General features: G+C 39.6%; 2 protein-coding genes across 3 annotated transcripts in view; one reads left to right on the plus strand and one right to left on the minus strand.

The window, feature by feature from the left end:
* The first annotated feature begins 13,919 nt into the window (after nucleotides 1-13,919).
* On the plus strand, nucleotides 13,920-94,810 carry LOC137278332 (collagen alpha-1(X) chain-like). Its single transcript, XM_067810603.1, has 13 exons — nucleotides 13,920-15,154; nucleotides 61,439-61,502; nucleotides 75,225-75,278; nucleotides 79,998-80,111; nucleotides 81,648-81,764; nucleotides 83,192-83,272; nucleotides 84,536-84,616; nucleotides 87,942-88,124; nucleotides 88,535-88,591; nucleotides 88,971-89,042; nucleotides 89,369-89,422; nucleotides 90,275-90,357; nucleotides 92,465-94,810. Exons 1-13 carry the CDS (start codon nucleotides 14,759-14,761, stop codon nucleotides 92,525-92,527), a joined length of 1,419 nt encoding a protein of 472 aa, XP_067666704.1. The 5' UTR covers nucleotides 13,920-14,758; the 3' UTR covers nucleotides 92,528-94,810.
* Nucleotides 94,811-96,187: 1,377 nt separating this feature from the next.
* Nucleotides 96,188-144,179, minus strand: part of LOC137278330 (collagen alpha-1(X) chain-like) — a 58,242-nt gene continuing 10,250 nt past the window's right edge. Inside the window, exons 2-12 of one of the 2 annotated variants that reach the window (XM_067810601.1) lie at nucleotides 128,397-128,460; nucleotides 127,166-127,219; nucleotides 126,788-126,901; nucleotides 116,136-116,252; nucleotides 112,902-112,982; nucleotides 111,014-111,196; nucleotides 106,122-106,148; nucleotides 105,812-105,868; nucleotides 105,187-105,228; nucleotides 103,683-103,733; nucleotides 96,188-100,534 (exon numbers count right to left, since the gene is read on the minus strand). In XM_067810601.1, coding sequence (XP_067666702.1) covers nucleotides 99,771-100,534; nucleotides 103,683-103,733; nucleotides 105,187-105,228; nucleotides 105,812-105,868; nucleotides 106,122-106,148; nucleotides 111,014-111,196; nucleotides 112,902-112,982; nucleotides 116,136-116,252; nucleotides 126,788-126,901; nucleotides 127,166-127,219; nucleotides 128,397-128,460 — 1,554 coding nt within the window. In that variant the 3' untranslated portion in view covers nucleotides 96,188-99,770. Of the gene's footprint in view, nucleotides 100,535-100,653; nucleotides 101,631-103,682; nucleotides 103,734-105,186; nucleotides 105,229-105,811; nucleotides 105,869-106,121; nucleotides 106,149-111,013; nucleotides 111,197-112,901; nucleotides 112,983-116,135; nucleotides 116,253-126,787; nucleotides 126,902-127,165; nucleotides 127,220-128,396; nucleotides 128,461-144,179 lie in introns of those variants that run through there. The other variant, XM_067810602.1, reaches the window with a different exon arrangement.

The following is a 144,179-nucleotide window of genomic DNA, read 5'->3' on the forward strand; positions in this document are numbered from 1 at the left end:
AGCAGTATCACTGAAAAAAGAGTTTTTTTCTTACTACCACCAATAATTAACATCCCATATAGAAAACAAAATAATCGTAACAGACGAATCTCTTGCATGAATCCAGGACGATATGTGGAAACTCCTCGCAGGAGTCTGGTTCACAGCTTTTCAAATAGTCTCAGTGTTGTCAGCGTCTGTAAGAAATATACATTTCTGATCTAACGATCCCCAAATTAACCAAGTACGGTTGTACACTTGGTTCGGTCAAGTAAAGTCATATCTGGCAGTCGTGCAATTTGAACACAACTGGTTCTTGAATATACGCTTGCCACTAAAACTTTGGTACCGGATGTAAGTTCGGATCCGTCTTGTACATCTAAAGTTGCAGCGCGCAAATGAATCAGGAAACCAGCATAGTACCGAAAGTACCGCCTCGCGAGACTTACAGGCCTTAGCTGACACACATGAAAGGACCAGATCATACCGTGGACGGAAAACTTCAAATCATCGTCGGCTTGCACATATTCGGGAACCGCAGCTCTCTAATTCTGTCTCGAAGCGCATCTAACAACGTTTACAGGCAGTCGATAACAGTGAAAAAATATAACCGCTCTTCTCAGATAAACTCAGCGTTGGACCGGAGTTTGGAATCAAAATCTTAAAGGGAACTCACTTCAGACCAGGCGAAAAAAACTCAATTTCTCATTGAAACGTACATCATGAAATGACAAATACAGTAACCAACATGGTTATCTTTTCCTGTTACCAATGCTATACAAAGTAACAAAACCCTTCCTACAGTCATAGATATCTCTGCTGAGGACAGATCGAGTCAATGGCGCCCTTCCGCCTCAGTGTCTTCATTTGTTGATGAATCTCTATCAAAATAAAGTTGACACCAGGTGTTCTTAAAACACGACACATTAGATGTGGGAAGTTGAAATGACGATAATGGCATGTTCTACGCCATATTAACGTTGTTCGAGAACATATCTAGATATGTATTCCACTGATCAACTTGAGATGAAATATATGGACATTGCATACGACTGACTACACTAACTTCGAAAACCTAGCCATGTACTATTGGGTTCTATGCTATGAGTTCACAGGTCATTTCCTGTCTGATTACCATGGTTATGTCTTTAAATTTGTAAATATTATATTCATGAACATATTATGCCGATTAATGCATATCGTCTACAATGAAGGGTCCAGACGAACTTTTGTAAAGTAGAGCTTTATTATCTGCAAATCTGACAACGCTAAATTGAATTTGGAAATAAACGGGCGGTGTAATCTGGACATGTCTGATAATTTCCATACATATATTTCAAACTTTCTGTAACTTTATAAATTGACAGCACGCCGTGAAAGGCCTTTGCGCGATACAGCTGTTTAATCTCCCTGGAATTCGTAAAATTCGAAATACATAGTCTCAATCGATTACAATCGTGTTTTCAGCCTAAATTGAATTGCAACACATGGTACATTCTTCTCCGTACTTGTTCAACACACAGTAGTTTTGAATAACTAGAACTCGGCATTTCTAACTCCTTCAACCAAACCTTTCTATAAATATATTAGCTTCCACGGACATGCTTACGGTAATGTGGTCGTCAAATTATCTCACCAGAGGGTTGATAGTGAGAGAGTGACTGAGTGACTGTCAACCAGTCATCTGATAATCAGTGAGAAAAGGATATACATCAACGTCATCTTGCAAAGTCGTTTAACCACTTATGTTGGGTAGTAGTGAAAATATTTGATTAATCATAATGAGAAGGTTGCATATTAAGGTTAGCTTTCTGAGATTATCACAAATATGTATCAATCACTGGCCATATATCCTTTACAACTGGTAATCTATTGTTTTGGTTCGTTCATTTCCATTTTTAACAGTGAGTAATTGACTCAATAGTGTACTTGTAAGTGAAATTTTATTCTTCATTCAAAACATCGTATGTGAGCACATGGTCTTTTGGGAGACATATTGCAAATCATTTGTAATTAATTTGTTATCAAATACCTTCGCCTTATATTTGTCCTCAGGAAACAATCCGTATTGAAAGTAATTAGCAGCTGTTTAGCTAACTCAAATATCATATGCATTTGTATTTTATTTCCATTGCATGACAAAATTGCTATTTCCATAAGTTGGAAATGTGGCTATTGCCAAGCGTCAGATTGACATAAACATGTTACTTGAGAAGAAAAAGATAAATGTTGTATTTATCATGTATGTTCTTCCTGGCCTTCAAGGCTGTTATTGAGGCAAACAGAAAGTAGTTCCGGATTAAAATGTTACATTTCAAGGTCGAGAATTCGATTAAATATCTTCAGACAAAACACCGAACATTTTACCTCTAAAAATACACATTAACGTCTCTAAATGTCGCCATGCTCATGTTGTTGATCACTGGATTGTCTGGTCCAGACTCGAGTATTTACAAACCACCGCCATATAGCTGGAATAGTGTGTGCTCGTAAAACTAAACTCACTCACTCACTCTAACTGTCGCCAGTGAGGTGCTTTTGTCATCGTGTGTCAAGGATGGGCAATGAGAACTGTCTCATCCAAGAACAAGGTTTATATTTCATAAAGTTGTTATTACTGACACGTTGTAATGGAATACATTATTCAATTGGGTAGCATGCACTTGTAAATATATTCCTTTAAATATCGCTCTTGGGGTACAAGAGACGAATAACATATGCAGATCTAGAAACGTCTGTAATGTCTCAAAAACTACAGGCTAAACATGGAAGAGTCATGTTTCAGCAGAATATATATGTTAGTGAATGCATAAGTGCGTATGCGTGAGCTCATGCGTAAGCGCCTGTCTGTGTGTGAGCCTGCTTACTGCTTAGGCTCATGTCATGCTTGTACACTTAGGAGATAAACATCATGCGTTGGCCAATTTCCGGGTGTTATTGAGTATTTGAAAAACGGGAAAACATTTGGATTCGACAGTGACTTTAGGTTTACAGTGACACACAAAGATCAGTGCAATACCATCCAATGGTAATAATGGGGTTCCACATACTCCGGGGGCAGTGGGGTAGCCCAGTGGTTAAATCGTTCGTTCGTCACGCCGAACACCTGGTGTGATTCCTCACATATGTGCAAAGAGCGAAACCCATTTCTGATGTGCCCCGTTATGATATTGCTGGAATGTTGTTAAAAACGTAAAAGTAAACTCACTCACTCCAGTTACTAAATGGTGCCCAAGAAATCAAGAAATCATGCGAATTATTGTGGGCGAGTTTCGGTTCTGGTACTAACCTTCTCGACCCATGTTACCAGAGTCAGCGATAGACGGAGACAACTGCCAAGAGCGTTGCTTACACCACTGGTGTGGCTGACCATGACATTTTACATTCCCCTAAGACAGAGGTGGAATATTGCACATCGAGGTGTTACTCCCACGATCGTACCGGAAAATCCACTGCCAATACATAAACCTTCTGTACATAAGGCCAAAATATAGAACTGTTTCACGGATTCGGAGTGGCAGTACAATTCATAAGTTCAAACGGAAACTGGTCCATTTTTCGTGTATGCTTTCAAGATGAATTCTAGTATCTCATTTGGCAATAGAACAAAACAATTCATTTAAAACTAATGTCTAGTGCGTTCCAATTCCACCCAAAACCATAATTATTGGATTTGCTAAACACACGATGTCATCAGACATCGAGTGTGAACCATAATGTCAAGCCATTCTCTGATTTTGTTGAAATTGAAACGGTAGGTTATTACTTTGAATTACTTGAGTACAAAATATAGATATTCAGCTTACAAACGACAGAAACACTTATGAAAATCCTATGGAGTTTCGTTTGGGTTAATATTAATCTCTCTGGTACGTTTAGTTAATCACATAGACGCACAATGGCTACACTCCGTAGAGCTTCATTACAGGTATAATATCTTGACGGAACGCATATGCTATGCATTGTTTTGCAGTGTAGACAATACAGCCTTACAACCATTAGTTAGTCCTAAAATCGTGTTTTGTTCATGGTCGTCATATTAAATGAAGAGAAGAAAAACGTCGTTTATGTATATGTACTGTACGACATCTCTTCTACTTCGAGGACAGTATGTAGGGGAACATGTTTACAAATACGTGGTACCAAATCGGATAATGTAATCCCAAACAGCGTGTCAGTAATGTGGCCTAACATTTGTGACTTGAAAAACCTGTTCCTGGGTGAGAACAGTTTCTCATTGCTCATCCATCAGACGAGAAGATGAAAGCACCTCACTGGTGTCATTTAGAGACGTTATTATGTATTTATTGGTGAATTATCGGGCGTATTTATTTGAGGATATTAAATCGATATTTCGACCGCCAAATATAACATTTTAATCCGGAACCCCTTTCCGTCTGCCTCAATAACCGGCTCGTGATGCTCAGGAAGAAAATACATGACAAATAAAACATTTGTCTCTTTCTCCTCAAGTAGCATGTTTATTTCAAAACGTCGTTTGACAACAGCCATGTTTAAATCTAATGGAAAAAAAACAGTTTTTTTTCAAGCAATGAAATACAAATGTACCTGATATTCGAGGTAATTAAACAACTGTCAGTACGTTTGATACGGTTTCTTTAGGTCAAATCTAAGACAAAGTTATTTGGTGACAAAGTAATGGTCGTTTATTGTCTGCTGTCAGCTTGTAAGTTACCGAAAAGTCTGAAATATGTATGGAATTATCAGACATGTTCAGATAACGTTGAAAGTTTGCTTCCAACTCTAACTTCAATTTTGCGCTGTCAGAATCCAAGATAATGAAGCTCTACTCTACTTTTCCTGGATCCTTCATAGTAGACGTTTTATATTGTAAGCATAATGCATAATGTAAGCATGTTTACAATAGTATTGCTTACACAATTTACGACATAAATATGATAAATAGAAAGGAAATTATATCAAATATGAACACGTTCCCCTGTCTCTGAACTCACAGCTTAGAACCTAACTGTACATGGTTCATTTTAGTCAGTTGCCTTCAATGTCGATATATTTCAACTCCCGATGAACAGTGGAACGTGAATCCAGAGATGCACTCGACGGATCGTAATTTGGCGTAAAACGTGTCGTGATTATCGTCACTTTAACTTCGAGCATCTCATGTGATGTCAACGCTTTTTATTGCAATTCATCAACACATGCTTGTGACAGAGATGGAATGGCACACTCGACTCCAACCTTAGCAGAGACTTATGGAAAGGGTTTTGTACCATTATACTGTATTGTTAACAGAAAAACAAAACAGAGTTGTTACTGTATATCATTATAGTACGTTTTAATGTCAGATGGGGTAGTAAGCCTGATTTAGAGTGAGCTCCCTTGGTGTAACCCACAATGAGTATTGTGCTGACACAGCAAAACATGAAATCGATGCGAACAAGGATTCCAAGCCACAGCCATCATTTTCGGCACTGCAGAAGGAATTTCGGCGCCTCAGACAACCTGGTACTGGATCATTCTCATAAATACCTAGTTTCCTAAACTCCAAACATTCTTATGTCAAATCAGATCACATTTTAAAATATTCACAAGCATAACACATTAATTCGTTTCCTGTATATTCAAATACATTCGACTGCAATTGGGAGCTTAAATAATCTGTCCATTGTTTGAATCCAATATAAACACATGCATTTAAATCCAAAATATAATTTATGGGTATATAGAGTGAAATTTATTATTTACAAGAAGTGTAGTCTGATGAATATTCCACAACAATGCAGAATAGAGCCAGCCCGTGTGGGATGTCATGTGACCGTTCTAGCAGCATTACTTGCTCCTCATCTGAACAACTATAAATATACACCGATCTGTCAAATAACGCACATGCAATCCTGTCCATTTAACTATACTCCTTGTCAATCTTTGACGGTTCGTTGGTAAGTGATTTATGATATAATTAATCGTACGGTCATCGGAACTCCCTGACAGATTTGTGACGATATGTCTCATTAATGGGTAAAACGATACGTCTCGAATATACTCTGTCTAATGGAAGCAGGCATTAAACTAATGCATCGGAAGAACAAAGCATTTAACAGTAAGGCTGATCATATGGACCTCGGGATATTTCATGAAAATGACAGTCGAGTGTGCAAATCGGTAACACCAGTGCATCTATGTACAGAAATGCACACGTAGTTTAAGATACGTTAAAGCAACTGAAGAGTAATGAAGGGGCATGTTTGATGTGTGTGCTGCCTTTATTCCTGTAAGATTACGTTCTGCCTCCTTTGTCAGCTTTCAGAAAAGTATACCCAAGAAACATTGAATATTTCATGCAGCCTAAGATCAGTACCCATAAGATGATCTTGCCCATTTGTTTTATTTCCGTAATGCTGGCCACGTTGTCAGAGGAAAATTTGGAATTAATGATCAACATGATAGATAAAATGTCACGACAGCAGACCAATTACAACATCAAATACGTATACCATTGCCGGACACACTGCCGTGGTAAAGGTTAACTCAATTCGAACGGTCGTAATTGTTCTACAGGCCATGTGCTTGTCCTATGAAGCGTACAGAAACATTGGTCATATGGGGTATGCCTGACGGGAACATACTTATTCGCCTACCTTCAGGTGGCATGCATTCTTTGATGTTAACATGCACTAGGACTGGCCATTGGTAATTGGAGATAAAGCAGTACAGACATGGCTGATTGGAACAACAAAGGGTTGTGTTTTACCAGTGTTGTCTCGGAATGCAGTGCATCTAGTTTTTACATGGACTACATTTCTATTTGTATATGCCTGTGTCTGTTCCCTCTGCGAGAATATTATTTATGAACCTTCTATCAACTATAAGATATTGAAGTTTATTAAGACTTACCTCATGATTGTGAGAGTCGACTAATGAGATCAGCTGGTACTGCGTACTGGCTTGGGTCATGCTAGTAATCATATGTTAGGTCGATTGATGTTCATGATGTCAATCACTGAAATGTCTGATCCAGGGTCGACTACTGAGAAACCGCCGTCATATGGCTGGAAAGTTGTTTTTAGTTCAGAAATAAAGTAAAATACAAGAAATACTTGATGTGGCGGTAAATCGCACATTGGACAATACCTATATTAGAAATTCCTGATATGCAGAGGGACATTTTGCTTGGTTTTCTTTGAAACATGTATGTGTTTTTCAATCATGCTGCACTAAAACAATGGACATCACACATTATGCATTTACAGTTATGTGTTATTGGCACTGTACTGCTGATCAGTTCGTTTTACCATTTGACTGACTTGTAATATAAACAATTACCCCTACCATTTAATACAGGGCGACAATCTCGTGATTTGCTTTCCCTTCGTCAAATAATGTACAAATTATCTGGTATAAAATAAATTGTGTTATGACAAGTTGTTGTCTTTTCATTCTCTATAGATGATTTTAAGAGTTGTGTGTAATTTATGTGAATATGATTCTATTTCTGATTTTTTCTTAGCCAAGTATCAAGAGCTCCATAAAAACACTAAGACAACGCATTATTTCGATAACTCTGTGTTGACAGTTATCATATTCAAGAACTCTAACTGATTCAGGTGCAGTATTTCTGTGAGTCAAAATGTTGTGTTGACAGGTGATTAAAGATGTGAGCGTAACTGAAGGAAAACTTGTAATATAAAAGACACGTTGTCTTGGGGAGTGGGAAGAAGGGAACGAGTGGATGTACATACCGGCCTCATATGAACGTCTCAAGACACATGCCTTGGTGTCAGCTCATCAATCTACATCAAACCCGTCATTTAGTTAAAACAATTACTGAAGCAGTAAATGAACAATTTAGCTTTGACAACGTGTGCATTTCTGTACATAGATGCACTGGTGTTACCGATTTACACACTCGGCTGTCATTTTCATAAAATATCCCGAGGTCCATATGACCAGCCTTACTGTTAAATGCTTTGTTCTTCCGATGCATTAGTTTAATGCCTGCTTCCATTAGGCAGAGTATATTTGAGACGTATCGTTTTACCCATTAATGAGACATATCGTCACAAATCTGTCAGGGAGTTCCGATGACCGTACGATTAATTATATCATAAATCACTTACCAACGAACCGTCAAAGATTGACTTGGAGTGTGTAGTTAAATGGACAGTATTGCATGTGCGTTATTTGATAGATCGGTGTATATTTATAGTTGTTCAGATGAGGAGCAAGTTGTGCTGCTAGATAGAACGGTCACATGACATCCCACACGGGCTGGCTCTATTCTGCATTGTTGTGGAATATTCATCAGACTACACTTCTTGTAAATAATAAATTTCACTCTTATAAACCCGGAATATTATTTCTGGATTCAAAAAGTAGATTATGGATTTAGATTTAGATAGTGGGACATATGTTTTAGGCTGCCAGTTGCAGTAGAACATAAGGGAAACGAACTGACGTGTTATGCTTGTACGTGTTAGATAATATGATGTGAATTCACATAAGAAAGCTTGTTTTGGGGGGAAACCTTATATTCATGAGTAGGAACCACTTGTCTAATGCGCCGGAATTCGGGGTGCTGAGTTCCGCCCATTAGGCAGGGAGGCTTAGACTCCTAGTTCGCATCGATTTTATTTCTAGCACAATACCAGTACTTCGCTACCAGGATTCGCTAAAGTCCTTCCACATTATGGTGACACTTTGTGGTGAAACAACACTACTGTTCTAAGGGGCGTTAAACACAGTTCACTCACCCGCTCACCGATATCTGTTAATACATTTCAAGTCATAATATGTTATGACATTAACACTACATGCATATGAATTTTTAGTATAAATTGATATCTCACATTTATCTTTTATGATGGCAAATATTTACTTCCAGTTTAACCGAATTTGTGGACTATTTGTTTCCAAATGCAGAATTTTCCTATCATATAACACGTGATCAACAAAATGACCTTCCTTAGTATGAATTATTTGTGACAAATGTCTTGTATTACCTGTCAATCAATAAACGTCCTCCCTGCTAAACATTACCATAGCAACCATGTGATGACTTGCTGATAAGGCACTGGAATTTAGTATGGTTCAAATGCTATATGTCAATTCACAGAAGTGTTCCCCTTCATATTCATGCAAATAATCCCTAAAACAAAACATAAATAAAATTCATCAATATAAGGAAAACCTCAATATCCTGACCTGCTCTCTTTCGGCGTTCTGTCACTTTGAATAAGCATACTCCAAACAAAAGAAAAAAGACACATTAATAACTTTGTTCACTCACGATACCGGTAAAGTGACACCGGTGATCAATTCTCATCGTCTTCATTCACGATGAGCGCGCAATCCATCATAAAGACGTTATAATGCAATGAAGTCAACAGCTGAAATGGAAAGCGTATGCTTTGGAATTAAAATCCTTGCCCCGAAGAATGTAACAATTGTAAGTGAATGCTTATTGACGCCGCAGTCAACAATTTGCCAGTTGAGTCAAGGCCGCTTATAAATAATTGAGTCAGGATTTGTTAAATGGCTGACAGAAAGCATGAACGCCCATCTACGCCACTGGTCACAGCAGCATGGAATCAGACAAGTTAAAGGGCCGGACAATCCGATCCGATTTAGTCGGCGATTACAATCAGCATGGGAGTCCTTAGGACTTCCTGGAACCAGGGTCCCCACAAGAGCTGGTGCGGTGTAACGGCACGTCAACATGTCACAGTACCTATGAATTATTTGTGGACCTAGGCGTAAACACTTTTAAGAAACATCCACTGTTATGTCCTTTACACGTTGCCTGTATGGCGGGATTCATGTTTATATTTACAAGTACATTCACACTGTGATGTGTTGATGTGTGAACTTCGCTTGTCTCGAGGTAAAGGCTTGGTCTCGGCATACTCTCGTTACCCTAGATAACTCGAAGTATCCGTCAAAGTCGGCTAATACTGCTTTGCTGCGTCCTGCTTTTGAAATATCATCTCTTTCTTCTTCTGGGACAGATTACTTTGTAACTACTCCTTCATGGCGGAAGCAAGTACTGTAGGTCCCCATAATCCCGAGCATGGTGATCTACCTTCAGTTGTTAGCAACACATAGCCTGTCTGTATATTGTATTGTCATCTCTAGTTAAAGTACTGTAGTGTTAATTACTAGTTTTACATGATTGAAATTTGTGATGTACTAGTTGTTTTACTGCCTTTAGCTGACAGGATTTTATTTATTGTACAATTATAACTTGTTTCTAGATACGATATGACTGAAACATTGTCGATGTGACTCACGCACTCACTTATAACTACTCCGGTGGGAGTCAGGAGGTAGAATTGGTTCATAGCAATAGTTGCTGGCGTTGAAAAAGATGGCATGTAACCACGCCATCGCAACCGAAGGCGTGGATCTTTGTGCATAATATTGAACCTAGATTATCTGGTCAAATATTACAAATGTTTACCAACCGCTGTCCTACAGCTTGCATTCTTCTTCCAGCTGCCTGAAACTACGACGAAACAAGGTGTATTATTCAAAACTATCCTAACTTTATCAATAATGATACACAAATATCAGAAGTCGTTACTTAAAGATCCGTCCTTTATTGATAACAGCAGTTTTAATTATTTTGCGCGAGTGTTCTTGCTCAGAAGGCAATTCAAAGGTTGCATCAATTCCTAACATTTACTAATTCATTTTATTTGCAATTATTACTAGGTACGTGACAAATCTAAGTAAAGTAGTTTTACTCACACGTCATTTCGATACGCAAGATCCTAATTTGTATTTAATGTAATAAATCACAGTTTAGAATGCCTTGGAAATGTCACAGTAACAAGCCGCAGGTGCTTGTCATAAGAGGCGACTAACGGGATCGGGTGATCAGACTTGTTGACGTGTTTGACGCATGTCATCGTATCCTTATTTCCGAGGACAAAATTCTTGATATTAGCCTCTGAATTGTCTGGTCCCAATTAGAATGGTCCCGATTAGAATATTTACAGGCACTGTCATTTAATGTGGGTAATTATGGTCTGGGGTATACGTAACTACAATAATTTCAACGAAGAATTGAATAGTGATATACTTCAGGCGCCATTAATGTAATCGTATTTGGTCACGTCTTGGTTGGCGCCCTCGGTCATTGTATGTAAGGTGTTAAAGGCCAAACGGTGCGGAAGAGCATAAATACATGACCATCAGATCGAGACCCATGAAGATCCGTTTTAAAATCAGTAATCCATGTTTGTCGTAAGAGGCTACTTACGGGACGGGCAGGTCAGGCTCGCTGAGTGAGAAAACAAACATGCACACACTGCAGTATCTTAACTGTCCAGATAAGAGTTTGTGCCCAGTAAGGACTTAGCTTCTCGTGTTTTTAATATTAGTATTATAACATTTATACATGAATGTACCATCGTCCATGTTTTTTCCATGGACATCATACAACCACAAATTGTTACAGTTATCAAGGCCAAAGCTAAGCTTTCGAGAAGGGTTACTACAGTCACGATGAGAGTCAATATGTGACTTGTACAATGTACACAGAACTTACTTTAAAATCCAATACAACAAATAGTTAAAGGTTTAGGAAAACTAAAGTAATATCCACTCACAGAACCTAATTCAAAATTCAATACCAACAACAAATAGTTAAAGGTTTAGGAAAACTGAAGTAATATCCACTCTCCCTAAACATTTTGTCATATTCAACGTATGAGTAACCAATCAATAATGCAGAAAGAAATAAGCACAAAACAACAAAGGGGCAGAAAGATGCTGACATACTCAATTGTTTTTTCTCATTCTCTCCATCATTATTAGATGACGCACAGACTAAACACTTGGCAACAACATGCGACCAATACCATGCAGATAAAAACCATTCCTCAATGGAACCTATGACATTACGTTAATACAAAAACAAAAAATCTACAATGGGTTTGCGAGCGGTTGATTGTCACTGGTAGTGACAGAACTTATTTCTTCCAGCGCGATCAATACCGACTGGGTTCACGCTGAAAAGAAAATAGCACGAGGTGCCTAAGATATGATGAATTGAAAGTCTTCCTCTTTGCGCCTTCGAGGGAAAATAAGATTTATGGAAGAAACAAACTGTTTTGCGTTGAGTCTTGAGCTCTTGAATTCATCTGAATAGTTTACGTTAACCATGATTAATTGCAGATATATTTGCGTATCTATTTGCAAAACATGTTTTATCTTCATAGAGAGATTACACATGTGATTGTCATGCAAAGGGTGTAATATTTCACAGCAAACGCGACTTCCGATTCATTATCTATACAGTGTATATACGTAGCGACCATAGTCTGAACGAGACCTGATTTCGAATACCAATCGATAAACATTCTGTTAAAATAGACAGACACAGAGTTGCTAAGAGGCAGATTACCCAGGAATAGTTAAACAATTATCAATGTTTCACAAGTACAGCTAACGAGAGAGGCGAGTAGTCACTAGCATTTGAACAAATCCAGGATATCACTTCATTCTGTTTTCTGAATTAGTGAACAAATTACATTAGGAAGGATCGATATTTGAATTTTTTTCAGGAACACATAACATGGCGATAGAAATACGCTGTGCGATGACATTTGTCGCTTTTTCTTCTCGCAATAATGTAAATCTAATATGTAATAAACACAATTACAGCAATAGGATTATTCACGTTACATTAACAAATAGATTTTTGCCAAAATGTTTTTAACAGACAACCCTCAGTAGAGAGCTTGGCTATGATATGTTACCAATTACTGTAGCGTGTTTTATGGGCTCGAAAACGGAAAGCGAGAATGAGAAATAAATCAGCTCGCAATCCCTGCTACACTGGTTTCATGTTCCTGGAGGACAAGAAAATAGAGACCCGCTTGGTATGAAACACAGGAGCCCTATTCACAGCTACAAAGCTTTCAATCAAACATTGCGTTATTCCGTGTCGCTGAACATTGACACCCACTGTGCATGATTTTATAAGATAATCCTGGAAGCGGGCGTCAGCGGGAGAGAGTTGACAAGGTGGACTCCGCTTCGTGTGTGAGAATTAAGATCATACCCACGTTCTTCTTCGTATTGTCGTTAGCTCCATGGTTCGCGGTATTTGCCGACTCGTCTAATTTGAGGCAGTGACGAAGAAGACGAAATATTGATACGTTGCGGAAATACGTTGTGGTCTTTATCTCCTTATCAAATTGCTAAGCAGTACGTTCGCGAGGAGCTCTCTAGGATTCCGATACACTAGCTTAAAGGAATTTGATTGCACTTCAATATTGTGTCGAGTGTTGCGGTGTCTAAGATACTTATGAACCGGGTTCTTGGTGCCTCCTCTATCAGCTGTGTGGCATAGCCTCTGCGATAAAGATGTCACAGCGGTGTCAGTGGAATTATATCATCTGAAATACAGGCCTGTCGCAACAAGCGGGAAAACACAGTAACCCTGTTTCAAAAAGCAAATGGGCATATTCTGATTTGAAGAAGCTCATTTATTTTCCCAGATGACATTTGGGGATATTAAATATTAACTCTCAAGCTATAGGTTCTATTTCTAACCTTTGACGTGTCTAAAGACGGTGTCAAGGACGGGAATTGCTGTACGGTGAGGTACCTCTAATGATACAGCCGTGCCTACAGGGTCTCCACATCATTGAAGTTGGACGGTTGGAAGCGATTCTGTGGTTAAACTGATTTATTGATTCTCTTTATCAACAAATTGTAGAGGATTAAATTATTGATGGGGGTCGAAGAGGCACCTTCATCTTTGACACAGACAGACGGTATCTTTCACTGCTGAACCCATATGTTCAAGATTATTTGGATCATGCACACGATTTGAGCTTTCCTTAGTCTAGCGGTTCTAGGGACACACGGCAAGACTGGTGGCTTAAGTGCCCCCGCGTAATGAAATTGCGTCTCTGAAGATCAATGCAGTAGATCCAAACCCGTCATAACAGCGAGCCCACTAGCACCCTCCTGCAGATAAAAGCTCTGTCTTGACTACCGCGCCTGGGACTGATTGTCAATTTATCCGTTCCGTCATCCATGAGTGCCTGTTGACAGATAGTCAGTGTCAGTGTTGTGTTGTCGAATCGTTAGTAAACCCGCTGATCAGGATTTGAGGAACATCGCTCTACCGACCAGTGATGTGGCAGACCTCCGCTGTATAACATTGTGACAGAAGCCCTATGTGGAACTGTTGTTACGATCTACGTGACACGAATTCCTTCATGGATGCTCATTTCCTACAACCTGAATCTGTATCCTCTTTCAGTCCTTAAGGGAGACATCTACGTTTTTACCTAATACTCACCCACAGATAATTATCTTGGGTGAATGTGTGTTAAGCGCGGGGGTGGACCGGAGGTGTCTACAACGCGGAGGTGAAGTGTTTCATAGACAGCTTACTCTGAATGGATCGGAGTAGGTTTGTGGAAATCATTTTACAAGACCTCATTCCACTCGGACAGGTATTATACAGTCAGGTAAATTTGCAAGTAGCTCTATTTCCTTTCCGTCCTTAGTCCTTCCGACAGCTAAACGATAAGGTTGATCTCAGCCACTGCTCGCTCAGCACTTGAAATTTGAACACAGTGAAGATGGCTTGGTATTTAATTGAAATTTGAAAGCCTTCTTGACAGCATCAGCATCGGATCGGTGAGTTTAAATTGAAGATCTTGGATTGTACAGATGTTTGACACCTTATTAGGTTTCAGCAGGAGGTACTAATCACAGGACACGCCTGATATCAAGTTTCCATTAAAACGGGGGCATTATCCATCAATCGTCCAACATGTCACACACAAAGACGGAGACAGTTATCAAGGAGAAGATTCTGAAGGAACCACTGAACATTATTGTTCATATTCGTTTGTTATATATTCTTACACTCATATTAACCACTCTTTTTGGAATTTCAATCTGGTTTGGTTACACAGAACTTAAACGGCTCGAGGAGGAGTTGAGAAGTAAAGCATACCAGCGGAATTTTGACACATGGAGGAAGCTCAACAGTATTTTGCATCGGGACGATGTATTAAACTTGTTAGGACCATTAGCAGAATCAAGCCGTGATGTGTCCCCTAAATCAAGTATTAGCTCGAAGGATAGACGAGAAAAGCGTTCATCTTCAGACGGGAGCTACCAGTATGACACATTTGAGTGGTGGAAGAGAAAGCCCCACAATTCGGTGAGTGCTTTTAGTTTTATACAGCCGCAATTTTATTGCACATCCCGGCTTTGGTGATCTTGTCAGAGTGAAAGGTTTAGTATTATACGTCCTAGTATTGATGATGTCGATGTTTCGCTGGCTAATTTACCGTTGTTTTTTGTGACCGTTAAGTCATTCATTCTAATTGGTCTGTAAGGTTTGAAATAGCATATCCTCCTTACATGAAGACGTTAATTAGCAAGTTTTATGTGTCGTTAACTCCGAAATTAGTTTATACACCTTTTAGAAGAGCTAAATCTATAAATTCTTGGCTGCCAATTCTAAGAGTTTTTCTCTTGTATTATGAAACCATCTAATTTGTCAAAGTCCTGCATCTCATTATTAAGACCTACTTTACAGAGTTAATCACATTTTAGTGCTGTTCATATATTGAAATCCAATAGCATCGTTATAAGCCAATATTAACTCTGACATTTTAAAATGTCAGTGGCCAGTTAAAATTACGCCTGTGCTGATATAATGCATCAATTTGCCATCGCAAACAATAGCCAGGACAATACCATCAGTGTAAAAGGTGAAGCTTTGTGTAGTTAAAAAGGCAATCATGGGCATTATTGACATAATATTTTGCCACATCAAAGAGCACAATTGTTTCACTGTACCACACATTCTTCATACAATGTGTGTTTAGACTGTAAACACTATAATGTAGGCACACCACAGGATAATTATTCCATGGTTGTCTCATATAACCTTATTGATTTGTATTCCCAATGCACCTGTATAATAGAAACAGACCCGATGCCTCAACTTTGAGGGATTGTGGAAAGTAGGCAACTTATTTAGTAAATTCCGCAGCGGTTTTGTGAGTGCCAAAGTCATTGTCCCGAATGAGTTCCTGGTGATGTCATTCAACATGCGTGAATGCCTGCACTGATCAATACACGTTTTATGCAATATGTGAACATCGTTTGTCCTGTGAAACTGATCACTATTTTCTGCTGGCAACTCTCAAGCGTATGAGTATATAGGCCAAGCGCTTTGTAACGACAGTTTAAACAACGCAAGCCATGACAGACTTTATACAAAGGCTGCAGAATTACAATGCCAGCACCTTTTCATTATAAATCCCTTTTAAACAACCCTGTACATACGACTTAAATGAAGCGAGGTTGGATGAAGATGTGATATATACATTCCCTCCCATATGAAACACGGAGGGTATTACCAAAATGATCTGATGTCTGCCAGAGATAGTTCCATGGCAAACACGTCATGTTAAGATACCTATGGGGGATGGTATAGGCAATGACCGGTGATATAAATCTTTACCATTGAATATCAAATGCATATGATCAGGAGCGCTGCTTAAAGCTGTCCTAAATACCATGCGGAAATGATGCGATTCGTCTATCTAGTCTTATCAACCTCCACAGCGAGTGAAGTACAGCGAATAGTGAACTGTTCAAAGGGTTTTGTTAGATAAACGTCTTGTCGTTCTTGTAGCCAGGGGATAGACGAGTATCAGTGACGCCTTAACCATTATGGTACCATCTGGGTACCATCTCCAAATTCTTTTGGAATCATCAAAAGTATCAAAACGAGAAGAAAAATCGATATCAGTCTTTTAATTACATACACCCTATGCACTCTAATGAAAGATTCATACACAGGTAATGCATGTATGTGACAATGGAACTGCATACGTTAAATGATGCATGGTGCAATACGTTTGTTTTTAGCTAAAGAGAACTTAAAAGATGTAATCAATTAGGGTCATAAAATGGCATTTAAAGTGTGATAAGGAAAGGGCCATATAATAAGGGTCCATTTGTGACGTTTCCGAAAATTAATAACATTAACAGCTACAGCTTTCTACAGAGCTCCTCGTTTTTTTACCTTCTTAATGGCATTTCAATTGGATTTTCTTCAGATCATTAAACTGGCTTCCACCGATTTAAAAGAAAGATAAAATGGTAGGTGGTGTCCTTGTGACAACATCGTGGTATGCTGGCACATGAAATGGCAATATTACTATGGTAACGTGATATCAGCTACTAACTGGATAATGTGTTTCAGTGTGAACATGCTACATTAGTGAATAAACATTTTAATAGGGAAGCTTTGAGACAGGAAGAACCTGAGTAGATGGTGATATGGTAGTACAGAATATATGTGTGTTATAGCAGCTGCTGATCTTCAGCAAGAAGATGTCCCTTTTGTTGTTGCACTGAAATAATGGTGGGGAAATCGTGCAATGAGGTATCGTGAATCCCCGTTGCCAGTAAATTGTTCTAACGTGTTGCAGGTGGTCAGTGTGCTTGTTTTATGTGATGAGACACGATGTCTGGAATAATGGTGGAATGGAATGATAGTGATTGTGTTATGTTGTATTATATGTGGTTAAAAACGTGTAATTCTTTCACTGTCCTCTGGTGACGGGTATTATGAAATGTTTGTTCTATAGCTGTGAAATATTTTCAGTGTGATGTCAGATTTTGTATCAGCTGCTCAGTGAACCGGTCACATCTTCAGTCGCCTATTCGATCACACTCAATCACACTCAGTCATTGGGAGTGAGTGAGTGAATTTTGTTTTACGCAGCACCCAGCATTATCAAAGCTATATGGCGGCGGTCTGTAAATAACTGAGTCGGGACCAGACATTCCAGTAATCAACAGCATGAGCATCGATCTGCGAAATTGGGAACCGATGACTTGTGTCATTCAAGTCAGCGAGCCTGACCACACGATCCCTTTAGTCGCCTTTTATGGCAAGCATGGCTTGCTGAAGGTCTATTCTACCCCGGACCTTCTCGGGTCATTCGGTCAGTCATTCAGGCAGCCAATGGCGCGATGAGGTAGCCGACTGGTTAAAGCTTTCTTTCGTTACGCCGAACCGCCGTGACGGATTCATCACATGTATAAAGACCACTTCTGGTGTCCCTTGAGCCACACATGTACTCACACATCAGACCCACTCACATATCAGACCCACTCACACATCAGACCCACTCACTCATCAGACCCACTCACTCGTTAGCCGTAAGTCCTCACACTGACTCATACTTTCTTCCAGTCATTACTGGCCTCTATCGAATGGTAATGTGTGCTCATGTTCGAGTCAGTCAACACTCATCATGTTGAAGACAGATGTCTAGAATGGCCGGCTCACTGTGCCCCAGACTATGTTAAATGCTCATTGACCGACTTCCAAGACGGGTACCTGGAATTCGCTGACCCTGTTTAAACTTTGTCCATGCACAAATAATGTGATTGGATGAATCTGCTAATATCAGTTGAGCACGGACATATATACCACACACAGGACCAGGTGATATGTAGAGACTATTTTCACAAAGGTCGATCGTGCCGTTATTTGTGCCATTATGAAAATGGTAAATGTGTGCTGATGCCACGAACAGTGCTGATACCATTCCTTCTGGAAAAGGTTAGCGTATCCTGGCCCACCTGACACGAACACAGGCACAGACAAGTCAGTTGTTCATCTCAGAAAATACCACGACTGAGTGAGTGATGACACGCGACATATTACTGGCGATTTAACCTCATGTATGTGTTGAATATTTATTCTTCTTGCGTTGTTAATCAGGTAGCCTGCATGTTTTTTCAAAGATGTATTTTTTCTTAAAAATGCAATACATAGAAAATCGTGATTAAAAGTTTACGTATGATATAGATACATGCAGGTTAATATTTAACTACGCCCGTGTAACTCTCTCATTCTCACTCTCGCTCTCGCTCTCTCTCTCTCTCTCTTTCTCTCTCTCTCTCTCTCTCATCGTGTATGGCACTAAGCATTAAGTTCGTCGTTTGAGGATCACAATACTTTCACATGAGGACATTTCATCAAGCAAACAGGTTTTACTCAGCACTATTCCAGCTATGCAGCGTCGGTCTCTAAATAATCGAGTCCGGACTTGACAATCCAGTGATCAAACGCTGAGCTTCGATCTACGCAATTTCGATACGATGACAAGCTTGATCACCCAATCCCGTTAGTCGCTTCTTACGATAAGCATGGGTCTTACAGAACATTGGACTTGTGGGATATGAATATTGTTATCTGTGCCATAAAAATAGTCCCAGTTCAGTGCCTTATTAATACGCAAAAGTTTATTCCATTTATTCTAAAAGGAGGGTGTAGTTGATTGTCTGAGACGACTATTTGACAACCCGTCAATTTCGTTGTAAACCTCTTCATGCTTCCTTGCTCCGAATTGGACTCGGTCAAAAGCACTAATCAATTTCATCTCCAACAGCGCCCATCGGTGTTAAGCCGTTAACTAATACATCAGCATAGAGGGACCTTGTTCATGGTTTCACTAGAACGGAAAAGAAAATCCACATTTCGATTTATAAAATTGGATCATTATTTACAATGAGTTTGCTAAGAGAGCGACCAAATTGAATGTATCTCCGTGTTCCAACCAACTTTCTGAATTCAGACCGTAGCGTGTCTGTCGACATTGTCGATTGCTTTATTCAGAATTAGCAATGTGTTTTCATCGCTTGAATTGAATATTTGCTGATAATGATGTTCTGGTTTATTTGTTAACCGAAAACAGAAATGATTTTGTATGCGAAGGGAGCAGTCCTGGGCCTCTTGTTCGTTGCTGTATATAGATCGTGCGCGATGTTCAATGCAGCATAGTGGCTATGTCTGTGCATATGTTTACCAATGTGTTCCGAATGTCCTCGTGGTCTTACGCTAAAATTCGATGAGCGGAGTTACGTACCTTAGTCGCACAAGGAATCGTTTCTCGTTGATCGTTGGTTGCAATGATCCACAGACAAAAACTTCATTCTATACTGCGATTGATACCAATATCTGTATATGCCATTTTCTGTATTTGATAAATTATGACGATTGGTTGGGTCGGATGTTCTTAAACGCCGCACTCAGACATTATTTCAGCTATATGGCGGCGACCTGTAACTAATCGAGACTGGACCAGACAATCTAGTCATCAACAGCATGAGCATCGATCTGCGCAGCTGGATACGATGACATGTGTCAAAGAAATCAGGGAGCCTGACCATCCGATGCCGTTAGTCACCTCTCACGACAAGCATGGGGGCCTGATCATATCCAGGTATTCACGGGTCCAACATAAAATGATTTCAGCTCAAAAATATGAACGCTTTATCCCTTGAAAGCCTACTCCATTCCTTGTGCCTAAAGGTCTCATTATGCTCAACACAACTAAGCACGTATAAGGGGGTTTGGAGCATAACCCGGCTTTAGTAGCAATAAACGCTGGACATATCCAGTATTGATAATAATGGTATTCAACAGTTATGGCATTACGACAACTGTACCGGTAAAGCCGATAGACTGTCATTATTAATGCATTGAGTGTTATTCTATATTTTGGAACAGAACAGAATTTTATTCTAAAAAAACCAGCACGTAAGTGATAGATAGAACATAAGTAGGGCCGTCAAAGAGCCGGCTTTAAACAACGACCTTTGACGACCCTATTTAGTCCAGCCAATGGCAGTAAGCAACCATCCCTAATATATACATATATATACCAGACATTTGTATAGCGCCGATGTCCAGTTCGCCAGTTCAACTGCTCAAGGGACCTTTGTTTCCCCCCGATCATTGGATGTCCTTCAGAACACACACACATCGTATTTTCAATCTCAGCTTCCTGGGGATTATACACCACTCCTAAAACACAGTATTAACGGTCAAGCACATTTCCTATATCAGACTATAATTCTACGTATAAGTAAATCATGAGGAGTTAAGAAGCATTATGTCTGATAGAGAAGCACCGTCACATGCTGCTGTTACATGACACAGCTCTACGGTACACCATAAAGAATGTCGAGTGTGAGACCCCTTAATCAATGCTTCTGTTTGACAGAACGAGCTCGTAGAGATGCAGGACGAGAATAACTAGAACTGAACTCATGATACAATTCACTTGGAATTCCTGCTTCATGCTTTCCAACATCTCAGGTCAATGAATTACCGTCCCTCATCGCGTCTGAAGTCACTAAATGGCCTCTTATTTGTGCAGCAGTGTGTGAAAAAGAGATCTCCCACTCTTTTCAGCACCATATAAAGGCTATTTCCCCAATGTGTGAAGAGCTTTGAGCTCTCTGACATTGATTAGCCAATAAGAAATCAGAATTCTGTTGATAAACTCATAAAATACAATACGACTTCCTCCAAAGCCAGAGTGATGTTTACTTACCGCGATTGGCTGGTGTTAGGGATGTCATTATCTGCACACTGTCACGTAGCTGTGATGATTAGTGCGCTCATTAGGTGAAATCAAAGCTTTTTGAGTGATTGATGCCAGGAACTAGTAGTCGATGAACTGTTTCTAAGTGAAATATGCACCTGGTGTGTGTTAGTATTAAGGTATTGTCATGATTGAAAAGAAGAGGTAGAGAGAGAAGAGAGAGAGAGAGAGAGAGAGAGGGGGGGGGGTAGATAGAGAGAAATATGAGTGAGGAAATGAGAATGACTTTATCCCGCTTTTAGCCATATTCCAGTAATATCACGACGGGGAACACCAAAAATGTGCTTCACAAATTGTATGCATGTAGGGAATCGAACCCGGATTGCTCAGCGCGACGAGTCAGCGCTTTAACCGCAAGGCTATCCCGCTGTCTTGCGAGATATATGAGAAAGGCAGAGATTGAATAAAACATCCTCATCGTTATGACCCCAAATCGAAACATCAGAATAATTATTCCATGCCAGCAGGTATTCGCAGAACGAGCTAATTTCATTGGTAGCAAGTCCAAGAAATAACGGGATGAAATAACCCAATGTAGTCATGAGTGACAAAAGGGTGATTCTCAATACCAAAACATGTAGGACATTTCACTAGCATAATTTGTCCAGATATCGGTATGTATGGTAGCAGTTGGGGGAAGCGAAGATGCTACCTCAAAGCCTCATCGAACAAAATCAGAAAGCCTGAGAAAAAATAATCTCTGTCGGATGCCAAAACAGATTCCGTTGATGTGAAAGACGAATATGATTTGAACGGATAGCTGCAAATCAGTTTTGACACCAGGTGCTCTAAAAAGATGACAGTGGCTAAAATGATGAGCGATTTGAACAATGTACATGCATGAAGACAATCACATCATGGGTTCGATATAGGGTCAATTTCATTAAGATTATACTTGGTTCTTCGATTCCAGGCCTCTGGCATCAAGATCTGAAAAACTTTCTATTGATGTTCACATCGGTAGAACTGTTTAATCAGGTCGAAGCTTCTTAATTCTACATACGGGCAATTCTTGAGGATGTGTCTTGAGAATGAACATCTCATAGCGTTATGTCATATTGTATACACCGAACCTTCCGTACAGAGGACAAACAATGAAGACCGTTTTAAGAGCTGTCATGTAAATAGCTTATTAAGCCACTGATCTTTTAGTTTGATTGCGCAGTCAAAGTTCGCTGAAGGATAACTTAAGGTGACCTTCAGTGGAGGGGTTGTCAGATCTTTACTATCGAATGGTATCGAATGGAAATAAAAGCTATCATTTAATGAGATAGGGAATAGGGTCCACCATCACACTTGTCAAAGGCTTGCCATATCTGAAGAATGTCTCAGCGTATTTACAATAAAAGTTCTATAATGTTATATCCAGGATTAAATACCCTTCAAACACCACGGCGTGGCATTTGTCCAAGGTAACATGAAAGGATCCTCCTGTCAAGTATCTCAATCAAGATAAGAAGTAAACACCAGATACTATATTGTATAACATGAAGAACCGATTGCCGACTGAAAAATTGAAGTCATCTTGACATGTATTGCAGACGGACCCTCTTTCTTGCATTTCTATGCATAGGTCGAGGTATGAAAGGAATCAGCTAGACTAAATTGTTCCTTTGATTTCCAATTCTGGTGGCAAAAATCATGGAGATTTATTCCGGGTCTTGACTGTTATTAAATGATTTTGGACTGTACATGATGCGGAATGGTTGATGCTAAAGTATAAGTGTTTTTGGAAGGTGACTGGAACACATTAGCTGTATACTGTCGAGATACCATTTACCGGGACCAGTAAAACTACTTTTATACTATCTGGAATGAAACGTCACATTCGCTGATTACAGCTGCATGTTGTCTTCGACCTTAATTAGCTACACGTATTGACAATATTATCGTGGCTGTGGCCTATTCGTGCGAACTGATGGATGATTGTTATGGTATGAATATAAAATTATGATAGGCAGAGACGATGACTTGTAATATATAAAATCACGTACTATATCAATTACGAAGGCATTGTGGGTTTCATTTCATGTGGTCTGGCAAATTGTGTTCTGCTTTCACTCGATGAAATATACCCAATGTAGAATCATTTATAAATTTGTGAGAATTGGCTCCTGTATAGCCGACTGTCATGAGAGCGCTGCACATGAAGCCGTGGTGTTAAAGCGTTGAGTAGTCAGGTCGAACTCTCCAACTGACTGCAATGTGCTAATGAAACTCTCAATGTTTCATATCGTGATACGACTGGGGACACAAAACTCCGTGACATATATTCTCCCCAAATGAGAGATTCTGCACAAGTTGCATCACATGGTGATCTCCAATTCTCTCCAATTCTCTGAGCAGAGTTCGTTTTGTCTTGACCCAACGATCCCGGACTCGATTCTCGTTTGACCCAGATTATATTCTAGCTTTGAGGTTCAAACGGTACCATGGGCACTAAACAGCGCACGCCAAGACCAAGACAGTGATTTGAAAGGTATTCTGTTTTATCATGACGTATCAGTTTCATGTGGAAGATCTTCTATAAATGGTTTATTACTTGAAACCAACGCATACAGTAATACTCCTGACAAACCTAGAGGATTGGATGTACTAGCGATCATAGACTCCAGGCGACTAAAGGATGCATCTGTAGTCGGCCAAATGCGGGGACAGCGAAGACTGGACCACCATAGTCCAAAGTCTCTCATGACTGACCTTGAATGTCAGTACATAGGGTGACATGGTTTTATGGCACACGACTTGAGATAAACGTATTGGCAAGACAACATCCCAGTCCTCTTTATAGTGATTGTGTCAACGTGGATATGCTTATTCTTCTGTACGTTGTCGCCCATCTCTGTCTTTGACTGTTCACACATTTAGAGAGAGGGAGGCTGACGAGAGACAGTTGCAGAGAACTTCACGCACACCTTCAACCCCTCTGATAATACATTAACAATCATGACATCCTCTTTGTCATAATACACGGTCTCAAGATACATATCACCAAACATTGTGTGGAATCTATATTACAATGGGGCGTTTGGGGTAGTATGATGGTTAGATAAACTGGTATGCACGCGGAAGGCCTGGGGTCGATACCAGGTGCACCTGAGGTGCTAATTATTGACAGGTACTAAGAGTGGCGTAGAATCCACTTATAGTTTTGCATGTACCTGTACTTACAGTACAGAGGTTGATTTCACTCTATGTGCTTAGAAGAACTATTTGCTACCTAAGGTGGAAAGTTTTTTTATGGATGTCAAGTTCTTTATCATGAGGGAAACAACGCTTCGGGGTATGTCGTTACCCCTTCTTCAGGTGAAAATGACACTCATTCTCAATGAAAAGTATGCCGTTCAAAACTCTTCCATATGCACTTTTAAATGCATTCAAAGACCTATTTGCTCTCATCTTACAAAAGTATATCTGCAAGAATGTTGGTGTTAATATTTTACAACCCCCTTGTATTCTAGCAATGAATGTTATTCAAATGTACTGACATGATGTGTCGTTTTATGTACTTTTGAATTTATGTATCCTGTAACAGACGCACTTCTGTGTGTATGTTGTTGTATTTATGGGCCTTATGATAATAAAACGAAACTTCATCATCTTTCGTGCGCAATAAAGTTCTCTCGTGCCATAACACCCACACTCTATGCTGCTGGAAGCTCTCTATGTCACTCAGTGTTTTGCATCTATTGCCTCATCACAAGCGTAATCTGAAATCGATGTGACGTAGTTAGAATAGAACCATAAACCCTCGAATCTTCAAATTTTCAAGTCACGAAAATCAATTACAGAAAAAAGGGGCAAGATGTGTGTTTTCTTGTGTCGTCAGCTATCATTTTTCACGAGTGACTAGATAAACAATTATATTGGAAATGGGCGTGTTGAGCGTTTGGCTTGTGTTATCCTGAAAATGAAGTCGTAATTGGATTCTGTATTTGAAATAGCAAGTGAAATCAGAAAACGTCCAATTGAGTCGATTAAAACGTGATATAGGATTACGGGGAACGTTCTAAGTTATGGTGACCCAAAGAAGAATGTCGTTTAGTAATATGATCATCGTTTTAATCCAAGCGGTAAACAAATGTGTCAATTCGGACTTTGTTCAGGCAAGCAAATACTTGAATCGATTATGACGGCATAAAACACAACTCCCTCACATTATATTATATAACTAAAAATATCTTAAGATATGTATAAAATACATAGAAACCTGTTGCCAAGAGACGTAGATAATGTCAAAGATATCTTGAAGCATTAGGCTATGAACGGGTAAACACAAGTAACAGTAAGTGTAACGTTTAATGTTGTTTACTTCGTGAAATATTTACGTGACGTACATTGAACAAGAGTTCTTGTCAACGATAGCTTACTCTCTTTGACATACAACAATACGCACACTGTATTTAATTGAAATTGGAGGGGCAACATTTGTGACATTTCGATAAAGGGAAGACGAGACTGTTTATACAGTGTAAATAATGAGAGGATGTTTCAAAATGTTTATAAAGAGTAGTAATGACCGTTAGTACTGTACATATTCATAAACTCGATATGGCATATAATTCAAAGCCCAACGCTGAAAACTTAACCATATATATATATATATATATATATATATATATATATATATATATATATATATATATATATATATATATATATATATATATATATATATGACAACAAATTAGGAAACACGAAAAGTTATTTCCAGATTTTCATAACAGTATAAGACAGAGCATGAGAAGAATAATCTGAAATATAACACTTCTGTTCCCGTTTTGTTTCCACCATCCGGATATATTAAAATACACACTTAAGTAAATTAAAGAACTGTACAAAAATGATTGGTGAAGATTGCAATTTTCCAGCTATAGTTAAGACAGATGAGTCCTTATCAAACCGGAGAGCAGGTTGCGGCACTCATTTATTTGTTCATTCAGACTAACAGGTTATCCTGATCTTGAATACGATTATGGTTTTCACTGTAAGGTAAGTGAGTGAGTGAGAATGGTTTTACGCCGCTTTTAACAACATTCTAGCAATATCATGGCGGGGACACACGAAATGCGCGTCACGCATTATACCCATGTAGGCTGGCGCTTTAACTGTTAGGTTACCCCCTCCCCCACACCCATTTTGTAAGGATTTATTTATTACTGTGGTACACGTGTCAAATGCTTTCCTGACACATATTTGTGCCGCCTTCACCACTGTAACGTTACCAAGGACGACGTCAGTCCACATCAACGCTCAACGTGTTAAACAAGCGTTCTTTGCGTGCCTCGTAGACACATAGCTGATGCTGCGTATATGATATCCCGTTATGAATTGGGCTGTTTACATTGAATCCATAGCGAGTTCTCGCTTCTTTTCTCCAGCTTGTCAGACTGTGGGAATCTGGTGGATTCGTTGTTAAGAGAATTAGGGAATGGCTTTGCCTCTCCTTGTAGCGGGCTTGAGTACTTTGCGGTAGGAGACATGTAGAGCAATATTCACACTTGTGTGCTCTCCTAGTGACATGAAAGACTATAAAACTGATGATGGTAAAACGTGTTGATGTGTAAATGCCCTGAATCAACACTTTTCTCTTAGAATATCGATTCCTGACGTACAAGAGTATTTTAGCTTACAAAAATAACACTTCCAAATTTCAACTTTAACGATTTAATGTTACATTTTTCACAAGATGAAAGACGATATCAAACAAGTCTTAAAAGCTGAACATTTTTAACATGCAATACCCTTCAACTGGTATTATTTCCTGAATGTCTCAGCTATACGTTTGGTTGGGATATTGACTTTGCTCAGTGTTGTCCATTCATACAGAAAGCTGTAATACCTAAAGTCAGTGATATAATGTACATGGACAATCGGTAATGCATTGCCCGTGGGTTCTTGTAGAAAACTCTCGTTACATATTATTATATTTCGTCCATTTCATATCTGAAAAAATCACAGCATTAATATCTTTGGATATTCGGATATGTGGAGAATGTGAATGTCCATTAAAACGCGAATATCGAAATACCGTTAGTACAACATAAAAACTCTGTCAGAAGGAGGATACTAAATGAATCCACTGGATTCACGAACCTGTTTTATTTGCCAACGCCACTTTAAAGGACGACTACCCTCTGCGAAATTAGCACTAAAAACAATTGATTCAAGTTGATGAAACCACTTTCCTTGTCAACTAAGTCAGCAGGATCTGATCTATATGTTTTCCAGAGACAATGCGCCCTTTCCACGAAAGGTAATTATGTCATTTCTACCAAAAACAGACAACACGATGGAATGAAGTACTGCCGAACTGTATATATAAATGTTTCCAGCGGTACTGGTCCGAACAACAAAGATTCCGGGTGGATGAAGATTGGACAAATGAAATAGCGTTGTTTAAGGGAAAATTAAGGGGAGAAATAATAAAAAGGTCACGCCATTTTCCTTCTTTCAGTTTCTGCCCAGAGATATACATCGGGGAATAGGCAGGGAGGATCATTAGATAAAAGTTGCCATGGTGAACAGTTTCACAGTATACACCTACAGCCTGCTGATGTTCAATTTGGTGACGTGTTAGATGACACAAAATAGATCTAACGCTATGCCAGATAAAGACAATTACGTTCCAAGCACCTTCGACAATACGACTGCTAAAGTGCTGAAAATACAATCGGCTTTTTGGACAGGAATTTGTGGTAGGGTGTCACACATGACCGTAGTTAACACTTTGAGAGAATGCTTATGGTTGGCGGCTGTTTCCATACGATTCTGCCATCAGTATATATCAGACTGGTGACTTGTGCCTGCAGTGAAATGAATGTCGGACACTCACAAGAATATCTTCTCCTTAAAACTATTGATTTAGTCATGTCGAAGTGGAAATTATCGCTACCATCTCAACTTTCCTCCCTGGAGTAAGAGGTTCTCCCAAGCAGCCGGGCGTCGAAAGGTCGCGTAGCTCTACAAATAATTGCAGGCTAGCTCTGAAAGCTATTTGTTGTTTTTATCAACTTATTGTGTTCTCTCCTCACCCTGCCTGAAATAGGGGCCTCGGCGCGAGAAGTGTCTGCCTCATACCGCACGACCAGTTTAATGTTACCAATAGTGTTTTAGCATTTTTTCAAACGAGAATTGATCATTAAATTGGCTTTTTGAAATTGCTTTGAGAAAATTTCAGAACGTTTACTGGCCATGTTTAAATGATTATTGCATCTCATTGGGGGATTTCTTTTAAACAGAACTTGTTGAAATAATGTGGATTCCTGCAATGTCAATGTTGTTGGTTGAAGTTTTGGTTGAAGGATAATGAAGTGTTTCATCCTGTGATGCATTACTGGTATTAAGTGGTGGTGAATGCGGGATCACAAACCCTGTCAATGCAAAATACCTAATAAACACATCTAGGTGTTAGCCATTTATCGTTAAAAGTATCTTAGCACCTACTGAATATTCATTGATAATACTTCGTAGCATATTTGGCGCCTGGTGTTATTCAACGTGCAATTATTAGCATTAGGAACAATGAATTATATCATTTGTTTTAAAGAGTATTATCACTTTTAAAACTATAAAAACAGTGATTGCTATATGCCGGCGCAGTTTTTGTCACACATGATTAGGTTGAGCAAGAGACCGTTTCAAACATTTTAGCGTGTCAGCAAAAGCCACGTAGTGAATCAGTTAAACCGGCGGACACAGAGTGCTGACAGACCACAGGCCACTCTGTGAAAGTCAAAATAGTCCGTGGTTCCTTACAGCTCTAAGGGACGCAATTCAGAATGAAATGTAAACGTTGAGACTGTCTGACCATCATGTCAACACACTGGTACTCCAACCTAAGACTAAAGGAACATTGTTTAGGAAACACATAAAAAAGATTTAAGTATGGCTTCCAGATAAGATATTACTGAAAGGATTAATGGCACCATCAACAAAATTGGGGAAAATAAACTTCCTGTAAGAACGCCTTGTAAGTAAGATTATCACTTAAAAAACATCAGTTTCCACCACAGTCGATATTCCACAATACATAAACCATCAAGCTACGACAGTGGTTGAAATGAAATTATGTTAAAGTTGAATATTTCATGAGTATTGATTTTTGTCAATCGATTATTCGAATGTAGGGGTTGGAGACATGGTGAAACTGTTTTGGTATGCAAAAATGTTCTGAGATTTGAAAAGTGAATCTTCGGAATCAAATAAATTCTTGATGATCTGTCGTAAACGCCCAGACTGTTTTCAGTTCTATTTCCACAAAGCATATCATCTTAAAAACAGGTGGATGTCCACCACTAGAGTTGACAAGCACACATGGAGCATTGCATTGTCCAGGCGTCCTATGCTCATTATTTGTGTGGGCCAGCGGGCTTCGGTAAATATTTGATCCATCACACAAGATTTTGTTTAAACTGCTAACAAGCATGGTATTGACGAGAGAACAATAAATAGTGTGAGTGGAAGATTATAGTTGTTATTACAAAAAAGTAGCGCAGCTATTTTGCATGAAATAAACTTTATGTTTACCAATATTAGTACATAAATATTACATATAATCAAATTCAGATACATGATATTTTTTTCTAGAGATGTACTGTCGACATGTATAGAAATGTGTTTAACGTAAACAGAATATGGAATTCTGTAAAACTATGTATACGGAAAGATTGTCTTATATGAATTGTAATCTTGACCATGTGGCCATTCTGAGATATATAAATAATTACAAAATATATTACAAAAAGAAAGACTGAAAGAGATAATCCACTGCGCCTTATTTTCACCCAGGCAGCAAACAAAATCGATATCCCTGATAGTTATTCTTCTTCATTAATGTGTATACCGCATTCTATATATATAGCTGCTGAAAAGCTTTCTAAACCATCAGTCCGGGGCGTAGTTACCACTATTAAACAAAGCTCGCGCCTCCACGTGATTGTTGCTAAAAAGGTTGGGCAAGCCCTCAATGCTGTCTACATGTGAAGCTTTGCAAGCTGTGGGACCTACACGAAAACGTTGGCTTATCTATACACCTGTGGGTGTTAATGTAATTGCTGCAACATGTTTCGGGCATTTTTTTTTTTTTTTTTTTTTTTTTTGGCTGTTTAACCCCACTCTCAGCAATATTCCATGTATACGGCGGCGTTTTGTACCTAATGTATTCTGGACGATACGATCCAATGATCAATGTCAGGAGCATTGGAATACAGTGACTTTAATCAACGACGCCAGCGAGCCTGACAGCCTGATGCCGTTTAAGATCAACAACGGTTGCTGAAAACCAATTCTAACCCGGGTCTGCTCTGACCAGTGATAATTAGAGGGTGTTGAGTAGCCTGGTAGATAACGCCGCAGCTCTGACGGAACTAAAATATGGGCTCTATTCCACACATAATGGATACAACACATTACGTGAAGGTTGTTTGTGTTCCCCGACTTGGTATGGCTGGATTCAGTAAAAGCGGCGTAAAGACCAATTATCTCTGTCATCCCCAGTATAAATGCCTGGATAACAAATCATGAGTAGCCGACAATGCCCCTTTAATTACATGAGATAGACAACAGTTATCCGGCGGATTGCTGCGCATCCAGCCATTATCCGGTGTAACGAGATCACACACTGCACAGAGCCCTTCCTTGGCTATATCACGAATACTTCGGTGGAGCTCGGGGATATATGGATCCATTAATAATACCTATGTTCGACTGATTTCAGCTGAATACATAACTAAGTCACTGCTTTAAGGCACCTGACTAAAATTAAGATTCGCCATGTCTCGTCCCCTGTTTTCATTTAACTATCGTTGGACCGTCACCTGATAGTAATGTCAGCTGTGAGGGAAAACACAGCAGGTGGAACTGTTCCGTTGTGGAAACATGCCATACACTGACGATAATACTCGATCGGTGCCTAAAACTGAATCTTACTGTTCTCTTGAATAATGTAGTTTCGATAAATCCACTCTTCTGGTGTCCCTTCCTCGCTCCCTCCCTCGCTCCCTCCCTCATTCATTGACTCACTCACTCACACGTCCCAGGAAAGTCATGTAATTAACCAGTTGCAGTAGAATGATGTTTAGTACAATAATCCCACATATTAATGCAGGCAATTGAATGTAATGGATTCTTGCTGATATATGTTGATTAACCGAGATGCCTGGATGAAGCAGCACATTTTCCGTCATACAAGGACTTTCCGTACTATATGACGTATCGCAACTCTAAACTACGCCATTACCTTACGGATGACGTAATAGTACCAATGATGTGATGTTACGAATGCAAAGTGGATACGGTCCATGGTGCGGGTTTTCTTTTTCCACTGATATGACGCAGAATGCGAAGCACTATTATCTGATTTACTGAACAATGAATTAGTAAAACACAAAACCAGAAGACAAAGCCACTTGTCATGCCGCAAACCATATTCTAGGAAACCACTTGGAAACCACTTATTGCATTTGGAAATGGTATAAAAACTAAACTCAAGGAGACTTAAAAAATATACTCCTCTGTTTTATTGAAGAAAAGAACAAAAAAGATAATAACTTGATCAATGATGTTGAATGTAAGAAGAGCTGTGGACAGCCTCGATGGCGACCAAACGTTTTCCCATATTATGCGGTCTCTGAATCCTTGTTATGTTTTGACAACGTTCGTAATTGGAAAGGTTAAATTTTCTGTATTCTCTTTTGATCTTTTTTTTTCCTTTTATACAAAATCACAAAAATACACAAATTAGACATCTGTGTTGCTTTGAAGCTAAACTGCAGACTAGCACAAGTTGTAAGGCGATGAATGTGAGTGAGTGAGTGCGTGCATGTTGCTCCCTGTCGCAGATAGAACTAGCCCAACTTCTGTTTTGACCTTGGCCGTCAAGATTCCTGGCCTTTGTATTATGGTCAAGTTCCAACAACACTGTCAGTGTTCTTTCCTGTAAGTATTTGCATAAATGTTCCTGTCAAACCTTGTGAATATATGGTGAATGAGCTCTATTCCAGACACCGGAAGAGGGGATTTATCCGGATGTTTGAAAGTGTACATCACCAAACAACCGTAGTAATAATATTGGCCAATTATACCGCCCCCTTTTCCACACACCCGTGCAAGCTCAAAACGTAAACACATTATTACCCCCGATACACCAAGCTGCCTAAGAGGTGCTAGAAAGTTATTACTCACATACCTTGTCCCATCGGGTACCCACTTTCTACATTTTTGACAAACTCAAATGCTTGAGGTGTGACCGCATGTGCTTCGTTGTAGCGCAGGATCGAAGTCCTAGAAACGCTCAAACGCCAAGATGCCAAACATGGTCCCCCATCCAAGGTCTGTCCGCGGTCAACGTTGCTTAACTTCAACTGATTTGTGACCTAAGCTCTATGCACAGAACCTCAGGCCGCCACCATCCACATATATATCTCATAATTCTATTTGCTTTCAAAGTTCTGTTATTTATATGCATGGAGTGTTACACGGAACAATCAGTACTCATTCTCTTACTCGCCTTATAACTGCTGTATTAAGTTTGTTATGAAATGCGAGTTGGATCCGTCAAAGGATGCACACCATCCATACAACGGGTTATGGAACCCACGATTACTCACTGTCGGAAACATAATTGCTTAAATTAAATCCTCTGGTTAGAAGCGACGGACGTATACCAAATGATTGATGAATTTCCAGTGAGTAGTATTATTAACCGAACAGGATGTCGGGACTGATTAAATACTACGAGATTAATACTGCTGAACAGGACCAGATTCATAACGTATCTTGCCAAGGAGAGATAACAGAAGTTGGTATAAATGCATAATGAAAAACACTGCTTATAATTACGGCGTGTACTTATGTTTACTATATTTAATCAAGACAAACACCAGACATTGAGGTATAACCAAGAGAAGAGACGTATCTTATATTCAAAGGCTTATGGATAGCCTTATAAACAGAAACTTGGTGAAGTCTTCGAATGACGTCGACTGGCTGTGAAGAATGAATGATGTGGCTTTCTATTTGTCGCTCATTAGTCAATTCCAGACTGTTATGAGTTATTTTGCATCCAAATATAACTATTAATTCTAGATTGTCCCAGTGGATTGTCAGTGGATTCTCATAGTCAGCCTTTGGTAAGAACATACTATGTAAAGCGAGATGGTTCGAACACCATAGGTGTGGTTACGACTCGGAGGTCTGTTCATTGCAGGACCACGAGACTGAAGGATTTCATGGAACAGGCATGCTTACATGTTCAGATATTCAGTACCAACAATCCCGATTTCAGCCGTTTTGCTAAGCCCAATGGAATTATTTGTGTTATTCAGTTCACCGTCCGTTCTGACACTAATGCAATTGACAAGATTGGGGAAAAACGTGACAAATATGCAGACCCCGCTTACCAAATGTCACGCTTGCATCACAAGTACGATGTCATCCGACTTCACATTATGTTTGGAATCTGCTGTCTGACATTGGGAGAGTTGTGACAGAGCTATCTGTTGACGAGGCATGTTCTGTTTGGTTCTGTTTGAGTCCTCACATACCCTAAAGTTCTTGGTGTCCTCAACTAGGGTTGGTTGGTTAATTTATTTCGCACTCAGCAATATTTCAGCTTTATGGCGGTCTTCGACTAGTCCAAAACGCTGTCTGGACTGTAGATTGGAGCCCACCTGTCACTGGGAAGACTTGAAAAGGAGATCCAGGGAGACCACAGACTGAACCTAAGGGAATCTAGACTTGCTTCATTTAAGGCTTTAGCAGAGACGGCTTGAAATTAGGCAAAACGTTGTAGTTCAGGGACCATGAGACAGACCAGTCACCGGGTAAGTAAACCTTGGAATCAACTTTGAGGGCAGACTCTTTCCGTGTTGTCACAACCACTAGTGTACAGCACACAGCCATGTGCACTTAAAAGAACTGTCCGTTGGTAGGTGACCAGATGGTGGCAACATGATGCCGTGCAAACACCTAGTTGCGGGTCCAGCAACGTGCAGTAAACTTGGACAAAGTACTTTGACTATGTGTTCCAGTCCACCCAGTCGTGAATGGGTACACATCAGCTCGTTGTACAGTCCCCGGGGAGTTGAGATTGATAATACGAAGTGCCGTTGAGATAGACATCCTATGATCGAAGGGAGAAACAAAGCGCCTGTGTGCAATCTAGGTGGAACTCACGCCATATACAGATTATAATAATAATGTGAATGATTATAGTCGTTCTTTACAAGTTGTAAATTTAAGCTACTGAGTTTCACAAGAGGCGACTAAATTATATCTAGGGGCATACTCGATGATACTGTTCACATGCTTGTCATCGTACGCAACAGCCAACGGCGCTAGGCACTGTTCGTAGTATCAACCTTAGGTCTGGAATCTTTATGACAGTGACGTATAAGTGTGCCACTAATGGAATATATGACTGTTTTGAGAGAACCCCGGAGGTACCTGGGATGGAATATGTTCCATTCACAACACTTTTCGACAACGTTAGTGAGTCTATGTAAGAAATACAATGTGGTTGTGTCGAAGTTGAAGGTACCCGCGTAGGTACTTCGACTTATCCGATGCTCGACAAAAACGTAAAACGATGACTAGAGCAGAAAGGTTACAGTCTTTAACTTCGAGACAACTGTAAGCTCGACTCTAGTCCAGTACAGTATTCACGAAAGCCGCCGTGGTATCTGTAGGATACGGTGATGGGGAGGGGTGAGGGATTGCTGTTGGATGAGGGGGTGAGGGTGGTAGGAGGGAGGGGGCGGTACATACTTCATTTTCACCCGAGTTTCAATGGTCATTTAACAAATTCCGCCTATGCGTTCACACTGTTTATGCAGATTATCGATACCCATGTTGAAATAGCTTTTTTAAATAATCATCGTCAACACCTATTCTTAATGCATTCATGGGTGTAGCCATTCGAGAAATATATTCATCGCATGTACAGAGAGTCGTGAGATAGGAAATGAAATCCACCCATCACGTCTGTGTATATCAGTGAGGTGCGTGACAACGTTGTTCTGTTACTTCTGGATATTCCAACACAATTGCTACAAATTACAACCATCGTCTGTTCACCATGGCAACCGTCCAAACACGCTTGTCTTCAAGTTCCACTATGAATGAAATATGTATCGTACTGCACTAAAACTGATGTAGCAATCTGTGGCAGCGACTGTGTTCAGTTTCGCTGACGAACTACACTGACACTTTAAGGCAAACCAGTAAATATCACACAATCAATTTACCCAGTGACGTGACGCGTTTGGATACGTTGTTCAGGCATCGTATGCCACAAACACAAACTGCACCTACAGGGCATTGGTGTTTGATCTCACAATTATCAAAACAGGAATGTCGACAGATAGAAATTACATACTTACTTAGGTTGTGGTGAGATTGAGCCGATGCGGTCTAATGAAAATGAACGGAGATGAAAATGGCCACCTGAGGTTGGCTTTAACCCTGGTAATTATACTCAAGGTTTGGCTCTCTCAAGACAGCGTCCACCCCTGATGGAACCCAGACCCAGAGAAGGCGGATTTAAGCATTTGCAATTGATTACTAAACGTGAATATAGTGAAAATGGAAAATACACTCGCATTATCCCCTGTGGTAATTGAAGTATGCGAGAACTCAATAAGTTGTCTAATCACATTTAGCTCGGGTGTTCCCTGTGTTTAAATTAACGTTCCCGAAGCAAATTGCGTTTGTTGAGGTCAAGTCATCTCAGCACATCGCGTCCATGAACACCTGGGTCATTGTTTTTTCTCCACCCCATGCAATGTTGTTTTCAACAAACATCACCCTTAAGTTAATTCGCTTTGAAAGATGGTCTTGAACAGATTGTTGCGTTTGAGGATGGTAGATTAAATCACATATTGCTTATGTAATGTGTGCTTGTATCGGCATGGCTCAGCGTATTGCAGTTACTGTATGCCTTGCTCGAGGGAAAATATATAACAATGATTCAATTAATCAATGGTTGATTCAATTCATTACATTCTGTTCTGTTTCGGTTTAAAGTAAGTGAATTCATCACAGGGATTTCGGGTCAGAATGGGTTCCTGATTCCGAAACCTCGATCGTTGGCGCAAACTCTCTCGTTGTCTAGATATCGTGTAAGATGATGTCCTGCTTTCTATATTGTAAATTAATGATATTGAAAATATGAATCATTGATATCAGCATTAACTGTGCCAGGAGCTACCTAGCGTTCCATGGCTCGATAGTAATTTGTTAAATTTGCAAAATCCTTCTGTAATAATGATGACGGCTGTTTGTCTGTTTGAGCGGTGATAGTACTAAACAGGTGAAGGGGTACATGCAAGCTGACATGCTTTCATCATCAGAGAGTCTCAGACTAAAGCAGACTTGATTGAGCCTTTTTGTATTGTTAACACTTGTGTAGAACCTGTTCTAAACATTCAAAACAAGAATTTTAGTTCACGATTACAAGATATTAACAATCGAATTATTTCATTAGGCATTACCCTGTTTTCGCGTTCCAGAGTGTAACTTTTCACGCCAGAATTAACATTGTCATTTATTGGTATGCACTTATTTCTAATGGCCTCAGTTGTTGGACATGTCATTCCGCCAGTCTCATCACTTGAGTAATCACGTCAATACAGCTTTCCCTAGATATATTAAAAATCATTAAACTCGTCCTTGTGTTGTATCCAAATCTCGGTGTATGCACTGGCGTTTACATAGAAGTGCCTGTAAACACTGATGCCAACCCCTCGATGTCATTTGTAGTTACGCGACAGTTTCCTTCTGATATTCCAGCAGTAGACACGTGTAGTGTTGTCATCACCCATACAATAACACGACACAAGCATTATCATTACTTCAACATCCTGACACACAGTATTCATGGTTTCCGTCTACCGAGGGGACCAAAGACAGCTCCGCACAGGCCATTTGGTTTTTCGTCCGGGAAAATAAAACCGGCAGAGGAAACAAATAAAATGCTCAATTCAATGTTATATCCTAAATGAGGGAGAGTGCTCAATAAACATACGAAGCGGCTGCTGAAAAAGACAGTCTGCAAAGAAAATCGATACCGGGAGCGAGAGAGCTTCCGGAAGATCTCTGGATGCCCAGACCCTCCAAGTACAATTAATACCAACACAGCCGATCTACTGCGGTTGGGCTGTAGATTGATGTCTTGTCTGAGTCTCGGTATTTGGGGTGTCTCACACAGTAGCATCATGCAGTGGATTTCTAGGTAAAGTACCTTGTTCCTACGACAGTTTACAAATGGTTTAAGCATGACAGGAGCAAATAGGAATTAGAAGTTTTAATCCCCGAAAGACTGTGGAAACAGGATTTGGACTTAGGGCCCATTTTCAAATAAAGTGGGAATTAATGCATTGGGTTATAGTGCAGTTCAATCTCTTTTACGTCTCTTTTCAATGTACTTAGGAGGAGGTATTTCAATTACAGTCAGACAACATACGGGGACACAGAAATGTTTCTTAAAACTGCTTATCAAATAGGCCGAAGAGGATATTTTTTATATTTGCGATCTCCTTACATACTACACGTACATATGTTTTGGACACATCTGCGGAACTTGCAATTGGTTGATAGATACTTATTGGTACAGGTATGTGTTTTAGTGTAAGAACTATATACGTTGTTGAACATGTCTGACAATGGTACCTGTATTTAAACGAGAATTTAAGGAATACAGAAGCTCAAATCCATATGTCAATTCCTGTTTCTTTGATTGTAGTAAATTATTGATGCATCTGCCAGTATGGGTACAGAATGGTGACATTTACATGAATTCAGAAAGTCAGAGTTATTGGTCATCTCCTTCATTATCACTTGGTATACAAACATATCCAATACCTTGTATCGAGTTGAACAAAAGCCAAAACAAAATTTGATATTCAGCCTTTTAAACCCTTCCTATATCATCTGTTCTTAGGAAGTTGCAGTTTTCGTGTGCTTAGGTTGAATGATCCCAGGGCAGTTGAGTTGGTTAAAAGAATGCCAGAAAAATTAAATCCGTTGATGAAGGGGCACATTCAAGCACCTTGAGCGTGTACTAGTTACGTGGATATATAGGGTCAAACCTATTGCAAACCCATTGCAAACATTGGAGTAACTACCTCCGGGAAAGATATTTTGAGCACATTTGCAATTATATACGGTTGAACTGAAAATACGATTTGTTATTTTCATAAAACTTCTGCAATGACAAAGGTGACGATACCTCGTTAACAGCAAGGTAACCCAAGACATCGTTTTGCAACGATATGAAGGAAACATATTAACACAAAGAGGACAAACGCTGTATGAACAAGCTAATCATCCCGAGAAGCATTGATTTCCAACAATAGGTGTTAAGCCTTGTTCTGACATGATAGAGCTCCACGCTGAGGAATCCTCGACTGCGAATTAATTTTCTCAGAGGGTAAAGCTAATGAAGCGCGTACAGAAAAACCACGGTTTGTTTCTAATCAAGACCAAGAGTACGCTGTAGGCGCTTTGCGAACATTTGATGTTGAAGACAATTTGATGCTTGGCCTACCCAGCATAAGAATTAGAGTAATGAAGGTCCCGGTAGAAAAAGGTATTGTAAAGCAGTAAAGGATATATGGGTCACTGATTAGACTTTTTCGAGGAGAAGAAAACAATTTGTTGATTAGATGAACATAATTTAAGAAGGCATGCCCTGGAGGAGATGGTATTTAAAGATACCTTTGATACTCCATAGAGCATTTTGTTCAGTTGTGTCTTTAATAAAAGATCAATCTGGTACAACAGTATTAATTATAATTTAAGGACGTGTGCACTCGTATTTGATGGCTGAAAATGAAAGAAGAGTGAGTGAGTGAGTGAGTGAGTGGGTGATTGGGTTTTTCTGCGCCGTCTTTAGCAATATTCCAGCAATATCACGGTGGGGGAAACCAGAAAAGGGCGTCATACATTGTACCCATGTAGGGAATCGAACACGGGCCTTAGGCTTGATGAGTAAACGCTTTAACCACTAGGCTACCCCAACGCCCCTGAAAATAGTTATGCTTAGGTGATCAGCTATATCAAGGAATCAGTGTTGTTGATCACTTTGGAGAGGATCAATTTCCTTTATTGCAATATATGCGACGTTGAGGTGTAGATGCGTCATTATCAAGTAAGCATGTGATACACAGCATTATGAACAAGGCGTATACATGAAGGATATTTGAGTGAATACAAATGCAGATGTTGATGTTTAGTGTGATGGCATTACTGATACTGATTATATGACTATGAAGCCAGATGGACCAAGGGTATGCATCGGTTATACTACCTCTTGTCCATCAGTACGTTCTTTGTACAGTGAATGACCTGTGAAGATCAGGATTAAAATTCAGTAACCCATGCTTGTCGTAACGAGGGGACTAACGGGATCGGGTGGTGAGGCTCGCTGACGTGACCGATATATGTCATGGTAGATAGCTGTTCATGCTGTTGATCACTTGGTTGTCTGATCCAAATCCGTTCCTTTAGAGACCGCCTCAACAGAACACGGATATTGCTTAATGCGGCGTAGAACTAAACTCTCCATTCACTAATAATACATTTAAGCTAAAATACATCAATGTCGATTAAATGACACTGTACTTAGTTTAAATTGTATATGCTGCTGTTTTCCTGATTTAACGTTATTTTCTATAATTTCAAGCAAAACATTATTTTTCTGTAATTTCATGCAAAAATGTATTTTCAGTTTCATAAAATATCCACTATAATGTTCCTAACGTTCAAACTTTATGATCCTCTAAGGCGGTATTAGTGTAATATAACCGCCGGTTCTGCTGTTGCCCTGATGTTGCCCTGGCCTTTCTTTACAGTGAACTACTAAAGTCGAAGGTTTCAAGGTGGGAAAACTACGGCAAAATACCAATCCCAGCAAGATTGATTCTAATCCATGAACGCGCTCCCTGTAAGACGACTGAAATTATGTAGATCAATCACGCAGTTTAAGATTACCCTGGTTAGAAAGAGACGGCATCTCAGTTTCACACTTTGAACTAATTGCATCTCCAAGACCTGGACTGGAAACGGACATCAATGGAGCATCTTGTCTCCCTGCAAACGGGTGAAGGTCACTGATCATATAGACAAGCGTGATCCCTTAAAGTTAGAAATATTTCATCCACGTTGTAAACGGCAAATGGGATATAACAAGCTGAGGGTTCATTGTGGATAGAAACTAAATATGTGAGCAATGAAATCATACAAATGTGAAAAAACAGAAACCCAAGGGGATTTGAGATGGTAAATTATACAATACCGCTTTCACATAAAGATCTTCAGATGGTTACTCCAGTTCCCTGATACATATATATTTCAACACTGTTGATATACATACCTTTCGAGCATTGCTTACTATATATAATATATCCAAAAAGAAGTTACGCATAGGCGAGAAATCTGTTGCGAAAATGTTGTGTTTTCAAACAGGTATAGCAGGACATTTTACATCAGAAGGCGATATCTATACACCCAAGTGGACATTTTTAGATACCGGAGACGTTGAGAGCGATGGTGACAACGAAGCATGACCCCGACGTCGGGTTTCCTGGCTCTCAAGCCAATCTCTTTCAGATTGACTGGTTTGACCGGATATCCTCTAGAGTCCTGGCAGCTGTGCTCTCACCCGTAGCAGTACGACCACGCTACTGCAGTACCCGGACGTACCGATCTTGGGCTGCAGTGGTAACTTGAGATCTGCCTGAACGGGAACGGTCATTTGTTATACCTGTTTGGTGTGCAAAGAGCTGCAAGCCATTATATCTTGCTCAGATTGCCATTCGGACGCCTGGCAACAGAAGATCTCCAGAATGCATTCTTTTAATGACGATGTTCCGTGGTTACGTGTTTTCAGGACATAAATTAGAAAATAACACAACAGTGACTGGCCTTAACACAGGTGGATGTGTTGTGTACACCGGGTACCTTTTGAACTTAGAAACGATCAGTACTTGTTCATGTGTGTTAATGGTATTGATCTCACTGGATGCACAAACACATGGGCCTGGAACAGGAAACAACGTTATGAAGGTTATAAAAGCCTGCCAGTCTTGTTCATGTTTACACTATATACAAATAATTCAAGTTGCTCATAACCACGTCCATACTATGACTACCATCTTAACCTAATGTTCTATACAGAGGTAGTGAAACATAATTAGTTCATCTGGGCTTGGTGTGAATAGCTGGGTGGGTTTTAGACACTGGACATTCAGGAGGTATCTCTAAAAGCACATCACTCGGTCAAAGCCTGGGGACACACAATGAAGAACGGAAGAATCGGATCAAGTGGGCACAATCTTCAGTTACACTGATTGTTATATTTGGGACATAGGAAAGATGTTACACCACATGTGCTGGAAACGTTGCATTATGCCATCAGTGCTGCTGGTCCATCAATATAACGTTTGACGTGTGATGACGTAACGATCAGATTGATGATTCCTCTCTCTTTATCTGTGGAAGATTTCTTCAAACACATTTGGAAGAGGATTGATAATGGCATTCTGATTATACAAATCACGTGATCCATAATGAGCTAATGTCTGCTTGGTGGGTGATTTGCTATGAAGAACTTTCAATTTCGTTACATCCAATTAGAACTTGACACTATTTTTTCAAAATCTCCTTCATCTGTCTGATTTCCGAAATCTAAGACATGAATCAAATCTAACGTTAACAATTACTCTGTTTTTAATGAAACAGGACGCTGATTGTATCAGGTTGGTCTGAACAAGAAAGGTGATCCAGACAGTACCGCATTGCTTGTCTTTAATGTATAGTCCAAGGTATCTTTGTTTCCTGTGATTGACATATCACGTTGTGTCACTTCCGCCAGTGCTTGACGCGTGCAACCGGCGGGGATCGGCCCACGAATCTGTCCATGGCGGTTAAATATCAACAAAGCTGAAATCGAATTCTTAATAGTCGAAAGCTTATAGTATTCCCTCAGTGTCCATCGTCTGTTAGAAATCGAGAAAGCTGTTCGTTTGCATGTCGCAAGCCATTACCGCTGATCCCAATGTTCTAGCCTGCATCTGCTGCCTCATGCCCTATCAGCTGAAATCCGTACTTTGGTACTAATACTTCAGCCGGGCGCGATGTCCCTTAACACCACATTCATATCCACGTCTGATGGTATGCGCCCATCGGTCTATACCATCATGGTCAATCACTACAAATACTTAAGCTACCTCTGGGGACAAAAGGCTACAAATGTATGGAAAATATTAGCGACATATTTCAAAGTTTATGCTGTTTTGGGGCAACTTGTTTCAACCTTGCAGTCCACATATGAGCAGTAAAATCTCTTGATGTGTAGACAGCAGACAGAATTCGAAATTAACATTAACGAGATCAGTAAATGCATTATCGTGAAAGTGGATTGCCTGGTCCATCACTTGAGTGTCTGGTCAATACACGGTCGTTTACAGTTTGCCGTCGTTAGGCAGGAATACCGCTGTAAGACGTCATGGAACGAACGAACTTATGTAAAATGTGAGAATAGTACCAGCAGTACCATTTTCCTGATTTCCTGAACACCCTGCATTTTTCGTTGATCATAACCGTTGATCATAAGTGGAATTTGTTTCAACAGACAAAAGAGGTTTTTACAGTTGACGTTGTACAAGAGACGTTTTTACACTTGACGTTGTTTACAGTTCAAGATAGACATGCAGGCTGCATGTTTCGTCATGTTGTCATTTCTAACGTATGTGGAAAAGAAATTATATGTATCAGATTTATATTCTGAATATAAGGAACAGACACAAAAAGTTGTATCTCTCGGCTGAAAAATCTTTTAGTCGGAAATACGTCACTTTTCCTCACCGACACAATGTTTTACAACGTCAGAGTATGATGTTCAGAAAGGAAGTATTGATAAATAGGGTATTTGTCGTTTTTGTCCAACAATATACATGTCTCATCTCGCTACCTAGAATCTTGACATGATACCTCGTGACTGTTGCGCATGAAAAGAGCACTTTTGTGAGATCTCGACCTTACAAATGTATTTTTGGACAGGAAAAGAAAAGTATCCCCCGCAACTTCACGTTTGGAGTAGGTGTGTTTGGATCTGATGGATTCATTTAACATCCGGCTAAGTGCCTGAATGCGTCAGTGGTGCTTGGCTTGGGGAGTGAATATTTCAGACATACTCGTGTACGATAGTTTGCACAAAGATTTACTCCTTCGATATGGTATGCAAGGTGTTTGCCAGTATATCAAGTCTACTTTTTCATAATTGGAAACTACCGTGACAATCCGAATTAGTATTGATTTTCAGAAACACGTGTTGTTCGTGACAGGCGCCATAACAGAATCGGGTGGTGTCCCCCAATGCATTCACGCATGACGTCGCACATGAACGATGCTCATGATGTCAACCAGTGCCCATGGAATGTCTGTTCCCGACTTGATTATTTACAGACTGCATCACACATCTGGAAAACAGCCACAAGTACGAGCACAAACGGAAATCAAGTGATTCAAGTTCTACCTCAGAATTCACCCAACATGTGACATCTTCCAGTTCCGGAATAAGTGGGGTGATCTTTGAGGAGAACTAGGACATGGGTGCTCCAGTAGTCCATCGTGCCTGGAACTGATGACCACGAATCTGACAATGGGTGATAATCCAAGATTGTCCCACAATACAGATTTTCTTCCATACCACTGATTTCTAGCCTCACCCAGAAGGTTAAATTCCAATTAAGGCTACTCTCTCATACACCTATAATCATAATCTAGATTTAACCACTGACACGAGAAGGGCAACGTTTCGTTTGATGTAACCAAAGCATACACGTACCTTTCCTGCAGATGCCGGGGCCTTTAACTTAGAGCTTATTAAGCACCCTTCAAGAGTCAGCAGTTGAACTAATTCAGGACACCTTAAGAATTAACGGTGGAACGTTTTTAACCGTAGATCTTATCACGCAGCCTTCAAAAGTTAAAAGTAAAACTTGACAGAGTACATCTTATCAAGCAGCCTTCAAAAGTTAACTGTGGAACTATTCACAGTAGACCTTAAAACAGTAGATCTTCTTCTTAGGCAACCTTCAAGGGTTAAATGTAGAACTATTCACAATAGACCTTAAAACAGTAGATCTTCTTCTTAGGCAACCTTCAAGGGTTAACTGTAGAACGTATAACGGTAGAGCATAAAACAGTAGATCTTAGAAAGCAACCTTAAAGAGTTAAGCGTAGAGCTTATTGAGCACCCTTAAAGAGTGAACCATAGAGCTTATTGAGCACCCTTAAAGAGTGAACCATAGAGCTTATTGAGCACCCTTCAAGAGTTAAGCGTAGAGCTTATTGAGCACCCTTCAAGAGTTAAGCGTAGAGCTTATTGAGCACCCTTCAAGAGTTAACCGTAGAGCTTATTGAGCACCCTTCAAGAGTTAACCGTAGAGCTTATTGAGCACCCTTCAAGAGTTAAGCGTAGAGCTTATTGAGCACCCTTCAAGAGTTAACCGTAGAGCTTATTGAGCACCCTTCAAGAGTTAAGCGTAGAGCTTATTGAGCACCCTTCAAGAGTTAACCGTAGAGCTTATTGAGCACCCTTCAACAGGTAACTGTAGAACGTTTGCGGGTATAGTTTAAAACAATCTTATTATCTTATTAAACAATCTTCAACATAACTTCCATATCTTATTAAACAATCTTTGACATAACTTCTAGAGCTTATTAAGCAGCCTTCGAGAGTACATTTATCAATGTGCTAAAGAAGACAATGAAGCTAAATTCGCATACAACTATTTCTACAGTACTATTAATAAGCTGAGTCAGGTTCCCTCTTTCGTTTTGTCATAGGTGGGGTTTACCATATATTCTGGAGGGTTTCGCAGATTGAATCCAGACACATGTCTTTATCTGATTTAAAGACGCTAGTGATGCCTCTGAAAAATGCTAAGACAAATGCATGGTCTTTAATCCCATCATCTCTGCATTTTTCTGCATCCACTATTCAGAGAGGCTCCAGGGGTTATTGGATTCCTGCCAAACAGGATTTTTTTTACCTCTTATGGCGAGGTTGAACGCTGGGGACACCTAACCAGGTCACGTAAGGTTGTTTACGGATTATTCTGTCGTCAAGCAAGTAGTTAGAGTCAGCTGTTGTTCTGTTGTAGAGCGCTGGGTCGCGTTTAAAAAGTTCAAAGACACCGCTGTGCATTTCAAGTTTTATATAACCTTTCGTGAAAGACTTAACTGGACACAACGGATCCCTTGGGGCAATTAAACAGCTGCATGGAAAAATAGGAATTGACATTCACATGAAAGTCTTAACTTCAAAACACCATGGCTGAAGCGTAGATTCGTGTTGTCGATGACCTTGCGTCGATTCATTTGTGCATTTATGGCTTTATTGATAATACCAAGGCGTATCTGGAACCTCATGCTTGTCACTCATATACGTTTCTCAGATTAAAAGAGAGCACCGACTGCCTACAGGCTCTTGACCTTTATACTGAGCAAACGTTACATATTTGCAATGATGGCAATATTTGTTTTGCACCATATATTACTACATTTACAATGATAGTAATGATGGTAACATCTGCTGTTTCTGCTCATGATATAATCAGAACTGTGCAGTCGATTGTGCCTTTGGCAGAGATTTCTCATGAATGTGGAAAGTTTTTCTGTCGCTTGTGTACACACGCACTCACACACACACACACAAACACACAGACACACACACACACATGCACGCACGCACAATGATGACAGTGACAGGCTTTGCACCATGATTATATTTGCAAAGATCGTGATATTTACCAAAATGACAATGCCGCGGAGTCACACCAGTGTGAACCTTGCACTGGAACCCACGGTCACTGCTTTCAGGGAAGCCAATGTACACCTCAATTCTTTGTGAAGGTCTAGTCAGCCTGACCTTCCGTGCCAGAAATACCGTTCCAGCACAGCAGGTACCAATGAAGTTCAGGTAATGCGGAGGAGACTTGTTGGTAACTGTAACGTTAATTACATTTGCTGAGGGATCACAGACAGAATTGCTTTGTCTTAGTTGACGTTTCCTTTCACTCAACTTGTTATGTCCAAAGTTGATTGGTCTTCGACACCGGTGTAGCGACCTTTAATGAAAAATTCCATGTGGTGCGCACACTGAAACACTGTGTGTGAATAATTCTGAAGCACATGCTGGTTTTATTAATCCTGTCAAAGGTTAATAGCATCACCAATCCGTAGAGGTATTGGCAAACTGTTATTTCACGTTCCAGTGTCTGGTTTAACATTAACAAAAAGCACCAATCCTTAGTCATCTGCAGTTAGTGAGTATGGATTTACGTCGCATATCCCATCAATATCACGTCAAAGGGACACCAGAAATAGGCTTTACATATTGCATCAGGGAAGGGAATCGAACCTTGATCTTCAACGTGACTTTGACCACTAGGCTACCCCACCGCCTCCTCATCAGATGGAGCTTATAAGGAAAACTGATGTGTCTTCCAAGGCATGGGGTTGAGTAAATGTTTTGGGTATTTCCGAATCTTCATAAGGATGATGGCCATTGTAAAACATTTCGACAATTCTTATGAGACTGAACCTTTTGGGGTTTTACAGCACATTATTCATGCCACAGCAGTGTTAATGCTAACAAAATCTTTTTTTCATTGTTCAATCCTGCAATAAGATGCCATCGAAAATAACTGTTATTGCTTAAAGTGGCATGCTCTTCCAGACAAATGCATTGGATTATCGTAACTTAGACACCATCGTCAACAGCCAACAGTCATTGTGAAAATTGTTAGTTAATTCTACAGAGTACACTAAAAAGTTCCTTGTGAAGAATAATGATTTTTCTCCTGCTAGGGACCCAATTTACGATCCTCGACGCCAGATCTCTGTTTCGCACGATGTTGCGTGAACTGCGAAATTGCACTGTGGAATTAACCGACCACAGTCGCACCATCTGATCTACGACAATGCCTTTAAAAGTCAATATAAATTTCAACCGATATGTTTACCTTTCCACCCTGCCGGCACTGGAGTTATCAAAAAGTGGTAAATTCAATTCACAGGCACATTGCCTTCACTCTAAATTAAGACTTTACACGACTGAAAGTTTACCGTGGTTGACGTAACGTTCCGAGGTCCCCGTTGTACTTCTGGGTCCAATGTCTGAGAACGTCGGCGGGGTCGATAGCCAGCCCGGGTCATGTGTCCGTCCATTGCTTTAGTACGTTCGTACATGCTCAATGTATATGTCATTAGGCTTACATGAATGTACAGCATCGTGGCCCCGATATTTGCTATAGCTCTAAAAATACCAACCTTCACCTATATACGTTACCATGAGGTTCTTGATTTGCTGGCTTGTCCATGATGCCTCTTAGTCCGGTGTTGTCCTCATTTTGTTCGCTGTCAATAAGGACGTTGGTTGTCGTAGGGGATTACTATGTCATTTATCTTTCATCATGGATCACGGGGCATGGTCGTTACTGTAATACTCATGCTACTATTTAATGGTAAGCTTGTGTTAGACAGTGCCGCTAATAGGTCAAAGCCATTATCATTTATAACCAAATACTTCTGATGGAGAAGCACGGATTAAGGAGAATAAGGTTATATCCGCTGGTATATAACATAAATAACAAAGGCCATTATTTATTATATTAATTTAACTTGTATGGTAGTTCCGAATTATGTTGTATGCGTGTAACCCAACAACATGTAAGTAATGCATCAATGTGTAATGAATCAGTCTGTATGCAGGCCGTGTATCAGCCTGTGTCCATGTAATGCAATATATCCATGTGTATAAAAATGTATCCATCTGTTTACAAGTCAGATATTAATATATAAATAATGTATCAATGTGTATGCAAACAATGTATCAGTATCAATAGAAATAATTACTTAATATGTGGACTGTACATCAACACTTACACAATGTAACAATCTGTACAGTGTTTCAACGTGTATACAAATATCCATGGAGTGCATCAATATGCACACAATGTATCAATACGTATACAAACAAGGAATCAAAACGTATACAAATACTTTCTTAATATGTATATCGTGCATGAATATTTACACAATGTATTAATCTGAACCAAACAATGTTCCAATACATGTACAAATAATGTATCAATATACTTACTTAATATATTCTAGGCATCAATTTGGCACAATCTGTTTGTATGCAAGCAATCACTCTACAGTGCCTCAATGTTCTCTATACGCTGTCATGCCTCCAGTACGTGCAGAACAGGTAAGTTGCTGTAAATGTACCAAATACTGAGTTTATCTGCATGTTTAGGGCCAGGGTGACCAGAAGTAATATTTCTCATATTAGACTGTTCAGTAACCATATACAAGGAAACGTTATGTAAATGATCTATAAGATATATATATATATAAATTCATTCCTAACGACAAATGCATGTTTACTATTATACGCTCCGAAAATGGGTGCTCAGATGCCATGTATTATTCAGGTGTTCATGTTGGCAGCATGAGGGTTAATGCAGCTTTATTTGAAATTCACATTATACACGATCGCAGTCCAAACATGCGTATGATATAATTATAATGGTAATTTTATTGTAAATGCATCTTGCTGCTAAATATGTTAATTATGGCATCTAGTAATCAGTTATTATGCCTCAACGGCTGTCATCAACTATCGACACATTACATTACGTTCAAATGCACGAGTACGTATTCGCAAGAGGATCTGGCAAACTGGTAACAGTAACACTTTGAATGTGTTGGGAAAACACATTGACATGCTTGTTGCTGTCACTTAAAGCAAGTCTGATTCATCTATTGGATTACTACTGTTTGAGAAATCGTATTTTCGTGAAAACGTCAAATGCATGCACTTGGTTCGACGTCGTGAATTCTCGAATTCATCACGACGTTTAAGTTAATCAGCAATTGTGACATGGATGGACCTATGTAACAGCTCTATTGGTCGAATCTTATATGTTGCGCACTCGTGAACATCAGGGTTAGAATTAATTTAAACCGGTTCCCGTTCTTGTCGTAAGAGGCGGCTAACGGGACTCACTGACACAAGTCAGTGTATCCGAATTTCGTAGACCTATTCTCATGTTGTTGATCACCAGATTATCTGATCCAAGCCAATTATTTACAGACCACTGCCATATAGATGGAATTTTGCTCAGAGCGGCGAAAAACTGCACTCACTCAGTGTATGCTGAGGCTGACAACAATATTCACCAACGCAACAAAGAAGTCAAAAGGCTTATCTGTCGTGAACTAATTCATCATATGCTAGTGATTGCGAAAGTTTCTTTTCAAGTGTAAATGTTTGAAATGGTCGTAATTCACAAAGCAAACACACCGATAAAACAATTTCAATATGTTCAAAAGTCTTACATGTAGCTGCAAAATGAGTTCTATCAAAGGGCACGCTTTCCGGTGTAGCGATAAAGGTCCTCTTCAAATGCTGATCTGAGACTTTAGTCCTCGCCCCTATGTTTATGGTCGTGTGTTTATCACTAGAAGCATCTCTTCACCTTCATCCCACAGGGGTTCAAGAGTAGAATTAGTCCCAATACCACTTGAGTGCTGTAAAAGCTGATTTGACTCAGGCTCAGGTGATCAATAAGCTTCGGTATAGCAGAGGGTAGTTCGTGGACATTCAACCTCTGACGTGTCTGTTTTAATGTGTGATCGTACATATACTGTCACACATTGTACCTAACATCGACAACCAGGGTCTGGCCTGGCTCATAGCAAATACTACACCTCATCAGCTTCGTTGGCTCTATGCCAGATGATGATAAAGGCGATGAAAATTTCTTGATGCTATGTCCTCCTTATCAGGGAACCTGATTATCTAGCTTAGCAGAGACATGGCTACCTCATTGATAGCGTCCGTGTGAAACTTGACGACAAAACATTTTTGCAATATTTAAGTCACTATAGGTACCACTGATTCTGTCTTAGTGATCTCTTGCTTACGAATTGGAATGTCAGCATGTATGGACAAAATATAAACATGAGACTTTGCCAAACTGATGATCTGGTAGCAGATATTACATTACCATTAGGATAGCCAATTCACTTTCACTGATTCAGCAGGATGAACTACATAAATAAGGAAAACAAGTGAGCCGTATCTGTTTCATACTTAAATCTATACGAAGAGATTCGTAGTGGTCCAAAACCTCTTAAATGTCTGTATGACAAGACGGTACGTAACGTTGCCACCAATAAACATTCGCCGAGTCATGACATACGGCAGCTCAAGCCAGTGGTGTTTGCATGTCACCAAGTTTGAGGTGCAAACGGTCACTGTGCTCTTGCTCAAAGGATGATTTGGGTTTCAACATTCAAGGCCTCCGTAAAATCTTCATAACGTTTCGTGGTAGACGTGAGAACATTATAAATCTGTTGCACGAGTGACAGTGTTTCAGTGTACAGTCTTGAACCATATGTCTTTTGAAGATTGGTTTGCCTTTGTGTGGTTTTAGACGGATACTAAAACGCACACCTTGTCAAGAACACACAGGACACCTTTCACATAGCAGCTCTAAGTTAACCTTACTCCTATTCCTTAACATTGCACGAAGGTTAGCTTACTACGAGCACCGTAGTGTTGCTGTGAAACGAGGTCCACGTACATGTTCCAGGCCTAATCAGCTTAAGTACACGTTCAGAGAGACGGAATTGTATGACGTTTGTCTTCATTGTTTACTGATGTGCTTAAGAAAAGCATACGTTAACTAGTGCGTGCATTTCCTGCCACTAAGTAATAACGATCTGACAAAGATCACAAGCATGTGAGGGGCGGTGGGGTAGCGTAGTGGTTAAGGCGTTCGCTCGTCACGACCCGGGTTCGATTCCCCACATGGGTACAATGTGTAAAGCCCATTTTCTGGTGTCCCCCGCCGTGATATTGCTGGAATATTGCTAAAAGCGGCGTAAAACTTAACTCACTCACTCCCAAGAATGTTAGTTTTTAGACCTGACAAGTGGTGCAGGGATTCGATTTTTTTAGAAGCATGTTAGAGGTTGTATATTCAATTATGCAAACGATTTAACAGGCAAAATGTAGACTAAACGCCATCGACACTGCACATACTTGTGGTATATTAATGACAATTAGTGTTCAGGGAAGGTTAATTATGTTCGGGTAGCAATCCGAATCCGTCATCTAATGATGACACAACTACCAATTACATACATACTGCAGTTTGTTTGTTGTCATCCCTTGTCTGACACCTCTGAATCCGAACTCTCATGAGTCTATACATTAAAGTAATGGATTACCTCCTTTTTCAGGTATTCTTGCCTCCTTGGCATAATATTAAATCAATCAGTGTTGCGACATACATATGTGAATCTGTGCAAAAGACATATGAGTATATGTATGAAGTATATTAAAACTAAGTGGTGATGCTGACATATTTTCCATTACATACATCCCATTACATACGGTATTTCATACAAACGTACACATTTAGCTACATGGAAGTCAATGATGACTATTTAAAGCACTTCGCTATTTAAATGGTATGCCTATTAACCTTGTTGCAGCCCGTGTACCATAACCAGACCCGTTTTCTTTATGAAACCTAAAGTGTGCCAACTGATGATTTTAGGCGATCCCCCCATTGCGTCTTTTACGAGCTTAGAGAGACACCGCAGATACTGTCTTGGTCGTAAGTACCAGGAGATACCATACAAGAGAACATCATAGCGCTCGATCTATAATTACATGTGTGGCGGCAAAGAACCAAATATTGGCCTAGCTGACAATTGACTTTGTCCATTTTCACAATAGGTGCTAGAGACACAGTCACAATATTGGCAGTTGATCTGTCTTCTATGGGTAAAACTGCAAGGACATGGTAATGGAAATTTCATTTAGAAGATATTGATGGAACAAGTAGGCTGATCCATGGCCTTGGTTTGCCTTTAAAGATGAGTAAACATAGCCCCTAACTGGATAACGAAAGATCCACATCAAAATGAAGGAAGTCTTCACCAGTGTCGATTTTCAATTCTCATCACGTCTCTGGTTCTAACGAGAGACGGTGCGCTGCCAACAATATCGGGTGTGGTAACAACAAGTTTTGTTCGAGCGTATGCCGTGTTCCACCGTTGGGGATATCCTTAACACTCCCTGTTTGCGAAGTGAAATTGCACCACAATGTCTCTTTGTTAGCCCTTTTTGTTTACCTGCAATGCGCACAGAGATTATTTGATGCCCTTTACAAAAGAAAGCGTATTCTGAGAAAAGTCATACGCCAGGTTGATAATGCACTTATCTGGGACGCACTGACAGAAATAAATGCGTTTCAGTTCATGTGTGTTGAATATATACAGCTTTGCATTGTCGCCTACAGATTAATTGCATACAGAGATTACAAAAGGTTATGGTGTTACGTTAACGTAAATCGCACATTTACAATACGTTGGGTAAGTAAATACGGTATCTTAATTACCTTTGGAATGTTTAAATGAACATGGATTAAGGCTCATACAGGGTACCAATTGCTTGAACTGTATAGGAAAATATGCATTCAGAATTATTTGTCTGGTGGCACTTCCATCAGTATGAATCAGCCATTTCAGACAGTAGCCAGTATCGATTCAACAGTTACTTTAAACGCACCAGATGAAACACTGAGCCACTGACACCTGAAGTACAAGCTCAACAAGGGACAACACTTATGAAAACACTCTACCTACCAGAAACAGTCTCCATGTTGCAAACAGAGGTAAATATTCCATAAATGAATCACTGGAATCAGAGATGACCAGAATCACATGCAACAAATAGTTCTATTCGTATAGAAGGGTATGGCGATCTATCTTCTGAGTTTTAAATTTCCACACCAGTTTTAATTGTAATTATGATTTTCTAGTTGTTTTTTTCTGTCCCCTGACTGCAGGCTTTTAACAATATATGCATATTCCATTTCAATGTCAAATATGTTCTCGTCACGATATGGCAGAAATACTTCCGATGTGACGTTAAATAGTAACTCACTCACCTTAAAGAGCGGCTGTACTAAACCGTACGGATATTAATTCCGGGGTTGTAGTTAGTATTTCGTGTGAAATGACGAAATAATAATGTACTCAGCTGTTTATGTTATGACACTGAGGTGCATGACACACTTTGCAATAATGAATTATTTATTGTTTAGTAAGACGTGTGCATAATCTTGCCATTGCGCCATGTGAAGTTTCTAAAATGAGTAAGGGGCTCATTTTATTGGTTCATCTGTAACTTACATCACAAACAGGCGCTCTTGATTGCCTTAATCAACTTGACGGAGGCTACCGAATTGCAGAATATGGTAAAATGAATGCCTCTTGCACCTCTTGTCACTGCATATTTATTTTTTGAACTCATACAAGATATCAACATCAATATTATGTATTTTCACTCTGATTAGGAATTTGCCTTATATTATCCAGTTCAACTAGAGGGTGTATGTTAAATTCACCTATTAATTGTATAGCCAGTTATTAGACAGAAGATGGTAACTTGAGCACTCTTACGATGTGGTAAGGAGTCACAGAAACTCTATAAAGTGTCTGTTATTGCACATGAAATGGAAAAGTGTAATTAGATTAAGACGCTGGGAGCATCGGACACAGATCTGGATCAATGGGGGTAACGTAGGACGCTATTGCCTCCGTGCCTCTGTTGGAAGGAGCATCTAGTTTGACATGGAAGGCGAGTTCACACGCCCTGATGGGCCAGAATGGCTTTCTTATGGGCAATCAATACCCTCACTGATCGACTATAGATCATTTTCAAGATAGCGTTATGCTTTCTGACATTCCGTTAGTGTCAACAGTGCCTCCTAACGTGAGAGTTATTCAACAGTGCCAGATTTCGTCAGGTTTAGAGGATGTAAATTTGACAAGATAATTGCGTGTCCTTTTGAAGGTCAACCAAGGTGAAAGTATATCAGCGAGTTATTGATGAGTCGTGTACACGCACAGACTCTCTCAGATATTGTTTAGTTTCAGGAGAATCTGTATCATTGTCATTCTTAAGCAAAGCGAACTGCCCATGAGTTGGTAACATGACGCCACCCACGTGGATCGATGTTGGACTTATTGCAGTGAGGTGTAGATGTTTCAAGCAAGGTTGACTTACTTGTGGCACCTCAAGCCGTATCTTGTTGCAGCTGCTCCCCAATATCTTCCTCTATATGCTTAATCTATATGTCACAAGCCAAAACACCATATACAAGAACATGTACATGTAATCATTCTAGATTACTGTTCGTTTTTTTTCTTCGAGTTCCATGCCCATTGAAAGATCAAGAAGGTTAAGTTTGTCACGTGGGCGAAAGCGCTAAGATACAACAGCCACGTCAGCAGATTCTGTACAATGTACGTCATCTGTTATAACATGTTGACTTTATATTTAGTTTGATTGTAATATAGTGACATGGCATGTTTCATGCTGTAAAAATATTGTTCATAACAAATTTGTACGAAACTAGCAGGATATGGTCGTTGTGAACAATGGTGGTTATTTGTAGCCCTGTCTCCGAGGGAGACTAAATATAAATCCCTTGGCAAATATCAGTTCTGGTTAATGTGATCATTTGTGTGCTGAGTGATGACTAGTTACAGCTAATTCAATAAGAACAAGAACAGCAGTTCTAAAAACGTACGGTTAAAATACGACCCGCCTACGTGTAAAACGCCTTACTTTGTTAAAGACGGTAACCTCGTTCGTGTAAAGCGGTAATAACTTGATGTAGGGAGGGAAATCTTGCCCAAGTCCGAGAAAGATATGACTATTAGCAAGCATCATTGATTATCTCATGGCGCGGCATTAGTTCTTAACTCCTTCTATAACTGAGGCAATTGCATGTGTAGATAGAACCAACAACAAGACGTTAATTTTGGGGAAGCGGTTTGCACATGCCGGAGCACATTTAAGCTCGAGCTTTAATCACGTCCTCTGACAAACAGAGCACTAAGATCTCCACATATATACAAGACGTGTTGCCTGTTTACGTCACATTAAACCCTCTGTTGCTGTAGCATGCATACATATCCTGTTGATATAGTTCAGGATGTCGCCCAGTGGTATATGACGTAATCAAACAACCAATCACTTTAAATGTATTTCAAGAGCGGCGGATTCTTTATATTCTCCCAGATCGAGCCGTCGTTACAAAAGAAAACAAAGTATTTTACAATCAGGGCAAAATCAATGTTTTTCCCAAAACAATTCCTAGGTGTTCTGTTTTGTTTGTTTTTTATGTGCGTTGAAACCAAACAGTGACTGGCAGTATGTCAAACGGAGAGGCGATGGCTTGAATCAAACAGTTGCAGCAACATAGGCCCGCGTCATGGGAACAGTTTGTAATTATCAAAAGCCTTTCTTCACATCCGTAAACCTAAGAACATAACAATATAAACGTCATAAAAACATAATGACTAAATCCACATGTGTCATAAACTGAACTCCAAGGAATAGATCAGACAAAATTCGGGCCAGACTGAATACATAATTAAGGTCCAGCACACATACAATGCAATAATTCATCTGACTTTGTTGTCTTCTGTTCTCACGCAAAAATGTAATCTGGTCAGTTATGTGAACACTGCATTGTCCTGGTCATGTTTGGGTAGTGTTTTTGAAAGAACCTTTCGTCAGAATATGTATATAGTTACAATGGTCAGGTTGTATAAAGACAATGCACAACATGGTTCAGGACGTGCAGGGTGCCGAAACAAGAAACAATGTTGCCACCCTTGCAAGCAGCAGTGCCCGACGCGATTATTGCCTTCTGTCTAAATATTCGATATCATGTTATCTCGCTATCGTACGCATTGCCACATTTTCCATGGTAGCACAGTTTGAAGAGTTACATCCTCTTGGCGTGCCAGTAATCAGCGATCACTGAGCCCAGATTTCCTGGTTTTCTAACACTTTACCGATGTTTTCGGATGTTTCAGCAAAGAGGTCAGCATCTAAGACCTTCCTCAGGTTGAACTAAGGTTAAAATCCCATGTGCAATACAGTATGTACCTTCCTCAGGTTGAACTAAGGTTAAAATCCCATGTGCAATACAGTATGTACCTTCCTCAGGTTGAACTAAGGTTAAAATCCCATGTGCAATACAGTATGTACCTTCCTCAGGTTGAACTAAGGTTAAAATCCCATGTGCAATACAGTATGTACCTTCCTCAGGTTGAACTAAGGTTAAAATCCCATGTGCAATACAGTATGTACCTTCCTCAGGTTGAACTAAGGTTAAAATCCCATGTGCAATACAGTATGTACCTTCCTCAGGTTGAACTAAGGTTAAAATCCCATGTGCAATACAGTATGTACCTTCCTCAGGTTGAACTAAGGTTACAATCCCATATACAATACAGTATGTACCTTCCTCAGGTTGAACTAAGGTTACAATCCCATGTGCAATACAGTATGTACCTTCCTCAGGTTGAACTAAGGTTACAATCCCATATACAATACAGTATGTACCTTCCTCAGGTTGAACTAAGGATACAATCCATATACAATTACAGTATGTACCTTCCTCAGGTTGAACTAAGGTTACACTCCATATACAATTACAGTATGTACCTTCCTCAGGTTGAACTAAGGTTACAATCCATATACAATTACAGTATGTACCTTCCTCAGGTTGAACTAAGGTTACAATCCATATACAATTACAGTATGTACCTTCCTCAGGTTGAACTAAGGTTACAATCCATATACAATTACAGTATGTACCTTCCTCAGGTTGAACTAAGGTTACAATCCCATATACAATACAGTATGTACCTTCCTCAGGTTGAACTAAGGTTACAATCCCATATACAATACAGCATGTCTGATTTTACACGCCATTGTACATACAGTTCTCTTTCAGTGAATGCATCTTATTAGCATGTGAGGACACAGTTGGGAAGTCTTCTAATGGCAAGCTAGCAGGAATTGTAAACCAAAAGTTACTGTGTTCTGTAATCTGATTGGTTGAAAAACATGATCAAATGGTATTAGATTCCCGGAAACTGAAAGACTATTCACCGCGTATTGACACGTAAACAATTGTTTTGTTGTGTCATCAACAGTGGTGACGTCATTCAAATCATATTGTGACGTAAAGTTAGAATGACGTCACAAATGATCAACTCCAGATGCTACCATGAGAACCAGCTGAAACGGCCAGCTGATGACACTTCACTGCTGTGTCCGTATTCGATGTAAACGAGTGCAGACACTAAAACCCCTTTGGTTTACTTTTGTGTTTACAATGTCGATAAACATCATGTGTTGGCCAATTTCCGGGTGTTATTGAGTATTTGAAGCACGGGAATATTTCATTTGAAACCTCCGGCTGACGCCGTCGGTTCCAAATGCATTCCCGTGCTTCAAATACTCAATAACACCCGGAAATTGGCCAACACATGATGTTTATCTCCTAATTGTCTATGTGTAGATCAGTCTAAAGCTCAAGTACAGCGAAATATATATTTCCTATGTTATTCCCTGTTACGTAAATCAAGACATGCCATGATGTCTCATTTGTCCATTTAAATTGTGCATTCGGTACCTTGTTCTACATGCTCGCATTTTCACGCAATCGTTTAAATCTTAACTGCCATTTGAGGCGTACCTTAACATGCTGTTCTGCTCTGATGTAACAACTAAATCTTAGCTGAGCAACGAAGGATTTACAGGCTTCAGATTACTTTATGTATATGCTGTATTTTTAGAGAGTTATTTTGATGGGTATAATGAAAAAAAACGAGATAGCTATAGATATGAGGAGAAACTAAATATTTATGACTAATATCAACAGATTCAATCATGATTGAATGTGAGACCTGAGGGGAAATCGAAATGGTTACCGTCGATGTCTTGGCAGGTGCTCATTGCAGTTTGCAAAATATACTTCACAATCTCGTGCAATCAACCAGCATGAAAACCTTGTTTGAAATTATACGGAATTACAAATTACAGACATTGTGGTTCCACTAGTGCACAAAAACGTCATAAGTGTCCCGAAATATTGTATTGAATTATTAACAAGCAAGCAGGTATTGCAACATTGTAAAGATTTGTATAAGCATGCGATGAAATCTGGTCACCTGAGGGAAACCAAATATTCCAATGAATAAATATGGTTGCTTGGTAACAAGACGGTAGATTCTCGCCGTTAACGGTTTCAAATTTCTGACTGTGTACAGAAATACATTATCTGTGATTGAGGCTTAGACACCGAGTTAAACTGTAACACATCGATCTGTGAGGATGGAAGAAGACATTTAAAGATGATATTGATTACATTTGTAGACCCAGTCTCATGTTAAGAGTTGGGTTTTGTTGAATTGTTCTCGTTATTTGCATTAGCGTGTTCATGTTTGCATTAATTATGTTTCCATATTTGTCGCATGTACGAGGAATCATCAAAAGTAATGCCGCATTTCCCTAATTTGACTTTCAGCATGTTTTGGGGTCGTTTCGTATAATATTGTGCAGAGATTCATATTTAGTCGCACCTCTGTCATAATGTATGTGTGATGTTGTGCAGAGCTTCATATCTAGTCGCACCTCTGTCATATTGTCCGTGTAATATTGTGCAGAGATTCATATTTAGTCGCACCTCTGTCATATTATCCGTGCAATAATGTGAAAACTATATATTCACACTTGATACAATTTGAAAGATACACTGGTAACCCTGTCGTTTGCACAAATGTATCCCTTATGCACTCCAACTGCCCAGGGTGCCGTTGTGCAAACTAATCGTAGCGCCAAGACAGTAGTACGTCTTGTTACGGTATGGGAGTTACGGCCACCTCAGAACTACGATCGCTTTGCGCCCAGGGCTGCGGTTCCAAAACCAACTTTGCTCCAAATATACATTGAGGTTTGTAAGCGCAAGACCTGGTCATGTCGGTTTCAGCCAAGCAGTGAATGTCTGAGACTTGTAACATTGTTGGAGTTTCTCCCACGCCCAGCTGATGCGCTCTGATGTAACATGAATACGGTGAAAAGCATCACACTTGAACCCACTCTAAAAGCTTTCTGCATGACTTATTTGATAAAATCTACCGCATGACTTCCTTAATCAAAATATTCAAATCACACAATGCTTGCATGCTGAAAACGGGGATGTGGGGTAGCCTAGTTGCTAAAGCTTTCGCTCTTCAAGCCGACATGGGTACATTTCTGCTTTCCTCCGCCGTCATTTTTTTTAACATTACTGAAACTCACTCGTTCACTCTGTTGATAACTAACCACAAATCCTGCTTCATCAGCTAATGTTCAAGTTGATAACTATCGAGAAAGTATACTTCATCTAATTTAACAGCTATTGTACGTGCAAATCACTCACTCCAAACGCCACGTGATATAGTATATTTCCAAACACATTAACACATACATTGTGTCTTCTTTGATGTAAGCGTTGTGACGGCAGGCAAGGTTTATTTCACCACATGACTGAGGAGAAACGTGTTTCGATACAAAGATCAATAATAGAAACTCATAATTAATATCATGTATTACCTTATATACCTGGCGAAAGAAATAAACACAATACCAAATCCCATCATCTGTCTTTCGCATGACAAATATAATCTCTTATGTGAAGGCATGTACGTATTTATGGCATTCAGTCATGGGAAGAGATAGCTGGACCAAGTAAAATATGGATACTCTAGCTGATAGAGTAAACACCAAGATATACAGACCAAAGACAAACAGAATATATCATTGAGTTGTTTCCTTATCCAAGCTATATACATTGTCACGTGGACGATTATTTTAGCAACAGGGCGTGTCTACGTGCACATCCGTTATCGTAGCACTGATCGATTGTCAGGACAAAAGCTGCCACATGCCTTGAATGTTCATCTCAGGATGTCCCAAAGTACTTTTTTGTGTTCGCTGCGCAACCTGCGGAAATGTTTTCAAGACATATTCCAAGTTAACATGATCCAATCTACTGCTGATGTGAAGAGATGGTGAAAATCATTGACTGATGTGTGGCGTGTCATGAATTAAATACCACTTTATAATATGTCATACGTGACTGACGTTTGCAAAGAAATGTGAGATATGCCGCAAATGACTGTCTGTGACGACTTTACAATTTGACTGTTTCAATTACTTGATTACTAGTTTCGAAATAGGGGAAATATATATTATTTTTCTTGGTAGCGGTCATAAAATCTTTGGGACCATGAGATCGAGTTCGACTAAGTAATGATCATTTTATTTCATGCACCTTAGCTGCGTCCTTTGGTCTCCATGGAGACGTGGACGTCGTCGCAGTATTTCAGAATACAATGACAAACCGTGCTGTAAATGAAATATTACCCGAGAAACATGCAACTCACTCACTCACTCACTCACTCACTCACTCATCTTATTTTCAGCATTCAGGTACGGGTAATCGTAGAAGTACTCATTCTCTCATCTGTGTAATATGAAAACAAACAATACAAACCACTCCTGGACACTACTTGAACGTTTAATTTGATCTAGATTTATTTACAAATGTATACATACTAGCTTATGGATTTAGCGAAAGGATAACGTTTTTGAAGAAATATGTATAATGTGTCACGAACGAGTTTGCAGTCTATATGGACAAAAATGGCTGATAAAGTTAAACGATTTATATGCGCGCCGATAATTACTGGTATGCTTTCACTGGTGATACCGGGTGTTTCAATTACGGCTGGCCAGGCTCAACCCGTTTAACCCGTGAATATGATCTTCAAGGCCATTTGATCATTTCAGGAATGCCATGTCAAATTTAGAATGACATTTTCAGACATGTATTACATATGTAATTGAATTTTACATTTTCGTCAGAACCTGGCTGCTGTATCCTTTTTCAGGACACTGAGTCGATTGTCTCATTCTACATACAGTTTAAGAGTATATTGAAATCGATCTTCAAGTATTCCCCCAGGAGTTGTCATGGCGACAGAGACGTACATTATATTTTTTTCTCTTCCAGGAAGCCTTCATACACACTTACTGCAGACAGGCACAGCTGTATTGTGCAGCTGAGGGAAAGCAAGGTGAGCTAATCTAGTGTAATCTCTAAACGCGCACACACGAGTGTGTGTGTGAGAGAGAGAGAGAGAAAGAGAGAGAAAGAGAGAGACAAAGAGAGAGAGAAAGTTTGTTGGATAACGAGTCTGTGTGAGAGAGATATTGACAGAGAGCGTGTGTGACAGAGAGATAGAAAGACAGAGAGATATAGAGACAGGGAGATGTTAACGTCTCACTCAATATTATTCTCAAGGAAACAAATAAGGAAGCGGAAGTACAAGTGTTCCTTTGTTTATTTCCAGTAATTCATCCACGGTACATTACATACCATCTGAAGAAACCTGGAAAAAAATAACTTGTACTTCCACGTGTTCCCTTAGTCTATTCCATGAGTGTATATAAGTACAGAGTATGGACCAGACGATCCAGTGATTGATATTATCGAGGAACTAGGGCAAGATTTCAGTCAATTCAGTGAATAGTCCACAATCTCTCTTAGGCCAGTACAGTTTGCATGGGACAAATACTGAACCGGAATCCGTCTAAGGTCTTACATATATGGAGGAGAAAATAGATAAACCTCGTTAATGGAAAAAACATCCCCGATAAACAAATATTCGTAATTGTAAATTGTGTGATTTTAGCCTCAGGTGATCCTGTATCCGGTCTGTCATACTGTAACTTACATACGCGTACAATCGTAACACTAAGGTTTTTATATATGTCAGACAAGTCCATTTCTATTCATGTATACGCATCCGTAGGGATCAGAACGCAATGATCTGGATAAACCTGGTTTCAATTAATGTACGAGATGTCTACTGAATCGACAGGAGTGGAACATCTCCCCGAGATTGTGAATCGGTTGACCCCAAACAGTGTCAATTTGCTATCACAAACTAATATTGTCATAAACCGATTACATTCTTGGCTGCTGAAAATTATGTTTCCTGAAAAGCAATTGCGTTTGAGATATATATGATATAATCAACAGTTTTTGAAGTTTTTGAGGCCAGATCGTAACTGTACAGCCACATTCATCACGAAATAATGGCTTAATATCATTTGTCCTTTCTCAATATACCAGTACAACGTCCTGAAAATTGATAATCTATCTCTTTTTGCTAAAACGAAGCCGTTTTTAACATGCACAGGATAATTACGTCTGCAATCGTTCTTGACAAAACACACATTTGTCTAGTGCTTTCGATCGACGGATAGAGTTTCCTTAAACTTACGTCAGTATGTACATTTAAATGGCCAGGCTCTGCTCCACATAAAACATCTAAGATCTCCCCAAGTACACACGAACGTGTAACACACTTTACAAATAATCTACTACAAACTTGGCAAGTTTCCAGTGTAGATTAACAAAAAAAGATCCATCTAAATCTCACATTAGTATTACAATACTGACGGAAATGGCAATGTAATTGCTTTCTTTTTGTCTTCTATTCGATACTGGCTCCCTAGAGGATTAGCGCTTAAGTAAAGGAAGCAGAAGTTGAACACTTAGAGAGCACTGTAGAACACTTCCTCACAGATAACTAGATATTAAACAGATCAATTTACAGTAGTATTCATTTACTTCACACACAATGTAAAAGAGACTAAGTGTAGCGCTAGGTATGGTCCTTTCCACTTAAAACCGACAGTTAGAACTCACAATTTAATATTCTCTTCTCTATTTTATTCTGAAACCACGGTTTCTTTATCCTCTGTGTATCTTAAGAACTATTGACTCATATTGTTCTCAGTGACGCCAAACCGGGGTCCATTTCACAAAAGAGATGTGATACATCATCATGTGTAAATAACACTTTCAATATATTCGTTGTAGAAGCAATTTTGACCATGTTGATGTTTTCAATCGGCATCTGAGCTTCAAACTAGCAAGACAAACAGAGTTTGACGCTTTGTGTGATTGCATAATGGAACTTTCTACAAACGTGACATTTAATGCGAAACACGCTTTGAAGAAGCACTTGGTATCTTTGCGTTAAAGTCAGAAAGTAAATTTACTATTACTAGTACATAAAACCGTTGGTAATGAGAACAAACGAGGGACATGTATCTGTGGCATCAGTACAAACCACCCTATAGAATATAGTGGGTCAGCGATGGACCTATTGTCGCGTGTCATTTGTGTATTTACCTCGCCTGGGGCTCCCAGAATGATCGTTCATTGTGTTGGAAGTGCACAGCATATGGAACAAACAAATAACTCTGTTAGAACTGTAAAAAGAGTCCATTAGTTGACTATTGGTGAGTCGGCTTGAACCAATTTTCACCGCAGCTTCAGTGAGAGACAAGCTCGTGAGCAGTTGCATGCAAATCTCTTTGGAGACAGTCGCGGGCTCTCTGGCGTTCTCTGGCAACAAAAACAGCAATGCGGAAATGCCATTTGCGTTAAAATTGTCTCTGGAAGAGTGAGACTAAGTGTCTAAAGTACTTATCCACCTTATATTTCAATGACTCCTCTAATGAAAGGGTAAAATTCCCACGAGATAACCCTTGACCTCTGATGAGTGAACGTAGACGGCCAGAAATGCAATATTGGTAAACTGTTAGAGCCCCGTCATGTCGTCCCCTGTGATTTGAAGCGTTGTGATAACAGATATGTAAAGAAAACAAAAGACATGCATCGACTTGTAAGCAGTATACGCAGTGGTCTTTTATGGCGATATTCATCTCCCGGGAGTTCCAGGAGTCAGCTCAATTCCCTTATACGTAACGTATGGGGCATTAAGATCGAGGTTCAGAAAAGAGTCTTTTGTTCTGAAGAAGTAGTAATGTGATATAATCTGACATATGCTTTTCCCAAGCAAGACTTAATTCAAGGCTATATCCTGGGGATTTTATTTGACCAAGCTGTCGAGCGTTAGGGGCAAATACAATTCGTTTGTATAACTGGTTCCATGCCCGGGTAAAATGAATAATTAACATCACTGTTATGCCCAACGGAATCAGTTTGGGAAGATAATCCAAACTGGTTTGTTCCTGGCGGTGAATTTACAAGGATAACCGAACTGAAGGTTGTAAATTGACACGGCTCCTATATATGGATGAAGACTAATAACACCTTTTGGAAAGTGGTCAAGTGTAAAATGTTATCTTTGATGTTACACTTCCTCAATTAAGTAGAGATTCTAAGACTTTGTGGATTGAGTTCCACCAAAAATTCGAGTGAGTGATTATGGTTTCACACCGCTGTTAGCAATGTTAAAGTCATATCATGGCGGGCCACACCAAAAATGGGCTTCACACAGGCAATCAAACCCAGGTCTTCGGCGACGAACAAACGCATTAGCCATTAGGCTACCCCACTGCCACACGGATCCAGATTTGGACACGTGATGTAGACTACCAGATTTCCACTTTGTCGTGGTAACAGCAGTGACTGAGTGGGTCAGATGGTTGACTTCGTATGCCTGAGATTGCGTCATCGCGCTGAGAATATAGGCGTGAACTCCGCAAAGTGTTAGGCTGAGAAAAAGTAAGTCTTTCTGAAAGTCGTATGTTCACTGGATGTTGGTTGACCGTTGGTGAGAGTGACGTGGTAAGCAGACTTACTATCCAAGAGTGCGAGGCAACCAATCGATGACATAATCAACAGTGTTACACGCAGATCCACCTATGGCTTACACGACATGCATCGGGTACTGTGAGCTTATAAATCGCGCCTGAATAACTTCAACAACAATTAATCTAGCCGAGTATAAATATCTCATCATGTGTTTTAAAATGCTGGTTTTGTTTCCTTGCATTGAAGCCATCTACGAGACTAATCCGATTGTACCGAGAGATTTCAGCTTCAGTTTCTCACCGCAAGCAGAAAAATAATTGATTTGTAAGCTGTAGGTAGGAGAACAGTTTGCGGTGCATTAACCTTCCCCAAGTAACATGAAGCGAAGATCACGATACAACAATCGATTTTCAAACACAATAAGTTGTGTAGAGGCAATCGGGGTTTCGTACAAAGACACGTTGTCCTTGCATAAACACCAATGCATAACCTCTTCTGTTCAGATGGTATAGTTCAGTATAGTTTACCTTAATCTATGCAACCACTCCGAGACAGGGTGTCATTAAGTGCTTGATTTCCACCTGAGGTGTCGGTCGTTTTGCTAATTGGACATTTTACTTGTTGTTGTGTTATATCGTGCAACAGTATCCTCAAATAACCACCGTTGTCAAAGGACACAAGGATGCCCTTCGATGGTGCCCTTCCAGTCATGACCACCTCCGTGATTTAGTGGACCGAGTGTCAACAGTGAGAGCTGCAGGTCGTTGGTTCGATCCTCAGTCGCGTAATACCAAAACACGTTTGAAAGATGATGCATGTTCTTACCCTGTCTGGCGCTCGACGTTAAGGGGTAAGGACTGGTCATTACAAAGTATGTTGTTTCTGAATAAGGGACCTGTATTCATCTGAAGCATGAGACCAGCACTTCCATTAATCGTTAGCATGGACTAGTACAAGCAAACAAACATCCTCGCGCGTGAATGTTTATGTAAGTGCAACGTCAAAGACTAGGTAAAGCACTTCAAATACAGTCAGGGCGTGTAAAGAACCCGATGGAACAGAGCCAGGTTTGATATGCATAGGAACTAGAAACACACTGACAGTAACAGTGTGAAAAGGGACCACAAAACACTCCATTTGACGGTATTCAAAGGGACCTTTAAAACAGATCTAGTAATGGTATTCAAAGGGACCTTTAGAACACATCTAGTAATGGTATTCAAAGGGACCTTTAAAACACTTCATGTAGCGGTATTCAAAGGGACCTTTAGAACACATCTAGTAATGGTATTCTAAGGGACCTTTAGAACACATCTAGTAATGGTATTCTAAGGGACCTTTAGAATACTTCTAGTAACGGTATTCTAAGGGACCTTTAGAACACATCTAGTAACGGTATTCAAAGGGACCTTTAGAACACATCTAGTAACGGTATTCAAAGGGACCTTTAGAACACATCTAGTAACGGTATTCAAAGGGACCTTTAGAATACTTCTAGTAACGGTATTCAAAGGGACCAGAGAATACTTCTAGTAACGGTATTCAAAGGGACCTTTAGAACACTTCTTTTCTGTAACTGATTTTATTTTCTGTTGAAAACATGAACTTAGAAACTGTACAATGGTAATAGATATCTTCATTACACAAGCTGTGGTGGGTTCGATTTACCCCTGATCACCTCAACGAACACACCTTGTGCAAGATGGCACTGGTAGTGTAGTTATATGTCCTGTAAGATTGGTAATATTCACAAGCTATCATATTTGTAAATTGTCACCATTACTGTAAAGACTTTGTTTAGGCAATCTTCCAATGTCCAGATGAATGTGATAGACGCCTCTACCCTTTGTGCACAGTGTGGTATTTAGTCCTATAGCAAGACAACAGGACACTTCAAGTAAAGGTGTTCAAACGTATCAATAGAACACTTCCAGTGGCGGTATTGAAACGTATCAATAGAACACTTCTACTAACGGTATTCAAAGAGGTCAATAGAACACGTCTGGCAGCGGTATTTAAAGGGATTAATAGAACACTTCTAGTTACCGTATTTAAAGGGACCAACAGACCACTTCTAGTAACCGTATTTAAAGGGACCAATAGACCACTTCTAGTTACCGTATTTAAAGGGACCAATAGACCACTTCTAGTTACCGTATTTAAAGGGACCAATAGACCACTTCTAGTAACCGTATTTAAAGGGACCAATAGAGTACTTAAGGTAGGAGTACCCAACAGGATTCGCGGATATCTATCTTTACATCTCGTAGTCATTTTAGGTGCACATCTTCTATCCAACAGAGATTTAGTATGTGGATTACTTTGCAAGAATAATAGTATATGTTCAACCTTGGAGACAAAAAAATTTACAATGATGCTCGGATCCTACAGGCAGTGTAGCGCCAGAGAGGTTCAGTAATGTTCAATCCGAGTTTAAGATCGATGTTTGAAGCCAGATCAGTAAAATCATCTTGCATTCGGTTTCCTTTTTGCATTTTATTACCTTTACAGAATACAGAGAATGATTGGTCGTATTGTAGCATGATAACCACTGCCCGGAAGCACAGATGATTGCACGATAAAGTTTCCACAACTACCTGATGTTGTGTGTCTTACCAAACATTGCCAGACATATTGGGAAAATAACACCAACCATCACTGTGGGCAGCACTTCGATACTAGTACAGTAGATTAAAACTTCAAATTGCTTTGATATTTTTGTTGTTATTATAAAGATTATTACTGAGAAAGCCGACACCTAGGTTTATTCAAAATCAACATTCTCAATAAATGGAAAATGTGGCGATTGTAGTCAAATTTAGCCTTAAATAAAAATCATTAAAATACTACTTTTAAAGAATTTAGAAAGCAAGAATTCACTTAGAAGGCCTTAGCTCTTGTCCCTTGTATAGGTCCCTAGGATGGTGATCTTCCTTCAGTTGTGGAAATGATCAATAATCCATTTTTACATTTTTAAATATATGTGCTAGCTATTTTTAACTCCTTTCGTGGTAATCTACACTGGCCAAAAAAGAAACGCATAGGTGAAAATCCAATGTTATGAGAGATGATTTATTAACTTAAATTGCACAAAAAGTAATGGAACTTGAGCAATGATAATTCACACGGGTATTAACAAATGTGTGTCAAGACATATACAATCATTCACAGTGGTATTACGCGTCTCTATTTTCCATGGCATAGTGAGAAAGTCAGTATCTGGTGTGACCACCACGGGCATCAATCACTGCTCTGCATCGCCTGGGCATTGACTGTATAAGACGTCGTATCCGCCTTTGTGGGATTCTTCTCCACTCATCTCGCAACGCATTCACCAACTGTAGACGTGTCTGTGGCTGCGGCTGTCGACGTCGTAACCGTTTACCCAATTGGTCCCATAAATGTTCAATTGGGTTCAAATCCGGCTATTTTGAGGGCCATGGAAGAACTGTAATGTTGTTGTTGGCAAGGAAATCCGTGGTAATGCGTGCTGTGTGCGGTCTTGCATTGTCGTGCTGGAAAATTTCCCTTCTAGCGTCAATTGTAGGAACAACATGACGGTTCAGAATTTCATCCCGGTAGCGTACAGCATTGAGATTCCCTTGCACATGCACCAACTGTGTCCTGCCGTTCATAGATATGCCTCCCCACATCATAACACCTCCACCACCGTGTCTGTTGACCTCACGAACGCACTGTCGAGCATATCTCTCATTTCGACGTCTGTAAACACCCATCCTTCCATCATGTCTGTACAGCAGAAAACGTGACTCATCGCTGAACCAGATCCTCCTCCAATTCAAGAGGTTCCATGCCCGAACGTTCCTGCACCACTGAAGACGTGCACGACGGTGATGGGGATGCAGAACAGGTCCTGCATGAGGTCGCATAGGTCGAATTCCATGCTCTCTTAGGCGATTCCTGATGGTTTGTGGAGAGACTCTACGCAGCCCAGGAACGTGATCAGCGGTATACGTAGCAGTGACGGCCCGATTACGCAGATGAAGCACCCGGATGTAGCAGTCTTGTGCTGGAGTTGTCACCCTTGGTCTCCCACTCCTTGGACGGTCTCTGGTCAAGTTGTGTTGCGTGTATCGTTGCCAGAGACGGGAAATTGTGCTCTGCCTCACATTCAGACGTCTGGCAACTGATGACTGACTTTCCCCAGCTTCCAGACGTCCAATGGCTCTATTTCTGTTTTCTTCATTTAACATTGGCATTTTTCGCGTCGCATAGAAAGAAATTCGAAGAATGAATCGCAACAGGACCTGTCCCCTTTTATAGCCATCATAATCAAGATTGAGATCCTGCATTTGCACGTGCATAATGCTTTCAGATTTTCCCACGTGCAGATTATACAAAGCGTTTTCAAGGTGCTGTGGTGTGGCGATTAATCACCAGAGGTTGTGTTTGTTTGTCTGTTTTGGTTGTATTGACTATAAAAACACTTAATATTTACATTAATTGTCATTCCATTCCATATTTTCCGAAAAAATCTACTTTAAAAATGAGATTTCAGCTATGCGTTTCTTTTTTGGGTCAGTGTAGTACTTTCACGTTCCTTCGTTGACAAGGTTGTATATATAAAATGTAATATGAGTTTAGGACATGTTTTAGTCACGATATGGTTGAAATATTGTCGATGTGACTTTAAATCTCAACTCACTCACTCATGCGTCATCCGCAATCCATAACGTGTGTTATTGCAGCTAGATGGAGTTGATCCAATAGACATTCTCCAATAATTAGGTTTGAGCCTCCTCAAATAATGAATCTCCTATTGAATCCATCCAATCTGAACATAATCGAGGGAAGAAGTGATTTTTATAGAACACCAGGTATCAAACTTCAAAGGACTACTGTGGAGTCACATTACTAAATGGTTGTTATTGGCGGTATATAATGTATACTGGACGTGTACCCAGAAGTACCACATTGAGTGAAAGAGTAATTAGTAATGGTTCAAAGAAATTGCCACGTTCGTGAAATCGATACATATCGGTCATACAAGGTGACTTTGGTTAGAATTCTTAGGGTAGATCAAGTTTTCTCTCTCAGCGCTAAAAGCGCTGGTTTGATTCTACCATACGATGTAAAGCCTATCCCTGGTTAATGTTGTTTGAATATTGACAACCACCGACGTCTTTTGATCAGAGAGATATGTTTGAAATACGTAAATATAACAGAAAAATAGTCACGTTAACGTTTTTTTACATCCATCACGTGACTTGTGCGTCACAGCATCTGTATAATTTGTGAGGTTTGTAAAATCATGAAACATTTGATAATTAATACCTGTTTCTTGTTATGGTTGATGTTTTACGTAAAATGACCAAAGACGGGGTTTCATAAAGACCGGGCATCGTTACAAGTTGGTGCATGATTTGCTTTGAAGGTTATGGTTCATTTCGTTTACCCAACTTTGAACGCCAGCGGGTTCTGGTGCGTCTAAAGGTCGTTACTCTGCATACTCATGACCATTTCCTCAACATCATACGTGGATTCATGCAATCGACTGTTCAGACACGGTTTCTTCATCTGGAAAAGATTCTCAAATTTACATGATGTCCGAAATTTTTGTCTGCCAAGATTTTAACCCATATCATGAAACGGAGCATGTTACTTCTGTCTTATTTTTCTTCATTTTCCTGGGATACCTGAAACCAAATGAACATTTATTGTGTGTATTTCCGTTACATCAGTGAAACGATGCTGTGTCGGTTGTTTGGTGTAACATAAGCATTTGTGTTTGTTTTAAAGTTAAATCAGTCTGTGAAAATCAAATAAATTTTCTGTTCGTTTCTGGTCGCCTTGGAATCGACACCAGCACGGCTGGACATTTTGTCCCCGTTCTGCTTTTAATGCGTGTCACAAGTTGCATTACAAGCAGACACGCAAATCAAATTTGTGTCATAACATAAGTTCGGCACGTAAAGCATTCTGAAAGCATGGAGTGTCATGTGGTGACTGTTTTCGATATATACGTATTCATTTCTCGTTATATTATCGAATTCGCTGTTAAGTAAAATGATTAAGTGTAATAATAGTCAAACGTTGCTATAGAAACCCACGAAGTAGAACGAGGGGGTTAACGCGACATAGACAAGTATGAATATGTAATAACTGTATTGGCATGCGCACCGCATTCATATTTTATTATCAAACGTATAAATGCCGAAATTTAAGCTCCGATAGACCCGTAGATGGGGATCGATCCATCGATCTTCAGCTCTTCTGGCAGACGAGATTTGGGTGATGACTGGTCCATTTGTTGTTTAACGCCGCACTCAGCAACATTCCGGCTATATGACAGCCGTCTGTGAATAATCGAATCAGGACCAGATACTCCAGTGATCAACAGCATCAGCATCGATCAACGCAAGTGGGATACGATGACGTGGGTCGCGTACTGTTCCGTCGAATTTCTGATTTCAGAGTAGTAAAATGCATTCGACGGAGGAGCACTGTGATCGTAGCTATTAATTTGTTATCAAAACATTTGATCATACCAAAATTAAGGCGCTGGATAGTTTCATTCATATTTTGTGCTTTTGTACTTTGTTACTTATCCTTGCCTACTTTGCCTTTGCCTACGATGAAAGGCTATTTCATCGACACATTTTCAGTTTGTAGGTGTTTTACACACGATCACCATACTCCGAGCAAGTGCCCGTGTGCCTTCTATCCACCGTGTTTTGGTTTGGTTTGGTTCATTCGTTAAACAAGATAAACACCAAACCCCAATCCCCTTACAAACACCTTACCTAGCACTAAAAGGAAACTAAACATTCATGGATAATTCAAGTTATAGTTTTGTTTTACCCACAATATATGATAAACACATTTGGTTAAGTTCAAGGTTATTACTTCAACTTGTAAAAGAGTTATAAACTTTGTAAAAGAGATATAAACTTCATCACCTTTTGTGACTTGTATATTTGTATATTTATCCAGGGGTAAATAGGGACGTTTAAATATCTAAATGTCAAACACTTAGGACAAACCATGATAACACGATATTCATCCTCCATGTCAGTATGGCAAAAAGGACATAATCGGCTTTCTAAAGCTAATTTTGGACGGGCCCAGCTTCTGTTCTCAATCATCAGGAAGGAGAAGATAATCGCAAGCTTACCCTGTGGTATATAATTTCAATTTGAGATAAACAGTTTCCCATGGTAAGTGATGATTTGATAACCAGGTACTTTTTTTCATCAAGAGGGAAAATTGGGACAAGAGCTGAAGCCTTGCTTCGAGTAGTCCGATACAAGCCGACCCCTTAATTGATGAACTTTGACTCTCCCAGTGTGTTAGCACGGTCTGAAATTCAGCCGATTAACGCAGAACCACTCAAGCATGATTCGACCGATCTTCATTGCTGACTTCGACATTCGAAAGATTAGACTGTAATCGTTGACAGGTGTAAACCGAGTTAGCGAACTTGACCACCCGATTCTGTTAGTCACCCACATGGGTCCCGTAGATGAATTTTAACTCGTTTCATAGACGAAAGATACTCGTATACAGTGTGATATTGCGTCCAGAAGGCGAGCACAGTTATGAAACGGAGATGCATTAGTGCCCAGGATTGTGAAAAAGCCAAATGTCGCCTGATGAACGAGACATGCCACATCCTTTGCCTAAGGAGACACCAAGTAATCACGAGGTATGCTGCGACCGAGAAGCACAATACCTATAAAATACTTTATTACTGAACATAGTTTTCTCTCTTTTTTATACTGATTCTAGTCTCGCCTATTCCTTGCGTTGTATATTTCAAAATAACACAGACATTCCCTAATCATGGCGTCGAACTAATCATCTCACTGCCTGCGATACTGTTTGCATTGATCTCTTTGTAAACCGTTGAAATAGTGGGTATATTGTTACGTGCTGAATTCAGGTACGGCATTCTTCAGTGCTTATGACGTGAAATCTGCTCGAAAATAGACATTGCTAGAAGTCGGGGCAAAATGACAGATGGGTTTCTAGGCATCGAAGTGCCATAAATCTATAGGCCGATCTGAAAATATATCATTTTTTACCGCGGCGTGCCAGCGAAATGGAGTAGGAAATACTAAATAGGGCAGTTTTTTACGCTTACCAATCTGTTAAAATGAACAGGGACATGTGGTGTTGACACAATAAAAACCTTGATCAGTATGGCAGGCAATCTTACAAACGATCATCTAATGCTAGAGTGAGTATAGTTTTGCTCCCTGATATTCCAGTAAGCACTCGTCGTAGGATCAATAGAATAATACAATAAGAAAACGTATTGCACTAATGTGGAGACTAGAAGCCAGTTTTCACTCTAAGTTAACTCTTTAAAGGCACACTATCTCTGTTGTCTGTAAATCAATATTGCATTTCTCTCATCGATACTATCAATCCCCATGCCAGCCAAGCTACCATATCACTTATTCCGAAAAGTAATAACGCATTTCGATTACAATATGAAATTTAAAAGTTAGAATGAATTAATGCATCGTTGCATTATATCGACTCTCGCGCCTTTTACCGATCGAATATTATTTCAATCGAACCTCATAGAGTTATGTCCCTTTGAGCGCTCTTTACGAATGTCCTATAACGTAACTTGTGATTGAGGCCAGATCGTTAAACGCCGACAACGCCGTGTGCGACAGTTTTCAATGTACGGAGCAATCCTTAAAATTCTATGCAGGGCAGGTGTTGTCTGTCTGGAAGCAGCTCGCCTCGAAACTTCAGTTATCGATTTCAGGCAAGTCGTAAGGGATAATAAGACCTCTATTAACTGCATCAATAGGATGCAACGGTGAGTGCATGTGCCCCAATATATACATTATAGATCACGCTATTATTGAAAAAGCGTGACGTTGTGCATTTAAGTACTACTGACCACTCCACATAAGTTCTGTCTCTGGACACTAAGGGTCTGTGATGAACCCTTCAAATTGGTGATTGAGTGATTGATTAGGTGAGTAAATTTAGTTTTACGCCACACTCAGCAATATTCCAGCAAGATGGCGGTGATCTGTAAATAATCGAGTCTGGACCAGACAGTCCAGTGATCAACAGCACGAGCATCGAGCTACACAATTGGGTACCGATGACATGTGTCAACCAAGTCAGCGTGCCTGACCAGCCGATCCCGTTAGTCGCCTCTTACGACAAGCATGGCTTGCTGAAGGCCTATTCTACCCCGGACTTTCACGGGTCCCCTTCAAAAGGAACACGGAAGCCTCAAAGTCGGGTAGCCAAGTGGTTAAAGTGTTCGCAAGCCGGAGACCCGGGTTCGATTCCCCACATGGGTACAATGTGTGAAGCGCATTTCTGGTGTCCCCCCGCCGTGATATTGCTACGATATTGCTAAAAGCGGCGTAAAACTAAACTCACTCACTCACTCTTTTTATAGCGGCAATGGATTATGCATGTGGATGAAACGTCACGCCGAGGACCCGGGTTCGATTCCCACATGAGTACAATGTGTGATGCCCATTTTATTATATTTTGTCCCCTGCCGTGATGTTGCTGGAATATTGCTAAAAGCGGCGTAATACCATAGTCACTCACTGACTGACTCACTCACTCACATTCTATGCTGATACATATATTTTTTATATTGGCATTCTTAACACAATGTCGCCATTAAACAAGCTACTAAACGATAGCAGATGGTAGATAACATAACAACTATCGTCTTAAATATTACGTTTGATATGGATACAAACCTGTTACAATTTCACAGATACATTTAAGTTGTTTTCTCCTCTATGTTGCATTCAATGTCAATAAAATCCTTTCAGCAGACAACCGAGACTCATTTGCGCAGAGCGGTGCTCATGCTGTTGATCAGTCACTGGATTGTATGGTCCAGACGTCACATAACTGGACTATTGCTGAATGCGACGTTAAGCAACTGACCAGTCATCACTCAAATTTCGAGTGCGGCGTAAAACTAAACTCATTCACTCACTCACAATCGAGACCGGTTATGTTGACTTTGTAAAATTAACAAGGCAGGTTGTCTACTTTCTTGGACACTGGCATTGTCAGACGCTATATATTGCAATCTATTTTCAGCAGACCCATTAAGAAGGATGGTAACACGCTTTCACCTGAACGTATACACTCAAATAACACTTGGAGTACCACAATTATTATTAAGAGCAAAATCGATATTAAAGCTTGGATGATTGGCGTCATCAGTATGTTTTAAGACTGTTACATGTATTCTCAGGTCCGCCTGGAAGACCAGGAAGTAAGGGGTCTAAAGGAAGCACTGGCGCAGCAGGTATGTATTAGGTACAGAGAAATATAAACACACTGAATTTTCATGCAGCAGCTTTCTGATGAATACTTTGGTTCCGTTAAGATTTTCTTTTGGTTTACCTCAGGATATCAAAACAAAGGAGGCTAGGACAATTTGCATGTGCATCATCGGAACGAGATGTCTTCCTGACACACAAAGAATTGTTGATAGCAGGAGATAAAAAGAAAGCCATACAAGCACTCACGAGGTCGCACACACACACGTAGATATATACGTGTGTGTGTGCACGTCGCCTTTCACGTACACTGATATTGAACGTTGAAAGGGACATCGTCTGGTTTCACAAACATCAGGGATCTACAACTGATCTAACTTGTTCTTCGAGTTAATTACTTGACCATGTACTCGTGCAAGTGGTGAAAATACATCCTATATGTTAAAGTAAGTGAGTCTCGTTTTACGTCACTTTTAGTCATAACCCAGCAATAATGGGCTTCAGGAATGCATTCTGTGCCTTTAAACGAGTGAACAACAATGGTTTTGCGTTGCTTTTGGTAATAACCCAGCAATACTCTGATGGGGACACTAGAAATTGGCTTCACAAATACACCCTACACCTATTAAGTGAGTGAGTGAGTGTTTTGTGTGGGGGATAATGGTTTTAAGTCGTTTTAGCAGTTTTCCAGCAATACCAAAGCTGGGGATACTATAAATGGGCTTCGAAAATGCATTTTACCTTCAGCGAGTATGGTTTTGTGTCGCTCTTAGCAATATCCCATCAATATCAGGGAGAGGGACAGTAGATATTAAGCTAAAAATTTGACCAGTGTGTAGAATCGACTGCAGCTCTTTAGACCCAATCAACCCGAATGACCTCTGCGGTCTTTGTTCTCGTCTCTCTGGTATCACAGCCTATCCAGATTCTAGCAAGTCCATAGTTTGGCGTGGCTGTTAATCAAGAAGTTCAGTTGGAAGACAATAGGTAGCAAGATTGACTCCAGATTGACCCGTTGAAATCAACCTGTCCCGGGTATTGGCCATTTTCCTCGGTGGTCTGGAACCTTCCTCTGAAGCTCCCTTCGTGGTTGAAGCTATGACTGACTCATTTGCTCTCCAAGTATCATAGTGACATTTATATCCAGTGAATGCTTCATGTCTATATTCACACAAACCCTTTGTAGCGCCTTAATAAAGCACTCGTGTCTGCTTTGCGCGCATTTATAAACGCACATTTATTATTATTATTATTATTGCTACCCATTTATGGCATAATGTATATTTAAAACGACACAAAGCTTTATGGAGAGGTTAAACAGTCACGTTCCAAGGTACCAGCCAAACTTACCCGTTTTGGGTCCAAAGGCGCTACAACTGATAGATGTTTGAACACCGCTCTTTTGTCCATTTCTGATCAAGGTGATGATTTAGACAGATTATTGTCTACCCCCGTTGAGTTTACGATTGCTTCGAGGTCAGTCCTTGGATCCTGGGTATCCCTTCAAAAGCCATGATTTTGAGATTGTGTCGAACCCCGAATAACACGAAGTGTTTATGCAGGTGCCTTAATATTTGACAAAACGGTGGTGTTAACTTGTACGTTATTTCTGAAAGCTAAACAAAAACGTTAGTCATAAATTCCCTGAACGTATGATTACCTTTGAAGACATGCGCCGGTATCCATACACGTCATCTTAAGAAAAAACATTAATCCGACTGCTCTGGGGACAACTCATTTTATTTTTACGCTGATGTGGACGCGACCTTGTGCCCATTAGGTACACCATTATCACATACCCAAATGGAAGAGGGTAAGCTTTTATAACACATGAAGTGTTTTAGGAGCACTTGAGCGTTTTCTTTATCCGAGTTACTGCAGTCATTAGCTTCCAAAGTCACTGTGGCGGTCTCCCTCGGGGCGCTGGCAGCACACTGAACCGGGCAAGCCATAAGCAACTTTAACCGAAAAGACTTGGTAACAAGATAACGTAGACACATCTATATTTGGAATGCAGGGCGAACCAGTCCGGAAACTATCTCTTTAGCTTATATCTTGTCCTTGTCGCTGTTATAATTGTGATCAATCGGATGTCTAGTTCTTGTGTAATGATTTATTTTAAATAATGCAAAATATTCTGGAAAAATCTATCTGAGGTAACTATAAGTTATCAACGTTAGCAAAATTGATATATTTTTACTGAAAGAATTAAACTGGGAATAGATAAAAATATTATATTGCATGATTCACGAACTCCACAAATAACTGTGATAATTTCATACACAAGATGGCTTTCATACACCAGAAGAAAGAAAGAAATAGATAAAACTCCTTGATCGTCTGAAAATTAATATGACAGTTTGAATAAATCGTGATTTCTTAGTTTGAGATTTCAGTTCTAAACAATATTGAAGGGAACATGAATGTGAATATTACTTATATCCTGGATGAAATGACTTAAATGCGAGTATTGTAAGTATGGTTTTGCGTCGCTTTAGCAATATCCCATCAACATCAGGGCGAGGTACGCCAGGTAGTGGATTTACAAATTCTACCAATGTGTAGAATCGACTAAGGCTCTTTAGACCCAATCAACCCCACCGACCCATCAGCTTTTGTTCTTGTCTCTCAGGTATCACAACCTATTCACATTCTAGCAAATCTATGGTTTGGTGTAGCTATTAATCAAGAAGTTCAGTTGGAAGACAATAGGTAGCAAGATTGACCCCAGACTGACCCGTTGAAATCAACCTGTTCCGGGTATTGGCCATTTTCTTCGACACGGGTGGTCTTGGAACCTTCCTCTGAAGCTCCTCTCAGAGTTGAAGAGATGCTTTGGAGGAAGGGGATACACAATGCTGACAGTCAAACTGATTGTATCATTCTGACAATATATTGAAGATGGGTTCATCAACCCATCAGGACGTGAAGGTAGCACCTACAAGCAGGTGTCAGTTGCACCGTCACAGCAATATTTAAAGACAAGTCAATTGTTCACCAGAATTGCCGAAGTAATATTTTGTCTTTGACGTGACTCTTTGATTTCAGTATGTTAACATAGTGTTTGATGTCTCCCTGCCTTGTCCTTGGAATTTAGGGAGTTGGTTTAGGGATTGATATCTGTTCCATTCTTTATCTGAGTGGGATATCCATGGGGCCGTGTATGATATCTCACCGCCATTGCTCCAAAATAGCCTAAAAGGGTAAATCGTACGTTCTTCACAACGGATACAGGTATTCGACTCTACAAATGGGTAAAATGTGTGAAGACCATTTCTGGTGCTGGAGTATTGATATAGGCGGCGTAAAACCACACTCCGTAACGTCCTAGCTGAATACCGTTATACTGAACACGACGTCAAACCCCAAGCCAACTCACCTCACCTCACACTGAACTCAGTGAAACGACATCTCCACTTTTTATCAACTTACACATCCCAAAGACATTCCTTTTGTATGAAAGTTCATCTTATTCCTTTATAATCGGGTTCTAGTCAGTGTGTAATGGTAGAGTGTTAAGTCCCTCGACGCAAGACTCAGACAGTGTATTGGAGCGTTGACCCACCAGTACTGTTAACGTATTATCCTAATTGAAACCACATTAACCTTCCAGTCTAATTTCCTGATGCCAGTCGATAATATTGGATTTGCTTAGATTAATTTATCTTGCTACTAGGCTGCAGAATGAGAAATGTTTTCTCGTTTCTGTCTTTAAAAACGCCATATCCGGCGATTGCGTGCAATGCTCTTTTGGTTGAAACAGCAGGCCAGGATGTTGAAACACAAGTGACAGAAAAACGTGACGGAAGAGAACTGGATGTGGTCCATTATTAAGTGATGTGACATTCAATGAAACATTGAATAGATCATGCACTACATACACATTGTAAAGGAGTGTGTGTTTACGAGTTATAACGGGTCAGACAGTACATAACTGATGTTATGTCCATACATGTATTTAATAACTCGAGGTCACTTGAGGTCACACATCACAAACACCAGAAAGGATTAATGTCATGTCGATGTTCAAGCGTATCAGTTTAGCGCCATGAGAATCTATTAAAAGGATATGTTCTGCGTAAACAATGTGTAGGAGTACGGCTACTTATTTGCATAACACAATGACGTCCGTATGCTTTGCATGGCGTATGGTGGCACGTCGATTCATACATAATAATGGCTATTAATAAAGCGCCTATTTCCACGCACGTTTGCATGTTCAAGGCCACACCTGATAACCCAAGCTGTGAGGCGCTTTAACGGCAACAGCTATATGACTTATCCCACCGGGTACCCATTCACTGCTGGGCGAGCAGAGGCAAATAATGGACACTTGGCAACCACCATAATGTGTGACAATAACACGCATCAGCATGGAGAGGCAGAGTGGATTGTCATACAGCCCACGACATTGTCCTCACAGCTAATAAAAATGATAAATAATAAAAGACCGTTTTAAAGAACTTCTGAACATATTCAGCGGTTACCTTAGAAAATGTTACACGCTTGTGAGCGGGGTATATTTGATTGGTTCAGCCAGTCAGAAAACTACATTCAGGTGTGAGGTAAGATAAAAGTAGTTATATGTTAGTATCTAATATGAACAAGAAAGATAAAATACAGATGGTCTTAATGCATGCAGTCTTTCATAAAACAGACTGTAAACCAGTATTCTAATATGCCCAGTCAATGCGGTTTAACACAATAATATATATTTAATAATATTTCATGTTTCTGTCGTCCAGGTCTACCAGGACAGAAAGGTGAACCAGGGGTGGCTGCATTGTCCCTATATTCCGGTCTTCCAGTAGAAAACCTTCGGACTCTCGGAAATCTGAGAGGGCCTCCAGGGCCTAAAGGTTTGTGCAATTCACATAATTAACCACAAGGGACTAATCTTGGAGGCGCTTGTTGTAAACTGCCTTTTTTGAGTGAGCTGCGTATGAACCGTTTACAACATTTCATGCAATCATATCATGTGTCAGGCGTGCGGGGAGGAGTGCTCAACCTAGAGCCATCTGTAAATCTTTATACTCTGTGCAGACTAATGTCATCAGAGCTACTCTGGGATTGGAACCCTCGTCCAGTAGAAGGTGGCAGAAAGCACCTTTTCACAACATAAAGCGGCACCAGAGATCAGTTGGCTAGTTGTACCAATCAAGTAACGTTTAAGGAGGAAGGAAGGGCCCAATGCAAACCCAGAACCCATAAAAGCAGAGGAAAGCGTTCTATAATGAACTTATATTGAAATATTTATCATAGATCCATTGATCGTGTTTTGTTTACTCATTGGTAGTATCCCCTAAAAGGGAAGGAGGGAAAGTAAAACAATTATCGAAGGACGTTTTTACTTCCAATACTACTACAAGTCTTCAGCAGCACATGCGAGGCGATCAGGAGATCAGACTGGCTAGTTGATGCCGTACACTAAGAGTTTAAATTGGTCTTCTTCATATCCATCATTGGATTGTCGAGGTTGTAGTACATTATTGACGGATGGCCTTCATACATCTGTAGCGTTGCTGAGTGTAGGAGTACCAAATATACAAACTACTTGCACCAAATGCAGGACAAGACCAGTCTCATTTCACTGTCGAGGGCCCATTAATGGACTGACAGACAGAACACGTATCAAGCTGAAACAATACTTCAAAGCCCACCTGGGAATTGTGTCACATGTACTTCATATGTAGGTACAGTTGTTGACTGATCCTTGAAGTATACTCTTTAAAAAAGTGGGGAACTGTACTTTCAATGTACCATTGTCGAAATTAGGAGATATATAGGATTGAATCAATGCTGATACACTAATAATGGATGTTTTGAAAATGCATCACCACATGCATTTCATTCAAAGCAAAGCTGTCCGTTCAGTTATCCCCCTTGTTAGGTGATTGGAGTATGACATGAACATTTCAGGTTTAGAGTTTTCAGTCAGTAGTGTGTGATTTGACCCTGAAAACGCTGACCGTGCACAGATGCAAAAACATTATCAGAAAACAATGGTCTACAGTGATTTATTGTGGACGATGGGGTAGGTTTGAGCGAGGATTGTTTATGGATAAAGGTTTGATATGCTACAGTGTGCATGACTAAAACCATGGATTTCATGTTATCAACTGCCAATGCAGAATCACATGATCTCTTAATCTTAACTACGAGCTATTTGTTATTATTATTTTATATTTCATTTTTGGTTTTTGGTTTTATTTTGTGTCAGGTATATAGTACAGTACAGTCTTAAGCACTTTAATGAAACATTTTCTTTGACAGGTTCTTTGACAAAGTTCCAATTCTGTTGCAGTGGCGTAATTATACGTAAAGCGTTACAACACGTAAACCATCAACATGTTTCATATTCGATTTGCGGTTTCATCGACCTTTCTTCTCTGCAGGCGACAAAGGGGAACGCGGCTTACCTGGTCCAAAGGGTCCCCCAGGTAACACAGGCGTGCCAGGACCCCCAGGGTCTCCTGGTCTGGATGGCATGTCTGGGATTGATGGGCTGCCCGGTATGTCACTTAATCACCTAATGCTTCTCCTTCGGGTTGAATACTCTTGGCTGCGCACCATACCTATGTGACGGAAGGGTCGTATACACTGAAATAGAGTAGGGTGGTAATTTGCTGCAGAGTGAACACCTTCTTTATCCTTGAAATGATGATGCTCATTCAATAGACAGGTACCGATGGGAATAATCTGATCTGTGATATGATTATTTCTCACCGAGCATAAAGCATTATGTAACCATCGCGGTGGAAGAATTCTTTACTTGTCAGGTTCGGCTTTGATGCTATTTTATTGGTGATGGTTAAAGACTGTTGTCATCTCTCATGATGTAAAAGGATATTTCACTGCAATACGATTTACGTTTAAGACATCCATATAAATCTATGACATCATCTGTGGACAAAAGAACAGTTTGATGGACGCCGCGGGAGCATATGATTACGTTCATAACACTGTTAGCTAAAAACACCCTTATGAGCCATTACACGATCCCAAAGGCCGAGAGACAGGGATATAGTCCCTCACCACCATCGCTGTCAAGACTAACACTTTCATCAGGAAATTCATATCAGGAACCGATTTGTTTTTCTTCTTTTCAATTTGACGTATGTGATAGAAAATTTGAAACACGATATTCTTGGCATGTGTGTTCCTTGTACGCGGGAGTTTTTGTATAATGTCATGTAGCTAGGGCCAACTATTGATCAACTAGTCGCTGATGACGAAATACAAAATTTAATTTCCAGAGCTGCACGTTGGGGCTTTGTTTTTATTACTTCTGCGGATGCTTCGACACGCAACATATTCCTACGGTAGCCCTGTAGTTCGCACAATGGCGTCGCCAAGCACCATGGCCGTTTGTCTGGAGATATATCCTGATACACTGCCTATCCTGGCGTCTATTGCATCGATTTTCATTCAAAGTCATTCTTTGTTAAGGCATCTGTTCCAGAGGGTACTTGATGAGGAAAGATTTTGTAAGCACGTGTAGCAGGTACAACGTCGTCTCACGTGGATCTGATATTGCAATTAGTTTGAAAATGTATTTTTAATGTGTTTCATAGGTAAAGTTTGTTCTGAAATAGAACTGTGTTTTTATCAGGCCATGATGCTGAAATTGTTGCAGATGTGTCGGATTGAATTTCAGGACCGTACTATAAATCTTTCCCCTATCAAGTTCACAAAAATGTCCACATGCATCATTGATAGATAGACGGCATATCGCAAGCGACTTAATTCTCATCAGTGTGTCTTCGAGAAAGTCATTTTTGACGGATGTGACATTATTTTACCCATATCACCCATAAAATGTAAATAATGAAATTATCGGTTGTTTTAATTGCCGATGTTAGCAGCTATTTCAAGGCCAAATGGTCATTTTATAGTATTGGTTCCACATTTACAACGTTTGTGTGGAATATTTTATCAGGTGTTCCTGGAACAAAGGGAATGAAGGGAAGTAAAGGAACTCGAGGACTGCTTGGATTTCCCGGCAAGAAAGGACCAATGGGTAAGCACAGTCACTAATCAATACAATTAATATAATCGCCTCCTATAATATTCTTATCTGGTGTAATATAGTGAGGAACTCATTAATTGAAATAGTCCAATACAACCATCCCTGATAAAAAATATTAGCAACCAAGCTCTTTACAAAATTATAAAATTAAACCCTTTGAACGATTACGATATACGAAAATGTGTACGCTACCTCTATAGTTCAAAATCATAAAATACCATGTGCTTTGTTCAGATATCTAAATTCAAACTGATTGCGCCAATCATATGCTAAGGGGTAGGGTAAATCTTCTCACTGAACGCTAATGGCAACCACTAACATGAAAGGAAATAACAATTATTTGTCTTAGAGGAATGTAATCTTCCTGTGTTTGAAGTGCTTGGAGAAAATCAGGGATGGGAGCACCACTGTTTTACCATTCGTCCAAGTTTCACGGGTCACGCTGCGTCCAGGAAAAAAACGTTATATTGATGTGTGATATTTACTTAATTATTTAGCCAGTTTTGTAAGTATCCCTGTGAACAAGTATTTCATCAAAGAGAATGCTAACTGTTGCCCGCCAGTACAAATGAAGCGCAAGGGAAAAACGCCCGACACCTGCTAGATTTGAAAAAGGAAATATGTTTTTGGCCGATTTGGGATTTGAATAAAACATGACACTGACAGGGTGTAGTCATCTCGGCAGGGAGCTTTCCGTAATCCGAGTATCACGCGCATTTACTTGCCCTTTTAGCTTCTTGCAGGGATAGTTATAATGTAATCATTACGAGGTGCTGACCAGTTCGTTATATCGTTAACAGTGAGTGGGTTTAGGTTTATGCCGCTTTTACCAATATACCAGCAATATTCTGGAGGACATCAGGAATGGGTTCCACATATTATACCCATTTGGGAATCGAACCTGGATCTTCAGCTTTACGAGCGAACGCTTTGCCCAACTGGTTACCCCTCTGATCCTGTACTTCATCAGGCACTGCTTTGTAGTAATGCAATGATTTCATAATCATATCATCAACACGGAAATTGGTTGCATATATGCGTGTCGATCTGTAATGATGCAATAAGTAATTTGGTAATTCTGTAGTGATGTAATAAGTAACTTGGTAACTCTGTAGTGATGCAATAAGTAATTTGGTAATTCTGTAGTGATGTAATAAGTAACTTGGTAACTCTGTAGTGATGCAATAAGTAATTTGGTAATTCTGTAGTGACGTAATAAGTAACTTGGTAATTGTGTCTTTACTTTCCATGTAGGTTTGGATGGGCCCAAAGGACCGCCAGGTCCCATGGGACCTCCTGGAAAGGATGGATTGGACGGATACCCTGGACAACCAGGTGAGGGAGCGCTACATGCACATAATACACTACCAAAGGCTATAGCCCACGTGCATAAAGCGCTCATAGGGTTATGGTGGCCGTATCGCTAAGACTGCCTTATAAACCTGCATCCTGGAAAACTATGTACATTATTGCTACACATAAGCACATGTATCATACAAGTATTCTTCAAGCCAGGAAGGGTCTAGCTTTGTTATCTTAACTCTATGTTCCTGGAAAATTCCCTCAGTAGAAACTGTACAATCCCTTTGTTTCGAACCAAAGATAAGTCGATAATTTGTATGTTAAATGGACCCTTCCTTTAGTCCAGAGTCAGTATTTTTCTTCTTTGGTCTAAGAACGCGTTGAAAGGTGTATGACCAAAACAGCTGTGAGTCTTGCCAATTTCTGTTAATAGCGTTTGTATAAATATTCGGGTTTTCACATCCTTGTTTCTATATGTCCTTGTTTCTATATGTCCTTGTTTCTATATGTCCTTATGGTCACATACACAATGGCATACGTGTGTCTGCCTGTCAAAGTTACCGGTATCCTGCATTTAGTTCACAATTTGTCTGTGTGGCTAGGGTTCACATCGTTTATGAAGTGTGAAGACATTGATCTCATAGATGGAACATGCAGCGTCTTCTTGAGGAAATGGTCTAAACAGCAGACAGGCTATTAGTAGCTTCTTACATCAAGCCTTTGTGTAGGCAGGTGTGGGGATATCATTTACTGTTAACAAAGACACAAAAGTCATTTGTGCATTTGTCGGTGCTCAGATTTAAACTTCATTCATTCTTTAATCAATACAGGATTATTCCGGCCCGATATCGATTAGACTCTGTACTACGCACTGAATAATCCAATATATACACTGAAGCAGCAATGGTGGAGAGCACCGTCTTTCCACCGCGGCCTTAAACCCTTCTGAGAATACTGAACCTGATGGTGCTTTTACCGCTAGAAGTACGCTGCACTGGGGTGACTTGACAAGAGAAATCCCGAGCCTCAAGCAGTTTTTGTTCCTTTATGTGGATTCCCTGAGAAAGTGGAGTGCTAATATAACTTTAAACAAACCCTAGAAATTGGCTCTTAAGTTCATTTTTACATACGAGGCTAGACGAAGTATTGATTTTCAGCGTTTGCAAAGCAAATGTCAAGACCATTCGCTTATAATAATGTTAGTAATTGGTTTGTTATTTAGATGTTTGTGGCCTGTTGATTGTATTTTTATTCAACGTTAATGTTGAGTTGACATAACTCTGGTAAAACTCACACTTCCCTCAAAAGACATAAAATATTGGGATTATACTTTTTAAGGAAGACGATGCTTCACAGTCTGTGGTTACATATCGACGTGATTAGTAATTGGTACAAAATGTATGACAATATCTAATGAACCGATAGACGTAAGTAAAAATTGAGGTTCCCTTTTCACAGCTTGAATGTTTTTAACGAACCTGCTTGTTTTCCAAATAGGCCAAGGTACCCATTAGAAGGTGTTAGGAAACTAAAGAAAACTTAATACGTGGGGGAAAAATAACATCAACATAAAGCCACTTCAAGCCTTTGCACATATCTGTGGGCGTTTCAAAAATCTTTCCGATCTATAGCCACAAGGGAAGGGAAACACATACTGTTTCAAATCGTTTAAGGACCGTAGAAATATTATCATGACAATGTTTCGTAATGTTTGGTGTTGTACGTGTTCATATGTCGGTCAAAATCAATTTTCCATTTTAAATCGTCATATGTTTCTTCTAGAAAAAAATAAATCTATCAGAAAAGCTCAATGGCTAAATATATTGATTTCTTATAGCCTTATCCAGCCCTCGAGACATTGTTTGTCTCGTAGCAACAGTTTGGATTTGTGCCTATATTTTAGGCTCGAACGCTTGTACTTCATAAAGAATTGCCAGACTCCAGACAAGCGGATTTCTTATTAAAACATCTCGTTAGTAATTGTTCAGTCAGTATTGGACTAGACTCCCATTCCAAAGTCAGCCTGCTTGGGTTTCTCCCATTATTGAAATACCATGCACTGAGGATGTTTTGCGATTCATTTCACGTCCATCTTGATTTCTTCAAACAAAATGAAACATCTAAATTGGTATAATAATAGATATAATTTGTCTGAATGGCTGTTGCATAACGCCGCACTCAGCAGTATTTCATCTATGTGATGGCTGTCTGTACACAAGAGAAGCTGTATCAGATAATGCAGTGATTGATTTCTTGAACATTGATCTACGCAACTTGGATAAGATGACATGAGTCATCCAGGTTGAACCTGGCCACCCGAGCCCGTAAATCGCCTCTTAGGACAAGCATGGATTACTGAAGATCAATTCTAACCCTCATCAGTTGATATGAAGAAATGGAAATCTAGAATAGAAAGCTTTGTTTTCTGTCGGAACTCGTGCAAACAGTTAAGAAACATTGTCATTTTGGGCATTTAACGCCATCCCTAACCGATCACATAAATGCTTTCGTAAATTCTTAAAAATATTTAGACTAAACGTTCGTAAGAAACATATCTTGGAAAACGATCTTTCATTAATTAATGGTGCTACTTTGAAAACCAAACCGGCAATATATGGCACTTGAGACGTATAGCAATGCTTAAAGCTATGCCATTTTGCGTTTTCTACAATGTGTAAACTGCCGCCTATTGCATGGCTATGAGCTGTGTGGGCTGAATATTCTAATTATAATCACAATTAAAGTACGTACCTCAGATCAACTTTTTCATGGCAATTCAGATTTTATCCAGCGTTTATTTAATAGCCATTACAAGCTTTGTCTGAACAACTGGTGTACAAATTAATGTACAATCTACCAGTACACTAGCTGTTATGATACACGGATGATCCTGTTGGACATTTTTCATGGTAAACTGAATCTAACGTCATCACTCAGATCTTTGATGTATAGAATACTAATCGTATTTAATGACTTTTTTTAAAATCCAATATATCATATTGATATCTTGAGAGAGCTTGCAACGGTAAAAATATATGTTTGAACTAGAACGGCATGCCCCATCAATAGGTAGTTTTGACCCTTTGTACTGACGCTTTATGGATATCCAAACATGCCAAGTTTACTGCATTGTAATGGCAATTTTATGTGTCATGTTGAACGATGCTGGTGTTGAGGCTGGTGATACCATTAAGGACACCCTTGTCGATGTAAGAGAACAAAATCAGTGACAAGACATTTTCGTTCTAGATATCCAATGGTCATCATATTAGCCATATCTGATTATCAGTAAGAAATGTATAAGTATATATACACTCATTTCATGTAAATGGATAAAATACGAACGTATGTTTATCAGGGATTCCTGGTCGGAACGGAACAGATGGTAAGCCAGGCAGGAAGGGAAGAAAGGGAGATGATGGCTTGAACGGAACGCCCGGTGCTAGAGGAATGAGTGGAGTCCCTGGGGTACCAGGGTTGAAGGGAACCAAAGGAGACCAAGGGCAGATGGGTTGGCAAGGCCCCCCTGGAGTATGTACCTGTAAGTGTTAAGCAAACACTTAAGCAACTTTAAGATCGAGGTATACCGAAGCACTCATTAAAATGTGTAATTAAATGTTTGTGCTCACGTAAAACAACATAATAATCACGATGTAGTTAAAATAATGTTGGTATTATGTACAGTACTAACGAACCTTGATCCCTTAATGTATTCGATATTGATTATGATTCATTCAGTAAAGGGTTTCATTTTAAGACTGTTGTTGATAAACGTCCATATTGATTCCACTGTAATACATTATAAGTCCAATATCAAGATAGCAATTTGCGAGTCTCTAGTTTGTAAACTAATCATCCCTTGTCACTAATGTTTGTAATATAATCAGCGTTAAACATTCAAAGCACAGTCTTTATAGGCTGGCATTAAAACTCTTGCTTCTTTCCCTCTAGGCTTACCCGAAGAGAACACCGACCGACTGCAAAGACTCGGCTACCCAACATATCGAGGCATGAGTAAAATATCACATAGTACCGCAGCAATATCTGTCTGTGTATCAGTTTACGTGTATGCAGATTTGTCGAGCTCAGACCATGTCGATCAATTACAGTCACTGCAAAAACCCAATTTGATAAACACAAAGAATATGTTCAACTGATCAGAGAAAATAAATCAATGTTAAGCAGCCCATTAATTGTATCAAATTGGGGGTAATCTACACAATACAATATTGTCCCCCGTGAACCCTGTCGTTCAAGTGAATGCTCATCGTAGGTTAATCATCGTAACAACACCTTGTCGTAAAATATTACTCTCAGGGGATTCATCTCGTTTCCCTTTATGTCTGTGTTGAGCGTCGGCTTTACGTATTCCATGAATTGTTCACAGAGAATGTGTTATCGGGCCCAAGGGGTCCTCCTGGACAGAAAGGAAGCAAAGGTGAATCAGGGAGTTGTGAGGGTAAGCCCCCAACATGACGATTAACCGCTGTCATTGGTTTCATGCATTATACAAGACATATCATAAAAAATGATATCAACAAAAACATTTCAGTAAAGGATTTTAAAATGTAACATACTTTACTGTGAACTAGTTGTGAATACTCGTTCTTTCGTTTACCAACATGAATGAAATCATTATCGTACTTTGGATGGTCGTTTTGAAAATTGTTCAAGGATCGGTGTTATCACAAGTAGATGCTGACAACGAGTAGCTGCTAAGTTATTTCCCAAATTGTTCAGCCTCACTCACTGAACAAGTCATTTAGACGTTGCTTTACATTATAGTTCACTGCAATGAAAACGCTAGACGACCTAGGACGACAGCTATATTTATTAAAGGTATACTCGTATCTCTTGCATGACACAATGAACCATTGCTTCCAGCATCCCGCCCTCCTCACCCTTCGCCACCCTCACAAGCATGGCCTACAATCTGACCAACATTTGATGGCACATATCTCTGACGTGATCAATCTCCTGTTCAGTAGACCAGCTAGACGATATGGTCCATCAAACATTGGTCTTCCTGTGACTCTGTACTGCTTATACCTTTCTCTGCCACTTTTGTTTCCTTTCACTGATAGCATTAGAAGGTGATGTAGCTAGATATCGCCAAATCTGTCGTCATGAATTCGGTCTGAACGTATGCGTATTTCTGTAGACAACTAATAGTCGTATATATACATGTTTTAGACGAGTTTGTTTTGTCCTCTCTCACTGTTTCAACCAGTCTCTTTTGATTAATACGATTCTTTCAGATACCTAAATTGATTGTTGTTTGTTCGGATGATCGTGTCAATTCCTGCTTGCAAACCCTGTTTCGTAGGTTCCACGTTGATGATGAAATGGAACTTTATAACATTACTGGAATAATGACACTGATTGAGTAATTTGGAATTCGAAGTATTTTCGCGACGTGATCTATATAATATATGAGACAGTGTTTCAATACAAAAAAAATAATCCTATCGCTTCGGGGGATATATTTTCCATCTGATTTACGGATGATTTGAACAGTGTATCAACAAAACTATAATAGGATGTTAATACCCTTTATCTTTAAGGATCGCATATACACGCTTTTCAGCAACCATACTGAAGTTTACCGTTTCGTGGCAACCTGATGATGTACAATGGTGCAAAATACCCTGGTCTGGGGAGTTAAATGTAAACTACCAGCTTTTCTTGCAGGAGCCAGAACCTCCAGCGTTTCCAAAAGCGTTGGTCAGAGACCAAGACTGAATGTGTTCATCATGAGCATAGCATTCCTATTTGTAAGTATTAAGCCTGAACCTCCATTGTGGTGATACCGTTTTCACATTTCAGCCAACAACTGTTGTGTCGACGGTGAAAACCTCCACGTAAATATACTGAACAGCGAAAGAAACTCAAGTTTTGAAAAGGCAAGGGTTCTTGTTTATGTGTTCTATTTAAAAGGTTGACAAAAGGACTCGCGTTTCTTTTGTTGTTCACAATACTTCGCGTTATCTAAACATTATGACTAAAATAGAATGTACAGGAGCCAAGCGTATTCTTCAAGACCTACAGTTCACATATCACAATTTGACATAACAGCGTTCGGCTTTATTGGAGTGCATGGTACCATTTTTTATGTAAACCGAATGCACTTATTAGAGTCAAATCATTGACAAGATATGAATATGGCATAATTTGAAATAAGACATTTGGTTGTATGAATTTACAACGATGATGTCGGCTGCTGCTGCAAGGAAGTGGATGTCGTGGGGCGTGGTGGGCGAGCTGAGCCTGAGGTGATGGGATCGAGCCCACCAGTGGCCGCTGTGAAAACCTTGGTGTCTAGCTCTTTCAGTGTTGTCACAATTTCTAGAGTTCATTACACAGCTCTGTGTCACATGGTGGCCACATGACTACGCACCTACTTGCGAGTACAGCAATGTGAAGTAAAAATGAACAAGGTACTGTGACTGTGTCCCAGTCCACCCAGCTGTGTATGGATACCTCTTAAGGATAGGAAATCCCCATTATCATGGTATGCCTAGTGGCTGCAAGCCAACAAACCTGATCTTGTCTTTTTTGACAAAGCCAATGAAATTATTTATATCATAGAATTTTCTGTCCCTTTTGACAGCAACTGGCAAGATTCGGGAAAAGCATGCTGAGTATGCGGACCTTGTCTTTGAAATGTCTTGCATGCTTACCAAGTACACTGTCAACGGGCTCTCGGTGCCCTTGGTTAGGTACCTCCTGATTTCTTGGCGCAGATCAGGAGAGCGTCCAGGCTTTTCCATTGGGAGCAGAGCCCTTTTGACATTCTGGGTAATGGAGAAGGTTGCAGTGTTAGGGAATCTAAAAGTTGTTGGTGGGTTCGATTCGGCAACGTTTCCTGGGAGAAGGTCAATTCGCTTTATGGACGGCGTGTAGAAGGGACAAGGGCCCTGAGTTGATGACGAGCCATACCAGCCTGACTGTACCAGGATCACTCGAACGCCTCCCAGCTGCATATTATCCTTAGTCTATAATGCATAATAATGTCCGTCACATCTGGAGGTCAACGGCGTTAAGCGGCTAACGGTAACGCCAGGGTATTCATCAATATTCTTTTTTCTCAGTTTTGAATGACCGATTTGTTTTTGAATGAATCATTTGTAAAAGACCGGTGGATTTTCCCATTGATGAAACATACCTTTCTATACTCATGAAACTTGATCGTAGGATGGAGGCGGCGCTTTCGAAACAAGGACGTGGGCAGAATGTGTTCCATTCATTATCCTATGTATCCTATACAAAAGCCACAAATTAAGTTAGTTGACGCAGGCCGTATTAGTTTTTTAAATTGTAGTGATACTGAAAAGCAAAAGAATCGCATCTATTTTTTAATAGACGATATAACATGAACGTTTACTTTCATGAGATTTCATTTTTTTTCAAAATTTTCGTTTCTTTTGCTGTTCGACATACAGTCTGGATCTGGTTCCGGTTCTGCATTTTGCGTTCGCAAGTTTCACTTTTTATGTCAAAGCATTATGCAAAGCAACATAACCCCTGAGACTTCAAGTCAGGAAAATCATGAACTGTTTCAGTAGAACAAATGTTTTGCAGGCGCAATGTGTTGTGCACAATGTGAGGTGTGCAACTGGTGATGTGAGTCCACTCACCTTTTCATTAATACCTGGTATTATCACTGTGCGATAGTAATTCATAAATGCATGCTCACCAAATAGTCAGAACGATGATTTAGTGGAGATTTCCTGCGATTATTGAAATGGATTTGGCATGCGATATTTCGCTTTCTGTGACTTAAATGTCAGGAAGGAGCAAGAATCAATTCGACATTAAGTGAAAAGTGAAAAAAGTATATTTTCCGATGCCTAATAATGTGAATTGTCCACCTTTCTCCAGGCACTGTCAACAATAGAGGCACATGTAGCAGTACCATACAACATCCATCACGACCTAGGATGATTGGCAGAACCAAGTTGTTGATAAGGAATGTCATGAACTGAACTAGGGAAAGACAGAGTGTAGACATTAGGGTGCCTATAACACGTGTTTTTCAGGTACGTGTCATTTAGTGTTAAAAATGACAGGTATGAGCATTCTATGCAATATAGAATATGTAGTGAACTAACACGAGAGCAGTCCGTGACGCCATAGGCTGACGCGTGTCTGGAGGAACACTTCCATACGACTGACCTGTTTCTGTCAAGAAGATGCAACACATAGACAGAGTCTGCTTCAAGAAGGATATCAAATGCATGAAACATGTCGTATTCTTCTGACCAAATGTCATGGATGAAACACTGACAGGAATATGCTGTGTTGGGTAATTAATTACCGAAAGAGGGTAAGCTCAACTTCTCGTTTTCAGTGTAACTGTTATGAAACGTACACCATTCCCTGTCAACCTCGATATTGTGTTTCTGTTAACAATTTCAACAGTATGTGAATAGCTGATATACATTACATCAATTTTACATGTGTTGGATTAAACTACAGACTAACTTTGTATAATTTCATTAATCTTGTTGCTTTTGTATTACAGAGATAATCAATCTGTATTACGAAGGTTTACGTCATATAAACAAGGATAATATAAACACAAATTTTGTTAAACTACTAATCTGATTTCATATGGTGTCTAACGGTTGATGTATTGTGTTGATAATGCATGACTTACAGTTGCTATTACGATGGGGTCGTTCTCATCAATGTCATTTTGTTGAGTGGTTTGTACATAGCTGTGAATATACATTTCATAAGTTAAAGGAGCGTGCTGGAAATGTTACTTTGTCCAGTCCTTATTGGTAATTCCATTCGGGAATAAGGATTATAAGTAATACAAGCTCCTGATAAGAATGAATTTTGTTGCTGTTAATGTTAGTTTAAAATGCAATTATGGCATTGTTTAAATATTAGTATGTTATATCTGAATTTATTATTTGTTACATATATTTATGAAGAAGTTGAGTTTTGTTTCGCTACAAAGTCATTAAACCCATTGTCATGTCATATGTTTGATATGGTTTATAAATTTCGATTTCGTTGTTATTCGGCATATGATCATCATACGATTAAAGAATGTATATTGATGATTACACGAATAGCAGATAAAATGATTAGGAACTATTGTTCACATAAAACGATACCCTGGCATTTAATAAGTGTTTGGCATTTGGCGTGACGGATATCTCTATTTAATATTAAATGATACATGACACATGATATGGCTACATATACATTTTATATACTATTGAAGAACTCCACATGATGTATATAGTGTCTAAAATGGATGGCAATACATTGACCGAGTTACACAAATTTACTTACTAATGAAAGTCATTGAGTTTCATCTTGACCTGTTCTCGTTGAGTCCTTTATCTCTCTCCCCAATGAAACACACAGTAAAAGAAATAGGACTCCGTCACTGGTAAAAATACTTCTGTGTATAAATATCAACTTCTGAAGTATTGTGTATTATAGTCTGCATAGAAGTAGTCATGTGATACAACGTGTAAATATATTCATTTGATGGGATTCATGTGAATATTTTGAATGTGGGCACTTGTTAATGGTCTCAAGATGTACTGGTTGTCAAGATGTCTCAGTGTTTAAGCTTAAGTATTCTTGGTGAATATACATAAGTATTGTGGTGAATATACATATTGATGCTCAAAAGGACAATTTGTAACAATGCTTTGATACACTATGCCAGATATTATTTTAATGCGCCAATACTGAGATAGCGGTTTCTGTGTTCATGCTATACCATGCTCTTTCCTTATTTCAAAGGGCACATCAAGATAGTTAAGGCGCATAAATAACGTTAATCTGAAGGTCTGAATCAAATTATTCCTCACGTAGATAAATGGTTTCTTTTTATACCTTTGTCAATCATTGTTACAGTTTAGCCTGCTACTTGCGTCAATGTATATATTCATTTCACTGCTGTTTATCACAAATTATATGTGGCATTAATGTGAATTATGTTTCTAATTAGTTTTATGTTTGGACCGGTAGACAGAATGTCAGAACGGCAAAGACCGATGGCTTCCAAGGGCGAGATCTTGTAGAAATGCTACCTTTCATGAAGAGAGTTTGTATATTTTTGTATAAACATTGGGAGGTTGTGTGAAAGGTTGTGACTCGCAACGGAACACCGTGTCAATGGCTGTAACTCATTGTTCATATGCCTTACTGTTCAATTGATGTTTACTTTTTTATTTGAATAAAGGACTCCTATAAGGTGGCAGAGTTTTTATCTTCACATTATGATAAGTTCAATAAGTGTACAATATCTCCATTACTTGTGCATTAGGCGATGGGGTAAACCAGTACCTAAAGCGTTCACTCGTACCGCTGAAGACCCGAGTTCGATTCCCCACGTACGTACAGCGTGAGGTCCATTAAAAGTGTCTAGCACCGTGAATATTGCAGTATTCCTAACAGCGGCGTAAACCTAAATTCACTCATTACACAAATACTAAAACGAAGGAAGACACGAATCCCTATATGTTCACACATATAACTGTAACTCTGTAACTAACTGTAAGTATTTAATAATTACTGACCTCAAATGTTATTGTGAGGACGAGATGGTCAGTGTAAAAATTAAGTTTCAAAATTATGTTTTGCCCGTACCATATTATAACGTTTTATCTACGTAATGACACAGTTGGACGTGTCATTTCATTTGTTCTGGCTATATAATGACTGAAGAAATTTGCTTTGGAAAGAATAAACAAGTTCAATCATTGTGTGTGTACAATCTGAGAGTAAACGTAAACCGTAACGCATGTCACTTCAGACCAGTACAAACGATGAAGTACTTCCTTCTATCAAGTAAAATCAATACTGCACATTCTTCCGAGGAATGAAGGCATTGATATTAGTTTCCGACTAAAGGGAAAGCGATAGTGTACGTCTTTAAGAAGATATATAATGATGTAACAGTCTGTAAAGGTAGAATTTACTCAGTTTCTACAAGTGCAAACCTTATGGCTTTTCAGATCACAAATGAACGAAGGTCACTCTAGAATGGAGTCATTTCAATACATTGCTGACATATTTGTAACGGGAAGGGGTATTTTCAACACGTACTGTCAGATTCCAAAATGAAATCAATTCGATGGTCGAGTTGAAATTTGGATATTTATATGTGAGGAGGTACGTTTTGGTCAGAGCTGGTAACATTTACATCTAACCAGCCATGTGGTCTGGCTGAATTTGTAGGGAGTTTCATACCCTGATAATGGCATACACGTATCTACTACCTCTCATGAAATATTACACATAAGCTGTACTATGTCATGTGGATGTTTCTACACTTGTGCTCAGTCAATAAATACAACATGAAAGTGTCCTGAAACGTACACACAGTATTGTATTTCATCGGTATCATTAACGCGGCAGTGGTGAGATACACTAAATAAAGGTTCAAGCGTTTGCACGATATGCCAAATACCCGGGTTCGGTCCCAACATGAGTACAGTGTGTGATGCCTCTTTATGGTATCACCCGCTGTCATATTGCTGAAATATCGCTAAAACCAAAACTCACTCACTCTCTGCATTGACGCAGATTCCGGAAAACGATGAAATAAAAAAAAACAACATCACAATCACAACCAAATTCTAAAAGATTTATTAAACGATTTCAACTGCATTTTATTTATACAACATAGTGTTTACAATAACAGTTAGCTATGAGCACTGCATGTGAAACGTGATGAACACATCGGTATGATAACTGTATACTGCTATTGGAACTATTCACATACACTGTCCTTTACAAGTCACTGAATGTGCATATTCATCAGCGGTAATATATGTGAACAAACCCATTTCAGCATGTTTACTATACAGAGCTGCTTTCTGACTAAATCTAACCAGTGACATTACACCAGTGGCTACTGGTTTGTTTATAATAATAGCTGAACATCCTTTGTCTGACACTGTACCTAATACAACCTTTCAGTCCTTTTGTCATATGTTTAGGAATCACTGACATGGTGATATCAATTTTACGTTCCTTTGAAAAAACTAAACAAGCAAACCGGCCAACATCAGCTATAGTCCTATAGTTGTTTTACACGAATAAAGTGCTCACGCCTTATTTCCGGCAAGAGTGTAAACTTGGCACACACACGGAATGGAAGTATCTGTTTGCAAAGCTGAACTGCATGTTCTAGAAGTCTGGCCTCACTTATCACAAACTCTATCGTCGTCTCTCCTGAACAAAGCAGCCGTGCAACGTTGCCAACCTCAGGGGAATTACAACATGAGGTAAAATAAACATACGTTCATATTAGTAAGGCAAGGAAGTGTTAATCCCATGCTACCGCTATACATTGTACATCTCACAACCAGTGCAAAGGAGGATAAAATAGCACAACACTTAAAAGGATATCAGCCACACCAAGTATATGCGCCAATAACAACAATGAGAAGTATTATACCTGGGAACACAGACGGAAAACCTAACCACAGCATGAAGGAGCTGAACATGCATGGAGGGAACCCTGATCCACAACTAACAAGGTTGACCCTTAGTTCATGACTAAATCCCATCAACCAGCCCTTAGTCCATAAGTAAACCCTACAAATACCCCTGATTAACAACTAAACACTGGTCAATAAACCCAGCAACCAACTCTTAGTCCATAGGTAAACCCTACAAATGCCCCTGATCAACACCTAAACACTGGTCAATAAACCCAGCAACCAACCCTTAGTCCATAGATAAACCTTACACATGCCCCTGATCAACCCCTAAATACTGATCTATAGACGGAGGCGACCAAGCCTTAGTCCATACGTAAACCTTACAAATGCCCCTAATCAACTACTAAACATCAGTTAGCCCTAGCAACACTAACCCTTGGTCCATTACCAAACACCAACAAAAGAAAAGACCCTGGTCCAAAACTACAACCAAACAAGGGAGATCCTCAGCTCATAACTAAACCCCAGCAACCAACCAATAACCAAGTCCATAACTAAATCCTACATATACCCCTGATCTAAAACACTAACTATACGTACGTAGCCATACACTAACAAGAGATGAACCTGGTCCAGAACTACACCTGAGTAAGAGGGACCCTCTGTTCGTTGCTAAACCAAAGCACCATCAACCCTCAGTCGAAACTAAACTCTAGACAGAATGAATCTCAGGACTTTGTCTACGTGTACACCCTTGAACTAGGACATTCCGGCCCAGAACTAAAGCGGCATGTGGAAACATAGTACAATTCGAAAACCCTAGTAGGAACGCCTCTTAATCAACAACTGAACCCAAAGCAAACAATTAAACTCGAGCCGAAACGGAAAATTGAATTTCACATGCTCATCTGAGGCGGTCACATACAGATATAATTAATCTCCACCAGGTCAAAAAGCTTCACAAATAAAAACTATATAAAATACGTATTAGCTATATAAGGAAGTGCCGATGTGACGTTTGACATACATTTGCAGTTTAGATTATCATACACAATCTAGAATGCCAACACGCCTACATAGGGCTCCCAAACATCAAAACACTACAAAAGTTTCAATCAACGCTTACATGCAAATGAGCATCACAACCGACGATTTTATATATCACATTGTTTCAATCAGTTTGTTTACATGTAACAACCTAATATGCGATACTGAACAACGTTAAAACACACACTTTTAACACGGTGACAGAAATAAATCGTTGTTGTCACATATCGTATATATAGGTATAAAGAAATCTGCATGCTATACACATCAATTATAAATTCCTATACATACAAATGAACAAGAAAAAAAACACTCATGTTGACTGTTCACATAACAAGCACATGCATATTGCAAGGATATCTGTCATTCAAAACATTATGTTAGAGCTATAACACCCATAGGTATAGACCGGACCACCACTAATCCGGACACCCCACATTGCGGACAGTTTCTATGTGTGTGCATGTATGGATATTACGATATGTGAAATGATAATGTTACCTTTCCAGGTGTATTGGTATTATCGGCATAAAAAAGAACTTATCGGGCACAGGATTTTTTCACAGGATTCTTCACAAGCTTTGAATCGCACAACTTGGAAACAAATAAAGGAACACTTGAGCTCTCATATGATCCCTTATTTTACCTCTGTGTATAACCGTTATTAGTCCTGATTATACACGGAGGAGCGATGGGCGGGCATAGAGGTACTTTGAGATTAGTACAAATGTGTGTACGTAGCCTGACTTCAAGAGTCTCTACATCTCACCTCGGCCCATATACGAAAAGGACTCATTATCCAAATACTCTTAACCAGAATATCCGGACACAAGACCCAAGACAGTCCGGATTAGTGGGGTTTCAGTGTATGTACATTAATATATTGCCCAACTGCATCAAAACAATCAGTGCAATCCACACACAAAGTGAAACAAACAAAAGTACCTCAGATGATATTGACATGTACATAACATCATATCAATAATCCTTTTGAATCTGAGCATTATTGAGTGGTAATCTGACAATACGATAATGGATTACACTGAGATAAGACACAACTTGCATCTGATGATGCTTCAAGATTATCACACACAACATGCATAACACAGACTTAAGTCGTACGTACTCCAAGTCAGATACAGGAATGATTGTCCACTAAAATCATGAGAAAATATAACAGCTGAAAAGGGAAGTTCGAAAGTACACTGTTCGGAGCAATGGTCTATGAATGTGTTCAACACAACGCTCAATATATATATATATATAACACTAGAAGTACGTACTGCGAACACCAATGCTACGCACCATTTTGACCCAGCCAATACCCAGAGAATATTTCCAATTCTGTCTCGGCTATGACGGTGTTTAATTTACACATAACGAGTCCGCAAGACCGATGCAGAATATTTAGCCACGCAAGTATTTATAACAGTCAAACGTCTGATTCATTCCCTTCAATGCGTCACAATTATGCGATCAGAGAATGGTCTTTGGCGACAAATGAACCCACACATACACACACATATCTATGAAGCACACACATCATGCCTCATGTGTAATTGTTGTCATTAATATCAATAACAAATCATAAAATGAAATGGTTATAACTTTCTATTCGGTCTACATGTGACTCGGGGCATGTTCACAGATATGTGATGCTGTCGGCAAAGTGTCTTTTTGAACAGTCCTGTCACCTGCTGCAATGCCATTGTCAAGGTTCATCGGAGCAGCATAGGATACTCAACCTGTTTGCCGTTGTCCCAGCCGTAAATTCGTTGGCGTCGAGGATTGAAGGACACCATATTATTATGACTGTATGGGTTTATGAAACGTATGTTGGCGTTTTTCCCCCTTTCCTTGTACATGTCAAAAGCATACGCAATCTTTGTGATGGGTACGCTTGTATCTTGTATAAAGTATAAAACGCCACATATCACAAAACTGTTACCATAGTAACCCGACCGCACACCCGTATCAATTGACTTGATTATTTTCAGGGTGTCAGGGTTAAGCATTGCAATATGAACCATAGAATCATCTGCATCTCGTCCATACACAACCCACAGTCCATTCTTGTCAACGGCAAAATCGTAATAATTACGCTTAGAAGAATATAAAAACATTTCATGTGAGTGTGCTGAGAATTTGATAGACCCAACTTCTTTGATAATTTTCTGTCCTAGGTCGAACTTGACGATTTGGTCTCCTCCCCTGACGTGGTAGTACAGGAATCCCCGATACACCACGTGACCGGTGCCATAGTACCTCGTGATTCCCAAGTCGGCGATTTCCATTGGATTGTTATTCCGAAATTCGCGATCGTCCTGGTATTTGTAGACCTTGTTTCCGGTATAATTGTACGTCACCCAAACGGCCATAGCATTAGCCGGAGTGGTCGGGTCGGTGTCATACATCCAAGCACCCCATTCTTTGTCTTTGATTGTTTTAAACAAGGGTTTACCAATTACTCGCAATGAACAAACTGAAAAACAGACAAGAAAACTTTCTTTATGTCAATACTTTAGCATCTAGCTTGCATACCCAAATACACCGATACGTATGTCAGTCACTTTATACTGAACAACAAAAGAAATGCAGCTCTTGCTTTTTGTCAAGTTTTTTATTTAGAGACAAAAGAAAAATGAACAAAACATTATGCGTTTCTTTTGCTATAAATTAGAGGATATTTCAAGATATTATTTTATATCTTAGCTTGTTTATATTATTCTAAAATATGCGTCTGTTTAGCAATAAAAGCGTGTGAACGTATTCTCCTTATTGGAGATCCTTGATTGTTGATCAACTTCAATTAACATCATGTCGCTACAAAACAGAATTACCACATCTCGTAAATGACGATCATTTTGTTTTGAAAAGCAAGCAATATACAGTGAAATCTCATCAGTCGATAATGCAGAGACGTTAGACCCCATCGAAACTAATATAATAGAAAATTCAAGGTGAGTAGCTCACAAAACCATAAAAAAAATCACCGATTCTGACCACCCCATCCATCTTCCCACCTTCTCTTATAACCAGTATTTCCAGAATCCCCATTGGGTGATTAATGAGGGTTCGCTGTACATGTACATAAATAACATCATATCAGATAACATCCGTCACATGAATAAAAAAATATGGCAAGGCAGTGCAAAGACGCAAAAACAAAGACGACACTGTTTTTACGGACAACGACGCTGCACATGCATGATGTGCATTTTAATAATCCGTAGGGCGGTTGTCATGCAGTGGTAAAACGCACTCTCTGTTTATTACTAAGGGAATTTCTCCTTGTATTTCTTCTTTACATGACAGATACGCGTAACTCGTTTAACGATATTTTCCAACCTTTCAAAGGACTTCACAGCAATACTTTTCGTCATTCTCTGTTATTTTTCACGCCCACTCCGCAGCGAAGTATTTCAATCAAAGCAAAAGAAACTGAAAGGTTACAGGAACGTGACAGGCTACGACAACGACAACACTTATGTCCTACGTCATTGTAGTCAGCAGGTGGGGAAGCACATGGTGGCTGGTTAAATGTAATGTAGCACCGGAGTTTCTGGAGGATCTAGCACCTGAAAATATCACAACATACGCATTCATTTTCAGTTGTGTCGATGTTACCGTAGTGCATCCAATCCGCGCTTGACTTGCCGTAAAAATAATACACCAAGATAATTTGTAGAGTGACACACGGCATCCATTATCACCTTGTTTAAAGAGCTATGGGTTTTAAAACAGATTCGAATGAATACATATTTAGTTGCATTACTCACCTTTTATAATTATACAAATTCGATTGCAAAAAAATACTTTCGATCAGAAACGTAACTGACGAGAGCACCATCATATCCTCTGCACACCGTTCATGTATATATCTTTAGCTGTACAACAGTAATGTGATCTCAGTGTTACTTGTGAAAGTTACCTATATGTCATCGCTGGCATTAGCAGTGACAGATTTGCTAGCACTAAGATGCTGCACTATAGTGTTCCAGTCAACACTATCCCGTGAGTGATACTAGGCCATCCGCGAAACCGCCTTTGTTTCCTCACATTGCCAGTATGTGGACAGACTCCTCTTGTCCTGGTGACAGCTCGCTTAACGTCTTACCAACGTCACGTTGAATTACTTTGCCTACATCGTTGCGTCATACCACCGTGCATGGACTACTATGATCACAGATCATGTCTTATATGTATCATGGAATGAGTGTAGTTTTATGCCGGCTTTATCCACATTCCAACAACACTGACGAGGGACACAAGAAATGAACCTCACACTCCTTGAGGAATCGAACGGGGATCTTCGGCGTGACCAGCAAACGCTTTGTCCGTAAGGCTTTCACAATTCCCCGCTGTTGCAAAGTCAGTGAGCGCTATAAAACACGATTGCAAAAAGACTCCTGCAATTCGTTTTAATACGGCATGCTGGATGGTTCCTAGGGACTATCGAACAGTATGATTGTGTCCTTTGATAGTAATGTGCGCAGCATCCTGAGCAGGCAATGTGCCAGGATGTGAGTGTCAAATAAGCCGATTATTACTATACTGGGGTATATGTAAATTTTGTAATTATGAATAATGATCTATACCTTCACTGACACACTGATGAAATATCAATCATAAATAAACCAATATCCCTAATATAATTTGTCCAGTATATTTAATTGTAGAGAAATGTTTTCCAGTCTTCTTACTGACCACAGAGAAATACATTTAACTTTCTGATATTCGCTGGTCCTATGTGAAGACGACATATCCGACCCGTGCAAACCAGAAACTATGATTATAAAAAATTGTAATGGATAAGGCATACCCAAGGGAGATAACCGTGCTGTTACAATCTCCATAACATACTCTGTTGCGATTTGGATGCAAGTATGACGGAAGACGCGAGAATTGGGTTCATGTTATTTGTGCCGAAAGAACCGATGACAGGCACCTGTGGGCGTTCAAGACAGAAGCTATTTCAAGTTAACCTTGTCAGTCTGCCAGAATAAGACTACAAAGACAAGAACAATAACTTCATTACGACATTTATGACTACTTGTATATAATTCCACAATCGTCATACCTTTGTAAATGGAATAATACGTGCTCAATAGGAATGGAGGGAGCATTTGACTTTAACTATTCTTCCTCACCTTAATGGTTTCCTCGAGAAGCTTCATGCATCGTGCATTAAGAATCATCACTGTGACGAGGATAGTTTCTACAACTTACTTCTGCTTTGAAATATTTTAGCAGTCTCGTGAACACTGCTGTCGTTTTAACTTAACGACGGTGCTAGTGATAGAGGAAGTCCTGTTGATTGATTGTTCCGGATAGTGGCATAATCACAATGAGGGTGTTGTTTTTAAACTATGGTTCCATTTGGTGATATTAAGATCATACATATCAACATTCTGTAGGCGAAGCTAGCTAGTCATAGTCAAGTTATGAGAAACACACACACACACACACACACACACACACACACACACACACTCACATACATCACATATCATCAGTGCAGAACTAAGATGACCTTCAATACTGGATGCTCAGTGTGGAGTTAGTACTGAATCTGGATGCTGTTAGCATGTAGGCACGCATGCTGGTCAAACACATATAGAAGTACTCACTACTTTTCCGCGGTGGCAATACTGGAATAGGCGTTGTGGTCGTTGTTGTGGCTAACACAGATTTAATACGGACGTATTATGTAGCAATATGTCATAGCACACCATCAACATGATAGTTTGGGTGCTCTTTTACGATCAGATTGGCATTTTGATACATAGTGCGTATTCGTGAAAGGATTACACGTGAAAAAGTATGGCACGATCAAAGGTAACTAATGGCTGTGAATACAACTTCGTGTACAATCACTAGCACATACAATTGCTGTTTGGCTTGCTGTTTACCGTCACACCCAGCTATATTCCAGCTATACGGCAACGGTCTGCAAATAAACGCGTTGGGCAGAAAATCCAGTGATTAACATCATGAGCATCTATCTGGACAATAGTAATACGATGACATGAGTCAACAAGGTCAACCAATCTCGTCAGTCGTCTCTTACGACAGGCATGGGCTACTGAAGATCAATTCTAATCCTGATCTTCATGAGTGTCTGAACATTTAACAGTTGATAATTTAACAACAAATAATGATATTTATATTGTCGACAGGTACAATGATACTGCGAAGTATCCCTAAAGGAAACAAGTGGCATTATATATGCCTCAACATGTTGCAAAGTATTCACTTCAGCAGTGACGACCTAATCAACTAATCCAGTTCCAGGAACTACCACATTTTAATCCCCGTTTGTCTGAACTGTATATACTGAAAGGCAAAAGAAACGTAGTAATATTGGAAATGACACATAAGTATCAATGGAGTATTTGAACCTTTTTATTATTTTTAAGGTACACCGGAAATCAGGTTTGAAGAAAACATGAATCGTGTTCGTATAACCTGTTTTGACCAAGCAAAGTAATGTCTGAGACTGAGGTTACAAATGTTTTCGTTTGTGGAAAATGTAGCTTGAATGGTAGTGGTTACTTGTTTTCTGAACACAGCAGCTATGGCAAGGTTAAAGAAAAATCAACAACTAGCCACTGGACGTTTGGGGCACAATCTCCAGCGAGGTTCTTTTGCCTTTCAGTATATACCAGGGCCTAGATTTTCGAATCTCTCTTAACGCTAAGGCAGTCGTAAGTGCATGAACTCACGACGATCTAAGCGCAAAGACAGCTTGGAAAATCTAGGCCCTGGACCAACTTGCACAAAGTTATCCTAGTGCTTCGACTGTCATTACTCTACGTTTACGACCGGCGTAGCGTTAACGAGAGATCGGCCATTGGTCTATTTACCACCATAATATGTGTTACAGTGGCTTCATCGCACATAAACATGACAAGTCACTGAGTTCCCTTCAAACCCGAATCACTCAACCACCAGCGCTTGAGAATAACCACTTCTAACAATTTCATTATCTGAAACCGATTCCCCTCCGCATTCCACCAGACATTTGCTAGCATTAATGAAAACGTTCCATTCTTCCTCTCGTTGCTATTTCCGTTATCAACCTTTGCACATCATAAAATAAGAGCCATTTATGTATAGTGGAATGATTCTCACCTAACGTTGTCGCCACTGTAGTAGATTTTCCACTACATCGAACTGAAACAGATAAACATGGTTGTATAAGCACAGTACCTGTATTAGTAATCGTTACAGGTATTGGTTATAGGTACAGACATATATGCAGCGTTGACAATCATAGTTGCAAACAGGTAAAACCTAAATACAGTGCAGACAGGCATGCTGCAACGTGTAAATGTGGGAATGTGACTTCTTTCAATCGGAAAAGCCGCCCAGTCATCACCATGTCACCTAAGCATCACGTAGAACATGTACATCCAGTCTGAAGCTTCTAGGTATGTGAAGACAGTGTCAAATTGCCATATGCTTTATGTATTACAGTAGGATAACATTTTGACCAGTAAAGTTTAGAATCTCGTTTTATGTTTTGGTACAGTCCCATGTGGGATTCGAACCCAAATGTAAAATGTGACAATGTCTAAGTTGTAGTGCAACAGTTACCAGCTCTAATGGCTGTACATGAGCTGCTAGCAATGGCCAGTACAATGCGCAAAATAATCATGGAATGCCAATATCTGCGTAGTTATAAATTATGCCATGAAACCTTAAATCCCTGTCATGTGGAAGGTTGCACAATATATTAATCAGTTATGCATCTCACCTGGACATATACCATCATCGCCACGGTTTCCTTTAACACCTTTTGGGCCCATTGGTCCTGCGATGTAAAATTGTATTCAACATCCATGCATTGTGAACTCAAAATGATATTATCAAAGAAAACTGAAAATTATTTTTGCGCTTTTAAATTGCAGCAGGAGCTAATTTTTGACATTTTGTTACTGGGTTATTACCGTGGCTGTATTTTAAATACTACACGTAATCTCTGTGAATAAAAAAGTAGATTGTTCCCATCTTAAATGTTTCTGTGATAGGTCGACACGATACAACATCTGTTGTCAATCACTAACCCATCTGACCGGCACTCCCCTTCTCACCTGAAAAGATACAAACAGAGAATTACCTTTATGAACGGTGTATCATTCGTGTGTGAGGACATAAAAATAAAGTTAACTAATGTTAGAGGGAAAATATTAAAACGGCGGGAACTCTACACACGCAAAAATGAAATGAAGAATGAAACCATCGAGCACATGGTAAATTTCAGGTGAACAGTGACCTTGACATGTATCCTTTAAATCATTATTAAATTGGTGGAATTAACCAGGAAGAACCTTGCAACACATTCTCAAGTACCATTTTGTTATATCTAGGTAATACATTGTGCGCCGGTTAGCAGATTTTGATGGCACACGGAGACGATATTATATTTCTTGCATTGTTGATAATATCTGTGTCTTTCAAAGTCTTGTATAACATGTCTCCAGACTGAAACAAAATTAATCAAACGTTCTCATGATTCATGCCTGCATAAATGTAATAGGCAGTTATCACTACTCATGTTGGTTTTGTTCTGTTATCGTGTGATGATGCTTATTTTCCCATTCTTCATGAACTGCAATCTCAGTACTGGCAGAAATTGGTGCCATGCAACCTTGTGAATCCAAACTCCTGTTAGAAACAGGTTTGGGGTGACAGCCTAGCTCTTCGAATTGACGATAAGACGCCACATCCTGTCGTTTATACAGCTGACAAGATAGAGCTTCGGTACAAATATACTGCTACTTGGAATTTGAGATGGTGTGTGTGTGTGCGCGCGCGTGTGTGTCATTAATTAGAATCCGAGGTGCAAGAAGATCGAAGCAACATGATGTATGACGTCTGTACTTTAAAGAACGGAGGACATTGTTGCATAAAATGCAGTTTTAAGCATGAAGGGCACTGTTGCATAAAGTGTATTTATTAAGGCCCGAGGGACACTGTTGTATACAGTGCATTTTAAGCTTGATTGACATTGTTGCATAAAGTGTAATTATCAAAGCTCGAGGGACACTGTTATATAGTGCACTTTTAAAGCTCGACATTGTTAATGCCACATACTGGATAATCAATTGTGGGAATCTGAAGTAATATTTAGTCACTATCGATTATAAATTATAGAAATAAAACACTTTGACCTGACACCTTGATTTTGGACGGACCGATCGGAATAGCAGGTGTGACTGGATGTATCACAATTGGTGATTGATGTGACTGACTGACGTGTGTCTTGGTAAACTCAAATCAATAGAGACATATATAAATAATACCATACGATGTAGTCTCTGTTGGCCTTGACCTTCAACAGAAAACATGTCCTGTAACGGTGCAATGTTTGTTAGTAGCTTTACATAACCGCACTTTATGAATGGTGACCTTCGCTTTACTTATCTGCACTTTATAAATGGTGACATTCACTTTACTTATATTCACTTGATAAATGGTAACCTTCACTTTACCTATGTGCACTTGATAACTTTGATAAATGGCGAGCTTCACTTCACTTATGTGCACTTAATAAGTGGTTAACCTCACTTAACTTTATCTGCACTTCATGAATGGTGGCATTCACTTTGCCTGTCTGCACTTTATATATGGGGACATTCACTTTACTTATCTGCACTTCGTGAATGGTGACCTTCGCTTTACGTATCTGCACTTTATAAATGGTGACCTTCACTTTGCCTATCTGCACTTTATACATGGGGACATTCACTTTACTTATCTGCACTTCGTGAATGGTGACCATCCCTTTACGTATCTGCACTTTATAAATGGTGACCTTCACTTTGCCTATCTGCACTTTATACATAGGGACATTCACTTTACTTATCTGCACTTCATGAATGGTGATCTTCGCTTTATGTATCTGCACTTTATAAATGGTGACCTTCACTGTGCCTATCTGCACTTGAAAAATGGCGAGCTTCAGTTTACTTATGTGCACCTTTAAAATGGTAACCCTCACTTTACCTATCTGCACTTGATAAATGGTAACCCTCACTTTACCTATGTACACTTGATAAATGGCGACCTTCATTTTACTTATCTGCACTTGTTAATGGTGACTTTCACTTTACTTATGGGCACTTGATAAATGTCGAACTTCACTTTACGTATCTACATTTGACAAATGGCAACCTTCACTTTACGTATCTGCACTTGATAAATGGCGAGCCTCACTTTACCTATCTGCACTTGATAAATGGCAACCTTCACTTTACCTATCTGCTTTTCAAACATGGCAACCTTCACTTTACAAACGTTTGAAGTGAATGTCAACAGAACCACACTGGCCTGTAAATAATACGTCTGGACAAACTGCTAGTGCGACATGATTACACCCAATCAACCATTCAAACTGGAACCTTATTCAAAGCATTTAATCGGCTTTCACGACAAGAATGCCACATCAAGTGACCAACTCTACCGCGAATGCAGCACATGTAAATAGGATTAGCGTCTTATATAAGATCAATAAATGTTATATATTTATATTCTCATTATTGTGTCTTTCTCAGAGACATTGAATGTGACCTGGATATAAGAGTATATATCATTCATAAAAATCATTTTGGAATTTCCTTAAATGAGTCATTGTGACATTCGAGTTTGATTAACGTGTACTTTTTAGGGAGCGCTCAGAGTCGCCTATTCAAACACGCGAAACATGCTTAAACTCATTAAACGATGTCGCACGACTTCGCAACTCTTAGTACTGATTGTTGGAAACGGTAGACGCCTAGTAGTAGACAAAGGTTAGTCAATGGAATGAAAAGCATGTTTTGACTAGTATATTATGCACTGCAGGCACTGTCAAGTATAAAAGTGTCTTCAAACTTTCGTCATGCATAAAAGTGCATGACCAGATGTTACTAAGTTAGTTTAGCATATCCTAAATCTTTGTGGTAAGGTTTATTAGTGTGAGACGATTTATGGCGAATCTCCATTTGGAGATAATTCATACTTTCTATGACAAGTCTTGAATTTTGCTTACAGGAATTATATCGCTTTGAGACGGTGGGCTGGCCTAGTGGTTAAATATTAATTTTCCATCTCCACGCCGAAGACCAGGTTCGACTCTCCACATGGTTTCAATTTGTGAAGTCCATTCCTGGTGGACCCCGTAATGATATTGTGAAATATTGCTAGAAGCGAACCAGGTTAGCTATTCTCGAAACGTCCGTAGCCCTACGAACTTCTTAAGCCCATTCCTAACACATAGACTACGATCAGAGTTAGGAATTCTTAGGCCTACGAACGTTTCGAGAATAAGGGCCCAGTTCACTGGTATTGGTTCAGATGTTATAACGGCCAACATTACACGTGCGTCGTAGTAATAAATGAAGTTGGTAATGAGGTTTTTGGGTATTCACATCTCACCAGTGCCACTGATGCTGATATGCAGACATTCCCTGCATATCCAATGAGAACGTGAGAATGTTGTTTAAAACACTTGCAGCTGACGATAAATATCACAGTCACACAAGCTCCATTTTGATATTTTGAAAGCATAACTATTCAGCCATGTAACAGTGCCTCGATGCAAGTACAAGTGAGAGTATTCTCAGAAACAGTCACCGACACGAGAACTAGCTGCTATTGGGTTGCATAAGTCATATGCGTGTTAGAGACATGTCATTCTTAGAATACCTGGCATCCCCTTGCTTCCGGGCTCTCCAGCTTCGCCCTGACGGCCAGGGCGACCTCTCCGACCTGCAAACATGCACTCATGCAAGCACACATGCCGATAGGGAAACCATGCTTCCAAGGGTAGAATAAACCTTAGGTTATAATAGGTAGAGAGACTACAGAGGTATGAATATGTTGGGTTAATCAGTACTATGTCTAGCATGCAGGTCAGGTGAAGAGTTAGGAGCCTTTGGCACTTATTATAGAAATTCAGGAGGAATGAAAAACACAGTTAGAGTAAAATTAGAGTGACAATATTGTTGAAGTAACAGGAAAGTATACTCGGCGTCATTAATGATGAGTCAAGATTTTCTTAAAAGAGTAAAACACACTATTTCTTAAAAGTAGTAAAACCTTCTTTTGTGTTTGAAGCCAAATGTTTACAAACGTTCTTAAGAGAATGGGAAAAGACAGCAGGCCGCTGAAATGTCATTATTATATTCTTTATCGACCGATACATTCCGTTACAAATGGCACATTTTTTATTCAGTTTCAGTTATACCATAACGGTAACAGGCAGGCGCGTTTGAGCTGGAGTAGACAGCACGGATTCAACGTCAATGGTCTGGTGTTCTCTTCACAGATGAAAGCAGATTCAGTTTGCCCTCCCATGATGGTCGGCACAGGATTTATCTCAATGGAGAGCAAAGCACGGTGCACCTGTGACTGCGTATAACCGATTTGGCGGGGGTGCATGCCTGTGATGAACTCGGTCAACTTGTGTACACGTCGACCGGCACCAGTGGATTTCCAAGGACTCAACAGAGCTCTGGTAGAGGAATGGAATGTGATTCTCCAAGTTTTCCTAATGAACTTGATAATGAGTATAAAAACACGGTGCACCTGCGTGCGATTGACGCGCAAGGAGTGCACATAAGATACTGGATGAACGACTGCTTCATGTCTGTCATTTTCATTTTGGGGGTTTGGTCTGTACAACTTATGTTTGCCAGTGCTGGTTGAACTTAGTGTTTGTATGCCACTATGTGTCACGTTTGTCAACACAGTAAACATCATGATGACACTCTTGGTTCTATTCTTTCTGAGAAATGTTTCTTTATAAGTGTGATATCTCATTTCACCCTTTACTAATGACGCCTAGTATGTACTGAAAATTATTGCAAGGTATTTGGTGAACTAAAGCGGCAGTCACAGAAGAGGGATAAAGCTGTATTGAAAACCTCTAATATGTGAAGTAGAAGTAAAGAGTCTATACAGTTTCTTTACTCACATGCGCATGCTGCAGGCACGCCGGGCCATCCCCTCACACCCTGGTCCCCCTTTGTTCCCTTCAGGCCGGGAACGCCAGGGACGCCACTACTGCCACGCTCCCCATCCTTTCCTGGCTCGCCTTTGTCCCCCTTTTTACCCCGTCTCCCAGGGACTCCGTCAGTACCGTTCACACCTGGTTCGCCTGAATGGAAACATGAAGGAGATAATGAAGGAATGAACTAGATTGATATAAAGTAAGAAATATGTTTCGATTATTTATAGTACATAAATTAAATACACAATAAATATATCTTTGTTGTATTATTAATTAACGTAGGGCTATAACTTGAGAGTCGTAAGATAAGAGTTGAACAATGCTGATGCAGATTCTGTTGTCAGGTGTATCATTTTCTGGCTAAATGTCAACGGTCTGCCGTTGCACAAATTAAAGATGACAGCTGATACTTGTCACCAAACACGTCCATACATCCAAATCTTTTGCATCGGCTGGCTTATAAATGTGATACCTTGAAGCGAATATAAGGAACGAAACAGTAGGAAAGAATATGAATATAATTGAATTCATAGCGGACATATCAAGCCCGACATTGTTGTAGGTAATTTGTAAATGCAGAATGACCGCAGTGAGAAATGTGAGACTCCAGCAGCTCAATATGTCAGCATCCAAACCTGCGTTTTTAAAGTATTGTGTGTTATTAAAGTATTGCATTGAAGTATTGCGTGTTATTAAAGTATTGCGCATTATTAAAGTAGTGCATTAACGTATTGCGTGATATTAAAGTATTGCGCATTATTAAAGTAGTGCATCAACGTATTGCGTGATATTAAAGACGTGCGTGTTGTTAAAGTATTGTTTGCCCTGCGTGATGTGTGAAGTGTGTCGCATGCACCTGGCAGGCCTTTCTTGCAAGGACTCCAGCAGCTCAACATGTTAGGAATCCCAGCATCCAAACAGCTGACGGATGCCTCACATCTCAGCATCCAAACAGCTGACGGATGCCTCACATCCCAGCATCCAAACAGCTGACGGATGCCTCACATCCCAGCATCCAAACAACTGACGGATGCCTCACATCTCAGCATCCAAACAGCTGACGGATGCCTCACATCTCAGCATCCAAACAGCTGACGGATGCCTCACATCCCAGCATCCAAACAGCTGACGGATGCCTCACATCTCAGCATCCAAACAGCTGACGGATGCCTCACATCCCAGCATCCAAACAGCTGACGGATGCCTCACATCTCAGCATCCAAACAGCTGACGGATGCCTCACATCCCAGCATCCAAACAGCTGACGGATGCCTCACATACACGCACATGTACGCTCAGTATCCGCATCTTCTGTATAATGGAGTCGTAGCCTAGTGGTAAAGCGATCGTTCGTCACGCAGAAAACCCTGGTTCGATTCGCCACATGAGTACAGTGTGTAAAGGTGTGCCGTGATATTGTTGTAATATTGAAAACAACGGCATAAAATCACAGTCATTCTGTTGTCGGCGCTTGTCGCACCTTGCTTCGTGAGTGTTTTTAATACCTCCTTGAACTGAAATTCAGTTAAGTCAACTGAGTGTCAGCTTGACTGTGGGGTGGGGGAGGGAGTCACCTGCCATGATGTAGAAAGATAGAAAAGTCATTAGTGTGAATCCAAGACTCGGACCAACGATATACACAAGCAGTTGCTTCTGCAGTTGACTGCATCCATATAGTTTCAGATACTGCATAGATTTCAGTCAGTCTTAGGCCAAATAGATTTGCAAAAATATGAAACGGGTAAGTCGGCAACCAGGTTGTGTGTTTTTGCAAGCTGCTAAATATGGAGTGTAATGCAATTGTATATGTGCTACATTTATTCGTATGTAAGTGCACATTATTCCTACTTACCAGGTACTCCAGGTATTCCGTCTGTACCATCCTTCCCTGTTAAGCCCCTGGGTCCAGCGGGACCTTGAGGCCCAACTGGACCTGAGAAAACAGTAAATAGTAATATACATCGATTCCGTTTTGTATCGCACAGAATCAAAGCTAGCTGAAAGTTCACAGACATCGTTCACCAACGTAACAAGTATACCTATGAATGCTCATGATGCGTTTAAACATTCACATGTTTAGATATATTTTTGATTGATTATGTATACAATAAAACTACGTACTCCGAGAGTACCGGTCTGTTATGGACACTCTGTTGACATATACGGTTCATGTGTGTATCTTATGCAGTCCATATATGTTGGTCAGGAATGCGGGCTTCTCAACTAACAGAGTTCTTACTACCGAGATTTCGCTGTATTAAAGCATGGGCGAAAGAAACCATACAATAGAAATTGATCTTTAAGAAAAACGTTTACAGACGTTACATATATGAAAACTTAACACCCAAAACATAAAGTTGACATCGGTAAGCAATATATCACGATGAATGAACCATTCTTATTTGTTTTCACAAAAATGATATGTGTATACTTTCTTTTCACCCTCAGTTAGTAGTGTAATTGTGATAATATAGAGTTCTAAGGAAACATGCTTGATATATTTGTTCTTTGCATGCGTGACAGTCTAACATAAAGAATTCAGCCAAAGACATCTGTGTCCAGTCGACAGCATTCACTATGCTGTCAGCGTAATCAAATCAGCTTACCTTGATTTCATGCTCTGTTTAACAGAGCCATTTAATCGGTTCGGTAAAGGCTATTAAAAACTGCGGAGGTAGGCTTGATACGAGCCTAATATCCTTTGGTTGTTGTCGACTGGCCTAGTTTTCAGCTGTTCCACTAATCAAATGGACTATTTTAAATAGTAAACAAGGTCGTTATTGGATGATTGCCTTGGAATTTAACAAAGCAAAAATTGCAAGCATCTTAGCTCAGAACCCGATCCATGCTATCAGCGCCTTATCGCCTAGAACAGATCATGTTCTCGTCGTTAACCAATCGTCCTCCAGTAGACCATACTCTTGATGTATGTCTTCATATACCATCAGTGTTTGAGGCCGTTATGATAGAACTTCACAGTAAAGGGAGATAACTGCGTACAACTCACTCGAAAGATCTGGACATGAGCGCAATGTAACATGACACGGATATAATTGACAATAACCTTGGTCTGGGTCAACGTGATCCTCTGAGGTTTGCTCTACATTAGTGTGTCAACTATTATATCAGTCCTGTAACGTTATATTGCCGTCAAATACTAATACCTCTTGAAATGGAGATTCGTATTCTGTTTTCTGCGGGTAAAGGCTTTTTAAAACTCTTTTTTTATGGTGACTGAACACAAATTATCATATATATGCTATCAAATACAAAGGGCAAAGACTCAAATTTCGAATATTAAATCTTATTAAAAAGCATGAATCATACAAAATATTAAGTTACGTTGGATTATAAAAGACGACATGAGATTAATTTGAATTACAAAGCGGTCCAGAATTCGTATCTTCGCTACGTGATACATGTGACTATCGTTGTCCTCCTTGTCAACCTGCCTTATTAAAGTATTGCGTGTTATCAAAGTATTGCGCATTATTGAAGTAGTGCATTAACGTATTGCGTGATATTAAAGTATTGCGCATTATTAAAGTAGTGCATTAACGTATTGCGTGATATTAAAGACGTGCGTGTTATTAAAGTATTGTTTGCCCTGCGTGATGTGTGAAGTGTGTCGCATGCACCTGGCAGGCCTTTCTTGCCAGGAAATCCCAGAAGTCCTCGTTCCCCTTTAAGTCCGTCATTACCAGGAATGCCAGGTTTTCCTGGAACAGACGTTAGTGGTGCAGGGATAGGAAATGTTAGTTCATGTCATCGCAAGCATACTCTAAAGGCATACGAAGAAAACGTGATAGTCTGATTATATTCATGCAAGTGAGTGTTAGGTCATGGTTACTTGAATATCTTGGTTGGTTGGTTGGCTTAACGCCGCACACAGCAATATTCCAACTACATGACGGTGGTCATAAATAATCGAGTCTGCACCAGACAATCCAATGATCAAAACTATGAGCATCGTTCTACGAGCCTGCCCGTGAAGATCCAGCTTAGAATTGGTCTTCAGTAATCCTTGCTAGTGATAGGCGACTAACTGGGCGGGTGGTCAGGCACGATGGCTTGGTGGATATGTCTGTTGAAAAGTGTTCCCAATTGGGTAGATTGATGCTTATGATATTGATCACTGGATTGTCTGGTCCTGACTTGATTATACTTAATCGTCATATAGCTGGAGTATTGCTGTACGCCGCGTTAGACAACCAACAAACTAACCATCACTGCATTCCTCAAGAACTAATTTGATTCTCTCAACAGGGATAGTGCAAACTATGCTATGAAATGTCTTTAGCAGATTACACAAAAGTCCAGTATATGTTGCGTTGGTTTGTTGTTTATTCCAGCTCTATGGCGGTCAGTAAATAACCGAGTGGCTGACCACGATCTACTCTGCTGAGATCCGATGCCTTGCATGAACAAAGTCAGCGAACCTGACCACCCGATGTTCTTATTATAGGATATTTATATAGTGCACATAACCATACAACTGGTGCTTGCTCAAGGCTCTGATATTTGTTTCATTGGATGTCAGTCACATCGTGTCATCATACTCCTCAACTCCCTAGGGAGTATACAACACTTCCTGTCACTAGGCGCACCGAGTCTATTGTGGCTCTCTCATCCTAACGAGCGAGCCAATTCACAGCTGGATGGACTGGGACACATATTCACAGTGCTTTGTCCAAATTGACTGCACGTTGCTGTACCCGCAAGGAGGTATGCATGTATTCAGTATGCAAGTATTGTGGCCACCATCCGGTCATATACCAAAGGATTCGTATTTTTGTTGGGTTTTTTTAAGTGCACATGGTTGTGTACTGTACACTAGAGGTGGGAATAACACGGGAAGAGTCTGCACACAAAGTTGACGCCAAGGCTTTTACACCCGGTCACAAGTGTGCCCGACACCTCAGCCTCGCTGGATCACTAGCATGGTGCCTGAGGCATCTTGCCCACCGCGAGCTCGATCCCGTTAGTCATGGCTTACAACAAGCATGGGTTGCAGAATATCAATTCTCACCTGGATCTGCATCGTGCACCCCCTATTTAACCAGGGCATTGTTCAAGTGTAACTTACCCGGAAGTCCATCCTTCCCATCTCTCCCTGGAGTTCCGGTTTGACCACGTGCTCCCTTCATGCCAATCGGCCCAGGCGGTCCCATTGGCCCCGGGTCTCCTGTGTCCCCGTGATCCCCTGCAAACAGACAGATGGCATCATTAGGCTTCCGCCGAAACAGATTATTATGGTTAATAAAGTTTGCACCAACGTTAATCTGCTGTAAGAGACAACTAAATAAATTGGGAGACCAGGTTTGGTGACCAATTTAATTGTTTGTCATTGTACCCTGACTATAACATCAACTCTAAAAGTTCTGACAAAGGCTCGGCTAGTTTAGTAAGACACTGACTCCGTAGGCGCATCCCTTCTGAAAATGACCATATTGAAGATATTTTGGATTCCGCCATGGACTTCATGTGAAGCCTATCGCGAACTGTATATTCAACTATATACTCTTCAAACAAAAGTAGCGGACCCTGAAATTTGAAGTCTGGTAGAAAGAAAACCCATTGAGGAACGTTACAATGACATTCGTCTTGTGTATGCAGCATCATGTCACGTTATCATAACACGAAAACGCAATTCTTGGGCAGCACGTGCACAACGTGGGAGACTCCCACACGTGCGTGGGGTGTCAATATGAATCTTGACGTTTTTTTAGGCAGGTCGATAAATCACTGTAGACCATTTTTTCCGACAATTTTAGGGCATCTGTGCATGGCCAGGGTTTTCAGGGTCAAATCACACACTGCTGTCTGAAAATTGTAAACCTGAATTTTTTATGTCATACTCCGGTCACCTAACAAGGGGATAACTGGACAAACAGTTTTCCTTTGAATGAAATCCATGCGGACATACATTCTTAAAAGATCCAATTTCCCAATTTCGACAATCGTCCCCCTCCCCTACTCATTTTGAAGAGTATATAATTCAACTAGACTGGACCAAAGGTTTGTATATCAAGGAATATATTGTCACTAACGGGCTCTTAGTTTGGTTTGGTTTAAACATATTTTATTCCAAGAGAAAAGGATTAGGAACAAGTTCTCCAACTTAGAATATCCTGTCCTTGGTATGTACATATTTAGTATAGATTGCTGCAACTAGAGATGACAGATGTGGGCAAGTAGGTAGTAGAAGTGAAAAAGAGATAGAGCTATACAGAATAGCACAGAAATGCTATACAAATAGCAAGGGCTCTTAGTACTATATAAAAGGATATACAAGCAGTACATACCATCTGTGAAATACAAACTCTGTGCTTGGGCTATGTGATATAAACCCGCTGCATCTGATGTGTAATATACACTCTCTGTTTTAGATATGTCATATAAACTCTGTAATGGATATACAATATAAACTCTCTACCTCGTATGGGTAACATGACTATTTGATATTTGACACTGGATATGTAACAAGTGATACGGACTAAATCTAAAATCCACAATAAGTCGTAAGTTACATTCGTGTTGAGACGTTAACAGTTTCAGTGAGTTTTGGAATCTTTAAATCCTCGAAAACAATGTGTTGTTGGTCCGTAAGGCTTCAAAAGAACGATAAATGGTTAAATAACTCAAAATAAGGACAAGTACACAAAACATATATAACACACATGGCCCTTAAACCTCGGTATCCAAGGAGATCTGATGTCTGACGTTTTATGTTAGATCACGTAAATTGTTGTTTACGAAACGATCGTGTGACAGTGTTCTATTTTCATGTTTCACGCCGAGTTATGGCGAACAACGTCGGCACGAACTTCAGTCACCAGTCCGGAAACAGTCGGCCCTGTGCCACAAGCCATTTGTTACCCCTCTGTGTAACTGTTTTTAGGTGGGTGAGTTCAGGTTTACGCCGCACTCTGCAATATTCTAGCTATATGACGGCGATCTTTAAATATTCAAGTCTGGACCAGACAATCCAGTGATCAACAGCACAAAGATCGATCTGCACAGTTGGAGTTTCTAGGTAATGTGACGTTGGTAACATCATGCTATTTACAGCTCACTGTTTTAAAAATGTGTTTCTGTGAAAAAAAATACGATATGAAATAATAGTATTTAAAGTCAGAAGACAATAACGAACTTGTCTTAGGGTCAATATTTTTAGAACAAAAACGCCGCAGGGAAACATGTCCAACCTGGAATGTTCTGATGCTGCTGTTTACTGGGCTTCTTAATATTCATTAATGACTATTTATTTTCTCTTATGAGTATATGCTTTTGTATTAAATCACATGCGTGTGTATATTTGATGGGGAATTTTGGTTAAAGGGATGGTTATTTGCATCTAAGCATTTGTAAGGCTGACGTGATGCAGGAAGGGTGACACTGGTTAACACGTCTCCATACTGTCACTGTCGTTATTGAATTAACATTGAATTAACAAACAGTTTCAGATCAGTACAGAAACGCATGTCTTTATTATCGAACCAGTAGTGAATTGATTGACTATTTGTTGTTTTATGCTTGGGCGGTCTGTAAATAATCAATCTGGATCAGACAATCCATTCCTCGGCATCATGACCATCATTCTACGTAATAGGAATACGGTTACATGTGTTAACAAAGTCAGCGAGCCTGACCATCCGATCCCGTTAGCTTTAAGGTGATCGTAACCCACTACGGTAACCTTAGTGCGATGTTAAAGAATGGGAGTAATGGTTAACCTTAGTTAAGGTTGCTTCGTAAAAGGAGACCCAGATCTCCACGGGTGGAAAAGAACGGGTCTTTATATAATAGGTTCAACTGTAACGCACTTTCTCCAGTTCAGACTTTATTCTGATCGCAGAATGTAAATACTGGATACAGATTTACCGGTTCAGTTTACACCATCACAGGGTTTAGGCTACTTTAGCTACTTACGTCCAGCTACTAAGTCACTGCGCTCAATCGGAGCAATAGCATTCTGCAATGTCTATATATTAGGACAATACTTAGCCAGCCATGAGGAATTACTTCTGTGATTACCTGTCTCGACTGTATGAATATTCATAGTCGAGACTCTACGACCACAAGGGGCACATAATCCCCACTGCCAAATTGGAGTCGTTTATCATAGTCACCAGTTATAAGTTTAGAAAGTATGCAGTCCACTGATTGGAACAGCCCATAACTTTATCTTGGCACGATTCTAGGTAGAGGTATTATCATATAAAACCAACCATTTACCTCACAGATGACTATGTGGAAAATCTTTTCTCTCGAGTGAGTGAGTGAGACAATTCAGTGATCAACAGCATGAGCATCGATCTGCGTTGTTGGCAACCGATGTCATGTGTCAACCAAGCCAGCGAACCTGACCACGCGATCCCGTTAGTCGCCTCTTGTGGCAAGTATTGATTTCTGAAGATCAGTTCTAACCCGGATCTTCACGGGTTTTCTCTCTGGATAGAATGATTTTAATGTAAATCTATTTCCTGTTTTAATGAGTGCATTCTGCAGATGAATTGTCTCACATACATTGACATTACTTGGAGACAACAGTAGGCTCAATTGTATAGGTCAAAAGCATTACTGCCGTTTAGCTTATCTTTAGCCACTTATCTTACCTTTCATAAAGTGAACAGCGATCTTCAAAATCAAATCAAATCATATTTGTTCATTTAACATGGCAGTAAGATTAACACGTTGCATAATTCTCCCTCGGGTAATAAGGCCTGATGTACGCCTCTTTGTAGCATCAGACCCTATCACCCTTGAGAGAAGCAAACAGCTTATGCCGTTTCACGTCTTGGCATACATCTGTCTTGGAAGGTAGTGTCGCGTGGACAAAGTGTTGTCAATAAGCCAGTTTGACGAGTTCAACAACGATAAGTTTTTGCACCTAGTTCATGGTTTTCTTTCATTGTTGTGCCAGTGAAGTCACAGTGTCTCTCACAACCAGAACTAGTTAACTAGCAGTTGATTAAATAGTTTTCTTAGTTGATGCCTTGCAAGACGGAGAAGAATTTCATGTGAAAGTTTCACGGTTGTTTCAGGTAAAAACTAGGTGAAGTACATCAGAAAGTGGTTATGATCACGATGTGTGCAAGAACAACATCTCGCGGGTACACCAAGAACGAATTTGTACATCATGTACACCTTTCAGACTGGTGCATGAGTCAGTAAGTGAGTGAGTTGAGTCGAACTTGTAATAACATTCCAATTCAGCTCTAATGGGAGAAGAGGCTGAATCCCCTAACAGGGATGATTACACATGATGATTGCACAATGGACACATTGTAGTGAGTGAGTACGGCTTTCCGATGCTTTTTGCAATATTCCAAAAATGAAACGGCGAGAGACGCCAGAAATGGGCTTCATACATTGTAAGCTTGTGGGAAATCGAACCCGGGTGTTCCGCGTGACGAGTGAACACTTTACCCACTAGGCTATCCTCCGCCCTAGGACACACTGTATCTTATTTATTGAATATCAACCGTGTGTCAAATATGATGATGTTCGCTAATCCGGCAGGTTACGAGTTGTCCAGTTTATTTGAAGTGATAATCAGCTCTATTCCAGCTGCATGGTGGCCCCCTTAAGTACTACACCAATAATAGGACAGTCGTAAGTGCCATACATTAACGCTGACGTACGACTATCTTAGCGCTAAGAGCTCTTTGAAAACCTATGCCCAGGTTCTGGGTTTTCGAAGCTCTCTTAGAGCTAAGATGGTCGTAAGTTACTGTTAATGTATGGCACTTACGACTATCTTAGCGCTAAGAGAGCTTCGAAAGTCTAGGCCCAGATCTTTACTGCAAGATCTGTTCTGGTGTTCCTGTTTTAAGGATTGGCATATAGATTCCATGAAGTGGTTACATTATGGTGTACCATTGCCATTATTGCCTTTGTGGCATAGGTCAATGTCTTGTCCCAAGTTAAACAGAGTTTTAAGTGTGGTCAAGAGTGTTTTAGAAGAGTGTGCAAACAAGAACAACTGTCATGATATTTGTTTGTGTGCATCTGTTGTTGACCGCGCGTGTCATCGTTTAAAGAATGTTGGTATCGACCGTTACAAGTGGCCTTGCAATAACTCATTAATGACAGATGATGAATGACTTAATCACTGTGCGGCACTGACAAGTTGCAATGCACGTATAACGTGATAGTCAACAATACATACCAGGAACTAAAGATGTACACTTCTGCAAGAATCATGACTGTCTGTCAGTGTATCTTGTCCAGGTATATGATGTTGTTTGTGTCATTGATCAGATGGAACAGATTGCCTGGCAGTGACATGTCGTGGTGGTGAAAAGGTCTACGTGTGGCTGTGTTTGTGAGTGTGAATATGTGTGTGTGTGTGCGAGACAGCATGATAGAAGGAGGGAAGAGGAAGAAAAAGGGTGAGTGAAAGAGTGCTCGCGGGTTTATATACGTACGTGTCTCTACTTGTGTGTGAGAGAGATAGAGAAAGAAGGGAGAAACTATGAGTGTGTGAATGTATGTGTATGTGAGTGTGTGAGAGAGAGAAAAGGAGAGAAACTATGACTGTGTGAATGTATGTGTATGCGAGTGTGTGTGAGAGAGAAAAGGAGAAACTATGACTGTGTGAATGTATGTCCATGCAAGTGTGTGAGAGAGATAGAGAGAAAGGGGAGAAACTATGACTGTGTGAATGTATGTCCATGCGAGTGTGTGAGAGAGAAATGGGGTGAAAGGGGAGAAACTATGACTATGTGAATGTATGTGTATGCGAGAGTGTGTGTGAGAGAGATAGAGTGAAAGGGGAGAAACTATGACTGTGTGAATGTATGTGCATGCGAGAGTGTGTGTGAGAGAGAGAGAGAAAAGGGAGAAACTATGACTGAATGTGTGTGTATGCGAGTATGTGTGAGAGAGAGAGAAAGGGGAGAAACTATGACTGTGTGAATGTATGTGTATGCGAGTGTGTGTGAGAGAGAAAGGGAGACACTATGACTGTGTGAATGTATATGTATGGGAGTGTGTGTGAGAGAGATAGAGTGAAAGGGGAGAAACTATGACTATGTGAATGTATGTGCATGCGAGTGTGTGTGAGAGAGATAGAGTGAAAGGGGAACTATGACTGTGTGAATGTATGTGTATGCGAGTGTGTGAGAGAGAGGGGGAAGAGAGGAAGTGAGACGAGAGAGAATCTGTGTTTGTATGGGCGGGTGTACACTATGCGTGTGTGAGAGACAAAGCGTGTGTGTAGAAGTGTGTGTTTGTTTCTGCCTCTGTGTGTCTGTATGTGTGTCAGTGCGTGTGTATGCGTGTGAGTTGGTTTCATGTGGGTTATATCATGACGTGTCCTGTGGGAATATAAATTTATTTCAATGTAAATGTCTCGGACGTATACCAATTCACTGAAATACATGAGAAGGCATATGGTCTTGCATTGGAAGAAACATAACTGAAGATAACCGGTATTCGAACTTTCCACGACCACTGAAAGGACGCACCATTGCAGACCAGATTGCCACGCCTCTGACGACTCGACCACCAGTGCAGCCAAAAATATCATTTGAGATATGAGAATAGGTGAATTGATAAACAGCGAATCTTAGATTCGAACACACATCAAGTGAACTGATAAACAGCGAAACGTGGATGCGAACAAACATCAAGTGAACTGATAAACAACGAATCTCCAAACAAACATCAAGTAGATGCAGCACCTACGGGACACAAGTCTTCAAAGCATCAGCAACAGCATGTTAAACCATAGAATTGCTCGGCTTGTTGTTTTCACCACAGAACAGATTAAAACATTACAATGGATTACGTCCGGGTATTTATACGAACATAGCTATGACATTAAAACTATAGGAATCAGTAAACCCCTTGCAGGGCTTTGAACATCTCTGGGAGCTCCAAGACAAACACGCAAGAAAACGTGTTGATATTCCAGGAAGGAGAATGGGCTATATCATTCTTCAAATTTGGGCATCCATAATGCTACTCTGCAAGTAATAATCATGCACAGATCTCTCCACGGGTTGTAAGACATGGAACGAAGAAAACGTGTATTTTGTCACATTCAGGATACAAGCAAGTCTAAGTTTGCAGAACACAAAGACTCGGTGAACCTCCGAATGGACTAGACAGTAGGCTGGAGATTGAAACGGGAAAGCTAAACGTGCGAATCCATTTCACGTAGTAAATCATTCACGACAGAATCGATGATTTTGAACTAACATGTTAGTAACGCCAGGACTCAGAAGTCGGGATTCAGACAGTGAAACCGGTACTGGAATTAAACAGTTAGAGGCATAATTGACAATGGACAAGTTCCACACACAGGTACACTATTGGTGTTGACACATTGTGACACTGGCACTAGACAGGCACAGGGACATTTTAGTTTAGATGATTGTTTCTGTGACACTGGTAATAGAAAGGGGCGACCCTACACATGTCGTGATAATTGTATTTCTTTACATACCCTGTGTTATGAAGTACTGTCACTATAAGTCAGTATCTTGAACACATTACACAAACCATAACACTTGTCCATAACACGATACACACACAGTAGACCTTCTTTAAAACCTATTTACAGACAATAGACCTTTTCCATAACACTATTTAAAGGCAATTGAACTATTTAAGAACACTACATACAGACAGAAAGCACTGGTCCTGAACACTGCATACAAACATTAGCACCGGTCCTGAACACTACATACAGACAATAGCACTGGTCCTGAACATTACATGTAGCCAATGACAATTGTTCTGAACACTACATACAGACAATAGCACCGATTCTGAACACTACATACAGGCAATAGCACCGGTTCTGAACACTACATACAGACAATAGCACCGATTCTGAACACTACATACAGACAATAGCACCGATTCTGAACACTACATACAGGCAATAGCACCGGTTCTGAACATTATACAGATATGAAGAATCTGGTCCACAACACTATACACAGACACTAGTACTGGTCCTCAAACCAGACATTTACACAAATCACTGTATGCACTACAAACTATTCCTGAATATTATACACAGACGATGACGCTATGCCTGCATATCATGCAAAGGCAATACCACAGGTCCTTAACACTATCCACAGACAACGACACTGGTCCCAACCATTTTACACAAACAACAACACTCGTCCTACACACAATTCACAGACAACACTATACATAGATAACCAAGTCACTGACAAACGGTGAGAACCGTATTGATCATCACACTATGACAATGGCAGTAGCCACAGACATCAATTACAGACAATGACAGTAGTCACAGGCATCAAGTACAGACAATGACAGTAGTCACAGGCAACAATTACAAACAATGACAGTAGTCACAGAAATCAATTACAGACAATGATAGTAGACTTAGACATCACTCACAAACAATAACAGCACCCATCACTGATGTATGTGGCTACTGTCACTGTAACTGATGTCTAAGGCTACTTTCGTTGTCTGTGATTGATACCAAGATCCACCGACGGCATTCGGCATAAACATATGAAAAGGCTTTCTATTGCTCACTTAAAAAACCTAGTACGTCTGGTACCAGTTAACTAGGAAAAGGACACTGATGCATCATACTTTGTCATCCCACAAGACATACAGTCGTGTCCAAGATTTTTCAAGCACAGATTGAAACACTATGGTCTCATTTCTCTCCTTAAACTGCAGTAGTTGGACAACTGCTTCAAACGTCAAAGACACTCAAGTGTAAGACAAAACATACACAGACAATGCCTGACCTCGTCATTATCATTTACCACACTTACGTATTCATAATCTGTGACATACTCTCTAAAATGCAACCACAATTTATACAACATAAATACGTCGTCGTAGACCACTATACACTAAACAAATCGTTATACATACTGTTGTGTTATTGACGTAAGATCATCCATGGTTACATCTATTTATAACTTACTGATCGTATCTTTTCACAATGATCCTAAAATCTTTCAGACGTATTGTATAATCAAATTCCAATGGTATGGTATGCTGTGGTCAGTTGTTGGAGTGAAATACAATTACAGTTGACTAACACATCAGTTACAGACAATAGCAGTAGACTATAACATCAGTTACAGACCACGAGAGTAGCCACGGACAATAGTTGCAGGCAATGACAGCCCCATTCGTCAGGACGTTGTACTGTGCATTAAATTCATATCTCCCTTAAGTATCATCGTCTCACATTGAAAAGTTCTATTTCATGTGTTTTCTTGAAATTATTTTGGGCAAAATAGTATTTCAGCGCAATATACAAGACCTTCTGATTCTTTTTACAAGCAGTTTGTCTTATATTTTTTCATCATCGGTTTCTGCAATAATTCTTTCAAAGTGGTCCTCGTGAGTTTCTCGACCCTAATAAATCTGTAATGCCCGGATCAGCACTTTTCTCATTAAGCTGTGTGTCTGGGGGCAGTTTGATAGCCAGAGAGATTAACGAGATCGCTTGTCAACACGAAGGCCCGTGTTAAATTAGCCACTGTCAACAACTTATTTCTGATGTCCCCTACCGTTATGATCCTGATCTTACTTAGAGCGGCGTAAAAAAATTTCACTCCTTAAGCTTCACAAGAAGAAAATCAATATATTCGCGCTTGTTTTTTGGCTTTTTATGAAATCATATCTTGAGCTAATTGTATTTACTGCTATATAGAATGTCAAGTCAATGTCAACATTGTTTCTCTCTTAAATTCGAGCTATTAACAGAAAATATCATTGCTGACCTAAATACATCCAGCCGTTGAAGTCAGTGTTCTTTTATTTGGTTGATATACCCGAAAACCATACATCATCACTATTTCAGATCCTCTCTGATATAAATGTCTGTGAGAGAATTACGTTGTCACTTTCAAGTATAGTCATCAAGCTGCTGCTTCACAAAACATGGTTTATACTCTGAAATATGTTAGGGGATATTGGAGTAACACGTGTTATAAAATACAAATGATGAAGCCAAGGAGGAAACAGATGATGAAGAGAAAGTATGAGAATATGCAGCTATTCCATGTCTGTATGTATTACTTTTTCTCCCACGCATTGGCACTGGCTAGTGGTATGCTCGCAAAATGGAATATCCACTACTTTTTCTAATGTATATCCTACATAATTGCTATAGAATTATAGAAAACAAGTATCCACATTATACATGCACTATCAATACAGTCTGGTCGGTGAGTAAAGAAGCTATTGGCTAAGATGCTCAAGATGAAAGGGACGTACCAGTTGGCAAGAATGAAGCCTTCTTGGCGATAGCTTATTTTGATCGGATATTTATTTATTCTAATCTATATGGGTTTATTTTCATCTACGTTACTTTGCATAATGAGTCACTGCATCAATACTGAAGGATCATTTACATGATGACTTTTTTTTCACATTCAACAGCACATACACAATTTCCAAATACAATGAATACATACATACGGTGTGCCAAATATAACTATTGTTTTATTTTTGAGTACTGCGTAATTTGAATTAAATTGCTTTGTGTACAGATTACAATCTGGCATACAAAATATCAACATTTTGTAACTGTTTTAATCAAATATTTGTTCGGGCTATGTATGGATCAAAGCCTTTCTTCTTTAGTACACAAAAGTGATAATAGGCTTTCAACAATTAAGAAATCCCTGCCCAGAGCAGAATTCTCGATGTTGACTACATACAACTATTCATCGTTTCATCCACCAACCCGACCATGTATAATCACATTACCTTTAGGGCCAGGGGGTCCCCTCATGCTGTTGTAACTCCGGAGATTTTCTGCCACTAATCCTGGGTCCGGAGTGTCCCCTTTGACCCCGGGGTCGCCCTTTCTGCCAGGGAGACCTATATGAAAACATAATCAGTGGTAGAGTCAGTTGAGATCAATACTACCATGTTTATTATAGTGCACATATGCGAGTGTCTGTAGTCAGAGACGCTACCTATAAACCATAAGGTATCCGCAATTAATGTTTGTTGTTTCAGTTACAATTAAATAGTGACGAAAACTGTCTTTTCGCCAGCAGTGTCTGATCTCAAAAGTGATGATGTACATCGATATTTTTAAACATAAACAAATATGTTTTTTCAGATGCATATGACTTTCACCTGGAGCCCCCGAATCCCCCTTTTCGCCTCTAGAACCAGGAACGCCGGGTGGACCTGGAAATAAAAACACACACTATTTAGTAAGTATCATTATGTATTTATATCAGGCAAATGTCTTCCTTGCCGCTAATATTCCATCATTCACATTTAGTGCACAATTAGTTTTTGCATACTCTCAGCTTATTGCTGTTTTCCTAGTTTTTCCATCTCAGATATAAGTTGTAACAAAAGTAGATTACAGCGTATTCACATATATCACTCATAATTCATATGCAACACTCAGAATGTGTGAAAAGGTCACTGAGACGTATGATGGCCGATGGAGGTAACCTTTAACTAACCTGTAACTAAACATTTAAAATCTGACTTAATATTCATGATTTGCGTATATGATTACATTGTCTTGTATTTATAGCACAGTAAACGCAAACGTATAATGAAGACAATCTTTAAACAAATATAACTTGCACACTGCTTATCTCATGATGAACACAAGAGCAACCGCAGACAACAAAAATCGGTGACATCGTTAAACACAATAATGTTCAACAGACCCCGCCAATTAGGAAACAGCAGCTCGTTTCAAGGCGTGGCTAAGGTTATTAATTATTAGCAACATAAACGTGAAAGAATTTCTATCCAATGAATTGCCACGGAATCCTACGTAATGATTTCCAAATTATGTTAAAAGCATGAAGAAACACGACCCAAAGATATGTAACGTAACTTCAATTAATAACTCCGCCCGACATCGAAAAACAAGTAAACTACGCTTGTAACGAACTGAGAGAGCACACAACTGTATAATCGTAAAAAAAACCACATAAACCAAGTTCGTTTCAAGTATTTCGACCACAAACTGTGGCATAGACTAATAAATCAGTGTGTTTTATTCGACAGCTCACTATAAGCGAGTTTGATACAAACATATCGGACTGTACTCCATCAAGAGTCATGATTTACATTCTATGTCCCATACGTGTAATGAAACAAATGACATGTTTTTTGTCTTGTCTTTAGACAAATACATTTGAAATGGTCAAATAACATCTATTGACAGATTGTTTGACACTCATTCTCTGCAAAATGCTCTATCTTAAAAAGAACATTCAAGTATTAAGAAACCCTGAGCATTAAAAAACGTTAAAGTATTACGAAACCTCAAGTATTAAGAAAATCATGTATTAAGAAAAATCAAGTATTAAGAAACCTCAAGTGACAAAGCATATACCTGGTTGTCCCTGTGCAGAGCAATACTCCTTCGCATCGCGGCAGTAAGAATGCAAGGCCACCAACTGGAAGATAAAAATAAACAAATTGGTGTACCTGCAGACACTGATATCCATTATATCTATAATTGATGCACTGGAGCCTCTCCTGCTCAGCAGGGTAGATAATCACATATGCATTAAACCACTGGTGTGCACAGGATGAGATAACGATGCCATAAGTGATGGCAACCATTGCTGCGTGGGATGAAGGTTTTGTATTGTTACCAGTATTGTTCTCACAACGAACAAGGTGGTTCATCCTTTGTTACATTCTGTTTAAAATAACGGAGTCTGTGTAAAATGACATATTACGTATGAGTGTACGTGTAAGTATGCAACACCTTGAATGCTGAAGGAATGTTCTTTGAGGGTAATGTTTTTTCCAGAGCATTGAATTTCGTTAAAACATGCTTGCGATGTTTCTTAACTGCCTGACGAAGAAGTCCAAAGGATCAGGACAGAGTGCTTCAGCAGAACATAAAGTCCTTATATAGGTTACCACATAAGCCAACGTGGATGCAATTTGTAGCTAATTACGAACAAGCCAATAATCAGCAGTATAAGGTTTTATTACAACCTTCACAATGGAACATCACATAGAAAGGATCCGGAGTCAACAACAAATACACATTAGAAAAAGGACATAAATAAATACATTTTTCATTTGTTTCATACACACTGTGAGTGATACATACCGGATCCTTAGCCCTCTGAGAGTGCATGTGAAGAGAAAGAGGAGTCAGTCAAACAAAGTAACAGTCGTTGTTCATTCTCTTATACATCATTTATTGTCGGAGGATAAAAACACTTGACTTACGCCTACAACGGCCATGGTCTGTTTTACAAGATGCATACCCGACATATTACATGGGTTGTGAGTGAGTTTAGTTTAATATTCTAGCCATATGGCGGCGACCTGTAAATAATTGAGTCTGGACCAGACAATCCAGTGATCAACATCATGGACAACGATCTACTCAAATGGGATGCGATCACATGTGTCAGTCAAGTCCACCCGATCCCGATGGTCTCCTCTTACGACAAGTATGGGTTATTGAAGATCAGTTCTAACACAGATCTTCAAGGGTTAAAATGTAGACAGACATTGACTTTCCATTGCATGTATTACTGGAAGGAAACTAAAGGTTCACTCACGTGTTAATAATATCCAACACCAGTTCTCACCATGTTGTCAGTCATAACAATTTCAAACAACCTAACTTCGAATACACACATTCATGCATCTTGTAGGGATATTCTTATATCTAGAGTAGAAGAATGTTGCATATCAAATACATTTCCAAAAAATACAATTATTAATCCTGTAATAATTACAAGAAAATCTACACTTTTTACTTAAAAGTTCAAATTGAAAATTTCAACTCACTCTCAACTGGTGTTCGCTCAGGTGATTGTAACTACGTGTAATATTAAAGTTGGCACATGCGCCCTTATGTTTCAAAGCCAATGTCTTCCTGATTCAAGACTCGTTGATTAGAAACAAAAAATTAATCCAGTTTTTAAGTATCGTTTTGTCAAGTGACATAACAGCATTGTGAATATAACCTCGGTTAATTTGGACGCATTACGTGCTCGGAGATAATTATCAGTGACAAGATGGAAGAAGCCTTTTTATAACAGCTGATGGAAACCGGGCTCTCTTGGTCAACAACATAGCTCTAAGTAGATAACATGATAGCGGCACTGAACTATCAGTGTCACGGTCTCTATCCTTGAAGAAAGATTAATCTGAAGAGCTACAGCATCACTGTCATGTTGATCTGTGTAGCACTGCACTGGTTGTAATGAATTCATTTGATTCATTTTCCTTGTACGTGCAGAATGTATTCTAATTCAACGCACTGTTTTTTGTATTTACTTTTGAAACTTACTTTGCTATCGCATGTCAAACACATTAACCACATTTGTGAACTGTGTCAAGACGATCTTTATGAGGTCATGTGCAATACTACTGCAATAAATGATGTAGAACTTAACTCGCATCATCAACAAATTTCTTTGATCGTGCAAATTTAAGTAATTGTTATGGAGTGTTCGCTCAGCTTAAAAATTAGACTAACTGATCACTAAGCGATCCGTTTTCGATGCTGTAACTGAAATGACCAAAATGATTTCTTTTCGTCTGTTAGACGATCGAGATTCCTAGCACAAATAGTAAACACAGCGCTCGAAATTAACGTCCGTCATTAGGTCAGAAGCCGAAAGAAACCCAGCTTGTATTTTCTGCAGATCCCTGTGGCCGACAACGTTTTCACCCCCAATACCCAAGATCATTATTTTTAAAAATATCATAACGCAATTTTTATTTGAAATTTTTTACTCAGTTTGTCACATGTTTGCTGAGAATTACTAATATTGTAGCTAAAAAAAGTTATACCCATACCCACAACCTTTTATGGTTCGGAGTCCTCCTGGCCTGCAGTTATCCAGGGTGAAGGGCAATCCTGTACTACAATGAGTGATTGAAAAGTCGCCTTGAGTAGTGTTTCAGTTCTATCACCACATGTGATGCATTTTCAAGTTCTTCACCTTTTTACTGAAACTCGATGTTGACAATTCTAACAGCATATGACTGATCTTCGTCTAAGATAACAGGCCTTTTGAATTCTGACACGTCCAAGGGACACAACTCCGAACAATGAATTGAAACTACAGCGCCGCTCCCTCGATACAAGACTGACATGATTTAATTATATCTGAACCACGGAGTGCAAACTGCCTATGAATCTAGGCTATAATATTTCGGTCCTTCAATGCCGTTTACGCTTCTCTGACAGTGCACGGAAAGACTTCTACATCATTAGAGCATCTGCATGCTCATTAGGAGAAGCCATTACATCCCAGCAGTATTTTTTCACCTGGGCACATCAGCTAGTGTTGGAAATTTAGGTCCCATATCACTCCAGGTGTCACAAAGACGGAATGATGGTCCTAAATGTCCTTCTTAATTGGGTCTTAAGGGATGTTCTAATATTTTCTTCAGTCTGTGTCTCCCCTAACAACTGTCTGGTGGAATGTCTGTGAACATTTGTTCTGATCAATTTGTTGCAAAACGAGTATTTCCCCAGAATTGACTATTTCTGGGACATCAGCGCAAGGAAAGGGATCCTGTCACGTCATGTTATTGAAAACATTTCATATTCGAGTGCAAATTAGTGCAAAGCCTACAAGCAACTTTTACATGTCAGTTTCAAAACTTTTCGTTGATCACATGGATGAATGTCATCTGTGTGATTAAAGACCAAGTGCAATATAGCGTCCCACATTAAATACATATCTACCTAATCATTTCATGTGTAACACATGTGTACACAGATGTGATTGGAGAAATTAGCAATGATCCTGGGAAAGTTTCTCGAGTTTTAAAGTGACTATCCATTCATGATCATAATCAATAACGTTGTAGGCGTTGCCTAGGTACTGTAACTCATTTGATTACATATTCAGTACTTCAAAATGCCAAATGCAGTCATGGCGACTGATAAAGTCTCTATCGATCCCTTATTCATTTTTACTGTCAGATTTTGATACTAAACAATGCAAATGCTGAAACCAACCAGTGAAAATATCATTTTCTTTTTAAATGGAACCGAAACAATGTGTTAGGTAGAGAATGCAAAAGTGACACCCTATAATTAGTCAGAGTCCCACGTGGTGAAATGTTCAAGCCAAGTTTTATAAATCTAGTATAATATTATTATGTTTTTAACCAATTCTTCAACATGTCTTTATGAGATGCATCTTCATGTAGATTATAATGAAGAATGTATTCACCCAATTTAGTTACACCACCATCCTGAATACCTCTAAAACAAACCTTGTGTATCTTCCTTAGAAATGGGTAACTTAATTGTTACAGACATTTTAGTTAAGCGAGAAGCTAAAATACATAGAGATGAAACACAAGCATTTACTAGATACTGTGTACCCGTGAAGGTCCGGAGTAGAATAGGCCTTCAGCAACGCATGCTTGCCATAAAAGGCGACTATGCTTGTCGTAAGAGGCGACTAACGGGATCGGGTGGTCAGGCTCGCTGACTTGGTTGACACATGTCATAGGTTCCCAGCTGCGCAGATCGATGTTCATGCTGTTGAACACTGGATTGTCTGGTCCAGACGATTATTTACAGATCGCCGCCATATAGCTGTAATATTGCTGAGTGCGGTGTGAAACTAAACTCACTCACTCACTCACTCACTCACTCACTCACCCACTCACAACTAGACACTGTTTTGATTCATTATTGATCACCTTGCCATTGTTCCTTTTAATACCTTCACAAGACGGAGACGTTTTATTGCTATCTCACAGACACCACACATCCAGAAAACGACGTTTTCATAATTATTTGAGAGACGAGTTATACTCCAGTAAATAAATACATCTTTTGTATCAAAAACAATGTTCTGCACAATCCCGAGGATAAGTGAAATGAAATCCCGATATTGAGTACGACCGTACATATTATTCAGCCGACAAGCCATAGCGATTCTCACTGTATTTTCACCGTATGACCTCGTTGCAGTTTACATGTCACCTGACAATAGACGTAACTGGCGTATGTACAATGCTTCGTGCTCTTTTATTTTTCACATTGTCCATCGACATGCACATAAATATCTTCATGAATGGAAGGGGATACCAGTCCTGATTTCATATTTCATTCTCGGACTAATTCTGTTATTCTAGGTCATCACCACGCTTTTGCTTATTTTCTGAAGATAATAGTGGCGTCTCGTGTCAAATGATGGGCTACTTAGTACGCTCAACACCTTGACCTAACTATAAGATGAATCGATCTGAAAGTGTCATATGGCAAAGCTGTTAGCTCAGAAGGCATTTCTAGAACGTGAAATACTTCGTTCATAGAAATTCATAAGTGACAATGTTCATATGATGCAAAACTTATTACAGAAATAATTCCATTTGACATTTTAGGAGGAGATAAATGTTGCATTGAACCACACCCGATTTTGGGGACCAGAATGCATCTTAACAAAACGTATGATTAACCTCATAGCACTTATGACACTTTGACTAAAACAAATGCTTAACCTCGAATATAAAGACGCAGATGGTACGAGTGTAAACATCAGCTTTTTTCAGGGAGAAGGCCATGTTTTCACGTTTTACTAAAAGCGTAAGTTTCATGGCCTGTCTTTTCACTCATCGTAGAACATATGCCTGTACCAACGTTTAAATCTATCAATCAAAGTCCAGGTCAAGGTCTGTGCGGTCTGTGGCTGAAATGTTCCAGCTTGTTAATTAGTTTTCGACATAATCAACTCTGTAGCTACACATCTGTACCAGCGTGATGGAGAGCTTGAACCTGACAAATGTAGGAGGCTTCTCCCTGGTGGAATAAAACGTCCTCTACATCGGAGTTCATGCATTACAGCAGGTTTGTGCCCCAGTGCATTGTCCTGGTGGAGGAGTACAACTTAGGATAATCTCATTCATTTGTCTCGGCACATTAGCATTCTGATGGTATTTAATGGCCTGACCCTTCGGGGAAACATTCCGTATGTCAGGTCCCTGTTTCTGGGATGTGAAACCCGAAGCGTCATTTCGAAACTCGAATGTTTCGAATTTTCTTGACTCTAACAAGTAAAATATTACGCTAAATGTTCTTAAACAGGAGACATAAACAAGCTCGATTACTTTTATCAGATTTCATTTTTGCGAAGTTTGCTTTTCTTTTGCTGTTCAGTATATGTGTATTACAGTCGATCATTCATATTCTATTCACATTTTATTCAAGTGGTAGTTATGTAAGGTTTTCGTGTTCATGGATCACTCCGCTGCTCAACTCTGAACAGTGGCAAAAGAAGGAGTACTACCATTCCCTATATCCTGCAGGTGACGCCATGCCTGTTTGGATGATTGTTTGAGTTTCAGAGCTAAGTGGCGACAAAATGTGACTGTCAGTTTTCCATTCTCATCAACACAATAACCCAACACTATTATGCATGCACAACTATGCTGCGTGGACGAGTCTGTGGTTCCTTTGCAGCATCTAACCATTTATGTATTGTACGTTATGCATGTAAAAGATACTGATGGGCAAAAGAAATGTCGTTTGACATTGTGCAGACGTCCAATGGCTTGCTGTCGTTGATCTCTCGTTAACCTTGCCATAGTTGCTGTGTTGAGAAATCCTTCAAGCCGGCAATGTATGCATGAATGATTGCATGATGCCTATGCATCTCGATCTTAATCCTGTGATTGTGCGAACTCTTCCCTTTCTACAAGTAAAAACATATCTGATCTCAATGTTAATCAATACTTTATTAGACAAAACAAGCTATACGAACACTATATATGTTTACCTCAAACTTGACTTCCTGTGTATTTAAAAAAAAACATAGGCTCAAATACGCCATTGATACTTACGATTCATTTCCAATATTACGACGTTTCTTTTGCCGTTCAATATATTACTGGTGTACCATAAATGCTTCGGAAAATTTCAGCCATCCCCTTAACTAATATATAGAGAGTCTATAGAGAGTTATGACGTTTTCCCTATCTCCTTTAGTGTGAGACTGTAAGCATCATACCATGTCATACGAATTGGGGTAAGATTAGTTTTTGTTCGCCTGACCTCTGCAGACACGACCTACACATTCCATAGATAATAGCCATCTACCTATATAGATGACATACATACATACATACATACATACATACATACATACATACATACATACATACATACATACATACATACATACATACATACATACATACATACATGTGCGTGTACGTAAACGTAATATTTTCAATGGTACAATGGTCACCTAATCTTAAGCTTAATCCAGACGTATTTATAAAAGGACGCTTAGGAAATGGTTACACTTGCAGCAACATTTACTGCAATATTGATAGCGAATGGATATCATGTTTCAATTTTCAATTTTCAGGCTCAAATGATATTGGCAAGGAGGGCACATGAGCCATGGTGGCTGTTAATAAACCCTCTTCCCATTACATTTCTTCCAGCTGTCTTATAGTACCTGGTTGCTGTAACCTAGATACTGCATCAAGTTACAGCATAAAAAGTACTCATCACAAAAGAAAGCAAGAGTTTCAAATCAGTGCCTTCTTGTGCTTCTGAAACAGAGCCTTTTAATTTGTCATGGGACCAACTTATGACAAAACTGAAGTAACGAAAATGTTCATACCTTCTTGCTTTCAAAAGCTAATATTTGCATTCAAAAACAGGGTAACACAAGAAACATTCATTCATGCAACAGTTAATCTCAGTAAAGAAAAATAACAACAGACAACCCCTTTTCTATATTCATATGGAATTTCTGCTGAAGCAATTCCTGCTTTACAACCAGCATGTGTTTTTATGACTAACTATCAAAATGTGACGACGCCAAGACCGGGTTTTTGCGAACTGGTGATCGCATCTTCTTCCACGGGGACATGCGTAAGACCTCCAGAAACCTACTGAAATGATGTTTTACAATTTTTTTAAATGTTTACAATAGTACAGTTCTTTGTTTTTACAAGAGGCTGTGTTATAAAGTTTACAATATCTGACAACTCCCGTACAATGCAGTGAATTTCTGTAAAGCCTTAGCACGTCTGCAGGCCGTTTTTTGACTGTACTTAAGAATATCTGGCCTACTCTCCAACATAACGAAACTCTCACTGATAAATCTGAAAAATACTAAACCACTTTGAAATTCGCTTGAAGTAATATATTGTGGTCAGTACCACTGAGTGAGTTTCGTTTCGACTGATTCGTATACAGTGTGTTCTGTTACAGTTGGGAATATCAGCAAAATCTGGATTACCTAAGTTAGGTTTCGATGTCATGTTGCGGAAGATGGAACGTGTTCCATGCAAAGTTACTGCAGTTTGGAACGTTCACGATACTGTCGCTAAGGTAAGGTGAGTGAGTGACTTTAGTTTTACGCCAGTCGGAATATTCCACTAATATGGCGGAACGTCCAGGAAGTTGTGTTTCTATTACTGTTTGGAATAACCAACACATTTGCTGCATTTCAGAATGTTCACCATACTGTAGTTTGAAATTTAAAATGTCCCCCGGAGGACGTGGCACATTTATGAGTGTGAGTGTACGTAGTCATCTTAATAAGCTAGCTTGAAATAGAGAGCTGGGGATCGTTTCAAGAAGCAACCTTTACAAAGGTTTATCTTGACCCTCATTCTCTGACACTGCACCTTAGTGCTTTGTGAAAAAGGCCCTGAAAGCAGTTTGTGGGTCACCTAGTTACGATACACTCATCAGCAAACGTCCTTGGAGTAACTGCTAAACAATGAAGAGCTTAAAACTGCTGTTTTACCATGTCAAGCGGACAAAGACAAATTAGCCATGTCTTCGCATCCAAAGGGGGAGTACTAGTGTTTATTGATGAGACATGTCTTCGGATTGTTTTCCATCCCTTTGATCACACGCGTTCTTTTTCTGCATGGTATGGATCTGGGTGACCAGTGTGGTGATTTATAAATTCAGTTCCATGTTCTCGCCACTGACAGTTTCAGGTTTTACACCAAGCATGACATAACCGGCTGCATGGGCATCCTGTTTCTCGCTCGAACGATCGTGACCCAGTTTGTGTTGACAAACACTGTGCTGTTGACAGGACACATTGAGAGCAAACGGTATCAGAGGTAAGATAATCAGACTATGTGCAAATAGAACAGAACTTACGGATTATCTATGAAACTACCTGAAATATACTACAACGTAAAAGAAAAACCTAATCTAACAAGCGAATACGACAGGATTTACAAAGTGGATACACAAGTGAACATGGAGGGACAGCATTATGACCTAAAAGAGAAAATACTGAGCCGAAACACGTAACATCTGATAAGTAGACCAAAATGAAAAAGACTGGAGGAAGAAAAGGAAACAATTCGGGAAGAACTAATCTTGTTTCCGGAAGCCATGAGGATGGAAATGGAACCACTACGGAACCACTACCATGTTAAAGATTGACAATGTCCACAGATTGAGGTTCAAGTAAACTCGTCCAGCAATAATTGCAAAGTTATCCCCGCAGATGAGAATGTCAGTGTTCTTAAGGCATCTAAATCACTGCCATGAACAGCAAGGTTCTCCGTGTATGTGAGGACTTGCATCTGTGTTCTTGAGCAGCCATTCCTGCCCCCGTGAGAGGACCGTGACACACTGAAGTAGCTGTGACCCGGAAGTAAATCATCGAGCCAATACCGGAATGGTTGATGGAAGGAGAAATGATGAACAGTTCCTCTTTAGTTTAGTAAAGGTCTGGATAATGCGTATCAAAAATATATCAATCCGTGTTCCGTTACAAAATGAGTAAATATTTGATTATTATAATGCTGGTACCCTGTTGGCAGTAGTTCACGATAAAGGTACAGAGCTGTCGGCAAGGATATAGAACTTTATATTATATCACAAAAATATGTCGCTTTCTGGTTGGCTGAGCGCTCTTCTATTATTTTCATTGTACCCTGCTTACAAGCGAGGTGAACTGCAGTGCACCCCGTTGCCAGTGGCAACTTATTCGGTACTTTGTGGTTGTACGTCTTTATCTCGAATAACATTGACTCACGTATGACATACGGACATTACCGATGTTTTGCGAATTCAAGTCAAAATCCGTTTTTAACCGTGCTGGAAAAGTCACAGGTATACAACGAAATGACAATAGCTCTAAATTTAACTTAAAACCGAAAACGTAGTATGTTTATTTCTGTTTATGTTTATATTCTACAATAACGGTATTCTAAGAGTTGTAAAAATATATAAACTGTGATAAAAAATCAGAGGTACGTATCGTGATAAAATATCTCCGTATGACTTTAATTAACCAATCCAGTATTTACTGAAATGATTTTATGATTTTGCATAAGAAGAGGGCGAATGAATGTGTCCACATTAGTTATAGAGTACTGAATGCAGTTGCCTGTGTAAGAAATTCCCTTCAGATGTGATGCATATTAGATGTCACGATTTATACTCTCAAGAGATATCCTTTACAATGTTATTTAATGTGGTGAGAGACCTACCCCAACTGGTTTGCCCATTGTTCGGATATAGCTTTGTCATAGTATGTCGAAAGACGTTGGAGATCAGAATGCTCCTCTAAGTGCTGTTAAAAGATGAGATAAAGATTCTACGTTAAAAGATTGGTTAGTTAGTTACCAATTAAGAGTTTCATTCTGTTCCTCTTTAACGTTTCTTTCAGAGTGTGAGTCTTTTTGTAGCTGAAATAAGTGTTCCATTACAGATATCAGACAGCTGATCTGAGAAGCCATTTGCTGACATTGCAAAGTCAAAATCACCAACCACTCTCAGTAAACACGGTACTGCTCCCATTGACAAGCGGAATAACATGGTTCAGGATAACAGTAATTGCCTAATACGTATTTGCTCATAAAATATGGATCACACGATATGTCTTGAATATTTTAAGACATATTCCAACTTGAAGGTGACATTTTACAGGTAGCTTTATCTTTTCTCATGTAATATGGGTCAATGACATTGAACACAAATCACAACATGAATTTTTAAAATCCTGATTTGCTGTAGTTTGGAACATCAGCATGGTGTGTTGCTACGGTGTGGAATCTTATGGCTGTGTTACTCTAGTCTGAAATGTACACACTCTCCTGCCACAATTTGAAATGGCTGCGTGCTGTGTTACTCTAGTCTGAAATGTACACACTCTCTTGCCACAATTTGAAATGGCTGCGTGCTGTGTTACTTAAGTTTGGAATTCTGTTGCTACAGTTGGATCATTCTCTTCCTACAGAGGTTTCATATCATATCTTCCTATTAACCTCTGTTCTAATACGACCCTTTCATGGTGTGAGTGTTCAGGATTCGTGACTGGGTGCAACCAGATTTTGTTGTGCAATCAGCGACGTTGTTCCAAAAGTGATCATTCGTAGGGCCTCGGTAATTCTCGTATGCAACGCCAGCGCGATGCCCAAGTGTTTCATCTAAACAGAACTCACGCATATAATGGCCGGTTCATGGCGTCTCCATAGCACTCGCTGACAACGGACAAGCCACCATTAGATTCCTGAGTCACACCAACACATGTCCCAGGCAGATGAGGGATATTTGTGTCCCCACATTTACCTGTATTAGTCAAGTTGGAGCTAAGACGAGGTAACGCGTGTTCTGATTGAAAGTAGGGAGATAATTCGTATTGCGTTTCGGTTTGTTTTGGTTTTTTTGTTGTTGTTTTGGGGGTTTTTTTTGTTTTGTTTTGTTTTGTTTTTTATGGGTTTTTTAGGGTGGGGGTGGGGGTGGGGTTGTTGTTGTTGTTGTTGTTGTTGTCGTTGTTTCCGCAAGGAGATTTTATGAGAAGCGGGAAATACGGCGGTTTTAGAACAAAGGGTCGACGGAAGTAACCTCTGTGGGATTTGCTGTCTTGCTATTATAGGACACCATAGTTTACATGTTCATGCTCTTCGGTGCTTTCGTAGTACTCTTACCAGCTTACCAGGCCTAGTGTGGTTGTATGCTTACCGATAATGTAAACATATCTAAAGAAAAGTTGATACGAATATGTTTTATGTGTGAGTCCATACTTCCATTTGCCTATGGTATGATACTGATAACATAATAATTACAAGTGGATACTTGTAAAGCGCCAGTGTCCACCCACACACGCATGCTCATAGCGCAATACTTTTTGTCCTATTTGTTGCAGATGCTTCAGGGATGTATTTTGTGTAGTCTTGAGAAGGGCATGTACACTATCGGTAAATATACGACCAAACCGGAAGTAGTTGATGTTTGTGCTTGCTCTGTGCATGCGCACAGCGAATAGAAGATTAATGTTAAATCACTGAATGTTGATGTAGTGCAATATATTCATATGCTGCGATAACGTCCATATCAATTTCCAACAGTTCGTAATGCTTTAGAGTAAAAGGTTGCTTTTTCTATGCTGCTATACACTGTGCTGTTGCTGGAATGTTTCAGCATTGAGTTTAATTATGTTTTAGTCCTCTGTCAAATTGTCTTATGTTTTAGAAGGTGCATTATTCTGTTTATTAACATTAGACATCGGAAACGTAGTATGAAACAGACACATCTTATGTGTCCATTGTTTTATAAGAATTCGGTTTCTGCATTGTATCATATATATGACATTTATTACACATTCGCAACATATTCCCCTATCAGAATTTGACCGCGAAACGGAGCAGTTGCCGGTTCAGCTATACATTAGTGCAGTTAAACCATATGTCCTCATAGCATGTGATACCTGATTATGACTGCGCGTATACGGGGTTTAGATCATTTCATCTTTAGTCTAACTGCGTTAAACTTCCTGTCCTGTTGCATAAAGTGTAAAGAGATACTCCATGTTACCATGGCGACAACAATTTGAAAAACGTTCAATACTCAAAGCAGATAAAAACAGCTCGAGTGTAAAAATCCAGGGTCGATTAGATGAGACGGCAAGCAGCATTAAGAAATACATAGAGGTGATTTGTGTGAGATGAAATAATTAACTGCCGCACCGATATCGCTAGGGAATTACGGGCGATAGTTGAGCCAGAATCTGAGTTTATTTCAACATCCCCTCCTCTACCCCTTTAACAAGCAAATCATTACAAAATAACCTCCTTTCAGTTAGCATCGGCGTATTCCTGATTTGGATCATTGTATTGGCACAATCTGGGTTACACAAGTGTTCGTGCGTCCATTGTTGCTGGTGTTGATCATGGTGTATTTGTTCTCTTTCTCTGACACTTTTCGTCCTTATTTCTTTTATTGTTTATTTTGTTGCTTTTGGTTTGTTCAGACTTTTCTTGTTTTGTTGCTGTTGTTTTCTTGTGTGAGTGTGTGCGTGTGTTGGGGGGTGGGGGTGGGGGGGTAGGGAATGTTTCTTTTCGTTTTTGTTTACTTTTGGGTGTTTTTCGTTTGTTTTTGTCTGTTGTTGTTTTAGGATATTGTAGTTTTGTGGTTTTTTTGTAATTTTTGGTTGTTGTTCGCTTAGGGTTTTTTTTAATTGGGGGAGCGGGGGTTGGGGCTTTTTATATACATTTGTTTATATATATTTGGGGACGGTAAGGAATGACAAAAAAGGATATATGAAAGGGGAGGCAGAGAGATTCAAACAGGCTACTGACACCATGGGTGAACAGGATTTCTGACAGTGTGACCCGCATACATGGCAATTCACTTTGCATGCAAACAAATAGTCAAAGACAACCTATTGATCTATACCATTTGGACAAATCTGCCTGATAGTACACGGATGCCTAACGGCATGTGAAGGTTAGAAAATTACTTCAAATTACTGGATATCTCCTGTCACGTTAAGTACATACTTCCTGATTAGAGATAATACGGTAACAAAATCACATGCTTGCTTTGACATTTAATAAGCTATTGAGCTTAAATTACCTCGGTATATCTGGTCAGGCAGGCTACATGGAAGGTCTATACTCTGCCACCATCATGTTAACTAGGGCATCTGCTTTGTAAAGAATAGTTTCATTACCGGGTTTTTATCAGTGTTTATAATCCGCATTATACTTCCAAGGAAGATTGCTCTAGACGGCGTCATAATAAGCAGTTGTCCCGATATCAAATCAAACTGGTAATCGTTTTCTATTGATTTTTTCATTGGCACACAATAAACGAACTAAGAAAGCTCGTCTCTAGACGGGGAAAGCTGACGGAAGAACCTGGTACCGTAACCTGGCATTTTCCTTCCAGTTAACGTTGCCGTATAAAAGCAGTTTGTTTGAAGGTACTGCTTCAATGATATAGAGACAATCACATGTGCATTCATTATGAAGCCATAGTTTGTTCGATGTGCTTCTAATACTGCTCGTTTGCAGAACATGGAGAAGTATCAAAGAGTTGAAAACCTGGGAGCTGCAGATTATGCAAGCAAATTAGGCCGGTACCTAAAAGTACACAGCTCAAAAGCTGCAAAGAGTTGTGTCCGGAAATTGGCACATCGGCAATATACGTGCGAGTGAGTCGAGTGGACGCACCCAGAAATATCGTAAAGAAAGGAACATTGTAGGCATGCAATCTGTTTAAAACATTATCCCATTTGAGTTCCTCTAGAGCTTCTACCTACACTACATTCTGTTAATCGATTGTCACTGGGATCTAGATGGGATAAAATTATACAAAATGAATAAATGATGCGGTCCTCGGCAATGGGTTGTCCTGAATATCGTCAAAACGGAGCCAATGCCATCAGTGTGTGTGGGACGTTGTTTAAAACACATCAACACATACCTGTGAAGCTATAAACTTGCATCTCGACGTAGTGGCGTGGACACTTTTGGGTTGGGTTTTACGCCGGTTTTAGCAATACTCCAATTTTCTGCGGTGTGTGTGTGTTTTTTTGTTTTGTTTTGTTTTGTTTTGTTGTTTTGTTTTGTTTTGTTTTTGTTTTTTGTGGGTTTTTTTGTTTTGTTTTTTGTTGTTGGGTTTTTTTTTGTTGTTTTTTTTTGTTTTGTTTTTTTTTTTTTTTGTTGTTGTTTTGTTTTGTTTTGTTTTGTTTTTGTTTTTTGTTTGCTTTTTTTGTTGTTTTTTTGTTTTTTGTTTTTTTGTTGTTGTTTTTTTTTTGGGGGGGTTACACCAAAATGGGGCTTCATACGTTGTACCCATATGGGTAATCGAACCCGGGTCTTCAGCGTGACGAGTGAACGCTTTAACCACTGAGCTACCTTACCTAAGCTTAATGTCAACTGTGGTAGTGATTCATTAAAACAGTTTGGATGGACTTTGTTTTAGCAGAGATATCTTGTTGGTGTGGAAAAGGTTTTCGAGGTGTTCTTATGTCACATTGAGATGAGAAACAAGGGGACATGTGAAAGGCTTAATAACATTTTAGACGGAATTTTTAAAATTAGGAATCAAGCCCGATGTATCCGCATCCCAGTTTGGCCGTAGCTATGCCCGCAACTATTGTTTGCGTCAGGATAACAGTTTAAACCAATTTGTTGTCCAGTCAAATCAGCCTTGTAATGTCGATTTCTCTCTAAATCTGTTATCAGTTTAAACACTGGACCTAAAGCTGGACAACAGGTTGAGTCTGACGGATCATCTCGACCCGGAAGTAAGATACGGTTTCACCGTCCCCATGTGTTTTAATGAAATATATATTCAGAAAAAAAACTTTCTTTGATTCGCCTTTGAATAAGTTTGTGTATATGAAACAAAACAACGATTGTCATGTGGAATTATTTATCGTTTCAGAGGTTGTGCATGCAATGTTTTGTCCAATGCGGTGAAACAGATTGGAGTTTCTTTAATACGTTATATACCTGCTTCTCGGTATATCACGTATGCGCAATTTAAAGACATTTGAAGTCATGGGAAGGGTTTTAACTGTCAGTGATAGACGTTCACACAACTGATTGATTTGTGTTGTCACTGTCATTATTTATTAATGTCACGGTTTAACTTAACTTTATTGTCAATTCACGACGGATAAGTGTTATGAACTGTAACACCGGTTCTCTAAGGAATACTGATATGTCTATGTGTATGATCAAACGATTTTCAAAAAACTCATTCCTGAAATAACGACAGGTCACCTTGGAAAAACAAATTGCGTGTGTGATACATTTAAGCCAATATCTAGCGACGTATAGTCGAAAGCCCCGAGGTACAATTAACATGGTGTCACGTCAATCTACAACTGGTATTTTCAACTCGGTAACGAAAACCCGTGATGAAGACGTGTCAGGGCTCGCT

Source organism: Haliotis asinina, chromosome 3 (assembly GCF_037392515.1).
Source record: "Haliotis asinina isolate JCU_RB_2024 chromosome 3, JCU_Hal_asi_v2, whole genome shotgun sequence".
In the NCBI taxonomy this organism is placed as follows: Eukaryota; Metazoa; Mollusca; class Gastropoda; order Lepetellida; family Haliotidae; genus Haliotis; species Haliotis asinina.

Excerpts from the sequence above, each read along its gene's own strand:
- LOC137278332 (XM_067810603.1), top strand. The coding sequence starts at position 14,759 with ATGTCACACACAAAGACGGAGACAGTTATCAAGGAGAAGATTCTGAAG. Across the intron at positions 80,112-81,647 it reads AGGGCCTCCAGGGCCTAAAG|GCGACAAAGGGGAACGCGGC; the intron begins GTTTGTGCAATT and ends TCTTCTCTGCAG. Across the intron at positions 89,043-89,368 it reads TGAATCAGGGAGTTGTGAGG|TTCACTGCAATGAAAACGCT; the intron begins GTAAGCCCCCAA and ends TTTACATTATAG.